Raw genomic sequence first — 140,372 nt, forward strand, 5'->3', positions numbered from 1 at the left:
CATAACTGTGGACAAAAAAAAACCCTCTTCAGCCTTAGCTGCATCATCCTTAAAGTGCTTACCTAGTTCCTGGAGTGTGGTGCCTAGATGTGTCTACGGCAGTGGCAGAGGAGAGCCGGTGGATGTGGTCTTTCTGGATTTTCAGAAGGCGTTTGACAAGGTACCTCACAAGAGGTTATTGCAGAAGGTCAGGGGACATGGAGTTGGGGGTAGGGTGTTAGCGTGGATAGAGGATTGGTTGTCAAATAGGAGGCAGAGAGTGGGGGTCAATGGGTGCTATTCGGATTGGCAGTTGGTGACTAGTGGGGTGCCCCAGGGGTCGGTGCTGGGGCCTCAGCTATTTACCATTTATATAGATGATCTGGAGGAGGGAACCGAGTGCAGGGTGTCGAAATTTGCTGATGACACCAAGATTGGGGGAACGGCAAATTGTGCGGAGGGTGTGGAGAGCCTGCAGAAGGATCTAGATAGGCTGGGCGAATGGGCCAGGAAATGGCAAATGGAATTTAATGTTGGCAAGTGTGAGGTGGTCCACTTTGGTAGAAAGAATGGTAGGAAGGACTATTACTTACGTGGCGAAAAACTGCAGCAGGCGACGGTGCAGAGGGACCTCGGGGTCCTTGTGCATGAGTTGCAAAAACCCAGCTTGCAGGTGCAGCAGGTGGTCAGGAAGGCGAATGGGATGCTGGCCTTCATAGCGAGGGGGATTGAATATAAAAGTAGGGAGGTCTTGCTGCAGCTGTATAGGGCATTGGTGAGGCCGCAGCTGGAGTACTGTGTGCAGTTTTGGGCACCGCACCTGCACAAGGATATTTTAGCCCTGGAGGGAGTGCAGAGGAGGTTTACTAGGCTGATACCGGAGTTGAGGGGATTGAGCTATGAGGAGAGGCTGAATAAACTGGGCTTGTACTCGTTAGAGTTTAGAAGAATGAGGGGAGATCTCATTGAGACGTATAAGATGTTGAATGGGATGGATAGGATAGAGGTGGAGAGACTCTTCCCGCTCAAAAAAGACAGTAGGACTAGGGGGCACAGCCTCAAGATAAAGGGGAGGCGGTTTAGAACGGAGTTGAGGAGGAACTTCTTCACTCAAAGGGTGGTGAATCTCTGGAATTCTCTGCCCGTTGAAGTGGTGGAGGCTGCCTCGCTAAATATTTTTAAGACGCGGGTTGATGGGTTCTTGATAAGAGAGGGGATTAAGGGTTATGGGGAGAGGGCGGGAAAGTGGAACTGAGCCACGACAGATCAGCCATGATCTTATTGAATGGCGGGGCAGGCTCGAAGGGCTAGATGGCCTACTCCTGCTCCTATTTCTTATGTTCTTATGAATTGGAAACAGTGTGCAGGATTTGCCATTTCTGCCTATCCCTCACGGTCTCTGATCTACTCTGATTCCCTGTGTCTTTTTTTATCCTGTACACTGACAATTGCCATTGTGCAAACTCCTCCTTTCTTCCTGAACTTCACAATTAAAATTATTTTGAAACTAATTCCTGCCCATCATACGTACATAGTGCATGTGTGACCCTTCACTATGCTTCCAAGAATTCTCTTATCAATGAATTAACTTGTTCACATTTACAGCGAATATGCATTTCTTCCTCACAGGTAATCACACTGAGCCTGTGTTGATGACCACAGCTCCAATAATACAAGTTTGGAATCATCCAGGAACAGAAACCATTTGCACAATACTCCCACTGCCTCTATAAATATTTAAGCCACACCACCCACATACACTGTCCCATCTGGAGGTTGCACTGCAACAACTCAGCAGAGCACCTTTAATACCACCTTTAGAACCCAGCTCTATCATCAAGACAAAAGAAGCAGGTATATGAGGAAACTGCCACCTGCAAGTCCTTTCCAAGGAATACACCATCCCCACTTGGAACTGTATTACAATTCCTTCAATACCCTTGGCAAAACTGCGAGGACTCCCTCTTAATAACACATTAAATACACCTACACAGCATTGATTCAAGCAAATGACACACCACCTCCTTTTCAAGGACAATCAAGGTTGCATAATAAATTATGGTTTAACAGCCACTCTTACATGCAATATATATATTTTTTTCAATTTTACTAATCTTCTAATGCTAACACTTACTCACTACAAAGGCAATAAAGCCAAAAGATGTCGAAGCAGAGCTAGGCCATTTGGCTCATTGAGTCAGCACTGCCATTGAATGGGAGCATGACTGATCTGATAATCTTCAACTTTTATCTGATAGAGGCCTTACATCCAATGCCTACAATGCAGGAGTGCATTCAGCCCATCAAGTCTGCATTATCCATCCAAAATTCTTTGAGGTCTATCACTGCACCCTATTCTGTGACACCACACATCCGCAAAGACATATCCACCTAAACTGCACACCTTTGGACAATAAGAGGCAATGTTGCATGGCCAGTCCACCTATCCTCCATATTTTTGGGCTGTGGGAGGAAACCCACATAGACAAGGGGACAATATGTAAACCCCACACACACACACACACACACACACAGGCCAGAATCGAACCAGAATCTCTGGCGTTGTGAAGCAGTAGTGCTAACCACTGTGCCACCTTGTCTGTCCGATCTGCACAACCCTTGATTTCTATACTGATTAAGAATCTCTCTCAGCTTTGAACATACTTAACTGTAGCTGTCTGCAGTTAATAATGCCACAGGTTTAATGTTCTCAGAGAGAAGAAATTCCTCCTGATCTGTCTTAAGTGAGCAACAGTTCATTCTGAATTCATGTCCTGTGATTCCAGACTCTCCTACAATCAATAAGAAACGTAAGAACGTAAGAAATAGGAGCAGGAGTAGGCCATCTAGCCCTTCAAGTCTGCCCCGCCATTCAATAAGATCATGACTGATCTGAAGTGGATCAGTTCCACTTTCCCGCTTTCTCCCCATAACCCTTAATTCCCCTGTCTATCAAAAACCTATCTACTCGTGACTTAAATACATTCAGTGAGGTAGCCTCCACCACTTCAATGGGCAGAAAATTCCAGAGATTCACCACCCTTTGAGTGAAGAAGTTCCTCCTCAACTCCGTTCTAAACTGCCCCCCCCCACCCCCCTTATCTTGAGGCTGTGCCCTCTAGTTCTGCTATCCTTTCTAAGCGGGAAGAATCTCTCTACCTCTACCCTATCTTTCCCCTTCGTTATCTTATATGTCTCTATAAGATCCCCCCTCAGCCTTCTAAACTCCAACGAGTACAGACCCAATCTCTCTTCATAGGCTAACCCCCTCATCGCCAGTATCAGCCTAGTGAACCTTCTCTGTACTCCCTCCAAGGCCAATATATTCTTCCGCAAACGCAGCAACCAAAACTGCACACAGTACTCCAGCTGTGGCCTCACCAGTGCCCTGTACAGTTGCAGCAAGACCTCCCTACTTTTATATTCTATCCCCCTCGCTATAAAGGCCAGCATCCCATTTGCCTTCTTGATCACCTGCTGCACCTGCAGACTGGGTTTTAGTGACTCATGCACAAGGACCCCCAGGTCCCTCTGCACCGTAGCATGCTGCAGCTTTTCGCCCTTTAAATAATAATCCCTCCTACTATAATTTCTACCAAAGTGGATAACCTCACATTTGTTAACATTATACTCTATCTGACACATCCTCGCCCACTCACTCAGCCTATCCAGATCTCTCTGCAGACTTTCCACACCCTCCACGCAATTTGCTTTTCCACTCATCTTCGTGTCATCAGCATATTTCAGTACCCTACACTCAGCCCCCCTCCTCCAGATCATCTATGTAAATTGTAAACAGTTGAGGCCCCAGCACCGATCCCTGCGGCAGTCTCCTAGTCACCAACTGCCAACCAGAATAGCACCCATTGATTCCAATTGGCAAACAACTTCTCTGCATCTACCCTTTCAAGAATTTTGAGAATCCTTTATGTCTCAATTAGGTAATCGTTCTTGGAAGGTTACTACCAGTGCATTTGTTTCATAGATCTTTCCTTTAATAATTTAGGATGCAACCCATCAGGTCCAGAAAACATTAATTTCCCTCCTTTTTTTATCTAGTGAACATTGTATTCATTTGTTTCCCTCCTTTTTATCCTTGAGTATTTCTGAAATGCTATTGTTAATTTTCTCTGTGAAGTCTAACACAACTACGTATTTAACTCCTCTGTATTTCCTGATTCCCATTTAAGAATACCCAACGCAAGAATATCAAGCAGCTAATAATTGTAATATAAGGTTTTATAATAAACAGGCATTTGAATCATTAATGTAAAGCTAACATGTTTGCCAGTAATTGACTGTAAAACTCAAGGGCTAATTGTGCCAGTGAATTGGCTAAAACATGAAAACTCAACTACAATGTAACTTGAATACGGTACAGTTACGAAGTCATGCGTTGCTCAAAAGATCAAGGTATATAATTTTGTATTGAGAATGGGGAGTTCACCTGGGAATTCTGCCAGAAGAATGGGCCCTCATCCAGTAGGAAAAAAAAAACAGTTCTGACTACCCTACAAAATCCAGAATAAGTTACAATAACGTTTAGTACGGCTAAGCAACCAGGAAACCATTTTTATTGAGTATGCTTCCGATAGTTGAATGAACAAATGACAAACCATTATGTAAGACTGTCAGATTGTAATTTGATTTAAGAATGTTGCCATGAATGGATTGATAAGTTGAATATTAAAAGAGATCATGTTAAGTTTATTTCTGGGCTGTATCTAAGATAATTGAATAATTATTTACAACAATTGTTTATATGCGAAGCTGGAAGATGTCAACACCTGAAAAAGATATCATTGAATAACAAATTAAGCTATTCCCACTCTTGTCTAGAAGGTAAAGTATGATTGAAACAGCATTGACTAACATTGCTCCTATTTCTTATGTTATGTTCTTATTTACCTTCTAGACAAGAGTGGGGATAAAGTATGATTGAAACAGCATTGACTAACATTCAAAAATTTCAAAATATTTGGATTAACAAGATCACTATTTTATTTTGTTGTGATAACATTGCCAAGACTTTCATAAAAGTACATTTTTTATTTAGTATATACATATGCTAGAACAGCTGATGTATCCAAATGTTGGCTAAACGCTCATAGTCCCTCTCCTGCATGGACTGGTCTATGTCCCATTAGGTTCCATTGTGTCCCATTGCATTCAAATGGGCAGATTTGATTATGTGGGACCAATTGACCAACTGTTTAGAAAACCAAGGGGTAGGGCAATGGAATTCATTAAGAACTGTGAAAGATTAGACTTGTTTAATGACAAGGAATGTACAGGAGAGTCAAGTTACAGGAATAGATATTCCTCTATATTTAATGCAGCAAAGCAAGCTCCGAGTTTAACTATGGTGGAAACAACATTCGAGGAAGAAAAGGGATAAAATGCACCAAGAATTAAAAGTGTAGTTTAGATGTAGGAATTAGGTACTGCAATACTACCATAAATGTAAAAAGTAGAACTTGTTTAAAACAACCAGAAGATGACCACAATTGTGATATTCCATATTGTTTTAGTGTGCAAGACATCTAATGGATTATATCTTCTGAAAGAAATGGCGGAGGTTATAGTGGATGCCTTGGTGGTTACTTTCCAGACGTCGCTGGATTCCGGGGAAGTGCCGGAAGATTGGAAAACGGCTAATGTTACGCCGTTGTTTAAGAAGGGTGCCAGGCAAAAGGCGGGGAATTATAGGCCGGTTAGTTGAACGTCTGTGGTAGGTAAAATGTTAGAATCCGTCATTAAGGAGGAAATTGCGAGGCATCTTGAAGGGAATTGCTTGATAGGGCAGACGCAACATGGTTTCATTAAAGGGAAGTCGTGTCTGACAAATTTACTGGAGTTCTATGAGGATGTGTCTAGGGCAGTGGATAGAGGAGAGCCAGTGGATGTGGTCTTTCTGGATTTTCAGAAGGCGTTTGACAAGGTACCTCACAAGAGGTTATTGCAGAAGGTCAGGGGACATGGAGTTGGGGGTAGGGTGTTAGCGTGGATAGAGGATTGGTTGTCAAATAGGAGACAGAGTGTGGGGGTCAATGGGTGCTATTCGGATTGGCGGTTGGTGACTAGTGGGGTGCCCCAGGGGTCGGTGCTGGGGCCTCAGCTATTTACCATTTATATAGATGATCTGGAGGAAGGAACCGAGTGTAGGGTGTCGAAATTTGCTGATGACACCAAGATTGGGGGAAAGGCAAATTGTGCGGAGGGTGTGGAGAGTCTGCAGAAGGATCTAGATAGGCTGGGCGAATGGGCCAGGAAATGGAATTTAATGTTGGCAAGTGTGAGGTGGTCCACTTTGGTAGGAAGAATGGTAGGAAGGACTATTACTTACGTGGCGAAAAACTGCAGCAGGCGACGGTGCAGAGGGACCTCGGGGTCCTTGTGCATGAGTCGCAAAAACCCAGCCTGCAGGTGCAGCAGGTGGTCAGGAAGGCGAATGGGATGCTGGCCTTCATAGCGAGGGGGATTGAATATAAAAGTAGGGAGGTCTTGCTGCAGCTGTATAGGGCATTGGTGAGGCCGCAGCTGGAGTACTGTGTGCAGTTTTGGGCGCCGCACCTGCGCAAGGATATTTTGGCCTTGGAGGGAGTGCAGAGGAGGTTTACTAGGCTGATACCAGAGTTGAGGGGGTTGAGCTATGAGGAGAGGCTGAATAAACTAGGCTTGTACTCGTTAGAGTTTAGAAGAATGAGGGGAGATCTCATTGAGACGTATAAGATGATGAATGGGATGGATAGGATAGAGGTGGAGAGACTCTTCCTGCTCAAAAAAGACAGTAGGACTAGGGGGCACAGCCTCAAGATAAAGGGGAGGCGGTTTAGAACGGAGTTGAGGAGGAACTTCTTCACTCAAAGGGTGGTGAATCTCTGGAATTCTCTGCCCGTTGAAGTGGTGGAGGCTGCCTCGCTAAATATTTTTAAGAAGCGGGTTGATGGGTTCTTGATAAGAGAGGGGATTAAGGGTTATGGGGAGAGGGCGGGAAAGTGGAACTGAGCCACGACAGATCAGCCATGATCTTATTGAATGGTGGGGCAGGCTCGAAGGGCTAGATGGCCTACTCCTGCTCCTATTTCTTGTGTTCTTATGTTATGTTCTTATCTTGGATTGTGGAAACAAAGTCTACTCATCATTACCCACAGGATGGAAAGGGATATGTTATCTCGGAAACATGGTCCCATACATTTATCACTCTCAGCAATTGCTAAGAAAGATTACAGGAGAACGATGAGCTTTAGTGGAATTAGATTTTTTTTCAGAATATTCACATATAAGATTGTCAATGGAGATAGAGAAAATAGCCTACAATTTGGGGGAAAAGTTGCTAACGATACTGCTACAGCTCTATCACAAATCAATGATGAGGTGGTAGTGATACGTACTGCTGTGCTGCAAAATCGAATGGCTTTGGACTTTGGTCTTGCAGCGAAGGGAAGAACATGTGCTTTGATCAGACAAAAATGCTGTACCTACATACCTGATGTTTCAGAGAATATAACCAACTTGTTCGCATACATTCAGAAGGAAGTGAAGAAATTGAATAACCAGAGCCATTTTCTCTGAGAAGATGGACAGGCAGCTGGATTGGATCGATGGGGGTAAACATAGTACAAAGAGTCACATGTTTTCTCATTTTCATTCTGATAATTGTTGGGACTATAATGCTACTCAAGTACTGTTCTTCAAAGACTACAAAAGGACAAATCCAGCAGCAATTGAAGAAATGAAAGGAATGGCTCTGACAACAAATGTCACCAATTGCTCCAATTTATGAGAGTGAATACATAAAAGTAACATTTAAAAAACAGAAGGTAGAGAATGAAATGACTTGTGGACTGAAACACTAAAAATATTCAATTGACGCTAATATAGAAACAATAAAAGCATAATAAAATAATAGATAACTTTGAAAGAGGAAAATCAGAACAATTAGGTATATTAGTGTGTGACCTAATATTGTTGTTAGCCAATTGGGCCAAGGAGAGGAAATAAATGAAGGGAATGTTTAATCATATAATACCCAACATAGGGATATCAAGCAGCTAATAATTTGAATATAAGGTTTTAGAATAAAACAAGCATTTGAATCATAAGTGCAAAGCTTATGAGTTTGCCAGTCATTGATTGTAAAACTCAAAGATCAATTGTGTCAGTGAATTGATTAAAACATGAAAACTCAATTATGATGTACCTTGAATATGGCATAGTTATGAAGCCATGCAGTTTAAAAGAACAAATTATATAATTTTGTATTTCAGAACAGAGTTCAGCTTGGGAATTCTGATGACTGGGCCCTCATCCAATAGCAAAAAACAGTTCTGACTACCCTACAAAATGCTGAATAAGTTAAAAATATCATTTGCTTTTAGTTTTACTTATAGAAAAGAAACAAATCATCTGGTTTACCATGAATCCTCAACACATTGTATGCTGTTTTTCTTCAAGTTTAATACTATTCTTAACTTCATTGTTAACTTAGTTGATTAGGTTCATTCCTAAAACCCCTCTTCTTCGCTGGGATACATCTTAGTTGTGAGTCACAAACTATTTTCATAGAAGTCTGTAATTGCTGGTCAACAATCTTCTTTCCAGTCCACTCCAACCAACTCTTCACTGAGTTTATGAAAGGCATAGATAGCATTGATAAGAAGGTGCTATTTTCTTTATTGCAGGAGTAGGAAGGCTCAAATTGAAATGAGGTAGAAGACAAAAAGGTGACTTACAGACAAACTTCATCACTGAGAGGGTGGTGAGAGTGTGGAATTCAATACCTGAAGCAGTGTTGGAGTCAGAAAATATTGTAATATTTTTGAAGTATTCAAATACTCACTTGCTCTGCCATAAGCTCCACGGCTAGGGACCAAGCGCTGCAAATTTAGGCTAGTGTAGTCAGATCTTGTTCACCAGTGTGAACACAATGAGCAGATGCTGCAAACATCTAGGAACAGATGCACCCTGCAACATCACGGATTTGACAAGAGTGTACAAATTATCAGAAAGTTTCTTATGAAGAAAACAAAACGTAACTTCATGAATGGGTTTATTCAGTGCCAGATATGATAGAAGCACATCCGGACGCGGGATTGTGTATCAGTCTAGTTTAGGAGTAACCTGGAGAGAATGTTCACTCTGACTTTGAGGTCAGGCATCTCGAGTTGCTAGGTAATAAAGGAAAAGGTGCCAGTCAAGACAAGAGTTACCATCCATAACGAAATACCATTATGCAAGGAAGTAAATGCAATTGTTGATTTATGTATATTGAAGATAATTGATTGCAAGCTAGGTGAAAGGTGGGGGATTTGATAAGGGAAATTTATAATTGATCTGTTTTGAATTATAAACATCAGAACTCCTCAGAGGTCTGGCTACTCTCTGTAGAAGCCCTTGACCATTTGTGGTGATTTCTCCCTGTGCCTGCTGGTCTAAATAAAAGATACATTATTAAACTAAGACACTGGCTTCATGAAGTCTTGTATTGGGTGATGTCACACCAATACCCTGGTCACCTCACAATCCCCACTAACAGGGAGGAACTGGAGCACCCAAAGGAAACCCACACAGACACGGGGAGAATGTGGAGATTCTGCACAGGCAATGACCCAAACCAGGAATTGAACACAGGTCCCTGGCACTGTGAGGGATTGAATGGGGCACATTTCCTGATAATGATATCACTCAAACATATATCATGGTCTGTGCTATTCATTAGGAGACACTGCACTGATCTATTGATGATCCTGTGCTACTGATATATTTTGTAAGGGGACTGTTTAAAAGCTCAGTTTTTTGCTACAGGAGTCGCTATGTCTGGAAGGAATATCAGTGTGATGTTGGAAAAGCGGGATAATTACTCATTTTAGCCATGCAGTGTTTACTTAGGAGAGAACAAATTGATTTGTTTACAAAAAAAAGGCTCCCTGTGCTTTTTGGGTTCAGGTATACAGGGAATACTTACTTATATACTAGCCTTTTCTGATTCAGTCATTAACACACCAACACCTCTACACTTCAGAACTCTGCAATCTCTCACTGTTTAGATATGCTTCTTTTTTACTCTTGCTAAAAATGAACAATTCCACTTTTTTCCTACATTATATCCCATTTACCTGACCGGTTTCCTGTGCTGTTGTTCTTTGTACTTACTCTTGAGCACTGCCTGAAATCACATCCTGTAGATCTTTTTGTACATTGTATATATGTTCTTAAATAACTGTAGCATAGCTCATTCACAAAGATGGTTTTATATCTCATTCCATTCAAGTGTTAGTTGTTGCTCAGCAGCAGCCCAATCACTTCTGAAGCAGAGGGTTGTGTATTATAAACCTGTTAGAATTCTGATAGTCAGTGTCCCGCAAAATGCATGGTGAGAACGCAGATTAACCTTCATCCACCTCATGTACATCACTAATGACCAGTCTGAGATTTAGCTCCCATCCCCCATCTAAAAGTGAATGATGACTAATATTGTTTGGCTGAATTGTCTGATATTATCCAGTTCCCAGAGTCTGAGTTAACTTCACCAGTCCTCAATTCAAATTCCAAAAGCTCTCGTATGAATGAATTAACCCTTTCTAGTCAAATCTACAAAGAACAAGCCAGAAATCAAATCATTCACTGACAATGTTCATTTGGCTCAACAACATAAACATCATAACTTCAACACAATACAACAATAATTAAATTATTGTAGACAGGGTCACCCAGTAACTTTAACACAATTATTGAGCAATTACATAGCACATTGAAGTCTCACAACACCAGGTTAAAGTCCAGCGGGTTTAAGTGCGCTGTTCCTTCATCAGGAGCCTGTTGCACTTTAACCTAGTGTTGAGAGACTTCTTACTGTGCCTATTCCAATCCAACACTAGTAACTCCACATTGTAGCACATTGAATAACAGAGTTTGTCGGTTCAGTCTGTCACCATCAGAAAACAGTCACTAAATAATTGATAATCAAACTATAGTACAGACCAGTGTCTGAGAATGACTATAGATTCATTTAGTATCAACTATTTTGGAATCTAATTAATCCATTCAATATTGTGTCTATCTAATACTGTTAATTAGAATATAGGTTTCTCTTGAGATTTTACCCTAACCGGAGGATAGAATCAACAAATCCCAACAATGCAGGAAGCCATTTGGCCCATCAAGTGTACACCAACCGCAAGCCCACCCAAACCCTATTCCTGTAACACCACATATTCACTCTACTAATCCTCTGACACGAGGGTCAATTTAACGTGGCCAATCCACCTAACCATAGGACCCAGAGGAAAGCCACTCAGACATAGGGAGAATGTGAAAATCCCACACAGTCACCTGAGGCCAGGATTGAACCAGGGTCCCTGGTGCTGTGAGGGCAGCAGTGCTAACCACTTTGCCACCATGCTGCCTCAGTTTAGTAAATAGGCTATGCTTTTTGTGCTCATGTCAGAGGATTAGTAAATATGTCGTGTTACGGGAATAGGGTTTGGGTGGCTTGCTGTTGGTGTAGACTTGATGGGCCAAATGGCCTCCTGCATTGCAGGGATTCGTTGATTCTATCCTCCGATTCTCTAACGTTGACTGTGACTTTCACTGATGAGGTGTTAATTCACGGCACCCCGTGTGTTCAAACGGATACAACAGATCCCCGTCTATCTAATACAAGATGATATGGGGAGTTCCTGGTGTTTGCAGGGTCATTTATCCCTTAACTCGTTATGGAGAAAAGCTGACATTAGAAATCAGAACCCTCACAGAAATCTTTCAATTTTCATTTCAAGGATCAGAAATAACAGCTTTATTGTTATAAGTGACAAGTTTTTTTTTCCCATCCGTTTTCCAGCAGTGGGTATCACTGGTAAAGTCACTATAATTGTCGACTCAAGTTACCATGAGATGATGCTGTTGGGCTGCCTTCTAGAATCATTGATGAGACTGCTTGATAAAACTAAGTGGAATTCGAAGGCACTTCAGAAACAGCTAATAACAGTCACATTTGAGGGGGTCTGGAGTCAGATACAGAACAGATCAGATAAGGACGGCACATTTCCTTTCCAAAAACACAGACAAATTAATGATCACTGACAACAGTTTCTTTTTAAAATTCAGTTTCTAATAAAAATTAAAATTCTCAAGCTGTTATGTGAACTCATGTTCACTGGGTTATTAACATAATCTCTGGATTGTTAATCCAGTAACATAACCAATACACTCCCCTGATGGTTGAAATCCATTCCATTAAATGGCCATTTATCTCATTGCAATTTGTAGTTATGAGCCATAATTGGACATTAGGGACCAGATCACAATAGTACATGAAAATTGAAATACAACGCATTTATTTTTCTCTTTTTCTGTGTTCTTTCCACTTTATATGTATTAGTTCCTCAGTATTCGATGATTAGTTTGACATTGTGATTTTTTACATTAAACCAAAGTCTTATCCTTCTATTCCTTAGTCCGTTAGTCAGCAGCCCCAAGTGATATCTAAACCACTTTATCTTTCTAGTGAGAGTTTGCTATTCTAATCTGGTCATTGCTGATTACAAACTATTGGTTCCCATACCTTGATTTTTGAAGTCTGATGGATACAGTGAAACTTAATTTATTATACCAGCGAGGAGAGAATAAACAAACTGCATATAGTGGGGAATGTAAAATAAAGCAGAAAATAATGTCACATACAACAGATCCATGTATATATGGAAAATAGTATTAATACAACATAATGAACCTGACACAGAAAATCAAAATATCTTCTCTTTGTTTAAATGCTAATGATCCTGCTCTGCGTTTAGACCACAGTCCATGCATTAGGCTCAGTGGTTCAGACTGCCAGGTCCTAACATGGATCCTGTCCACTTACTGCAGTATGAATTACAATGGGTCACTCAACTTCCATAACGTGTTCCACTTTGAGCCAGCAGGTGCATTTACCAGATCAACTCCTTTATTGGACAGTCCTGTGAAAGTTACATTTTAGTGTATAAATTACAGTCATATCAATTGGGCAGAATCTATATTACATATATATTGGACAGGATTCTCTGGTCCCACTGCTGTGAACGGAGATTTGGCTGAGCACCTAATTCTTCGTCCTTGCTGGCAGCCTTGGTAGGGCAACTTATTTTCTTACTTAGGGAAAATATAAAGCATTGATACTTGCATTCCAATTTCCCAGTTACACAATCCACTGGAAATTCCCCACAGGATACTTTCCCTGGGTCATTCCATGGTGTTTGTCCCTATTGGATGGTGGGATCTACCCTAGCTAAGCAAACCCTGTCCCCATCCTGAACCCACACAGGTGAACAGCAGGATTCCCACTCTCTGATGAAGGGGCAGCACTCCAAAAACTCGTGATGCCAAATAAACCTGTTGGACATTAACCTGGTTTGTAAGACTTCTGACTGCCACAGTGGGAGATGATATTCACTCAGCTCAAGCAGGAAAGTGGGAAACGGCCAATAGGATTTCAACCTGGAGTGTGGCCACTTAAAAAGTGGAGGGACAGGAAATCAGGCGCAAATGTTCATAAGGAGCAGCAATGATTATAAATTACAATATTTACACTGTCACTCTCAGTTAAGATCCAGATTGCTTATAAATTCAAATGGCGATGTTGAAATATTCACACTATCACTTTTGGTCTCGAATTGAATTTCTCCAGTAACTTCAGCTGATTTTTTCCATTTGAACTGAACTGGTTCTCCTCCAAGCTGAAACAGATTAAATATTAAACTGTAAATAAACAATATTGAACAACAGTGTAAATAACGGGAGAATGGAGTAATCAATCAACTCTTCCAGTTGCTGGATTGTCAGACATCAGACATACAACTGAAGATGTATATCGGGACACTATGGATGTTCTGACACACCCCAGAGGTTTAAACTTCAGTTGGGAAATCCTCCTGCTGCCTCATCATTGTGTGTGAATATCCTTGACTCTGAGACAGAATCGGAGATTTGGGACAGATCCACAGAACTTTCCTGGATAGTTAGCCAGGCAAATTTAGAAAGTGTGAAGCCTGGTCTAAAACCTGAAGGTAACTCCATAACTAAATCCCCCAATCACTGTCCCCCACCCTCCCAGCGCCACAGCCAGACCTTCATATTTCTCCTCCCACCACTTAACTAGCCCTCCCCCCTCCGCCATGTCCATCCTGGCTATCCTCCAACAAACCCCTGATCTCTCCACAACATCCCTACTAACCAACACTGACTAAACTCCCCAACTTGACTGCCCCGACCCAAGTACTCTTGACCTGCGCCGCTGAGCCATACCAATTAACTCCCTTCCATGGCCCAGTGCTACCCCACATCCTCCCCACACCCCCCCTTCACCACCTGACTCAAAACCCCCACCATCCAACCAGCCCATTTACTACTGCCCTTGTATTCCCCAACTAACCACCCAACCTGATATGACGACTGTCCTGGCCATTCTTCTGACACTCCCAACTAACCACTTACTCACTTAGCTTCCTCTCTCACCCCAGCAACAAACCCATTCACTCAGTTACCAACTAAAAGTAATTACAAGACCTGTCCTTTAACCTTATCATATAGCAGATGGTGCTGTGGGTTGGGTGCGTAGCCTCTTTTCTGGAAACTAATCTGCTCCAATGGAGCTCCCCATCAATGCACTGAAGATCCAAGAAATATGCAGCAATATCAGGTTGGAAAAATCTTCCCACACAGTGGCAATTCAATTATCTTTGCCGCTGCTTAAAAGATTCAGGCCAAATTATATTTTAATTAATGCACTCACTTGATCAGCTCCAGATTTCTGCAAGTCCGTATGAATTGGCAGAGAGCAGGGATTGAATGGTCTGTGAAGCAGTTTGCCTGCAGATGCACATGTGTCAGTGACAGTTTTGTATCAAGAGCAGAGGCAAGATCCTGAATACCAGAATCTGAGAGACCATTTTTATACAAACTAGGGATGAGAGAAAAAGAAAGTACAAGAATCAAAGTAAATCCCCAGTGCTTTGAAAAATGTAATTAATGATAATTATGCACAGTATGAGACATTCAAAAAGCATAACTTTCATACAGATTGAAAGAAACGTACAATTTGGTTCACTGCTCCCTCACAGCTCCAGGCACCCAGGTTCGATTTCGGCCTTGGGTATCAGTCTATGTGAAGTTTGCATATTTCCCAGTATATGCATTTAGCTGTGTACTCTGGTTTCCTCCCACAGTTCAAAAAAAATGTGCAGGTTAAATGGATTGGCCACGGTAAACTGCTTGTGCACATGTGTGTGGCACAGTGGTTAGCATTGCTGTCTCACAGTGCCAGGGACCTGGGTTCAATGTCTGTGTGGAGTTTGCACATTCTCCCCACGTTTGCATGGGTTTCCTCCTCCAGTTCAACGATGTGCAGGTTAGGCGAATAAGCCAGGCTAAATTCTCCCTCAGTGTACCCAACCAGGTGCTGGAGTGTGGTGACTTGGGGATTTTCACAGCAACATCATTGCAGTGTTAATGTAAGCCTACTTGTGACTAACAAAATAAACTAACTTTTTTGTGCGTGTGTGTTATGTGTGCACACATGCCTATGTGCACACGCACCCCATGATGAACTAACTTCCTGTCCTATGTGGTACCCCACTTACTGTCCATACCTGTAGGGTAAGGCTCCAACGCCACCACGGTTCTGAATTGGAGTAAACAGTTTGGGAAAATGAAGCAAAGAAAAATACTATTAATGCTATAAATGAAATAGCAATAGAATATATTGGAAATACTCAACATGTCAAACAACTATTTGTCACAAGAGAGATAAAATTAAACTTTGAGCTTTCATTAGAATTGGAACATAGCAATGAATAAGCAATAGCTGTTGTTTGGGGTGTATGATGGTGGGAGAAGGAAAGTACAGAACAAAATTGTAGGAGTTATTAAATGATGAAAGGAATGGCAGGACAAGACATGTCCTCACGTCCTTGCTTTAGGTCAATAGGGAGGTCCACAGGATAGTCAGTGACTCAGGTACAAAGTTTACATTCATACTGAAGATAATGGCTTTGATATGCCCAGAAGTTATGAAGGCAGATCACCGATTCACTGATGCTTCCCTAGAAGTGTTCCCTCTGGCTGCTCGGGTTCAGAGAGAAGTTCTGTTTGCGGAGGAGCTGAGCAAGGGTGGGACACGTGTTTGCAGTTCCGTAGAAGAATCAGTATCCTGATGTGTTCTGGCAAAGTGAGTGCAGCACATACTGTTAAACTTACAGCTTTATATACCTGAGTAGTTGCATGCAGGAACCATTCCTGGGGAGACATGATGCACAGTCAAGCTGGAACCAGCATAAGCTGGTGAGTGCATCTCTATGAAGGTGACTAATAGTGAAAATATATCTGCCTGAAGAAGAGAACATACATTGCCAGGGAATGAGCTGGAGTACTGTGTGCAGTTTTGGGTGCCGTACTTACGCAAGGATATTTTGGCCTTGGAGGGAGTGCAGAGAAGGTTTACTAGGCTGATGCCGGAGTTGAGGGGCTTGAGCTATGAGGAGAGGCTGAATAAACTAGGCTTGTACTCGTTAGAGTTTAGAAGAATGAGGGGAGGTCTCATTGAGACGTATAAGATGATGAATGGGATGGATAGGATAGAGGTGGAGAGACTCTTCCCGCTCAGAAAGGACAGTAGGACTAGGGGGCACAGCCTCAAGATAAAAGGGGGGGCGGTTTAGAACGGAGTTGAGGAAGAATTTCTTCACTCAAAGGGTGGTGAATCTCTGGAATTCTCTGCCCGTTGAAGTGGTGGAGGCTACCTCGCTAAATATTTTTAAGACGCGGGTTGATGGGTTCTTGATAAGAGAGAGGATTAAGGGTTATGGGGAGAGGGCGGGAATGTGGAACTGAGCCACGACAGATCAGCCATGATCTTATTGAATGGGGGGGGCAGGCTCGAAGGGCTAGATCGCCTACTCCTGCTCCTATTTCTTATTAAGACTGGCGCTGTCCAGATCTTGCCATCCTTACAATGGAAGGTAAGGCCAGAGGCAGGCGGATGATTTGTGCGGCTGAATGAGTGAGTGACCTAATGGATGGACATAGGCAAGCTACTGGTGATGACAAAACAAAGACCTTGTGTATCCACCACTGGTCACAGAGTGTAATCCAAAGAATGTGTTGGAATAAGAACAGAATAGTTGGGAACAGGAATGGGCCATTCAGCCACTCCATTGTCATCTGCACCATCATTTGATAAGATCATGGCTGATTGGATTGTGGCCTCAGCTCCACTTTCCTGTCAGTGTGTACCACTTTGTCACCCCCACCCTGACCATGCTCATAACCCTTGATCACATTGTCTATCAAAAATCTATCTTAACTCAACCTCGAATTTATTCGATGACCCTGCCTCCAGTCGTCTCAGGGGAAGAGACGAATGGCTCTCTTAAAATCGATTTCTCCTCATCTTAGAAATAAATTACCTGTCCCTTATTCTGAGACTATGGGCCCGATTTTACCATTTTCATTCTAAGTGCCATAATGCAGATCCAACTTAGAAATCTGCTTTCAGGTGCCCCCACACACACACAGCCATGACCAGTCTCATTCTTGTTGTGGGCAGGCTTAGCGCGGCCGAAACGACTGGAGCTCTGAATTCTGCATGCGCAGTTGGAAAAAAAATTGAAAAAGTGCACCCGTTTCAGATTGCTCCCAGGCTGGAGAAAGCAGCCTGGGAGCAAAAAGCGGGAGCGATGGTATACACACACACACACACAACTGTCCCCTTTATCCACACCCTCCACCTGCTACCCACACACAGAACTGTCTCCCTAATCCACCCACCCACTACCCATGCACAGCACTGTCCCCTTTATCCACCACACGCCCCACCCCACACACATCACAGTACCCCTTATCCACCACCCCCCCCACTACCCACAAACATCACTGACCCCCTTATCCAACCCACACACATCACTGTCCCCCTTATCCAACCCCTACTACCCACACACATCACTGTCCCCCTTATCCACTCCCCCATTACCCGCACATCACTGTCCCCTTTATCCACCATTTCTACTACACAGACCGATCGCCACCTCTGCCCCCGCGTCCCCACCGATCGTCTGCAGAGTGGCAGCGGACACCCTTTCGTCCTCCAGAGATCCATCTGCCCCCTCCCCCCCCCACCACCTGAGTACCATTGCCTCCCCCCCAGTGAGCGATCGGGCCTCCCCTCCCCACCTTGACAATGATCTAGCCTCATTCCCTCCCACCCCCAGAGAATGGTCTGGCCTCACTCCCCCTAGACAATGATCTAGCCTCACTCCCTGTCAGAAAATGGTCTGGCCTCACTGCCCCACCCCCCTTCCAGAGGAACATCTGACCCGCCTCCTCCTCCTCCCCACCCCCATAACCAGACAACAATCTGGCCTCACTCCCCTCCCCCCTCCAACCAGAGAATGATCTGACCAGCCTCCCTCCCCTCCCCCCTGGATTGGCAAACGCGGTGGTGAAGGGGGAAACGCTGATAAGAGTTGGGCGGGCAGTTCATTATTATAATTTAAATGCATGCAGTGGTAAAATTGGGCGTTATGTTTCTGGTTCTAGACACCCTAGCCAGAGGTAACATCCTTGCTGCATCTACCCTATTGAGCTCTCTAAGAAATTTGTATGTCTGAATGAGATAAGCTCTCATTCTTCAAATCACCCTAGAATAAAGACCTACTTTAGTTAAGCTTTCTTTGTCGGAAAGGAGACCAAAACTGCACACAATATTCCAGTTGTGCTTTAACCATGGTTCTATAGAATTGCAGTCAGACATCTTTACTTCTCTTGTATCAAAGATAAAGGTTTAGCCTAATATGGCAGGGAGATGGGAACCTAGATAAGCATTCGGAGCAGGGAAATCAAGAACAAGAGAAAAGGACAGCAAGGAAAATAAGGGCAGCGATAGGCAGAGAAATCAAGGGCCAGAATCCGATAAAGACACAGTAAAAAATAGCAGGAATGGGACAGAGAACTTTAAACAGACTAGCCTTAAAGTTTTGTTCCTGAAAGCTCAGGGTATTTGTGATAGAATGAATGAATTTATTGCACATATAGATGTAAATGGGTATGATATAGTCGGGGTTACGGAGACGTGGCTGCTTGTGAGCTGGGATGGGAACTAAACATCAAGACTATTCAGTGATAAGGAAAGACAGGCAAAAAGGAAAAGGTGCTGGAGTTGCATTGTTGATTCAAGAAAATATTGATATAATATTGAGGATGGACATTAGCACAGATGATAGGGAATCAGTATGGGTTGAGTTAAGAATCCGCGAGGGGCAAAAAACATTTGTAGGGTGGGATACAGACCACCAAACTTCAGTGGTAATGTTGGGAATAGTATTAGGCAGGAAATCAGAGATGGATGTGATAAAGGAACATTTGTGATTATGGGTGTTTTAATCTGCATATAGATTGGGTGAGACAAATCAGTCACAGTAGAAAAGAGGAGGAATTTCACAGATGATTTTCTATGTTGAGGAACCAACAAGGGAACAGGCCATTTTGGACTTGGTATTGTGCAATGAGAAAGGATTAGTTGGCAATCTAGTGGCAAGAGAACCTGTGGGGATGAGTGACCATAAAATGATAGAATTCTTTATCAAGGTAGATAATGAAACTGTTGATTCTGAGACCAGGGGCCTGAATCTCTATAAAAGGTAACTATGATGGTATGAGGCACAAGTTGTCCATGATGGACAGAGAAACATTGCTGAAAGGAAAAACAGTGGGCAGGCAATTGCAGGCATTCAAGGAACAAATGGGTGAACTCCAAAAGTTGTTTATTCCTATTTAGTTCAAGAGTGGAAAGAGAACTGTGGCCAAACCATGGTTTACGAGGGAAATTAGAGAGCATTTGATGCAAAAGAGCACTCAAATTAGCATAAAAGCAATAGACCTGAAGATTTGGAGCAGTTTAAAATGGAGCTAAGGCAGACCAAGGGATCGATTAAGAGAAGAAAAGTATCAAGTATGATAGTAAGGTGGTGGGGAATATCAAACCTGATTGTAAAAGTATCTATAGATATGTAAACAGGAAAAAAAGACAAATGAATGTGTGCCCATTACAGTCAGAAATGTAGGAATTCATAATGCTAATGTTCATAGGGATCAATTCTGAGACCTTTATTGTTTATACGATTTGGAGGAAACTGTAGCTGGTCTGATTAGTAAGTTCGCAGACGATACAAAAATTGATGGAGTTGTGGATAGTGAAGATGACTGTCAGAGGATGCAGCAAGATATACACCGGTTGGAGACTTGGGCAGAGAAATGTCAGATGGAGTCTAATTCAGACAAGTGTGAGGTAATGCATTTTAGAAGGTCCAATGCATGTAGGAATTATACAGTAAATGATGGAACCCTTAGGAGTATAGGTAGAGAGATCTGGCGTATGTGTACATTGATCACTGAAAGCAGCAATGCAGGTGGATTAGATAGTCAAGACGGCATACAGCATGCTTGCCTTTATCGGTTGGGGCATCAAGCTAAAAATTCGCTGGTCATGTTATAGCTGTACAGAACGTTAGTTAGGCCTCATATAGAATATTGAGTACAATTCTGGTTGCCACACTGCCAGAAGGATGTGGATGCTGTGCAGAGGGTACAGAAGACGTTTACCAAGATGTTGCCTCGTTTGGAAGGCATTAGCTATGGGGAGAGTTGGATAAACTCAGTTTGTTCTCATTAAAATGACAGAGGTTGAGGGGTGACCTGGTAGAGATCATGAGTGACATGGACAGAGTGGATAGTCAGATACTCTTTGCTTGGGTACAAAAGACAAGTAGTAGGCGCCATAGGTTTAAGGTGCTGGGGGAAAAGTTTAGGGGAGATGTGTGAGGCAAGATTTTTTTTTATAAACACAGACGGTGCTGAATGTCTGGAACTTGCTGCCCAGGGAAGTGGTGAGCAGGTATGACAATGGCATTTAAGGGACAACTAAACTAATCCATGAATAGGTTGGGAATGGAAAGATATGGACTCCGTAAATGCACACAATTTTAGTTTAGGCAGCCATCGTGATCAGTGCAGGCTTGGCGGGCTAAAGGACCTGTTCTTTAAACAAAGAAATGGCTGAGGAGCTAAATTCGTACTTTGTTTTTTGTCTTCACAAAGAAAGACATGAATAATACAGCAGAAACACAAGTTTTAGTGAGGAGCTAAAGGAAGTCAGTATTAGTAGAGAAATGGTTTTGGGGAGATAAATGGAATTGAAGACGAATAAATCTCCAGGGCTGAATAAGCTTCATTCCAATGTATTTAACAAAATGGTCCTAGAAATAGCAGATTCATCAGTGATCACTTTAAAAATTCTTTGGCTCTGGAATGGTTCTTACGGATTGGAGGGTAGTTAATGCAAGCTCGCTATTCAAAAAGGGAAGTAGAGAGAAAACAGGGAACTATAAACCAGTGAGCCAAACATCAGTAGTTGGGAGTTGCTAGAATCCATGATCAAGGCATAGCATTTGGAAAGCAAAGTCAGCATAGATTTATGAAAGGGAAATCATGCTCAACAAATCTACTGGAATTCGTTGTAGGTGTAACCAGTCGAGTTGAACAGGGAGAACCAGTGGATGTGGTTTATTTCGACATCCAGAAGACTTTCGACAAAATTTCACGAAGCAGATTAGTATATAAAGTTAAAGCGCATTGAATGGTGGGTTTGTCTTAAGATGGATAGAAAGCTAGTTAGCAGACGAAAAGCAAAAACTGAAATAAATGGATCTCTGATTGGCAGGCAGTGACTTGTGGGGTACCGCACAAGTTTGCAAAGAATATGGGAAACAAGAGGACTGGGAAATCTTCAAAGGTCAACAGAAAGCCATGAGAAAAGTTATAAATAGAAGTAAGATAGATTATGAGTAAAGTAGCTCAGAATAATAAAAAACAAATTTTATATATTTGTAGAAATATTTCCAATAAAAAAAACTGGCTAAGGTAAACATTCAGAGTCTGAGAAGTGGGATTTAATAATAGGAAATAACCAAGGCATTGAACTAGTATTTTGTGTTGGTCTTCACAGTGAAAGACACAAATAACATGCCAAAAGTTGATGACAAGGAGGTTATGGCAGGTGAGGACCTAGAAATGATTATCACTACAGAGGTAATGTTGGGAAAGCTCATGGGGGTAAAAGGTGGACAAGTCTCCTTGTCCTGATGGAATGCATCTCAAGGTACTAAAAGAGAAGGCGGAAGAAATAGTAGATGCACTAGTGGTAATTTACCAAAATTTGCTGATAGGAAAACAGCAAATGTGACGCCACTGTTTAAAAAAGGAGGTAGACAAAAGGTAGGTAACTTATTGGCCAGTTAGCTTAATGTCTATAGTAGGGAAAATGCTTGAATCTATCATCAAGTAAGAAACAGTGAGACAACTGGATATAAATTGTCCCATTGGTAAGATGCAGCATGGGTTCATGAAGGGAAGGTCATGTTTAACTAATTTGGTGGAATTCTTTGAGAACATTACATGCTCAGTGGACAATGGGGAACCTGTGTATGTGGTGTATCTGGATTTCCAGAAGACATTTGACAAGGTGCTGCACCAAAGACTAAGATAAAGGTACATGATGTTATGAGTAATGTATTAGCATGGATTGGTTAACTAACAGAATGCAGACAGTGGAGGTAAATGGGTGTTTTTCTGGTTGACGAACAGTGACTAGTGGTGTACCTCAAGGATCAGTGTTGGGACCGCAATTGCTGACAATTTACATAGATGATTTGGAGTTGGCGACCAAGTGTAGTGTGTTGACATTTGCAGATGAGACTAGGATGAGTGGTACAGCAAAGTGTGCAGTGGAAAGTGAAAGTCTGTAGAGTGATTGAGATAGTTTAGGTAAGTGGGCAAGGGTCTGGCAAATGGGCTACAATGTTGGGAAATGTGAGGTCATCCATTTTGGTAAGAACAACAGCACAATGGACTATTATTTAAAAGGTAAAGAAAGTGCAGCATGCTGCTGTGCAGAGGGTGTCTTTGTGCATGAAGTGCAAAATGTTGGTTTGCAGGTAATTAAGAATGCAGATAAAATTCCATTTTTCATTGCGAGGGGGATGGAGTTTAAAAATAGGTGGTTATGTTGCAGCCACATAAGATGCTGATGAGGCCACATATGGAGTGCTCTGTACAGTTTTGGTATCCTCACTTGAGAAAGACTATACTGGCATTGGAGGTGGTGCAGAGCAAATTCACCAGGTTGATGCCGAAGAGGGTTGGTTCCGAGGAGACACTGACAAGACTGGGACTATAGTCATTTGAATTTTGAAGAATGAGTGATGACCTTATAGAAGCAGATAAAATAATGAAGGGAATAGATAAGATAACAGCAGGGAGGTTGTTTCCACTGATGGGTGAAACTAGAACTAAGGGACATGGTCTCAAAATAAGGGGGAGTATATTTAGGACTGAGTTCAGGAGGAACTTCTTTACTCAGATGCTTGTGAATCTATGGAATCCCCTGCCAAGTGAAGCAATTGAGGCTACCTCATTGGATGTTTTTAAGGCAAAGGTATAGATTTTTGAATTCTAAAGGATTAAGGGTTATGGTGAGTGGGCAGGTAAGTGGAGCGGAGTCCAGAAAAAAGATTAGGTATGATCTTATTGAATGGTGGAGCAAGCTCCAGAGGCCAGATGGTCTATTCCTGCTCCTAGTTCTTATTAAAGCCACAGTTGAGGTTTGAGCTCAGGATCTTCTATTTACTAGAGATATACTTGGGCCATTTGAAACAGTGTCCAGATTAATGTCAACATACTATTTTGTCTTTCTAATCACTTGCTGCGCTCCTTACCAACTTTTGATGATCGACATACCAAGACACCCAGATCCCTCTGTACAGTAGTCTACTGTCATTCTCCATTCAAATAATATTGTTTTTCTATTTCTTCTGCCAAAATGGACAAGTTTACACGTTCTCACCTAGTACTCCATCTACCAAATTTTTACCTATTCTATTAACCTCTATAAATACCTCCGTAGATTATTTATGTCATCTTGACAACTTACTTTCCTACATTTGTGTCATCAACAAATTTAGCAACAATTCATTCAGTTCCTTCATTAATTTGCACAGAAATAAATAGTTGAGGCCCCATCATTGATCCTGCGGCAATCTATTATTACCAGGAAGCCAACAAGTAAATAACCCAATATTTCCAATTCTCTACTTGCTGTTAACGAATCGGTCCTTTATCCATGTGAATCTGTTATCATCTACACAATGAGTTTTTAACTTGGATGATAATCTTTAATGTGGCACATTAAAGAATGCCTTTTGGAAATCCAAATACACCATATTTACACGTTCTCCTTTATTTAGCTTTACCAAGCTTCCTCAAATGAATCCAATGAATTAGTCAGACATGATTTCCCTTTCAGTAAATGGTGTTGACGCTACCCGATTTTATTATCATTTTCTAAAGTCCTGCTATTATCTCCTGTATAATGGATTCTAGCTTTTTCCATGACAAATGTTAGGCTAACAAGCTTATAGTTGCTCATTCTGTCTCCAACTTCTCTTGAATAGAAATGTTATATTCGCGATTTTCCAATCCATTGGGACCTTTCCAGAAGAGAGAATTTTGGCAGTTCACAACCAATTCATCCACTACCTCTGCAGCCACTTATTTTAACTGCTGAGGATCTGCAATCAATTTAAGAGACACATCAACTTTTGGTTTTAATAGTTTCTAGGATACATTTCCCATAGTGACCAAGATGCTTTTAAATTCCTCTTTTCTCTTGATTTTCAAGTTTTCAAGTATTCTATGAATTTTGTTTGTGCCTTCTGCAGTGAAGACAGACACAAACTACCCATTCAATGCATCTGCTATTTCCTTGTTTCATAGAATCATCGAATCCCTACAGTGCAGGAGGAGTCTGCACCAATCACAATCCCACTTAGGCTTTATTCACATAACCCAACATATTTACCCTGCTAATCGCCTGACACTAGGGTTAATTTAGCCTGGCCAAATTAATCTAACCCACACATCTTTGGACAATGGGAGGAAACCGGAACACCCGAAAGAAACCCACACAGACAAGGAGAGAACTGGCAGACTCCACACAGATAATGACCCAGGGCTGGGATTGAACCTGAGTCCCTGGCACCATATGCCACCCTTCATTATCAGTATAAATCTTCCAATCTCACTCTCCCAGGGAACAATGCTCACTTTGGTTTTCTTATCCCATATCAACACTTGGGGGTAAAATTTTATAAACCCTCCCCCTGCACCCCCCACCCCACTGGCTGGCCAAGGGTGGATCACTATGCAATTCAATGGATTGGATTCTCCTGGTAACCCTAAACGCATATAAAAATTTCAAGTTTTGTACTTTCACCTATTACGGGATTATTCCTCTCCCATTGCTGGAATGTTGGAGCTAAGGGAACAAATGGCCACCCTATAATGCCACAATTGCCCATGATCCTCAGGGCTTCCCTTTGCAACGGTCCAAGGACATAGCTTCAGACACAGCACTGCAGTACCACTTCTGGTCCCATGGTCAATTGCCCACCATGCTTAAAGTCCTACCCTTGGAGAATTGCTGGCAGCTTTTATATTTCTAACTAATTTTCTCTCACACACTAATTTCTCCTGCTTTTTCCCCCCCAACATTCTTTACTGGTTTCTAAACTGTGACCTACCACTAATCTCTGGAAATATTAATGTTTTTCCTTTCAATTTCATGCTATCCTGAACATATTTTGTTAGCTACAGATGTTGCATCTTTCTCATCAACTTTTTTTTCCCCCCTCATTGGAATATATTTTTCTTGAAATTTATGAAATGTCTCCTTAAATGTCTGTCACTGTTTCTGTATCTTCCTAACTTTTAACTTATCTTCCCAATTCAATTTAGCCCACTCTGCCCTCATAACCTTTGAATTGTCTTTATTTAACTTTAAGACACTAGATTTCGACCTAGACTTCTCACTCTCAAACCAAAGATAAAATTCTAGTTATGATCACTGCTTCTGAGATGCACCTTTAAATCAAGACCACTAATAAATTTGGTCTCATTACACACTACCAGTCTAAAACAGCTATTTTGTTATTGGCACTGGGGAATTTTGCTTTTAAGAATTACTTTGGACACACAAAATGCATTCATTATCCAGGCAAACATTACTAATCTGACTCGTCCAAACATATAAGACGATTAAAATCATTCATCATTACTGCAGTGCTTTTTTAAAATTTCCTGCTGCATACTCTGTCTGAAAGTGTGACAAACACAAGGGGCCTATAAAAGACTCCCACAAGTGACGCCTTGCCTGAGCTAGTTTTATCTCAAATTAAACTCATTCGCATCTTAATGTTGTGAACTAAGATGACCTCTCACTACTGTGTTAATGTCATCTGTTATTAAGTATATTCTTAACCTTCCATTCACTTTCATCCAATCCCTTTATTTTTCACAAGTCAAGGGCTGCTGTGACCACAGCAGAACTATATATCCGAGGAAAAGAAGGAGCCTCACAGGTGCAACATCAAAATATTCTCCTGCACCATTTACACAAAGTTCTGTGGGACTGACATCCCAAACTTTGGGATTTGGGAGAGAAACAGGATGCAATGTAAATGCACTTTTTTTTCAAACAACTGACACTACTACTAATAATAATAATAATATATAGTGTTTATTTTTGTACCAATAACAGTACTCAAGATACACTGAATATTCAGTAGATTAGGCCAGAATTTTACGTTACTCAGGACAGCACATCTCCAAACTGGTGCGAATCCTGATGTCATGTGCACTCAAAGTATTTCAATTGGCAGATGCACACAAGAGTGGGAAGTGCACATGCTGAGAACCAAATAAGCAATTTAGCCCATAGGGAGGCCAAATGAATGCAATTTTACATGCACATTTGCTTCTACTGCTTTCAGATGGGGGGGTCAATTGGCCAAACAGCCTTTATACTTTAGCTGCAACCTCGATCCAGGGAGGGATGAAATGTCTGGGCTGAAATGAAATTAACAGCTGTGCGGGGATTGTGATTAGTGCTTGAAATGTGCAGCCCACATAATCTGTGCAACATTCTTAGTTTTTACAGGTCACCAGAGACCTGTTGCTGAGACAGCTCCACAGCAACAATCCCAAGGGAGCACATAATAAGTGCAAGCCCATGCATTCCTTTCTCTCCATGTCCACCCTATGCCTTTCTTGAGCAGCGTTGGGTCTTATCCAGCACACATCTCACACTGGCTGCTATTAATTGGACAACCAGTGTGAAATCGGATCCTAGGCCCAAGTGCACGGGCCCAACAGGTGAAAATTTCAGATTATAATCTCATACTGTCTGGTACTTACTGAAGTTTCCGTATTTTACAGTCCGGCTTCCTCAGAGCTTCAGACAGAAGTTTCACTCCTGAATCTCCTAGTTTATTCAAACCCAGATTCAAGTCATTCAGTCTCCAATTTGCACTGAGAACAGAAGAAAGATCTTCGGCACAAGAATCTGTGAGAGTATTATCACAAAGACTGGAGACAAGAGAGAAAATAAAACAAGAATCAGAGTTAATCGCCAGTATTTTAAAGAACACTATTAATAATCATCATGCACAGTGTGAAACATTCAAGAAACACTAACTAGACTGTTGCTCACAGCGTGAGGTACCCGGGTTAGATTCTGGCCGTGGATCACGGTCTGTGTGGAGTTTACACATTATCCTTGTGTCTGTGTGGGATTCGTCCCACAGACCGAAGTGCAGATCGGTCATGCTAAATTGCCCCGTAGTGAAAAAATATGTAAGTTAGAAGGATTAGCTATCGTAAAATCAAATACACGTGATGCTGTAAATGTGAAAAAAAATAACTATTCTGGAAATGTTCATTAGATGAGGCAGGAAACCTTGCTAGAACAACAAAATTGGCAGCTCAATATCCCAGGTTATAGGATCTTCAGACATGACAGAATGGGAGATTAAAAAAGGAGGGGAGTAACACAAATGGTTAAAATAATCAATTCCAATTGTGAGAAGGGACAATATACTAAATGGGTCAACAAGCAAGGCTTTATGGTTTGAGCTTAGAAGTAAAGAAAAGGGAGCAGTCACACCACAGAGTATACTACAGACCCCCAAATAGTGAAAAGGCGATAAAGGAACAAATACATGGACACATTTCTCCCTGTACAAACAAGAAAGCAACAACAGTAGGAAATGTCAACAATCCCAATATTAACTGGGGTTCAAACAATATAAAGGGCACTGAGGGAGAAAAGGTTATGCAGTGTTTATACGAGTTTTTTTCAACCAATTAGTGAAAAAAAAACAGGAGATACAATTCGAGCCCCAGTCTTGGGAATGAAGTAGTAGTGTGCGAAGTGACAGTTGGGGATAGTGATCACAATTCAGTTAGATTTAGCATTCACAGGGAAAACAACAGAGATAAAACAGGAATTAAAGTTTTAAACTGAGAGAAGGCAAAATTTGCTGGAATGGGAAAGAACTGAGGTGGACTGACAGCAGATAAAGGATAAATCAGCAGCAAACCAGTGGCAAGTATTAAGAAAAAGATCTTAAATGTACAAAGTAGATATGTCTCCTCCAAAAGAATGGTACTGCCAAATTTAGATCTCCCTGTTGCCTAGAAGAACACAGGAGAAGATCAAACAGGAAACACAAGTGTATGATAGGCACAAAGAAATAAGCACTTCAGATAGCTTAGATAAATATAAGAAATCATAGAAACTCTACAGTATCAAGTCTGCACTGACAACAATCCCACCCCAGGTCCTATGCCCACAATCCCACACATTTACCCCACCAATCCCTCCAAGCTACATATCCCAGGACATTGAGGGGTAATTTAGCATGGCCAATCCACCTAACCCACACATCTTTGGACTGTGGGAGGAAACCAGAGCATCCACAGGAAACCTACAAAGCCATGGGGAGAACACACAGACTGCACAGACAGTGACCCAAGCAGGAATCGAATCTGAGTCCCTGGAGCTATGAGGCAGCAGTGCTAACCACTATTCCACGTACTGCCCTTAAATCCAGGGAATAAAAAAAAAGGAAACCAAAGAGAGTGCATGAAAAAGATTAGCAAGTAAAGTTGAAGATAAACCAATGTGACGCTCGTGTGCCTTTAAGAAATGTATTTTTTTTTAAAAATACTGTTCCCTGCAGTTTGTAAGCACATTTTTTTTTCATTGCTGCTAAGCTGTCTGCTTAGAAGGCTTTTTATTGCTGCTTTGGTTTAATGGGGTTTTGTTTATTTTTGCTCTGGGCCTCAGGCATTTTCTGGGATTTTTTTTTTAAATCACCCTGAATTGCTGGAGGAAGAATGACTGACAGATTTACTAGGATGCTACTGGGACTTGATGATTTGAGTTCTAAGGAGAGGATGGATAGACTGGGACTTCTTTTTTCCTGGAGCAGGGGAGGCTTAGGGGTGATCTTATACGGCTGTATAAAATAACGAGGGGTACAGATAAGGTCAGCATCTTTTCCCTCTCGTCTAAAACTAGACGGCATAGATTTAAGGTGAGAGGGGAGAGATACAAAAGGCTCCAGCGGGGCAAGTTTTTCACACAGAGGGTGGTGAATATCTGGAACGAGCTGCCAGAGGTAATAGAAGAGGCGGCTACAATTTTGTCTTTTAAAAAGCTTTTAGACAGTTACATGGGTAAGATTGGTATAGAGCGATATGGGCCAAACACAGGCAATTGGAACTAGCTTAATGGCAAAAACTGGACGGTCTGAACAGTTTGGGCTGAAGGGCCTGTTTCCATGCTACAAACCTTTATGACTCAGAGGTCAGGTGACAGAAGTTCTTTCATTTTCAGTTTTGGGTTGCTCGCTACTGTTTTAGTTTAAAAGGTGTTTGGACATCAAACTAAAAAGCAGTGTTTTTCTCTCTCTCCCTGGTATCGTAAATTCTGCTAGCTAGCTGGAAGCGCCTTACTGGAGTGAGAGTTCTGACTCTTTCAGTGGTTCACTGAATGTTAGAGGTCAGAAGTGGCATTCTTTCTACCTTGACTACAGCTGGAAGTTACAAGGCTCCAACCAAAACTTGAAAATCCAGCATCAGGTAAGCATCCTTATTTTCTATGTTAAACCTGTGGCAGATGTCTGTTTATAGGGAAACTTGTTTGGTTGGAACATTACACATATTTGTTAAGGGTCATACAATATCATAGTTGTTTTTTCTTTCTTGTTGGTAATTGATAAAAGCTATTGCTATATGTTACTCTATTCTGAAATAACTTTGTTTGAAAAAAGCCCCCCCAGTGGGTCATTTGAATCATACTTGCAGTGAAACATCTCATGCTTACCCTGACCAAAATCAAATTGCAAAATGTATGATCCAGGCAGACTTAATAAAGCATGTTGGAGTTTCTGACCTGAATTAAAACAATATATTAACGGTAAAAGGTTACTTAAGTGGGACCTATCAGAGTTGAAGAAAGAAACTTGTGTGTAGTTAGAGGCTATGGGAAAGGTTTTCAATGAATATTTTGTCTCTCTATTTACAAAGGAAAGGGATGATGCAGATATAATAGCGCAGGAGGAACACAGATGTTGGACGAGATTTGATTTATTATTGCCATATGTATTAGCATACAGTGAAAAGTATTGTTTCTTGCATGCTATACAGATAAAGCATACTGCTCATAGAGAAGGAAACAAGAGTGCAGAATATAGTCTTACAGTCATTGCTAGGGTGTAGAGAAAGATCAACTTAGTGCGAGGTAGGTCCATTCAAAAGTCTGATGGCTTTTCTGATAATCAAAGAGAAAGGAAGTACAAGGGTTGGAATCCTTTAAAGTCACTATGGCTATATGGATTGTTTGAGGTTGCTCCAGGAGATCAGGGAGGAGATAGCAGATGCTGAGGATGATTTTTCCATCCCCACTAGATACAGGGGAGGTACTGGACTCGTGAAGAAATAAAACAGTTTCATTATTTTTGAAGGGATCGAAGGAAATGCCAAACAATTAAAGGTCAGTTAGTCTTACATCAGTGGTGGGCAAATGAGAAGAATCAATCCTGAGAGATAGGATTAGCTATCACGTAGAAATGCATGGACTAGTCAGGAATGGTCAGCATGGACTTATTAAAATAAGTTCTTGGCTCACAAATTTGATCAAATTTTTTGAAGCAGTGACAAGAAGGGTTCATAAAATCACTACTATAAAGAAGGTTGTGCAATGCATGTTATACAAACGGATCTCAACAAGCCATTTGATAAGATCCCACATGGCAGATTCGTCGAAAGAGCGAAAACTCATGGACACAGGGTAACGTGGCAAACTGGATAAGTTGACTTAGTAACAGAAAAGAAATGGCAATAGTTGATGGATGTCTTTGTGAATGAAAGTTGTTTTAAGTACTGTTCCACAGGGCTTTGTGTTGGGACCCTTGCTGTGTGTGTTATACATCAAAGAGTTGAACATGTCCATGGGGGGCACATTTGGGAAAGTTGTAGGCATTAAGATTGGCCGAGTAGTGGATAACGTAGAGGATAGCTAAAATTGCCAAAATGAAATAGATGGGTTGTGGGAGTGGGCAGTAAAATGGCAGATGGATTTTAACATAGAAAAGTGAGAGTTAGGGCATTTATTGAGGTCAAACAGTTCAAGGGAATATGCAATAAGTGACAAAATACTAAGAGGTGTAGATGAAGTGAAAAATCTTGGCATGCAAGTATACAGGTCCCTAAAGGCAGCAGTTCAAGTAGACAACATTGTAAATAAAGCATATGGAATGCTCTCCTCCATTGGTAGAGGGACATAATATAAAAATAAGGATATAATGTTGGAATTGTATAAAACATTGGTGAAGCCTCAATTGGTGAGCAGTTATTGTCACTATATACAGGAAGGATGTAATTGCTGTGGAGAGAGTGCAGAGGAGATTTACAAGAACGTTGCCAGGGCTAGAAAAGTGTAGCTATGAGGAGAGATGGGCTATATTGGGATTATTTTCCTCGGAACAAAGAAGGCTGAGGAGGTGACATGATTGAGATGTTCAAAATTATGAGATGAAGAAATAGAGTGGACAGGATGAAATTATTTCCCTCGATGGAAAATGCTATAACCAGAGGATAGAACCTAGAGAAATGGCAGACCACGTAGAGGGGATATGAGAAAGAACTGTTTTACATAGAGGGTAGTGGGAGTCTGGAATTCACTGCCCAAGTTAATAGTGGGGGCTGAGACCCAAAACTCTTCTGAAAAGTACCTGGAACTGCACCTTAAGTACTGTAAGCTACAGGGATTCGGCTGGGTGCAGGAAGGTGGCGAATGTGGACTGGGGGAGCGCGTTGGAGGGAGGGTCTGCTGGGGAGCAGTGGAGGGTCTTTAAGGAGATCTTTCTTGGTGCTCAGCAGAAATTTATTCCGATGGTCAAAAAGGACAGTAGGAAGAGAGGTAATAAGCCGTGGATAACAAAGGAGGTGAAGGAAAGTGTTCAATTAAAAGCGGAGGAATTTAGAGTAGCTAAGAGTAGTGGGCGAGAAGAGGATTGGGAGAGGTTTAAATGTCAACAAAGATTGACAAAGAAGTTGATAAAGAAGGGTAGGAGAAACTATGAAGCTGGGCTAGCGCTTAATATAAAAAGGGATAGCAAGAGTTTTTATAAATATATAAAAAGGAAGAGGCTGGCTAGGGTGAACGTTGGTCCTTTAGAGGATGAGAAAGGAGACCTAGTGGTAGGGGATGGGGATATGGCTAAGGTATTGAATAACTTTTTTGTTTCGGTCTTCACGGAGGAGGACGTGAATAATTTGCCGGGTGTTAGTGATGGAAAGGTGGTAGGACTGGAGGGTCTTAATGACATTACTGTTACTAGAGAGGCGGCGCTCGACAGACTGGAGGGGCTGATTGTGGACAAGTCCCCAGGACCGGATGGAATGCATCCGAGGGTTCTGAAAGAAATGGCAGAGGTGATAGTGGATGCCTTGGTGGTTATTTTCCAGACGTCGCTGGATTCCAGGGAAGTGCCAGAGGATTGGAAAACGGCTAATGTTATGCCGTTGTTTAAGAAGGGTGCCAGGCAAAAGGCGGGGAATTATAGGCCGGTTAGTTTAACGTCTGTGGTAGGTAAAATGTTAGAATCCGTCATTAAGGAGGAAATTGCGAGGCATCTTGAGGGGAATTGCTTCATAGAGCAGATGCAGCACGGTTTCGTTAAAGGGAAGTCGTGTCTGACAAATTTACTGGAGTTCTATGAGGATGTGTCTAGGGCGGTGGATAGAGGAGAGCCGGTGGATGTGGTCTTTCTGGATTTTCAGAAGGCGTTTGACAAAGTACCTCAAGAGGTTATTGCAGAAGGTCGAGGGACATGGAGTTGGGGGTAGGGTGTTAGCGTGGATAGAGGATTGGTTGTCAAATAGGAGGCAGAGTGTGGGGGTCAACGGGTGCTATTCGGATTGGCGGATGGTGACTAGTGGAGTGCCCCAGCGGTCGGTGCTGGGGCCTCAGCTTTTTACCATTTATATAGATGATCTGGAGGAGGGAACCGAGCGTAGGGTGTCGAAATTTGCTGATGACACCAAGATTGGGGGAACGGCAAATTGTGCGGAGGGTGTGGAGAATCTGCAGAAGGATCTAGATAGGCTGGGCGAATGGGCCAGGAAATGGCAAATGGAATTTAATGTTGGCAAGTGTGAGGTGGTCCACTTTGGTAGGAAGAATGGTAGGAAGGACTATTACTTACATGGCGAAAAACTGCAGCAGGCGACGGTGCAGAGGGACCTCGGGGTCCTTGTGCATGAGTCGCAAAAACCCAGCCTGCAGGTGCAGCAGGTGGTCAGGAAGGCGAATGGGATGCTGGCCTTCATAGCGAGGGGGATTGAATATAAAAGTAGGGAGGTCTTGCTGCAGCTGTATAGGGCATTGGTGAGGCCGCAGCTGGAGTACTGTGTGCAGTTTTGGGCGCCGCACCTGCGCAAAGATATTTTGGCCTTGGAAGGAGTGCAGAGGAGGTTTACTAGGCTGATACCGGAGTTGAGGGGGTTGAGCTATGAGGAGAGGCTGAATAAACTAGGCTTGTACTCGTTAGAGTTTAGAAGAATGAGGGGAGATCTCATTGAGACGTATAAGATGATGAATGGGATGGATAGGATAGAGGTGGAGAGACTCTTCCCGCTCAAAAAAGACAGTAGGACTAGGGGGCACAGCCTCAAGATAAAGGGGGGGGGCGGTTTAGAACGGAGTTGAGGAGGAACTTCTTCACTCAAAGGGTGGTGAATCTCTGGAATTCTCTGCCCGTTGAAGTAGTGGAGGCTGCCTCGCTAAATATTTTTAAGACGTGGGTTGATGGGTTTTTGATGAGAGGGGATTAAGGGTTATGGGGAGAGGGCGGGAAAGTGGAACTGAGCCACGACAGATCAGCCATGATCTTATTGAATGGCGGGGCAGGCTCGAAGGGCTAGATGGCCTACTCCTGCTCCTATTTCTTATGTTCTTAGGTGGGGTTGACTTGGACAAGATGCACCAAATGGCCACTTTCTGTGTGTGACGTTTCTATGGTTCTAATGGGCTCACTCAAAGCAACAGCTGCTGTGCAGCTGTCTCAAGAAGTTGCAAACCAGTAAAAATGTAAATCCTGATGAAAAAATGCAGCAAACTAAGTCAAGGCAGGACATTCAAACACACACCTCAGTCATAATTCATCCTTCTTAATTTTATTTCAGCCGTGGCATTTTATCCCATCCTGGAATGATATTGTAGCTAAAACGTAAAGGTAGTTTGGCCAATTGGTCCTCCTGCCAACCAAAGAAGTAGATTGGCCACACAAAATATCTTTCAACTGGCCTTTAAATGGGCTTTAATTGTCATTGGGCACACTTCCAATCCTCATGCGTATCTAATGAATGAAATGTCACGTGAATGTGCGACGATGGCAGGAAGCATACCAAATATCTTCTTGCATGATTTCACAAGCTTCCAAGTGTGGCACACATCCATCCAAGCAGTATAAAATTCTGGTCTATGAATTTGGGAGAAGAGAGCTCACAACATCAGGGAACCAATGATGAAGGGGGGCAACTTTGAGATTTTGCATCCTTATGCTCTCAGTAGATAAAGGGCTGGAGCTGGGATAACTAGAGGCAGGGCTGACAATTACTGATAGTGAGTTGGGTCGTGAAGCTGAGAAACTGAGTGGCCTAATTGATTGACAGTGTGTTTCTGGCAACCACAAAGCATACAGCTCGTATGTTGGTCGCTGGTCACATAGGGTAGTCTGGGAAATGTGTTGGAATTGCGTTTCCCTCGAATCACTTCATGTTGTCGCAGATCAAGGGCTGCTGTGATTGGGGACAGCCACCTACCCCATTGTGTGACCTCAAAAAAAGGAATGTTACAGTACTCCAGCAAAATCTCGACACAAGTATCTGTAGGACTGACATTCAATTATTCTGGAATCAGTGAGAGAACTAACAGGAGCCAGTGGAAAGGCCACTCTGGGCCCATAACCTATGTTGGTTCAGTGTCATCCCTGTGGGCTATGCCAAAGACGAAATCTTACCCCCAACATCCCCAGATGTCTGCACAAAAGTTCAAAGTTCTGTTGGACAACTGTCCTCTAACAGAAACCAACCGACATTCAGATTTAAACTGCAAATTTTAGATGCTTCTAACTGTCTTGCAGAAAATGTTAAAATAATTAACCCCACTTCTAACTTCTAGATAATCATAGCACTGACCCGTCAAATCCCTGTGTTTATGCCCCACCCTTACCCCTTTCACGAGTGACTTCTCAACCTCATAAAAAACAGGGTGTGGCTCCCTTACTCTCAATTCTCCTGCCCTTGACTGAAAAACTATGGCCTCTCTCTGCACTGTAGGGACTCTACAAACTTGGGAATCCATGACACAGTACCTTTCTAACACAGCCTGAGTTGGAAGGAATGACAGGAAGGTGCGGCACAGTGCGCTACATAAACTGACACTGACTGCCAGCCTACACAATTACAATTGCATTACTGACAAAGACAATAATGGAGAATTTTTTATTATACTAAAAAGTGTCCAGAATATATTAAATATTATAAACAATATCTCAGTCTGATACTGACCTCAGTCTCTGTATTTTACAGTCCAGATTCCTCAGAACTGCAGATAGTTGTTTCGCTCCTGAATCTCCTAGATTATTACTACTCAGTTCCAGAGCTGTCAGTGTCTGGTTTGTACTGAGAGCAGAAGTGAGATCCTTAGCACACAAATCTGTGAGAGCGTTATCATTCAGACTGGGGATTAGAGAAAATAAAATAACAGCAATTAAAGTAAATCTCCAGTGTTTTAAAGAATTAACAATAATAATGTACAGGGTGGGATGCTCAAAACACAACAGAAAGCAAAATAGTACTGATAATACAAATCTGAAATATAAATAGATTATGCAACAATATCCACTGGGTCAGACAGCACCTGCAAAGAAAGAAACAGAGTTAATGTTTCAGTTTGATGAGTTTTCATTAGAATTGGGAAACAGCAGAAACCCAAATTGTTTTACGTGACAGGGAAATGGGGATGGGCGTGGGGGGAGGTGGCGCTGGTGGCAAAGAACAAACAAAATATAACTACAGGAGACATTAAATTTCAAAAGAGATAGTGGTGCTAGAATCCCCATATCCTTACTCACTAGGGCAGGACATGGGATAATCAGTGAATCAGGAATGAAGTTTGTGAAAAATAATTGCTGGCAATTTACTGATATTTGGACTGGAGGCTGGATACGTGGCAGTGTACGATGTGGAGATGCTGGTGTTGGACTGGAGTAAACACAGAAGTCACAACACCAAGTTAAAGTTCAACAGGTTTATTTGATATCAAATACCACTAGCTTTTGGGGCTTTGCCCCTTCGTCAGATGAACTGACAGAGTTAGGTACTCTAACATAATCCAGAAAGGGCCATTTGTGTATCTTCAATTACAGATAGAGAGAGAGAGATAGACAACGGGTGCGATGTTACTGGCCCGCCAAGGCAATTGACCAGCGTGATGAGCTGGTAAGGTAGGGCAAGAGGTGAAAACTCTGGTTTGGTTTCTTGCCTCTCGCGATCCTGCCAGCTCCTCTGCCAGTGACATCATTGGGCGCGAGACTGATTTCAATATTAATGACGGATTTTACATGTCATTAATGAGGCCCAGACACTATCATCTGGACTCACTTAGCTTACCCTATCTGCCAGTTGAAGTCCTCACCAGCAAGGATCGTACATGGTCCCCACCAATTGAGGGGGGGTGGGAGCAGGGGGAATGGTGACAGATATCCCAGTATGCTGTGCAGTATGCTGTGTAACATAGGTTGGGACACCTTTGCTAAGTGCCTCTCGAGCTCAGCAAACGGTTTCCTAGGCGAGCTGAGACTTCACTACACTTCCCACTGCTACTGATGAGATTCACATTATGGCTGCTGTGATGCAGGGTGCTGCAAATTCCCATTACAACATTGCTTGAAAAAAAAAGTGAGAAAACTCACTGTCTTCTTGCCTGTTCGACATGGAATTTTTTTTGAGAAATTTTCACCCAATTAATTGGCAAATATGGGGTAAAGGAAGTAGGTGGGACTCCATGAGCTAATGTAGCTGGTATGGGGATCAAATCCTTAACATTAGCATCATTCTGCAACACACTCTCACCACTGAACCAAGTGAACTAGCCAACTCCAGTTATGAATGCAATATTGCCACAGCCAGCAAATTAATGTCTGAAAGGTGAGGGAAAGCCATCCATTTAGGCAGAATCACAGAATTGTTAGAGTAGAAGGACACCATTTAGCCCATGGTGCCTGCACTGAGTAATTTATTAAGTTCATTCCCCTACCTTCATACATAACTCTGCACATTCATTCGTTTAAGAGAATAGTCCAATTCTTCTTTGAATGTTTCAATTGAACATGTCCGCCAAACTTCCAGGCAGAGCATTCCAGACCTTAACCACTCACTGCAGGGGAAATCCTAGTTCAAGCAATGCTGACACCATATTTTAAGGCAATCAGCATTACTTAGAGAGCTCTAGTGTCTAAACAAAGGGCTGAATTCAAAAGCAACAGATTAAATAGTACTTCCCTGTTTAATGATGCTTCTCTGATGGTACTCTTCCAAGCAGCTCAGGTTCAGAGAGAAGTTGTTCCCTCAGGATGGGACAGCAGAAGATCAGCCCATCAATATGGATGGAAATTGCTGAGGAGTTGAGCAGATTTGGACACGTGGTTGCAGCATGGCAGAAGGATTAGTGACCTAATGTGTTCTGGCAAGGTGACTGCAGCACACAATGTTAATATAGATGAAAATGAAATTGGTAGAAAGGCCATTCCCACCAGTACTTGCAATTCCCAAGCAGCAGCAGCAGGCTGTCAGCGGTACGTCAGCCTTTCTGGGAGATCTGGAGGAAGGGCACACAATTACTGTTGGTGAAATGGGTCAGGGTGCTGAGTGAGTGAATGGTTGAATGGATGGGCAGAGAAGAGCCTCAAATCAGTATAAAACCTGATGGCTGTATGTCACATCACTGGTCACCTGAGCTCCAGATGAGGAACAATCTGAAAGGCATGCTGGAATGTAGCTTGCCCTCTAATATTCTTTACTCTCTCAATAAACAAGGGCTTTTGCTTTAGAGGGCAGGAGATAATGAAGTATGTACTGTGAAGCCATGCTCCTGAGGGAATAGAGTGCAGTTAGTCACCAACTCTTCCTGAGCGGGTGTGGGGAAACAAGTACCTTGGTGAAGATTCCTGCAAGGGAAGCGCCTTGAATCAGCACAAACTTTTTAGATATTCTATTTACTTTCTATAAGTGTCCAGGTAGACATGTCAAAACCAAGAAAAAGGTGATTCTACGAAGGCAGAACTTGAGTTAGTTACTCAATGGGGAAATGGAATAAAATCATTCTGCTTCACCCAGAAACACATTCTAAATTAATTGACAAAATGAACTGTGCAGTAAAAAGTACTGGAAGTCTTGAATAGGTGATAAACAGCTGAGACAGCGACTATGGCTTATCTGTACTTTCAGCAAACAAATACATCCGAAGTATATGGAGAGAGGAAGCTGCAGTGCAGGTCACCATAGTAACCAAGGAACAAAGGTATGGAGTAAATAGGGCATGGTTGTGATTACTGAATCAATTAAAGTTAAAACTTAACAAATGACTATCTATCCAAAAGAAATTTAGATGGTTTTCAAATTCAAAAGATTGAATTGTAGGTTTGAACAAAGCTATAGTCATTTCAAGTTTGTCAATGATTCAATCTGAACTTTACAGTTTTAAGACTTCTGTATCTGTGATTTATATGTGTGTCTATTTTAATTTATAAATGCAAATTTATGGGAGCTAGTTAAATGTGAACATTAATATTTTCAAGATTCCTATTCATTCTGGTAGCAATTATGGAATCATGAGGCATCAGTGAACTTGAGGAAAAGCACTTAACTGCATCACGGACGGTATTTTCAGCTACCAAATGGTGGAACAGGACAATGAACCAAGAAAACTAATGTCTGGATTTCACAACAAGTAATTTTCACCAGTCAGTGGACAGAATTGCGCTATTGTGGGGAGGATATATGACAGCATATAGTTTGTGTCCTTAGAGAGATCAGGCAAGCTATTCTGAATCACTGATCCAGGTTATGGGAGGTCTGAGAAAGAAGGGGATGGGAGAATAGTATTGGAACCTAGTACTATAGATTCGTCCATGGGTGGAGATCTGAGATAGATTTAAAAAGGGGCAGCCTGTTTGTAACACTCTCCAAGAAGGGATTCAAGAGATGAAAAAGATTCAGTTAGTGTTGGGGACCAGATCAGAAACTGCAAGGTATATTATGAAATTAGTCTAGACCCCAACTTTGTTTGATTTTGGCATTATGGCGAGCGCAAGACGTTTTACTCCCAGTATGGTTTAATTGATCCAATAGGAAGCTTTTATAAAAACAAAAACAAAATAATTAGCATAACTTTTACCAGTTAAAATACTTTAATATTATAAGTATAATTCTTAACAGCTATCCATCTTTTTAAGCTCCAATGTAAGTAGTATCTTCATAGATTTAAATGCCTCTTCAGAATCAGCACAGTACAGATATGCATACATGTATGCTACATTTCCAGACTTTTAACCCCTTTTAACTCCTCTGGACTCTCATATAGCAGCCTCCAAAGAAAAGATCTACCCTCAAATAGCATAACCTCAGAAAAAGACTCATTTTCTGATGGATCCTAGTCTCAAAATCCAGAGAGAAAAAGAGACAGAGAAAGTGGCTTCTCTGGAAATATCCCAAGCAGCAAACTGAATTGGGTTTCTCTCTAAGCCTAGGCCTCTCCAGTCAGCCTAATCAATCCCCACTCTGAAAAACACCATTAAAATAATAACCTTGCAGTAGTCCAGATTAAAACAAACATTGTAGTAATTAAAATCAATTATGCTGCTGCAGTAACAGAGGCTGCCAGTTACAGACCAAGCAGCACTGGTGTTAGAACAGACTGTTCGAAAAAATCCTGCACAGAAACATGACTCAAATACACAGTATCATCACAAGGGCAATTTAGGTATTAAACGGATATAATATTCAAATATCAGGTTTACAGAGATATTTATGAAATGTCACAAAGCCTGGTCTTGACAAGCCAGTGCTGTATGTTTGAAATCTATCTAATGTCCAAACATGGTAAAGCTTCCCCAGATGGATTAGTTAGAATTGGGAGAGCTAAAATACCCCTGCATGATGTGCAGTAGGGGATTACCTAAGGGTAACCTATAATATTCCCAGGTTATTAAAGATCTTGCATTCCACATGCTGTGTTCACAAACAGGGCATATGTGAACAGAACTCCCACTTACCTGATGAAGGGGCAGCGCTCCAGAAGCTAGTGGTGTTTGCTACCAAAGAAACGTGTTGGACTTTAACCTGGTGTTGTGAGATTTCTTACTGTGTTTATCCCAGTCCAACACAGGCATCTCCATATCAGAAGCTGATAAAAGCAGGCAGTGTCTCTGCCTGTCTTCATAAGTTTTTTTGGATAATTCCATGACTAGAAAGTCTCAGAATTTTACTCCAACATTCAAAGGACCAGTTCACAGCAGACATTAAAGATCTGCAAAATCCAGAATCACACGAGCATGTGTTTTTTTGTGTCCAGCCTCAAAGGAAGTGCATGTTTGTGGGGTGTTGTTTAACTTAGAACATCATGGATAGCCAGGTTTAAATGATCACATTTGATTCTTCTGGTTGACAAAAGTTATGCTAAATCATTTATATTTTAACTGTGTTCTTAAATGAACTATGTTTGATAAAAGCTTCCTAGTGAGTCACTTGAATCATACTTGGAGCAAAACCCCATATGCTCACCTGTGCTAAATTCATATGTAAAAAGTTAAGATCTAGGCAACCTTCATAAAACACCTTGGAATTTCTGACCTGGGTCTTAACAAGTTGCCGTACCAACAAGAGGCAATGGGACAGGGGAGTTGGTGAAACATTGATTAGAAAGATAACTTCATAATTGGGTAGAAATTATAATTAGGTTGATGTAAGCACCATGTTCTAATTGGTCAACTATACCATCCTACCTTAAGGGCGGAACAGTGGCATACTGGCTAGCACTGCTGCCTCACAGCACCATTACCCAGGTTCAATTCCAGCCTATGGTAACTGTGTGGAATTTGCATATTCTCTTGTATCTGTGCAAGTTTCCTCCAGGTGCTCTGGTTTCCTCCTACAGTCCAAGATTTGCAGGTTAAGTTGATTGGCCATTCTAAATTGATCCTAGTATCAGGGCATTGGCAAGGTAAATATGTGGGGATATGGGAATGGGGCCTGGGTGCTATTGTGGTCCGTGCAGACTCAACAGGCCGAATGGTCCCTCTCGTAATGTAGGGATTCAATGATGCATACATGATGTAACCCTAATCAATAGCCGTGTGTGGATATAGATATAACTCCAGTGCAAAATACATATGTAATTGCAACTGGATCTTAACTATAAGTGTATTTAATCCCTGCATTGTGGATCTCTCTGGTAAACCACTAATTGGAGCACTGGGGCCGGCCCATTCTCTAGCTCATAATAGAAGGTACTGTCTGAAACTCCAGGAGTCTTTGTCCAATTTTCTTGTGAGAGAAAGATAGCCAAATAGCTATTTTTCTCCCTAACAGTGACGATGAGACTAAATATGATATTCCCTTGTTAGTTCCCTCACCACATGTTGCACTCTGTCCTTTGGGGCTTGGTCAGTTCTGCCTTGTGTGTTGCTACTGAGACACTCCTGGTGATGGAAACTCAAATCCCCCAATCAGAGAACATTTTCAACACGTGCCATCCTCAGTGATTCCTTTAGGTGGTGTTCAACATGGAGAAGTACTGATTCATCAGTTGAAGAGGGGATGGCACATGGTAATCAGCAGGGCCCATGTTTGACCTGATGCCATGAAACTGCATGGGCTCTGGAACTGAAGTTGAGGACTCCCAGAGCAACTAATTCCAAACCACCACATGACTATGCTTAACTAGTCTGTGAGACAGCTCTCCCAAATTTGGCACAAGCCTGCAGAAGTAGCAAGGACTTTGCAGTTTCAACAGGGTTGAATTTGCCGCTTCAGATGCCTAGATTGTTGCTGATGACTTCATTTGGTATCATTCCTTGCCCAATTTTCTACAGTGGATCGATACAACAAAAGTAGCTTGCCAGAGCAAAGTAGCATTCCAGAACGCATTGGAGTGTTAACTACATTTCTGTCTATCTGGATTCACATGTAGGCCAGACCAGTTAAGGATGGCAGAATTTAACACTGGATATGTTCAGACTGTAGATCCTTGAACTGATTCATGAATTTACCTCTTTACGTGCTGCTTCCACTATTTGTTCTGCAAATTGCTTGGTAATTTCACCAGGTTGGCACCTTATCTTTCGATACATCCAAGTCATTAATATACATAAAAAGATACTGTATCAGATTGATTGTTGGGGACCCCACTGCATGCTTCCTCTATTTGAAAATCCACTAACTGTCTGTTTCCTGTCAATCAGACCATTATCCATCCATACTAACAGTGTCCCTTCTATTTCATTGCCTTCAACTTTGCTGCCAAGCTTATTATGAGTGTATTATGAATGGACCTTTAATAAAAATACTAACACGTCCATGAATATCAGTATGCATATTATTAAAAACACTGTCCATTATTAATAATAACACAATTAAGACTATTCTGTACTGCGATTATTGCCATGGCAACTAAACCAGGCCATGACTCCTGGGGTGTAAAGACTGGAATTCCCTTCCCAATTCTTTCTGCCTCGATTGCTCCCTTCTCTTTGAGATGCTCCTTAAAATCTTCCTCTTTGACTTAGCTTTTAGTCACTTGTCCTAAGAACACTACGACAGATACTAAATGATAGACCTCCAATTATCATAAGCACAAACTCAGTTTCTGTATTTTACAACTGAGTTCATTAAAGTCACAGACTCTGATAGTTTATTCATTTTCATACAATAAAATTGACACAGGTCAAAATTTTTCAACCATTTTTGCTTTGAGAATAATAAATCCCACAGAATAAGCCTGTGATGAGCTGAAATTCCACCCTGGTAACTCTAGATTAACTGAGCTTGTCCAAACTGGTTATATGACCACTTTGACCCAAAGTGCAATCAGACTACACAACAGCCCCAAATCATGGAATACTGTGCATCTTTCAATGCAAAGTTCTCAGCCTTTTACAAGGTCTGCCATTGTAAGGTATGAACAAATTGGATAAAGATTTTTTTAAAACAATTCCTGTTTTGTGTTTTGATTTGGCATTTGAATAATCTGTTGCTTTTAATATAGATTACATTTGTCAGCATACAGAGTTACATAAGAGATACTTTCATGTAAGAATAGGGTCATCTCAGCAAACATGAAGCTTCACTGAACACAAACTTGTGGGAGGATCTCTGGGACACAACTCATGAGCAATTAATGTAGTTTGTTAACTGCCTTATAGAGCAGTTTTCTATTTTTAAGCAAGCTTGTAAAGTTAAATATCTATAATCGGAATGAAAATTCAACTAAATTGAACATGTATAACTGAATAAACATTTAATTGTTTTGTCCATCTTTTTATTCTGACGCATGTTACTGAGACTAATTTGAGATTACTATTTAAATGTATCACTCCTGAATCTCTCGGTTGATTATAATTCATATTCAGACCCATTTATGACCAGTTCATACAGAGAGGGAAGTGAGAATGTGTCAGGCTGTTACTATCCAGACTGGAGATCAGAGAGAGAGAAACATGACAGGAATTAAGAGTAAATCATGATCTTATTGACAATATTAATACTCATAGTAATAATAATGTGTAGTGTTTATTACTTACACTATTGCTGATACAGATAATTTACTGTGCCAAATATTCAGTTACGATTAACAATTTCATAGTCTGGTACTCACTCCAGTTTCCGTATTTTACAGTCCGAATTTGTCAGAGCCCCACATAGTCGTTTCACTCCTGAATCTCCCAGATCATTGCAACTCAACCTAAACAGGGAAGATGAGAATTATATTAAAATGAGCTAAATTTTCACCTTGGAAACAAGAAACAGGAATTGAGTTTATTTTCAGGGAAGAAAGCCACCACTGGTGGGAAACTGAAAAAAGTGAAGATTTTTCTGTGGGGATGCCATGAATTGCTTGGAGATGGGTCTTCTCTTCGCTTTGAATGGAGGAGGGTCAGATAAAATGTGGACTCATTTAGAATCACATGGCAGCCATAACTGAGGTTGCTGGTTGTCCTGAGTGCAAGATCTGTTTATTTTTTCTAAAGCCTCCAGGGAAAAGAGAGATGTCAGAGAAACCATCAAGCATGTATAAGTGCAACCTTGAATCGAGTGCTGAGCTGGGTAATTAAGGGAGATGGGAAGGAAGAGAAGGAGGTACTCGTTTGCTTAGTCTCTGTATCTATCTCAGCTTTCAGGAAGTGGTCTTATTCTGCTACAGGAGAAAAGGCTAGTCGTTTGGTGATTATGTAGTAAGTGATTCAAATTTATTCTATTTTCCAGGTTCAAAATAGTCCAGCAACTGGTGGAAGGTTAATAAAATAAATAAAAACAAAAACAAAATATACAATTGAGAACAAAGTTAATTAGACCACATTAAGGATGGCCGATGGCATCATGTTATGTTGCACTACCACCATGCTAAATGGAATAGACATCGAACAGATCTAGTAACTCAAGACTGAGCATCCAGGCACTGTGGGCCATCAGCAGCAGCAGAACCATATTCAACCACAATCTGTAAACTCATAGCCAGGCACATCCCCCACTTGACCATTACCATCAAGCCTGGGGATCAATCTGGTTCAGTGAAGGAAGGCACACCATGAGGAACACCAAGCGTATCTAAAAATCAACTGGTGAAGCTACAACATGGGACTACTTGCATGCCAAGAAGCAAAAGTAGCAAGTGACTGACAGAGCTAAGCGATCCCACAATCAACAAATCACTAAGGTCTGCAGTCTTGCCACATTCAGTCATGAATGATGATGGACAATTAAACAACTGGGTCTACAAAAATCCCCATTCTCAATGATCAAGGAGACCAGCATATTGTGCTAAATATAAGGCCAAAGCATTCACAACAATCTTCAGCCAAAAATGCGGAATGGAAGATCCATCTCAACCTCCTCCAAAGGTTCCTGGCATCACAGATTTAAGTCTTCGGCTAATTTGATTCACTCCACATACTATCAAGAAATAGCTGAAGACACTGGATTCTGCAAAGTATATGAACCCTGACAATATTCCAGCAATAGTCCTGAATACTTGTGTTTGTGCAACTGAACACTGGCATCTATCCCACAATGTGGAAAATTGCTCAAGTATGTCCAGTACACAAGAAACAACAGGACAAATCCAACCTGACCAACTGCCTCCCAATTAGTCTACTCTTGATCATCAGTAAAATGATGGAAGGGGTTGTCAACAGTGCTATCAAGCAGCACTTACTCAACAAAAACCTGCTGGCAGACGCTAAGTTTGAGTTCCGCCAGGATCACTCACCTCTTGACCTCATTACATCCTTGGTTCAAACATGGACAAAAGAACTGAATTTCAGAGGTGAGGGTGACTACCCTTGACATCAAGGCAATATTTGACAGAGTATGGCATCAAGGAACTATAGAAAACTGGAGTCAATGGGAACCATGGGGGAACTCTCCACTGGCTGGAGTCATACTTGGCACAAAGGAGGATGATTGTGATGGTTGGAGGTCAATCACCTCAGCTCCACAACATCACTGCTGGTGTTCCTCAGGGTAGTGTTCCAGGCCCAACCATTTTCAGCTGCTTCAATGATCTTCCTTGCATCATAAGGTCAGAAGTGGGTATTTTTGCAGATGACTGCAAAATGTTCAGCACTATTCAGATACTGAAGCAGTGCATGTCCAAATGCAGCAACACCTGGACAATGTGCAGGCTTCAGCAAATAACATCTGCATCACACAAGTGCCACGAAATGACCACCTTCAACAAGAGAGATTACAACCATGACCCCGCGACAATTAATGGCATTACCATCGCATAATCTGCTACTATTACGATCCTAAGGGGTGATTATCAATGAGCAGAAATCAAACTTGACCAGCAATATAAAAATACTGTGTGGGTTAGATTAATTGGCCATGCTAAATTGCTTCTTAATGTCAGGGAGCTTAGTGGGGTAAATATGTGGTGTTATATGCCTACTTCTGCACGGTGGGATTTTATGATTTTACGACTGTAGCTATCAAGCAGATCAAAGATGTCAACGTCAATAGAACAGTATTGCAATTACTTTGTGAAGAAAATTGAATTGCTAGTTACACACATGACATTGATTGTACTATAAGTAGGGGCAGCTGCAACATTACGTGTGGAGCTCCTTGTTGGCTAGCAATACGGAGGAAGTGGCTTATAATAAAACAACTTAAACCTAAAGACCAGTGTGAAATAGAACATAGAACACTACAGCACAAACAGGCCCTTTGGCCCACAAGTTGCACTGATCATATCCAAACCTAATGATTCATCCACCACAACCACTTATTGTGAGTAACAATGATAGCCGAGGACAAGCTTTAGACTTGGTGACTGATTGATGTATATGATATGGTGGCAGAGTGGTTATAACTTCTGCCTCTCAGTGCCAGGAACCTGAGTTCAATTCTGGCCTCGGGTGACTGTGTGGAATTTGCACATTCTCCCCATGTCTGTGTGGAATTCCTCCAGGTACTCCGGTTTCCTCCTGGTCCAAAAGGTGTACAGGTTAGGCTAATTGGCCATGCTAAACTGTCCCTTAGTGTCTCAAGATTCATGGTTAGATGGATTAGCCATGGTGGCTGTGCGGAGTTAGGGGATAGGGCCTGGCTAATAAGCTGTCAGAGAGTCAGTACAGTCTCAATGGGCCGAATGAGCTACTGCTTCACTATAGGGACTTTATTCGATGCGAGTGCTTTTTGTTTCAATACTCTAAGGGAAAAGTGTACTGTTGCTTACAACTTCAGTTACATAATGGGAGAAGGACAGTACAAAATTGCAAGCTTTGATTATCCATCAACATTTTCTGATTCTAAACCATGTCGGCAACAGAAGGATGATGTTTAAATGTGGGAATGTTACTTCTATCTCCTGCAAGAAATAAGGTATAGCATTAGCATAATCGTTCCCAGCCAAAAAATGAGGTATTTTCACAGTGGAAAGTTGCAGATTTGAATAAAGAAGTGGATTGAACCTTCTGTCTGTTATTGGAGACGTGTTACAAAAAAAAAGCTGTTGTAAGCCTAAGAAGAAGCTTGGACAATCTTGGATAGCTTTAGGAAAACAGAATATCAGAAAGAGGAAGAATACATCATGGATTTTGATAGACGTTTATGGTGCAGACGGAGGAGGAGAAATTGGGTTCCCGGACACGCGTCCTTTGTTTGAACAGAGGGGAGGACGGTAGGATGAGAGAAGAATTGGCGAATGTTGACTGGGGGAGCGCGTTGGAAGGTAGGTCTGCTGAGGAGCAGTGGAGGATCTTTAAGGAGATCTTTCTTGGTGCTCAGCAGAAATTTATTCCGATGGTTAAAAAGGACCGTAGGAGGAGAGGTAATAAGCCGTGGATAACGAAGGAGGTGAAGGAAAGTGTTAAATTAAAAGCAGAGGCGTTTAGAGTAGCTAAGAGTAGTGGGCGAGAAGAGGATTGGGAGAGGTTTAAGTGTCAACAAAGATTGACAAAGAAGTTAATAAAGAAGGGGAGGATAAACTATGAAGCTGGGCTAGCGCTTAATATAAAAAAGGATAGCAAGAGTTTTTATAAATATATAAAAAGGAAGAGGCTGGCTAGGGTGAACGTTGGACCCTTAGAGGATGAGTGGGGACTTAGTGGTAGGGGATGGGGAAATGGCTGAGGTCTTGAATAACTTTTTTGTTTCGGTCTTCACGGAGGAGGAAGTGAATAATTTGCTGGGTGTTAGCGATGGAAAGGTGGTAGGACTGGAGGGTCTCAATGATATTATTGTTACTAGAGAGGCGGTGCTCGACAGACTGGAGGGAACTGATTGTGGACAAGTCCCCAGGACCGGATGGAATGCATCCGAGGGTTCTGAAAGAAATGGCGGAGGTGATAGTGGATGCCTTGGTGATTATTTTCCAAACGTCGCTGGATTCCGGGGAAGCGCCAGAAGATTGGAAAACGGCTAATGTTACGCCGTTGTTTAAGAAGGGTGCCAGGCAAAAGGCAGGGAATTATAGGCCGGTTAGTTTAACGTCTGTTGTAGGTAAAATGTTAGAATCTATCATCAAGGAGGAAATAGCGAGGCATCTTGAGGGGAATTGCTTGATAGAGCAGACGCAGCACGGTTTCGTTAAGGGGAAGTCGTGTCTGACAAATTTATTGGAGTTCTATGAGGATGTGTCTAGGGCGGTGGATAGAGGAGAGCCGGTGGATGTGGTCTTTCTTGATTTTCAGAAGGCGTTTGACAAGGTACCTCACAAGAGGTTATTGCAGAAGGTCAGGGGGCATGGAGTTGGGGGTAGGGTGTTAGCGTGGATAGAGGATTGGTTGTCAAATAGGAGGCAGAGAGTGGGGGTCAGTGGGTGCTATTCGGATTGGCGGTTGGTGACTAGTGGAGTGTCCCAGGGGTCGGTGCTGGAGCCTCAGCTATTTACCATTTATATAGATGATCTGGAGGAGGGAACCGAGTGTATGGTGTCGAAATTTGCTGATGACACCAAGATTGGTGGAACGGCAAATTGTGTGGAGGGTGTGGAGAGTCTGCAGAAGGATCTAGATAGGCTGGGCGAATGGGCCAGGAACTGGCAAATGGAATTTAATGTTGGCAAGTGCGAGGTGGTCCACTTTGGTAGGAATAATGGTAGGGAGGATTATTACTTACGTGGTGAAAAACTGCAGCAGGCGACGGTGCAGAGGGACCTCGGGGTCCTTGTGCATGAGTCGCAAAAACCCAGCCTGCAGGTGCAGCAGGTGGTCAGGAAGGCGAATGGGATGCTGGCCTTCATAGCGAGGGGGATTGAATATAAAAGTAGGGAGGTCTTGCTGCGGCTATATAGGGCATTGGTGAGGCCGCAGCTGGAGTACTGTGTGCAGTTTTGGTCACCGTACTTACGCAAGGATATTTTGGCCTTGGAGGGAGTGCAGAGGTTTACTAGGCTGATGCCGGAGTTGAGGGGGTTGAGCTATGAGGAGAGTTTAGAAGAATGAGGGGAGATCTCATTGAGACATATAAGATGATGAATGGGATGGATAGGATAGAGGTGAAGAGACTCTTCCCGCTCAGAAAGGACAGTAGGACTAGGGGGCACAGCCTCAAGATAAAGGGGGGGCGGTTTAGAACAGAGTTGAGGAAGAACTTCTTCACTCAAAGGGTGGTGAATCTCTGGAATTCTCTGCCCGTTGAAGTGGTGGAGGCTACCTCGCTAAATATTTTTAAGACGCGGGTTGATGGGTTTTTGATAAGAGAGGGGATTAAGGGTTATGGGGAGAGGGCGGGAATGTGGAACTGAGCCACGACAGGTCAGCCACGATCTTATTGAATGGCGGGGCAGGCTCGAAGGGCTAGATGGCCTACTCCTGCTCCTATTTCTTATGCTCTTATGTTATCAAATTTGAACTTGGAACTCTGGAATCCTTATCAGTGTTTAAATTACTGGAATATGCTCACATTTCCCATGTTGAGTCTTCTGGTACTAAAAGGACTCAATTCCAAGGGGGAATCTTACTTAGGTTAAATGACGGCAGCTCTAAGTAGCATTTCTTAACAAATGCAAATGACCATGCCGTGAAACAAAGGACAGGAAATTCAATTGAAAGCGAAACACTGCGGATGCTGCAAGCTGGAAAATCTCAGCAGGTCTGACAGCATCTGTGGGGAGAGAATAGAGCCAATGTTTCAAGTCTAAATGGCTCTTTGTCTGCTGAGACTTTCCAGCATTTTCTGTTTTTGTGATAGAGGGTTCAAAGATGGTTCAACTTCAAAGTCTACCAAATATCGGTGAAGATTCCAATAAAGAGATGGGGTCAATTATAGGAGTTTTGAAAATGGTCATAATTCAAGCTAGTTTCAGAGCTTGACTCCAGTGACAAGCATATTGATACCTTAATCCTTGTGTGCAGGTTGCACTTCTACAGTGTATAGTTTGGGCGCTGCTATCCAGAGTCTCTTGATAAGAAAAATTGGTAGCAGATCAGGCAGTATGAAAGCTATGTTTCAGGTTCGGCGATGACAAACATTAACATCCTCTCTTGCAAGATCACAGTAATACATCTGTTTCGCACTACCAACCTAGTCTCTTGCGAGATATCGCTATTGTTGTCAATCTGCAATGATGACAGTTCAAATGAAACTGGATATGAAGAATGTTCGAGCTTTAGTGTTTGCAAAACGTGTGGGAGTGCATTTTACTTTTTTAGATCATTACTACTTGCCACTAAGAAAGCCAGAGATTTCTCACCAGAAGATTCATGAACATTTGTTAACTACAGAGAATAAGAATTTGGTAGAGCAAAAGAAGGTGATTTGGAAATTATACAGACAGTTTGCGCATCCAGCACCACAAAAAGCTGAAAACTGTACTTTGTGATGTGGGAGCGCTTGATAAAGAAGGATTTTATTGAACAAATCACTTGCACAATGCAAAATCTGCATTAAATATTGCAAGACACCACCACATCCTGAAGTGAGTTTGCCACTAGCTAGAAAGTTTACTAATGCAGTGGCAACATATTGGAAAGTTTAGGACAAGGATATGGGTATTTGTCTGCTACACTACATAGATATGGAAAGCAAATGTAGCCTATCCATCATAATACAAAGTAAAAAGGACCGTTGTTGATAACGTCATGGAGAAATAGGTGGGAACTGGATTAGGAACACCAATGAAGTTCCTGATAGATAATGGGGGGGGAATTTTCCAATGAATTTCAGGAAATGTGCTAAAATCTAAACATTTTAGTTATGGCTCACCGCAGCTGAGGGGCTATTTAGTAATGGTCTTTCCAAAAGAAACCGCAAGATAATAGACAACATCTTACATAAAATATTGATTGACCAACCAGATTGTAAATTGCACATGGCATTGGCATGGCCGGTGTATGCAACAAATTCTTTGCACATATTTGGTCAGTACAGTCCATACCAGTTGGTATATGGAAGAAATCTAAAGTTGCTTTCTGTGCCAACAAATGCTCCCCCTGCTCTAGAAAGGACTGACATTTTCTGTTCACCTGACTGTCTTACATGAAAGTAAGAAAGCTTTCATTAAAGCTGAGGTTTCAGAATTTGGTGAACCCTACAACATCTTAAGGCTATCAGGAAGACAATTTGGGCAAGGAGATATGGTATATTGTAACAGGGAAGTCCAAAAACAGTAGAAAGGGTCGAGCAAAGTTATAAGGAGTGAAGAGTTCTTTGCAGTTAATTTGTACTGACCATACATTTACAGGTCTGGAACAGGACAAAGACCATGCACCTCACATAAGCATGCACTGGATAGTTACGAGGACCAGAGGATGGTAGCCACAAGGTTGACAACCTATGAACAAAGTAATCCTGAGGCACAGTAAGATGCTATTTGTTCAAAAGGCAACTACTTAAAGTGGACACAAAGGTAACATTCATGCCAGAGGGACCAATGTGTGGAAGGATGCCAGTATATTGGGCAGAGAGGGAAAAGGCCCTGTAAATACAAAATCTGGCTCACCTGTACAGGAAGAAGGACAATTGACAAGACCTAAGAGTTGGGAAAACAATGTAAAGATGTAGAAATCCAAAGTGCTGTATTAGTCCTGACACTGAACCAGAAAGTGGTTAGATAAAAATCACAAACTTCCAAAGTTCTGTTGATATGAGAGAAAGGTCATATAGTAGCAGTCCAGATGATAGGGAAGTTGGGGCTGGAGTTTAGCAAACTGGAACTCTCGATGGAAGTAGAACTCCTCATGACAGAGATTTTAGTAGCTGCTAATAAACTGGAAAATCAGCTAATAAAGGGAACGAACCAGAAAGATTTAGAAAGCTGGAAGGAATTTGGAGTACATAATAAAGTACTTGATAGGGGACAGCTAACTTTATCTCAGCGGCGAATCTGTACAGAAAAGGTACTCCCACTTGCTATGTATGAGGCCAAAGTGAGATTAGTAGGCTGTGGATTTGAAGAGGGGTTAGGGTATCAAGATATCAGGGAGGACTCACATTGTAGGGAAAGTTAAGAATTTCTTAGCTATTTTGGAATCATATTCCTGGGACTGTAAATTGATTGACATGAAGGTATGTTTTTACAAGATGAAAAGTTTCAAAGGCAGGTTTGTTTTGAAACCATCCAAAGAAGCTAGTGACGTACAAAGTAGGTTATGGAAGTTGAACAAGTGTGTTTACAGATTGAATGATGCATCAAGAGTATGGCATTTTTCCGTGAGATCTCTCCTATTAAAAACAGGTTGTCTTCAGTTAGAGGCACAATCTTCTACTGGCACCATGAGGAGGGTTAGCTGATATTTTCATCATGCATGTTGATGATTTCCTGTGGGGAAGCTTTGTTGAATTTGAGCAAAGGGTAATGGAGAAGATAAAGAAGGAATTCAAGGTAAGAAGTCAGGCTTCTTGGGCCTTTAAACACAGTTTTAAACATTCAGCAAAACAAGTTAGGAGTGACATTGATTCAGCAGTTTTACTTTGAAAATGTTGATCATATCCCTATAACTTGGGTTAGGTCCTCACAAGAATAGGATTCAGCAATGAAGGGAAAAGCAGAATAGCTGAGAAGTTTGATGGGGCAGTTTAACTGTTCGTGCACTCGACAACTCCTGGTGCTAGCTAAAATGTGTTAGAGTGAGCTACCGTGATGAAACATGCTTCTGTTCAGGGAATTCTGAAGGTAAATCAAACACTAAAAATGTTACATTTGGAAAGATGCATGCTCGGGTACCCAGCCTTGGATAAGCCAGAAGATATGAGGTTGGTTAGTTTTTCTGATGCTTCACATGCCAATCTCCCAGGGTTTAGCATCTGTTTTAGTGAGAGAGATGAGGAATGTTGTCCATTGGCTTGAACCTAAAGACCAGTCTGAAATGATTATTCCAACACAAACACTGAGTAACAATAGGCTAGGAATCCTGCAGAAAATAACTGACTCTTCAAGGCACAAACTAGGAGTGTAATGGAAAACTCTGAACCTGCCTAGATGTGTGCAGCTCCAACAACACTCAAAAAACTCAACAGCATCCAGGATAAAGTAATAAGTTTGATTGTAACCCCTTCTCCAAATATTCAATCCCTCTACCATGATGAACAGTGGCAGCCACATGTACCATTTATGAGATGCACTGCAAGAACTCACCAAAGTTGCTCAGGCAGCATCTTCCAAACCCACAACCACCAACATCTAGAAGAACAGCAGTACAAATGCAAGTCACTCTCCATCCTGACTTGGAAATATATCACCATTTCTTTACTGTTGCTGGATCAAAATCCTGGAATTACCTCCCAAGCAGAACTGTAGCCGTACCTACAACTCAGAAATTGCGGTGGTTCAAGAAGGCAGTCTACCACCACTCCTGCAGGGCAGCTTAGATGGGTAACAAATGCTGGCCTAGTCAATGATGCCCACATCAATAAATGAATTTAAAGAGAGGACAGGTGATGTGTCAAAGGTGCAGCATGTGAGAGTTCCTGGGTATTGTTTTCATCCAGGACAAACCTGTCTGCATCAAATATTTGAATTTTGAGCAGCTTTGAGTCCATTTATGGACTGGTGGCTGAACTTCAGACATATAAGGGGGATAACTATCTGGACTCTTTACATCAGGAGACAGGCATACCTCTTAGGACAGGGTCTTTTGATTTGGTCACTGGTCAGGGACAAGAGATTCTGACAGCAACTGAGGCACATAAAAGTAGCCTGAGGGCATTAGCATAGGAGCCTCAGCTTTTACAACTGTCCAATAGGTTTGAGGTATTTTCAGGTTCTTTGGATGGAGAGTGAGGTGGATGAACTAACTGACCATGGCCTCATGGCTCAGGAAGTGGGGGGAGCAGTGTTAATAGAGAATTGTGTGTTAGGAAGTTGGAATAAAATGAAGAATTGGATAAAAAAGAAACTGAAAGACATCTAATTGGAGAGCTGTGAGACGCTGATTAGGCTAGTAGCAGGGTGAAACCGACACGGTGGCACAGTGGTTAGCACTGCTCCCTCAGAGTGCAAGGCAGCCAGGTTCAATTCCAGGCTCAGGTCACTGTGTGGAGTTTGCACATTTTCTCTGTGTCTGCATGGGTTTCCTCCCACAGTCTAAAGATGTGCAGGTTAGGTTGATTGACCATGATAAATTGACCTTAGAGTCAGGGGACTAGCAGGATAAATATGTGGAGTTACAGGAATAGGGCCTGGGTGGAATTGTGGTCAGTGCAGACTTGATGGGCCGAATAGTCTCCTTCTGCATTGTAAGGATTCTATGACAGTTTAAGCCAAATGGAGTCCAGCAATCCAATGACCTGGATCATAGCCACATCCAGTTTGCAAACATAATTTTTTCTTTCTCTCATCAAGAGCCAAGCTGTTGTGAAGAAAGCAGAAGAAGCTGTGTGTCAGACCACAGACATTTTATTCCAAACTAGAAGAGTTTCCAAAAGAAAACTACAGATCCCGTGTGTTAATTATTTGCCGGATTTGGCGCAGTGTTAAAAACTATTGAATATTGTTCTGGGGAAGGTGCATTCTCTGAGTTTAGGAAAGAATATAGATTTAGGATTTTTTTTGGGGGGGAGGGGTGTGGGTAATTCAAGCATATTATCTGGATAACCATCACTGTAGTTAATTGTAATTTTTCCTTCTTTACTGTTGTATTTTAAAGTTTAATAAACATTTTGATATTTGAATAATTTACAACAAGATTAACCCCTTTCCTTACCAGGTTTCATCTTTTCTTGCTTTTTTCTTAAAAAAAAATCACAAAAATAAACTGTTAAGAAGCAGTGTTCCAAATTTTCCTTTTGTGATCTGGGATGACCTCACATCGAGCATCAGCGCAGTTCATAACAACAGACAAGGAATTGACACCGTCCTCTCCCAGAAAGAACACAAATCCAGATCAGGGAATCAATTACTGATGTAAGGAGGGGTGATATCTTTCAGGGTTCCTCAAATTAGGCCACATGGGTAGAATTAGAAACAAAAAGGGGACAATCACATTGCTGTGAGTGTACAATAGACGCCCAAACAGTAAGGGAGAGATAAAAGGCCAGATATGTAGGCAAATCTCTTGAGAATTGTAAGAATAATAGGGCAATAATAAGAGGGGATTTTAACTTCCCTAACATTAACTGGGATAATCAAAACATGAAGGACTTAGAGGGGGTGGAATTCTTAAAATGTAACCAGGAGAGCTTTTTAGGCCAATTGTGATTACAAGAGAGGGTGTGGTGCTGGAGCTAGTTTTAAGGAATGAAGCCAGGCAAGTGGTAGAAGGTTCAGTGGGGGAGCATTTTGATGACAGTGACCATAACTCAGTAGGATTTCAGATAGTTACGGATAGGAACAAACATACACCTGGAATAAAGATTCTGAATTAAGGGAGGGCCAATACGAATAGGATAAGACAGGATCTGGCCAAAGTTAACTGGGAACAGCTACTTGTAGAAAAACCTACATCACAGCAATGGGATTCATTCCAAAACAAAATAGGAGAGGCACAGGCCCAACATATTCTTGTGAAAGTGAAGGTGGGAGCAAGATGTCTGAAGAACCCCGAATATCAAGGGACATCCAGGGTTGGATAAAGAAAAAAGGGAGCCTTTATGACATATACAGAGGGCTCAAAAAAGCCCAAGATGAGGTCAGGAAGTGCAGCGGGGTTACTTAAAAAATTAGGAGAGCGAAGAAGAGGCACGGAAAAATACAGGCAGGTAAAATAAAGGAAAATCCATAAGTATATTAAGGGCAAGAGGATGACCAGGTAACGAGTGGCACCGACTAGGGAGCAATGTGGCAATTTGTGAGTGGAGCCAGAAGACGTAGGTCAGGTTTTAAATGAATACTTTGCATCTGTGTTTACTACGGGAAAGGATGCTGTAGGTATAGATCTGAATCCAAAATTGGCTTAGTGGCAGGAGAATGACGACCAAAGGTTGTTTTTGTGACTGGAAGCCTGTATCCAGTGTGTTCCGCAGGGAGCAGAGCTAGATCCTTTGTTTGTAGTGTACGTTAATGATTCAGATGTGAATGCAAGAGGTATGCTAAGTAAGTTTTCAGATGACACAAAAAAAATGGCAACATGGTAAAGAGTGAGGGGAAAAGCCTTAGATTACTGGACAATCTAGACCAGCTGGTTAGATGAGGGGGGCAAAACAGCTGCAAATGGAATTTGACCGTGTAAAGTGTGAGAAAATACACTTTTGGACCAACAAGGCAAGGGAATATATAATGAATGGTCAGGCCCAAGGAGGTATACATGATCAGAGATACCTTGGTGTGCATGCCCATAGATCTCTGAAGACAGCAGCTCAGGTCGATAAAGTGGTTATGAAGGCATATGGGATAATTATCTTTATTAATCCAGGCACTGAATACAAGAGCAGGCAGTTTATGATGGAGCTGTATGAAATGCTGGTTAAGCCACAGCTGGAGTAGTGTGTACTTCTGGTGGGCATACTATAGGAATGAAGTGATTGCACTAGAGAAAATACAGAGGAGATTTACTGGGATGTAGCTTGGACTGGAGCTTTTCAGCAAGCAAGAGAGATTGGATAGGTTGGTTTTATATTCCTTGGAGCAGTGAAGGCTGAAGGGAGATCTGTTTGAGGTGTATAAAATCATGAGAGACATAGATAGAATGGCTAGGAAGAAGCTTTTCCACTTAGTAGAGGGATCAATAACCAGGGGCCGTAGATTTAACATAGAAACACAGAAGATTGGAGCAGGAGGTGGTAATTTGGCCCCTTGTGCCTGCTCCTGCCATTCATTACGATCACAGCTGGTTATCCAATGCAGTAGCCTAATCCTGCTTTCTTTCCATAACCTTTAATCCCATTTGCTGCAAGTGCGATATCCAGCCACCTCTTGAATACATTTAATGTTTTGGCATCAACTACTTCCTGTGGTAATGAACTCCACAGGCTCACCACTTTTTGCTCCCCTTACCTCTGTCCCAAAAGGACTCCTCCAAATCCTCAGACTGTGATCCCTGGTTCTGTAATACTTCACTATCGGGAACATCCTCCCTGCACCTACCATGTCTAAACCTGATAGAATTTTATAAGTCTCTATGAGATTCCCCCCTCATTCGTCTGAACTCCAGCAAAAACAATCCTAACCTAGTCAATATCTCCTCATACATCAGTCCCACCATTCCCGGAATCAGCCTGGTAAACCTTCGCTGCACTCTACCTTGAGATCAAGAACATCCTTCCTCAGAAAAGGAGACCAAAACTGCACACAATATTCTAGGTGTAGCCTCTCCCAAGGCGCTGTAAAATTGCAACACATCCTTGCTCCTGTACTCAAAATCTCTCACAATGAAGGCCAACATAGCATTTGCCTTCTTTACTGCCTGCTGCATCTGCACACTTATCTTGAGTGACTGGTGCACAAGGGCACCCACTTCCCTCTCCCAATTTACAACCCTCTTGTTTTTTCTTCCAAAGTGAATAACCTTACATTTATCCAAATTATATTGCATCTGCCATTGACTTGCCAACTCACCCAACCTGTCCAGATCATTCTGAAGGCTCTCTGCATCTCGTCACAATTAACCCTCTCTCCCAATTTGGTATCATCTGCAAACTTGAGTTGTTACATTTTGTTCCCTTGTTCAAATCATTAATATATATTGTGAATAGTTGGGATCCCAGCACCGATCCCTGTGACACCCCACTAGTTAGTGCCTGCAGATCTGAAAAGGACCCATTAATTCCTTCTCTTTGTTTACTCTCTGCCAACCAGTTTTTTTTATCCATCTCAATACATTTTCTCCAATCCCAAGAGCTTTAATCTCGCTTGATCTCTTATGCATTTTCTGAATATCTAAACATACATCAACTCTACTAGTTGCATCTTCAAAGAATTTCAACAGATTTGTCAAGCATTTCCCCTCAGGAGCATGAGTGTTACAGAAGATATGAGAAAAAACTTTTTCACCCAGGTGGTGGTGGGAATCTGGAATTTATTGTCTGAAAAGAAACCCTCAAAAGATTTATCAAGTCTTTAGATGAGCATTTGAAATGCCATAGTATATAAGGCAATGGGGTAAGTGCTGACAAATTGAATTAGAATAGATAGGTGCTTGATGGCCAGTGTAGACATGATGAGCTGAAGGGTCTTTTCCATGCTGTATTATCTCCTGGTAACAGAGTTCAGGACATGAACTTGCGATGGAAGGGGAAGGGCCCAGTTCTTATCGAAGTATCAACCACATGGGCAGGACAAGGAGGAGGTACTACATAGTCAACATGAAAACCGAGGCACCAAATTAAGCAGATCTTCAAAGGTCACAATTTCTGGATTATTACCTAAGCCACATGCAAACTGGCATTGGAGAAATCAAATTGGAGAGATGAATGCATGGCTCCAAGACTAGTGTAGAAGAAATGGGTTCAGGTTCATGAGACACTGGCACCAGTAATGGGTCAGTCTACACCCAAATGATGGATGGGCTGGTGTTCTTGCAAGCCACATACTAGGGAAGTAGAGAGGGTCTTAAACTAGACAGTGGGGGCAACGGATCAAATTTGGCAAGATGCAGTGAATCAAAGCACAGAGACAAGGCAAAACAGAAAGATATTATGAGAGAAGAAGAACAGACCATGACCTTAAAGGATAATGTGTACAAATCTAACAACAGCTCCACAGGTGAGAATACAGAGTATAAAAGGATACAACTAAAGATTCTGCATATTAATGCACTTATTATTCAAACAAAACAGATGAACTCAGAGCGCACATTGAAAAAAAAAAGTACAATTTGATAGTCATTACAGAGACATGACTGCAGGGGAACATGGGATTCAGGTCTGAATATTAAAGTGTGCAAGAAGAAAAGAAAATGAGGAATACATGGAGGGGTAGCTTGTTAATTAATGATAACATTAGCATTTCGCAAAAGGATGGCTGAAGCCAGGATGTGGAAACGACTTGGGTCAAGATGAGAAATGATAAAGGCAAGAAGTCACTTGTGCAAGTCGTGTGCGGGGTGTCTAACAGTAACCACATGGTAGATTGGTGAATAATTAATAAATAAATAGGAGCTTGTCAGAAAGACATGGCGATAATAAATGAGAAACTTTAATTTATATATGGACAGGAAATGTCAGGTGGGCAAAGGTAGCTTAGATAAAGAGTTCATTGAATGTTTTCAGGATCGTTTCTTTGAACAGCAAGTTCTGGAGTCAACCAGAGAGAAGCCTTTACTTGACCTGTACTGCGCAGCAAGATTAGAATAATTTCTGACCAAGGGTCATCCAGACTTGAAACATTGGGTCTATTCTCTCTCCACAGTTGTTGTCAGACCCGCTGAAATTTTCCAGCATTTTCTGTTTTGTTTCAGATTCCTGCGTCCACAATACTTTGCTTTTGTCTCAGATGAATTAACTCATAGTGAAGGCACCATGAGATAGCAGCAACCGTAACATGGCTGAATTTCAAATGCAGATTCTACACCCCACCCTGGCACAGTGTGTCTTCTGGCAGCAGAGGCAGTTCCTCATTGACCCGCCAGTGGAATCTTCTGGTCCCACTAATTTCTACAGTGTTTTGCGTGACTTGTACCCTCCACTGCAGAGAATGTGCATATAGGATCAGCCTGACGATTTTAAATTTAAATAAGGGTAATTAGAGGCAGTAAAGGTATGTTGACTGAAGTGAACTGGAAATTTAGGTTAAGGGATAATGTAATATAAACAGGGCCTAGTCTTAAGACTGATAAAATTGGATATCCTAAATTAAAGAATTGGGCATATTAAAATCAAACCCAGTCAAACCTTGGGCAGGCCAATTGTACAGTACACAAACATGTCTGGGCCTGATTCAATCACCCATCAAAGGTCATTGCCCCCTACTGATACTTAGCAGGAGATCATCGCACCCCATTGAAATGCACCGGCCTATTGTTAGAAACCCAGATCGGGCCTGACTTTATCACCACGAGTTCCTGCAGTTGGCTTAATCTGATAACAGGTTACATGTAAGCAACAACATGGAGATGGACACCTGGAGGTGGACCCTGGTGTCCTGTCAGGCAGACATCAAGAAACCCACTGGGTATTGGAACCCCCTCCTGGGACCTCATTGGCCAGAAGCCAGAAAAGTTTCTTGAAAGGCAAGCAGCCAGGGAATAAGGGGACATATTTTCAGACACCAGCAGCGAAGATTCGATGAAGGAGGCGACCCTTGACCATCCAGAAGACTGACCAGAGAAGAAAAGGAAGAAAGAAGCTGCCATCAAGGCTCACCTTCGTGACAACGGACCAGAGAGACTCAGAATTGAGTCTGCAGTTTTAACCAAACCATCTTTGCGGATAGTATATTTGAATCTGGTGTATCCTCTTGTTTTATGTGGGTAATTTAAGGGTTAATAGTGTTATTATAAATAAACTTATTGAACCTTTACTTGTGTTTGTCCTTTGTCCATCTTGGAGGAAGCAATCTGGTCGAAAGTATCTGAGAATTAACAGGTACAACAATAGGTCAACAGACGCAGTGACAAATATTTTCAGGGAATATTTTAAATTCATAGAATAGGTACATTCCAACAAGTAAGAAAATGTCCAGGGAACTGACCCATCATCCATGGTTAAATAGAGATTAAATATTGTATTGATCTTAAAGAGAAGCACATAGTTGTAGGACTAGGGGGCACAGCCTCAAGATAAAGGGGGGGCGGTTTAGAACGGAGTTGAGGAGGAACTTCTTCACTCAAAGGGTGCTGAATCTCTGGAATTCTCTGCCTGTTGAAGTGGTGGAGGCTGCCTCGCTAAATATTTTTAAGACGCGGGTTGATGGGTTTTTGATGAGAGGGGATTAAGGGTTATGGGGAGAGGGCGGGAATGTGGAACTGAGCCACGACAGATCAGCCATGATCTTATTGAATGGCGGGGCAGGCTCAAAGGACTAGCTGGCCTACTCCTGCTCCTATTTCTTATGTTCTTATGTTCAAAGACAAGTCAAAAGATTGGACAGACTATAAGGAACATCAAAGGATGACAAGAAGATTAATAAGGAGGGGAAGCATGAAAGAAAGCTAGCCAGAAATATAAAAACAGATGAAGAGTTTTTATGAATATTTAAAACAAAGTTAACGATGTGAGCTCTGCACCTATAGAAAGTGAGTCTAGATAATTGATATTGGAAAATAAGGAGATGGCAAATGAATTGAACAGCTTACATCCACGTAGTAGCAAGAGTTGAACTCAAGAGGGGAGGAGAGAGAGTGACTGCTTTCGATGTTAAGGCACCACTTCACTGAGCGTGGCATCGTGGAAAACAAGCAAAACTGGAGTCAAAGGGAATGAGAGAGAAAACTATCAGCTGATTGGGTCGTACATAGCACAAAGAAAGTTGTGGTTGTTGAGGTCAAACACCTCAATCCTAAGACATTACCAGAAGAGTTCCTCAAGGTGGTATCTCAGACTCAACATCTTAAATATTTCATCAATGATCTATCACAATGTCAGGAGTTGGAATGTTTATGAAAAATGTTCAGCACCATCTGCAACTCCTCAAATAGTGATGTAGCAAGACTTGGACAAATTCAGGATTGAGCTTAGCAACGACAGGCAATGACCAACTCCACCAAGAGAGGATTCAAACATTTCCTTCACTGTAACCTCCAGTATCAACATTCTGTGGGTTACCATTGACCAGTAACTTAACCGATCAACCATATGAAAAGCACGTTGGAAGTTGAAATTCTGTAGCAGATAACTCACCTCCCAACTTCCCAAAGTTTGTCCATCATCTACAAGGTGCAAATCAGGAGCATAATGGAATACTCTACTTGCCCGAGAGAGTGCAATTCCAACAACACTCAAGAAGTTTGATACATCCAGGACAAATCAGCTCAGTTGATTGGCACCCCATTCACTAGTCAATCCCTCCACAACTGATGCACAGTAGCAACTCAGGAAGATGCCTTCTACAGCATTTTTCAAAACCATGACCTCTACCATCCGGAAGAACAAGAGCAGCAAATGCATGGGAACACCACCACCTTCCCTCCAAGCCTCATACCATCCTGACTTGTAAATATATCATCATCCGTTCAATGTCGCTGATTCAAAAGCCTGGGGCTTCCTTCCTAAAAGCACTGTGGGTTTTCGTACAATGCATGGACTGCAGCGGTTCAAGCATCTCTCCATAGCTTCTCTAGGGCAATTAGGGATAGATAATAAATGTTGGCCTATCTAATGAAACCCACAACAAATTGTAATGGTGTAACAAATTGTCCCTAAATTAGTCTTCCCTCAATGTGGAATGCCATAAGCATAGACAAGGGTCATGGGTGGAGGGGAGACAATGTTAAAATGGTGGCGCGGGCTCGTTGGGCCCAAGGGCCTGTTTCCCGGGCTGCTTTGTTCTTTGTTAACACATGAATGAATGAAAAAGTAATGAATAGAACCAAGAGAAATTTAAAATAATTAGACCTGACAACATCTTTCCATACAATTATCAAATTAAAAATATTTCAGTCTCCACACCAGAAACCATCTCATCATTTAGGATGTTATATGGGACTTATTTTCCTTTGGGATCGGCACAGCTCAGTTTGTGGTCAATTAGGATTAGAATTTCTAAAGCATTTTTTTCTGCTCTGGTGTCTTATGTTTAGAATATCTATATTCCATTCTTGTAAATAGATATTACTGTTTCTTTTCATCATAGTTTTATGCTCATACTCTTCAGTCATCACTAAGTAAGCCACAACTTGTTAGCAAAGGCCTTATTTTCCACCTTGTAATTTTACATCCTTCTTTTGAGAAGCTTTTCTGAGTCTGCCTCTTTTTGCTTGACCTGGAAAGTATTTTTTTAATTTTGTTTCATAGTAAATGCTGTTTAAACAATGAAATACTAGCTACGAAGTAAACAAACAGTTACCTCAGTCCCTCGCATTTGTGCAGAATGGGTTCCAGCCGCTGGAGACCTTCACACTGAATATAGCACTTCTGTAGATTGAGATATTTTATTGTATCACAGAGTCCAATGGTCTGAGACAAGACTGCACAGTCAACTGGAGTCAGTCGCAATTCACGAAATGAAAGTGTTTCCATAGATCCCACTGTCTTCTCAGCCAATGCTTTATTCTGAGATTCAAACAAATAATGAAATGTATTCAGGAGGTTCCTTTTACCAGTTTCACCTCTTGTGTTTCCAATCTGTCCTTCAATCTTCTCCATCACCCAATCAATCACTTGACAGGTTGTTTTTTTAACAAATGGACCCAGGAACTTCTCCAGAGGACAAGCTGCCTGTGAAGAGGAGAGACCAGCAACAAAACGGAGAAATATTTCAAATCGCCCATCTTCTTTGCTGTGGGCTTCCCTAAGGAGTTTCCCAATGTCCCCGGGATTTGGGATCAGAAATTGAAAGAGTGCAGCTACAAACTCTTGGATGGTGAGATGTGGGAATGTGTAAACTACACTCTGGGCAGAATCATGTCTCTCCAAAAGTTCCATCAGAAACCCAGACAGGAACTGGGAAGGTTGCAGATTGTAGTTGATCAAATCACCATTTCTAAACAGAATCTTCTTGTCAGAGACTCCTGTGAAGGCCATCTCGCCAATCTTCAGAAGTATATCACAGGGGTTTTCAATCTCCGGGCTATGGTGTTGCAAAATGTTGTAAATATAGTAGGAATATAGTTGGGTGATGGTCTTGGGAATATGATGTTTCCTGCCTATTTGTGTAAAGAAGGGACCCAGTGACAGACCGAGGATCCAGCAGTAGGAAGGGTTGTAGCACATGGTGTACAAGATCTCATTCTCCTCCACATGTTTGAAAACAGCTGCTGCCACTTCTTTATTTTCAAAAAACTTGTTGAAATATTGCTTGCGTTCATCACCAACCAAACCCAGGATTTCAGCCCAGACACTGACTGTAGCCTTTTCCAATAAATGTAATGCAGTAGGGCGGGTGGTCACTAGCACTGAACATCCTGGGAGCAGTTTGTGCTGTATTAAACCGTACACAATGTCAGACACTTCACCCCAGCATTCGGGGCCTGTGCACATGGACTGATTGCCAGCAAAATTGATAGTTTCCTTGAATTCATCCAAACCATCAAATATAAACAGCAATCCCTCTGGGTTCTTCCAGACTTCAATCAGAGTATTCCCAAAATAAGGATAGAAATTGAGGATTAGATTCCTCAGGTTTATTCTGCAGTTAACAGTGTTCAAATCCCGGAACTTAAAACTGAAAACAAATTGGAAGTGTGCGTAAATTTTTCCAATGGCCCAGTCATAAACAATCTTCTGTACCATTGTTGTTTTTCCAATTCCTGGTACCCCACTCACTGCTGCTGAATTCCCAGCTTCTGATTTTCTCCAGGAAAAGCTACTGTGGAACAACTGATCCAATCGGATTTTTTCTAGTTCTCTCCGGAGATGTTTCTTTCTCCATTCTTCATGGTCTCGGCCTCTTGCCAGCAATTCATGTTCGACAAGTGTCCGATCTCGAACAGCAGAAATAACTGTTAGCTCAGCGTACCGATCAACCAGCTGGAAAATCTTAACCTTCTCCTTCATTAGAATCGTGTTCACTGTCAGTGTTTCAGTTTGTAGCCGGAGTGTCTCCTTGTGTTTCTGTTGAACATCTTAAATTAAAACAGACAGACAGAAAGTGGCTCTCAGTTTAACTATGTTATAAAAACAATTTTCCAAGTCTATTTCAGCATTCAGTAATGGGACAAGACTTCATTCGCACTTTCAAAAGATAAGTTAACTCTCTTTCTCTCGCGAAATATATCGTCAGACCTGTTGAGTGTTTCCAACATTTGCTTTCTGTTGCAGATTTTCAGTATCCACAGTCAGTGAATTAAGATAATAGAAGACAAGATTAAGGGAAGGATAAGGTTTTAATGGATGTTACGTGGTCAAGACATTGCTACTCGAATGTTTTAATGGAATTCACAACATTAGAGATATTTCCCGAATTCCCCCCTCAAAGGTCTATCTCTAAACTTTCAGCTATGCACCCCAGTTCGAGATGCCACAGCCAGAGGAAATAGTTTTTTTTTCCAATCTACCCTTTCAGTCCTCCTTAAAATCTTTGATCAAATCACCTCTTCAACTTTTAAATTCCAGGGACTGGAAATCTGGTCTGAGGAATCTCTTTTCATAATTAATGTCTTAGAGTTCAGGTCTTATCAGTGCTATCATATCTACACTATACTCATTTGGAGATCAATATAGACAATGTGTCTGCTCGAGGAGCTGCTCATCATCCTGCAGCTCTCATCTAAGCAGGTTTTTGAACAGCTGAAGCATGAATTCTATTCCCTTGTATTCTCTCCTCTAGATATGAAGGTCAGCATTCCATTAGACCTTTTACTTCTTTTCTGTTCTTGACAAACTGAATCCCCAAATGTCGGCGAATCGCAACTGTGTGCAGCTTTTAACCATTTAGAAAGTGTCCTATTGGATAATTTTTATAACAGCCCTGTCAGATCAGTAATAAGCATGAGTATAAGAACTCTAATCCACCTCATCACATCCTATTCAGACAAAAAACATTTACAGTGCATTGGAACTGATCGACTAATAAACATACTTTCTAATTTTGTTTTGGTCTGTGTTTCCGATAATGCAGCTTTGGGAAAGTACAAACATGTCAGTTTAAAAATAATTTAAAAAGTGAATACAAGGTTATTCTCAGAGTAGAATGAGGTAGAAGAAGGTTCTCTTTCTTATCAAAATCCATTGGAAAACTACTCAATTAATTTGAAGTCACCATGAACATCGTCTTTTACTTTTCTCCATGGCTACTGCTTCATGGATGAACACTCTGAGATTGGATACATTTCCTGACCAGTTATTTTGTGCTGTAAAAGGATAACAATTCTCCAACTCTTCCCTGGCAGCTTATATTGAGATAGCTTCCAAGGAAGCAGTTAATTCTTCACATCTCACCCAAGGCACTATGCTTTGCTGTGACCACGGCATGAATGTGCTGTGCAGAGAAGAATTTCAGTAAGGATCCTAAGGTGTGTGTAGAATTTTAGAGAGTATCAGGACCCTGCCATTTGTGTATGGGATTTCAGGATTGTGCCAAGTGTGTACAATAATTCACAAGTGATAGCAATCTCTATATTTAGAGATGGTATGAATTATAACTTTATGCAGAACATTTGAGAGTTTATGGCAAATCTAAAATACGTTTAATCCTGTTGTCTCAGCCTTTGCAGTTCTGATTTTCAGATTCTGACAATCACTGAACAAGTGATTCTCAAAAGTGAAACATACAGTTTAAAATCTCCATTTCATCATTTACCTTTCAGGTGATTGGATATTTCGGATACATTTCCCTTCATGTTCATATGGAAATCAGGACCTGTTTAAATCAATTCATATGTCATGAAATCAAATGTATGAGATGGTATTGCAATAACTGCAGTGTTTGAATCTGAAATTGAGTTCACTGTGTGATTTTACCATACCAAGTTCCTGTATTTCTTTCAATATTTTATCCAACTTTGGCACAGAGTTGCGCATTTGCACAAAGGATTCCCACATCGCTCTTCGGGCCTTAGATCCTTTCTCCATCACCAGATTTAGCAGCAGTTTGGAACTATCTTTCCGGTTTTCCTTCTGTGCGAGCTCAATGATTTTCTGTAAAGTACAGTAATGAATAATGAGGAGAAGAGCAAAAGGTAAACACTGAAAATGAGGAAGAATTGATCTGCTCAGTGGTGGGATTTTCCAGTTGTTTTAAGCCCAGAGCACAGTCACTTGGCCAGTTCCTGATCCATGGTGAACCTGGGTGAATATTTTGCAAATATTATAATTTAGTCAATAAGGAAAGTAAAGCTGATGAAACTAAATCAGATATATACTTCAAGGAGGAGGAGGAATCAGAATCTACAGTAATTTGAATGTGATTAGTTTTCTCTGTACTCAAGTGCATGACATCAGATTGCTAAGTGACAATGTGATCATTTACTTCCTGTTGTCACATCTGGTAATTTGCTCAGAAATAAAAGAGCAGTGAATCAGAACTCAGATGGCAGGGAAGGAGAGTTTCTGAACAGAGAAAGTCAGCAAGTCAGAAGTTACAACAAAGAAATTATTGTTTGATTTATTTGACAAATCAGCTAATGATTAAAATATAACAATTCAAACACTTCCCTCAGTAATTAAGACATACAAATTCATTATCCTACACATCTACTATCTGTACAAATGCTTGGTAACAAGGGACACGTGAGCATCGGTGAACCTTATGTAGTCAAGACTCTAATCACCAGATTAGAATTATATACAGCATTTACTATAGATAAATGTTGCACAGCTTTTCACATAAGTAGTCATTTGATAAACCCAATACAAAGCAGATGAGCATGAGTGATCAAAACAGAAATGGTATGTTTTAAACAATACAGGAAAATAGATAACTGGAATTGAAGAGTGAGGAATAAGAGAGCTGAATCCATGGCCACAAGTCATGGTGTGAAGGAGTAAGCGCACAAGAGATCAGCAACACATCAGAAAATTTCAGGGACACAGGAAGGTTTTACAGCTGGATTAGCTTACAGGTCAAGACAATGAAGTTTATTTAAACATGAGGGCGGAAATTTTAAACTGAATAATTCAAAGGAGTCATTATAAGTCAGCGTAAGTGTAGAATTTGAATAGGATCTGAGGGAGATCAGGAAACAAGCAGTGGAATTTTTGATTTCCTCAAGATTAGAAGTAATGGAAGGCCGCCAGGAGTGAACAAAGCTAAGTATGAAAATTCAGCAGGGTACGAGCTAATGCAGGATTTGAAACAGGCAATGCTATGAGAATAGAAACAGGTGATATTTTTGATGGGTTTGGCAGTTCAACTTGGTTTGTTGGGAAATAATGGATAGTATGATTCAATATCAGAACTGAAGAGGGGCATGGAATTAAGAGTCTGTACTGGGAATAATAAACTATGGCTTTTGTTATCCAATACTTAACTGGGTAGAAATGCAAACCAAAGAAAGCCTTACAAAATGAAGATTGGCCCCAAGAATTTGAAGCCGTCCTTCCTGTCCTCTTGACTTTTCTGTTTCAACATTTGCTAGCAGAGATTACTACCTTCAAGGTTCTTCATCCGAACTCCTAAATGTCTTACTCTAGGACTTCAATAACTTTCTTCTATTTGCCATTTCTACATTGTGTACCACAACTTCTGGCTCAATCCCATTCCCTGTAGAATATTCTCTATCACAGAAACCCAAAAGTGCAGAAGGAGACCATTCAGCCCATCAAGTCTTCACGGACAACAATCCCACCTGCAACCCCACATATTTATCCTGCTAATTCCTCTAAGCTATGCATACAAGCACACTAAGGGGCAATTTAGGATGGCCAATCAACCTTACCTGTACATCTTTGGACTGTGGGAGGAAACTGGAGCACCCAGACGAAACCCATACAGACATATGGAGAATGTACAAACTCCACACAGATAGTGACACAAGGTGGCAATCAAACCCAGGTCTTTTGGAGCTGCGAGACAACAGTGCTAACCACCACACCATCTATGGTATTGTTAATCCTGGCAAATGGAAGCAAAATATCATGTATTAACATAGGGCTCACAGAACTATCTGTCTGGCCACTAACTATGGAACCTCCTTCCATTTACCAGGATTAACAATATCTTAGACGGCATGTTGCTAACTATGGAGCCTCCTTTAATGACTGCATTTCTATTCTTAGCTGGTACCTCTGCGAAGTTGTTTGCTCAATTCTGCCCTGGCCTGCACACCACAAAACTGTTGTTTCCCCCCAGCGATTTAGAATGCTGAGTTACAGTTTGAGAATGGCACAAACGCCAATAGCTCCTATACAACCTACTCTTAGAACCATAGAACATTACAGCACAGAAACAGGCCTTTTGGCCCTTCTTGGCTGTGCCAAACCATTTTTCTGCCTTGCCCCACTGACCTACACCTGGACCATATCCCTCCACACTCCTCTCATCCACGTACCATGTATCTTCCAGACAGCCATTCATTTACTATGCTGAACTTTCACCATCTCTCTGCTGGCCATCTCCTAGAACATCTTAAGATACTTGGCGGCATGGTAGCACAGTGGTTAGCGCTACTGCTTCACAGTGCCAGGGATTCGGGTTCAATTCCCAGCATAGGTCACTGTCTGTGTAGAGTTTGCACATTCTGCCCATGGCTGGGTGGGTTTTCTCCAGGTGCTCCAGTCTCCTCCCACATTCTGAAAGACATGGTGGTTAGGTGCATTGTCCTGAACAGTTGCTGGACTGAGGCGACAAGAGGAATTTCACAGTAACTTCATTGCAGTCGTAAATGCAAGACTGTAAGTCTTAGGAAAAAAAATTATTTTTTAGAATTTAATTACAACCTTGTACATTAATTAATGCTTCTAGACACACTGTGTTAAGTCTCTGAATAATAATTCCTTTATTCTTATACTTACCCTGACTGAAATGTTAACTAGTTTAATTACTATAGAAATACAATACATTACTGATTTTTCTTTTATTAGTAATTAAAACCACAACTCCAGGTCGTGGAGGGGTTAATGAGGGGAGATTTGATAGTGTTTTATAAAATTATGATGGGTACAGATAGAGTGGATGCAAGCAGGCTTTTTCCACTGAGGCTAGGAAAGAAAAAACTAGAGGACATGGGTTAAGGGTGAAGGGGGAAGTTTAAAGGGAATATGGGGGGGCTTCTTCACACAGAGCGATGGGAGTGTGGAATGAGCTGCCAGATGAAGTGGTAAATGCGGGCTCACTTTTAACATTTAAGAAAAACTTGGACAGGTACATGGATGATGGCAGATAGAGTTTAATGGCAGATGGAGTTCAATGCAGACAAGTGTGAGGCATTGCACTTTGGAAGGACAAACAAAGGTAGAATGTACAAGGTAAATGGTAGGACATTGAAGAATGTAGTAGAACAGAGGGATCTGGGAGTACAGATACATCATTCCCTAAAAGTGGCGTCATAGGTAGATAGGGTCGTAAAGAGTGCTTTTGGAACATTGGCCTTTATAAATCAAAGTATTGAGTATAAGAGTTGGAATGTTTTGGTGAGGTTGTATAAGACATTGGTGAGGCCAAATTTGGAGTATTGTGTGCAGTTTTGGTCACCTAATTGCAGGAAGGATATTAATAAGGTTGAAAGACTGCAGAGAAGGTTTACAAAGTTAGAGGGAAAAAAAAAACAACATTCAATAAAGTTATCAAGCTGCAATCCTATGAGTTATTCATTACATATTTGGAAATACATTCATCAGGCCCACACTGTTTCTTCTCTCTCCAGTACAGGGAGATGGAAAGAGACAACTTGCCCAAGCTTAAATGGTATTGGTTGGGAGGTGGCAGTGGTAAATGAGAAACAAATCTGAGCAAACAATAGGTAAGATTTTATGTTATTTAAAACTCATTCTCTTACCTAGAGTTAAAATTGTGATCATATTTCAGTGAGCAGGTGGGCAATATGTGGAACACGCTCCCTTGGGTGATTGCTGTCAGCACTGAATTATTCAAATGCAAATTAGGCAGATTTGTTTCACAAAATAACATTTTGGAATGTAGCATATGATTAATTAAGGGTCTAGCATCTGCTGGGTGTAACATTTGTGGGAGAAATAGGTGATAGTGGTTTTAAAAGCTCTGCTGGGATTTTCCCCATTTCATATCTGGGTTTGTTGTAGATAAACTGATTGCAATGATTAGTCAATAACTTCAATGTCATCACAACAGATTATGGTCATGATGTTAAAAAGTGATTTAGACAGACATTTTACCCACATCATAATTAATTTGTGCTTACTCTGTCTCTTTTGTGATGAGAAAATAATCCAAACTCATTCAGAGTCTCTCGCACTTACCCAATGTTCTTGTCCACTGAAATGCCTTTTAAATGTTAACTGTCCGCTGATTCCGTCCACCACTTCTTCAATCGCATGCTCTAGTCTGTCCCGATAGAATTTTGAAAACTGGAATAGCTTGTAATCATTGTATTTCATCAAGAATTGAGTGGTTGTAGAGTTTGGATCTGTGAACATCAATGAAATTAAAACACATCATTGGCCTTCTACTCAGTCCACTTTAATTTCTTTTATCAAAGAAGTAATTTCCTCTTCAAATCATTTCATCAAGAATCACCTTAAAACCTGCACATACCACCGTTCTTCACCCTAGCTTGTTCCACTGACACTAATGGGCAATTTAGAACAGACAATCCGCCTAACCCACATATGTTTGGACTGTGGGAGAAAACTGGAGCACCCACAGGAAACCCACACTAACATCGGGAGAATGTGCAAACTCCACACAGACAGTGACCCAAGCCGGGAACTGAACCTGGGTCCCTGGCGCTGTGAGGCAGCAGTGCTTCAAGCACAACTTATTTTTGTTTTTTTCAAATTCCAAACCTCCGGATTATCCCCTGTACCTCCAAATGTTCACTAATTTGACTCCAAAGTCCAAATACCAAGACTAGATTTCTGCCTTGAGATTGGCTTCATAAAGCCTCCATTTAAAACATCTGCCTGAGTTTCCAATTTTCAGTTCAAAGGGCTGGGGTAGAATTGTTATTAAGGCAGGCAACCTCGGATGAAGTGAGGAGACTGCCAGGTGCTGAGGCCACCCACCAGCCATGCCCCATCAATGCCACTCATGATTCCACATCAAACTATACTGAAAAACATTCCTAGGCTCCTCATACAGCCCATGACAACATATTCCAACCTCAAAAAACCCTCGTGGCCTGATGGCAGGTACGACTCCCCAAAGAAGCTCACTGGGCTCCCATGGCAAGGTATGCCCCCTTCCTGCCCCCGCTCACCTGCCCTTTATAGTCCTAAATCAATTTACTGCCAACTCATGCTAACCCATGCCTCCCGCCTACTACCTCCTACCTTTAAATCTACTGTGTCAATTCAACCATTTTCCACCATGGGCAGACCTCAGGACCATGCAGAGATGGAATACAAATTTAATAGAACTTCAAGTGCTGCTAAATTCACTATATTGAAAAAGAAAACTCTCAAACCCAATGACTACATTTACAATATTTCAACTAAACAAAACCTTATAACAACAAACATTTTGCGACAAACATGCAAACTAGGAGCAAGGATAAGACATTCGGTCCTCTGACGTGCTCCGCCTTCAATGAGCTCATGTTGTGTCTTCCACAGTAAATAAGGTGAAGGCTATTAAAATAACAATACTCTAATTCCGTCCTTACTTTGATTTCCAATTCCTTGGAAGATGTGTGTTTTATCAAAAAAAATTCACATCTTCTACCTCCATTAAAGTTGTTGGATTTGAGAAACACTTCCAGCTTCACTACATAGTCATAATCATAGAGTCACAAAGATTTACAGCATGGAAACAGGCCTTAGGCCTAACTTGTCCATGCCTTCCTTTCTTTTAAGCCACTAAACTAGTCCCAATTGCCCGAGTTTGGCCCTTATCTCTCTATACCTATCTCACTCATGTAACTGTCTAAATGCATTTTCAAAGACAAAATTGTACCCACCTCTACCACTACCTCTGGCAGCTCATTCCAGTTACTATCCTTAGTGTGAAAAAATTGGGCCCTGGATCCTTTTGTGTCTCTCCCCTCTCACTTCAAACTTATGCTCTCTGGTTTTAGATTGCCCTACTTTTGGGAAAAGATGTAGATTATCTAGCAGACCTATGCCCCTCAAAATTTCATGGACTTCTAGAAGGTCACCCCTAAGTCTCCTATGCTCCAGGGAAAACAAGTCCCAATCTATCCAGCCTCTCCCTGTAACTGGACTGGAATGCACTGAAGCATTCTGGGTCCCTGTACAGGCAGTCCTACTGCCTATGTTGGTTTTTGTGTAACAAGACAATCCTCTCAAGTTAGGGGCTGATGTGAAGTATCCCACCCTTTGAGTTTTCTGGGCTTTGCTATAAGTGGAGCTGCTGCCCACGTGCCTACTTTGTCAACAGAGTCACGTTAAGCTTTGGAGTAGCAACAAATGACTGCCCAGCTAAATTCTCTAAGCTCAGTGTGCTTCCTTGGACCAAGTGATCTAAAGTAAGGTCATCTTTGGTTTGCAAAAAATTGGAATTTTTGGATCCCATGAAAATGCCATTGTGGATAAGCTCATCATCCAGTGCCACATACCTGCAATACTAACTTGGCAACAAAAGTCAGTTAGAATTAATTCAATTGGGATAGAACCTGGGTAGGATTCTTGTTGGTGTATTCTCGATGGGCCGAATAGCCTCCTCCTGCACTGTAAGGATTCTATGATTCCCAGGTCATTGTGACCTCTGATTAAAACTCATTCTATTACCAAGTCTTTGTTTCAGGCTAAAATGGCTCCAAAGGCTCTGAGAATGATCTCAAAATCTGCAGGAGGCACCTCCATTCCCGCTTTATTCTCTGCTATTGGACCTAAAGTATAAAAAATGGAACTTGATGCTTCTACTTCTTAGTACGAAGGCTTGATGCTGCTTGATATGAACTCACAGTTCTGACCTTCCTACAGGTTCTTGATAGATTTAAAAAGTTCAGGGACTGCTCACCAGGTATGCCCATTGTTACCTCTCTCCAGCTAGCCTCCTCCTTTCATCAAGTCGTAAGCATGAGCTGCTATTGAGTTTTCTTTGACAATGTGGTTCTGTTGCTAAAACCATTGCATTTTCTGCATCACCTATTGCTTCTATGTTCTGTCCGAGTATTCTAGCCCTTCTATTACCGGCTAGACTGTAGACATACTCTGACATCTGATAAAAGTACTTGTTTATTAGTACTATGTCTAAACAAATTGCAAAGCAGGCATGGGCATGAGAAAATCTAACATGATGGAGTCATGATATATCATCACCTATGTAATATATTTGTACATCCCATCTGTTAACCCTTTGTATGCTAGCCAACCTGATTGGACAGCAGTTCTCTAGTCCCAGAAGCTGCAGTGGTCACATTTCCCCAAAGCCTAAGTCCTGGAAATCCAGGACCAGGTAGGTGTAGGGATCTGAGGGCGAGGAGGAAAGGTCAGATCCAGGAGGCTGGACTGAGAGGTTGGGGATGTTGATGGGGAGCCTGCAGAGGACAAAAATGCACCTACAGGTGCATAAGTTGCTGATGAAGACCCATGAGGTGGTCATTCACTTCCCTATTTCCACCAGCTCCAATTTGCTCTCTCTTCCGGTGTGAACTTCAGAGTTCTGCTCAAAACTTGCATATTTTAATCAGGACAGAAATCACATTTCCAAATATATTGTGAACCTACCAATGCCCATTCTTAATGCTGTTGAATCTTCTCTCCAGTCCGGACCTTCAGCCATTGTGGTGACAGTTGTTGATCCACCAGAAGAAATTCTTCAGTTATTGGCAATAAAACAAAACAAGACTTACTCCAACTTATAAATCAAACAAAAAGGTTTAATAAAGAAACTTAATTACTCCAATAAGTGAGGCCTCACCATGGGCCATTCCAAGCTCCCCCTAATTTTCCCAACAGATTCTTATCTATACTGAGTCAGCTGGTCAGTAGACCATCACATCATTTTGTCATTGGTTATATAGTTTATTGGGTCAGCTGACCCTTACAGTTTGTTACCATTGGTCACACTACAACAGATCCAATGTTTCACTGGTTACATTTTTCTTTATTTTTCAAAAAAATTTAAGACAACCATCCTCCAGTATTCTGAACAACTTTCTAGTGCCTGCACCCGTTTTACTAAAACAGTCAGATAACTATAAATTTGCACCAACTCAGTTGAGTTTGGAAACATCTTTGTTTTCCAGTATTTGTTTAATGCTGGCCAAATCAATTCTCAGTTTTACTGTTACCCTTTTTGTTGAGTGAATATTGTCCCATAAAGACGGAATGTCCACATAACACTCATTTGGTAATTTCTTTCTCGACGTTGCCATAAAAAAACTAAATCTGTTAATGTGTTAGACAAATAAATTCCCATATCCAACGCCGCCACTAACGCTAGGTTTCAGCTCCCAACGTACTTTTGACTACCCTTTTTACTTTCTTTGCTTCTCAGACCAAGGGGCAACATTTTCCTTTCTCACCTACCAAAAATATCATCAATCTGGCACTGCCAGAATGTCCATCTGGTAGATTGGCATGTGAAGCATCACTAAACACAACTGCATATCTTCCTATTCTCCTAGTGCTGGGAATTCAATTATACATTCCTCTAATTTTAGCTTTCCTGAAGTTTTATTTGCCTGCAAGATCTCTCTTCCTCAGTCATGCCTCAACATATCACTTAGCTCTAGGACAATATAGCTCCCATCTGGTCTTGTATGTGTGGATAGCCAATTTAGCTGTACTACCATGATCCTCAACAATCCTGTTTCTTTTTAGTTGGCCAATTCCTCTTTCTCCATCAACCTCTCTCTGGTGATAGGAATGGGAACAATGCTATTTCGATATCCCTGTTGACTCATCGTTATCCCAGATTTACTTTGTCGGATATCAAGAGACAAGAATATAGGAGGAATGTTTGCAGATGACAGCAAGATTGGTGGCATAGTGGATAGTGAAGAAAGTTATCTCGGATTGCAATGGAATCTTGATCAATTGGACCATTGGAGTGACAAATGGCAGATGGAGTTTAATTTAGATAAATGTGAGGTGATGCACTTTGGTAAACTGAACCAGAGTAGGACTTATTCAGTTAATGGTGGGGTACTGGGGAGAGTTACAGAACACAGATCTAGGGGTACATGTTCAGAGCTCCTTGAAAGTGGAGTCACAGGTGGACAGAGTAGTGAAGGTGACATTCAGCATGCTTGGTTTCATTGGTCAGAACTTTGAATACAGGAGTTGGGACATCTTGTTGAAGTTGTACAAAACATTGGTAAGACCACACTTGGGATACTGTGTACATTTCTGGTCACCCTATTATAGAAGGGATATTATTAAACTAGAAGGAGTGCAGAAGAGATTTACCAGCATGCTATTGGGACTCGATGGTTTGAGTTATAAGGAGAGGCTAGATAGACTGGGACTTTTTCCTCTGGATCGTAGAAGGCTGACGGGGATCTTACAGAGGTCTATAAAATAATGAAGAGCACAGATCAGCTAGATAGTCAATATATTTTCCCAAAAGTAGGGGAGTCTAAAACTAAAGAGCATAGGTTTAAGGCGAAAGGGGAGAGATACAAAAGTGTCCAGAGCAGCAATTTTTTCACACACAGGATGGTAAGTGTCTGGAACAAGCTGCCAGAGGTAACAGTAGAGGCTGGTACAATTTTGTCTTTTAAAAAGCATTTAGACAGTTACATGGGTACAAAAGTATATGGACCAAATGCAGGCAACTGGCACTAGCTTTGGGACTACAAAAACAGGGCGGCACGGACAAGTTGGGCCAAAGGGCCTGTTTCCATGCTGTAAACCTTATGACTCTAACAAAAAACACCAGCTGCTTGACTCCCTGCTTTAAATTCTTTTACTTCTCAATTATCCTTTTTCCAACTCTTCTGCGCTACCCCATAAGAAATCATCAACATGTGTCACGAAAATTCCAGCTATTTTTCCTTCACATCTCCAGTAGAACGTTGCTAGATATGGTTTTAACTGGACACAGCCAGTCTTCAGCAATACACAAAGTACGGAGAAGTACCACAGGAAACAGAGGGTAGCAGTCGCAGGGTCTTTTTCCGGCTAGAGGTCTGTGACCAGTGGTGTTCCGCAGAGTTCTGTACTGGGACCTCTGCTATTTGTGATATTTATAAGTGATCTGGAAGAAGGTGTAACTGGTGTTATCAGCAAGTTTGCAGATGACACAAAGATGGCTGGACTTGCAGACAGCTATGAACATTGTTGAACAATACAGCAGGATACAGATAGGCTGGAAAATTGGGTGGAGAAATGGCAGATGGAATTTAATCCAGATAAAAGTGAGGTGATGCATTTTGGAAGAAATAACGTAGGGGGGAGCTATACAATAAATGGCAAGGTCATTAAGAGTATAGAAACACAGAGGGACCTAGGTGTGCAAGTCCACAAATCCTTGAAGGTGGCAGCACAGGTGGAGAAGGTGGTGAAGAAGGCATATGGTATGCTTGCTTTTATAGGACAGGGTATAGAGTATAAAAGCTGGAGTCTGATGTTGTAGCTGTATAGAACGCTGGTTAGGCCACATTTGGAGTACTGCATCCAATTCTGATCTCCGCGCTACCAGAAGGACATGGAGGCTTTAGAGAGAGTGCAGAGAAGGTTGACCAGGATGTTGCCTGGTATGGAGGCATTAGCTATGAGGAGAGATTGCGTAGACTGGGGTTGTTCTCCTTGGAAAAACAGAGAATGAGGGGAAACTTGAAGGGTATAGAGAATGAAGGGTATAGATTGGGTGAATAGTGGGAAGCTTTTTCCCAGGTCGGAGGTGACGATCACGAGGGGTCACAGGCTCAAGGTGAGAGGGGCGAGGTATAACTCCGATATCAGAGGAACTCTTTTTTTTTTTTACGCAGAGGGTGGTGGGGCCCTGGAATGCAGGGTGGTGAAGGCAGACACGCTGGCATCATTTAAGAATTACCTGGATAGTCACAGGAGCAGCCTGGGAACGAAGGGATACAAACGAATGATCTAGATGGACCAATGAGTGGCACAGGCTTGGAGGGCCGAAGGGCCTGTTTCCTGTGCTGTACTGTTCTTTGTACCAAAAGGTTGATCCATCACTTAATCCATATACGCATTTGTTCAATCTCCACAATTGCCGGTGTATTATCTGCTTCTCTGGATGGCCTCAAAAAAAACTTTCTTTAAAATGTTTCACCCTGCAGAAATGCTGCTTTGATAGCTATTGATTTATGTGCCCAGTTATTAGATGCTACGATGGCAAAGAAAAAGTGTCCCTTTCCTTGCTGTGGGTGAATCAACCCTAATGTTCTCTCATAAGAACATAACATAAGAACATAAGAAATAGGAGCAGGAGTAGGCCATCTAGCCCTTCGAGCCTGCCCCGCCATTCAATAAGATCATGGCTGATCTGTCGTGGCTCAGTTCCACATTCCCGCCCTCTCCCCATAACCCTTAATCCCCTCGCTTATCAAAAACCCATCAACCCTCGTCTTAAAAATATTTAGCGAGGTAGCCTCCACCACTTCAACGGGCAGAGAATTCCAGAGATTCACCACCCTTTGAGTGAAGAAGTTCCTCCTCAACTCCGTTCTAAACCGCCCCCCCCTTTATCTTGAGGCTGTGCCCCCTAGTCCTACTATCCTTTCTGAGCAGGAAGAGTCTCTCCACCTCTATCCTATCCATCCCATTCATCATTTTATACGTCTCAATGAGATCTCCCCTCATTCTTCTAAACTCTAATGAGTACAAGCCTAATTTATTCAGCCTCTCCTCATAGCTCAATCCCCTCAACTCCGGCATCAGCCTAGTAAACCTCCTCTGCACTCCCTCCAAGGCCAAAATATCCTTGCGTGAGTATGGCGCCCAAAACTGCACACAGTACTCCAGCTGCGGCCTCACCAATGCCCTATACAGCCGCAGCAAGACCTCCCTACTTCTATATTCAATCCCCCTCGCTATGAAGGCCAGCATCCCATTCGCCTTCCTGACCACCTGCTGCACCTGCAAGCTGGGTTTTTGCGACTCATGCACAAGGACCCCGAGGTCCCTCTGCACCGTCGCCTGCTGCAGTTTTTCGCCACGTAAGTAATAATCCTTCCTACCATTATTCCTACCAAAGTGGACCACCTTGCACTTGCCAACATTAAATTCCATTTGCCATTTCCTGGCCCATTCGCCCAGCCTATCTAGATCCTTCTGTAGACGCTCCACACCCTCCACACAATTTGCCGTTCCACCAATCTTGGTGTCATCAGCAAATTTTGACACCCTACACTCGGTTCCCTCCTCCAGATCATCTATATAAAATGGTAAATAGCTGAGGCCCCAGCACCGACCCCTGGGGCACTCCACTAGTCACCATCCGCCAATCCGAATAGCACCCATTGACCCCCACTCTCTGCCTCCTATTTGACAACCAATCCTCTATCCACGCTAACACCCTACCCCCAACTCCATGTCCCCTGACCTTCTGCAATAACCCAAGTATTTCTCATACCCACAGGCTAATAATCTGGCATTTACTTTATACATCCCATCTTGCAAAACTTTCTCTATGCAAACCCATCGATGGGACAAAGGAAGCTGCCCTTCATCTGGTACCTCGTTGTACATCCCAAACGCTTTCCAATTTCTAACTCTTTTTTGGCCTCTCTTATCTCCACAAGCACTATTTTGTTGGCAGCTATCAATACTTGCCCGTCCTGGGGACTTCTACTCCTATTACTATCATGGTTTTGATTCCTAGCCTTCCTCATTAAACTCCAGCCTCTACCGCCATGTCTATTTCTATCATGCTGCTCCTCTCAAACCACTTTCTGTTGAGACAACTTCAGTCACAGAATTGGGACTTTTTTTCTGGGTTCACAACTCTGTCTCATCCTCAGGGTTTAGATCTCGCCTTTTTTTTTGTTTCCAACATTACACCTCATTTTTCCAAACTCCAGCTTTCGCTTTTTGCCTTCACTCTTAGATGTTGAGCCAGTGTTTACACTTACCCAAGGCTTTTCCTACTGTCCCAACAATAGTGGAGTCTCTTCACACGGTTGAATCTTATGGGTATGAATGATACAACTGTGCCTACTTTGGGTAACTGAACCTTTGAAGTAATGTTTCACTCCTTGTCTCACTGTTACTTAGTTGATCATATGATTCCCTCTCATCTACTACTGTTTGATCTTCATAGAACCTCAAGGTACGTGCATGTGACGTACAAGATGCCTCTGGAACTTCTACATCCTGCTCAGATGCTCCAAATTCATAACCAATTCTCACTATTCTCAAAGAGTGGGCTCACAGTCTGGTTACCGTGTTGTAGTGTAATTACTTTGCCATCTGTCCCTTCAATTTTCCTGGGCCCTTTCCACTCTTTTAGGCTCTCTCTTCTATAATAGACCATATCCCCTTTCTCAAAGTATACCCCCGATGGTCTTATGCGATGCCTTAGGGCTCGTATTATCCATTCTGAATATTCAACATTAATAAAGGCCTTTCTCCCTGCATGCATAGCGTTCACGTGTGCCAAAAAAAAAGCTAATACTTGTCCCTTTTAATGCTGGAGAAGCTTCTGTTAATACTGACGGCAACTTTGGATTTCTCCCGTATATGGAGTATAGCCTTCTGACCATCTGTAAAGAGTTTCTCATGTGCACTACTCATGCTAACGCAATCTACAATTTACAGCCCAGTTGATCCGTCAATATTTTATTTACGTCATTTATAACTGTGATTCCTTTCACAGAGGCCATTGCTAAATGTGCTCTCCTGCTGCAGTATGCATTATTACAATGTTTAAATTTTTGCACATCCCTTGAAACTCAACATTTGTGAATTCACCTCACTGACTAAAAAATTTTGACAGTGCCCCCAACCCTGTTCCAATCCAGTGGGTCATAAATTTATTTATCATGGTCTTTTTATCTTTGCTGTAAATCACTATAGATATGGCTATGTCCACGAAGTGCAATTAATAGATGTCTTTGTCCTTATCCCATATCTTTACATCCATTGCCACAACATCATTGAAGTCCAGTGCCAGTGGTAGACTCACAACTGGATCGCAGTGGATAGAGGAGAGCCGGTGGATGTGGTCTTTCTGGATTTTCAGAAGGCGTTTGACAAGGTACCTCACAAGAGGTTATTGCAGAAGGTCAGGGGACATGGAGTTGGGGGTAGGGTGTTAGCGTGGATAGAGGATTGGTTGTCAAATAGGAGGCAGAGAGTGGGGGTCAATGGGTGCTATTCGGATTGGCGGTTGGTGACTAGTGGGGTGCCCCAGGGGTCGGTGCTGGGGCCTCAGCTATTTACCATTTATATAGATGATCTGGAGGAGGGAACCGAGTGCAGGGTGTCGAAATTTGCTGATGACACCAAGATTGGGGGAAAGGCAAATTGTGCGGAGGGTGTGGAGAGTCTGCAGAAGGATCTAGATAGGCTGGGCGAATGGGCCAGGAAATGGCAAATGGAATTTAATGTTGGCAAGTGCAAGGTGGTCCACTTTGGTAGGAAGAATGGTAGGAAGGACTATTACTTACGTGGCGAAAAACTGCAGCAGGCGACGGTGCAGAGGGACCTCGGGGTCCTTGTGCATGAGTCGCAAAAACCCAGCTTGCAGGTGCAGCAGGTGGTCAGGAAGGCGAATGGGATGCTGACCTTCATAGCGAGGGGGATTGAATATAAAAGTAGGGAGGTCTTGCTGCAGCTGTATAGGGCATTGGTGAGGCCGCAGCTGGAGTACTGTGTGCAGTTTTGGGCGCCGCACCTGTGCAAGGATATTTTGGCCCTGGAGGGAGTGCAGAGGAGGTTTACTAGGCTGATACCGGAGTTGAGGGGGTTGAGCTATGAGGAGAGGCTGAATAAACTAGGCTTGTACTCGCTAGAGTTTAGAAGAATGAGGGGAGATCTCATTGAGACGTATATGATGATGAATGGGATGGATAGGATAGAGGTGGAGAGACTCTTCCCGCTCAAAAAAGACAGTAGGACTAGGGGGCACAGCCTCAAGATAAAGGGGAGGCGGTTTAGAACGGAGTTGAGGAGGAACTTCTTCACTCAAAGGGTGGTGAATCTCTGGAATTCTCTGCCCGTTGAAGTGGTGGAGGCTGCCTCGCTAAATATTTTTAAGAAGCGGGTTGATGGGTTTTTGATAAGAGAGGGGATTAAGGGTTATGGGGAGAGGGCGGGAAAGTGGAACTGAGCCACAACAGATCAGCCATGATCTTATTGAATGGCGGGGCAGGCTCGAAGGGCTAGATGGCCTACTCCTGCTCCTATTTCTTATGTTCTCATGGATGTTGGAATCTATATCCTTCTATATTTCTTGCAAATTTCACACTGGGCTGATTCTTGCTCAATGGGATCATTACATTCTTTGTCCAGCACACCTGCATCAGTGCTCTCGGTCTCTCTGGTGTAGGATAAGCAAACTGCTTATGGACTTCCAGAATGATCTCTTTGTCCACTAATGTGTCACGAATCCTTTGGACAATTTTGGTATGCTTAAGAGAAGATCTTGTAAAATGTAGGTCCACAGTCTTCCCAAATACCATGGCTTTATCCTGTTTCAAATCATTTGCATTTTCTTCATCATAGCCCTGCTTAATAACAATGGTCTCACTGACAGCAATCTAATTTACAGGCAACTCTCTCGTCACAGCTGGAGTGGACAGGGCTTGGACTGCATGTTCCCGAAGGCTAAATTCCTGGATTCCAGAGATAAGTAAATTGTGTTTGTCTCAGGGAGGAGATGCAAGACCCAGAGAAAGGCAGGGGGAGAAGGGATTTCAGGATGTTGACAGAGGTCTGGGGGAAGGGCGGACCTTCTGAAGCATAGTGCCTTCAATTTCAAAAAGGGGGGGGGGGCGCGGCTGATGGAGGTGCTTCTGCACACACTTCCTATCCAAAACCCGAATCTGGTTAATTTGCAAGCCACCCCTCTGCTCAGAAACTCCTGCCATCAGTCTGAAAATCGAGGTTGGGAGGGAAGTGGCCTGTAATCAGTTAATACTTGGTCACTTAAAGATTCCAATTGGCTGAAGGGCAGGGCGTACAGGCATCACCCATCTCAGCGTTAAGGCAAATTTGGCAGGAAGGTCATCTGAAAATGTTACGCTCCCCACTACATAAACATGCTAGTTAAGGATCATAAAATTCTGCCCATAATATTAAAGGGGGGGGTTTAAACAAGAACACAATTTCCGTGTTGAACCTGATACAGATCCTTCCTCCCCAATCATAACAGCTGTTAATTCTGGAATCGAACATTTCCTGAGTGCTATAATCAACTTTCCACATCAGGTGTGACACAGGCAGCCGTCCAGTGAAATCAGTGGGTCCCGCTCAACTTCACAACAATTTCCAGATGAGGTGATTCATTTTGCTCAGAAAAGCATGGAAAGACAATATAAAACAAAGGGTACAATTTTAAGGGTGTGCAGGAGCACAAGGGCCTAAGTGTTAAATGCATAAGTCATTGAAGGTAGCACAGGACAAGCTGAGAGCATTTTTAATAAAGCATACAATATCCTAGGCTTTATTAACATGGCCATTAAGTACAAGAGCAGGAGGTTGTGATGAATTTGTATAAGTCACTAGTTTGGACTCAGGTGGAGTATTACGTCCATACCTGGTCACCACACTTTAGGAAGGATGTGAAGGCATAAGACAGTGCAGAAAAGATTAATGAGAATGATTCTGAAAATGAGGAACTTCAGTTATGAAGAGAAATCTCAGAAACGAGGGCCATTTTTCCTTGGAGAAAAGACTCAAAGGTGATTTGGTAGAGATTTTCAAAATAATATGGGATCTGTTCCCACTTGTGAAAGGATTGCAAATAAGACAGCACAGGTTTCAAATAATTATCAAACTAAGCAAAAATGACACAATGAAACTTTTTCACACAGTAAGTGATTAAGTTGTGAAATGCAGTGCCTGAAAGTATGGTGCACACACATTCAATTGAAGCATTCCAAAGGGAATTACGCTGTTATCTGAGAATAAGTAATGCGCAGACTTCCAGGAAAAAGGTGGCAGAATGGCATTAAGAGAGAGTTGCTCATACGGAGGGCTGATACAAACATAATTGTCCAAATGGCGTTCTTTGTAATCTGAAACAACTCTGAGAAGTCTCACAACACCAGGTTAAAGTCCAACAGGTTAATTTGGTAGCATAAGTTTTCACTGTTCCTTCATCACGTGAGTGCTGTTGGAGCAGGGTTCCTTCCAAAAGCCCCTGCTACCAAATAAACCTGTTGGACTTTAACCTGGTGTTGAGAGACTTCTTACTGTGCCCACGCCAGTTCAACACCGGCATCTCCACATCACGAAACAACTCTGCAATTGATGCACAAATCATCGAAGGTCACGAGGCACATTGAGAAAGCAGTTAGTAAGGCTTATGGGATTGAGAGGGAAAATAGAGACAGGATAGACTTTCATAAAGCAATCTGAATTGAAGAACCGTGGCCAGTTCTGGGCATACACCTTGGGAATGATGTGAAAGCATTAAATAGACTACAAAAAAATGGTTCTAGGGATAAGAAACCTGCAGACAGACCTTATACCTTAATTGATGGGGTATAGAATTCGGCAGATACAGATTAATTCATGGCTTTCATAGAAAATTGGATAAATCCCTGAAAAGAAAAAGTCTGCAGTGCTCTGGGGAAAAGGCGAGGATAGCTAGGTTGTTCTTTCAGAGAACCGACACGTCATGAACGGCCTCCTTCTGTGCTATCACCATTCTATGACTCTATGATAATTGTGAATCTATGACAATAACGATTCTATCTTGGATGGCTGTAAAGCTGGAGAAGATTAGTTGTACAGGAGGACCGAGGCTGTGAATGGATTTTAAAATGCAGATGAACGTTTTAAAATTGAAGCGTCACGAAAAAGTCCCACATGGAAGACTGACCCAAAAGGTTAAAGCCCATGGATCCGAGCAAATTGGCAAATTCGATCCAAAATTGGTTTGTAAATAAGAGCAAAGGGTGATAGTGGAAGGTTGCTTTCATGACTCCAAGCCTGTGACAATGGGGATCGATCAATGCTGAGACCTTGCAGTTTGTTATATACATTAGTGGCTTGGGTGTGATTGTTAAAGATATAATTAGTAGATATGCAGATAACACAAAAATTGGTGGTTTTTTTTAAAACTCATTCATGGGACATGGGCATCAGTTGGCCAGCATTTGTTGCCCATCCCAAGTTGCCCTTGGAGGGCAGTTGAGAGTCAATCACATTGCTGTGGCTCTCGAGTCGCATGTAGGCCAGACCAGGTAAGGATGGCAGATTTCCTTCCCTAAAGGACAACAGAGAACCAGATGGATTTTTCCAACAAATCGACAATGGCTTCAAGGTCATTGGTAGATTTTTAATTCTAGATTTTTTTTTAAATTGAATTTAAATCCCACCATCTGTCATGGCAACATTTGAATCCGGGTCCCCAGGACGTTAGCTGAGTTCTTGGATTAATAGTCAAGCGATAATACTATTGTTTCCCCTCACCTATGTGTTCGTAGACACAATAGTCTTAGGCTTCAGACTCATATTTGTCAGCTTGTAAGTTAGGCAGATGAAATTTAATCTTGATAAGTGTGAGGTGATGTATTTTAGGTGGTCTAATTAAGAGAGGATATACATGAATAGTAAGTTCCTCTGGAGTGTTGAGGAACAAAGGGACCTCAGTGCACAAGTCCAAACACAGATCCCTGAAGGTGGCCGCATAGGTAGATACTGTGGTGAAGGTGACAGACGGAATGCTTGCTTTCACAGTGGCAGTGGTTAGCCTGCTGTCTCACAGTGCAAGGGACCCGGATTCAATTCTGGCCTTGGGTAACTGTCTGTGTGGAGTTTGCACATTCTCCCTATGTCTGCACAGGTTTCTTCTGGGTGCTCCAGTTTCCTCCCACAGTTCAAAGACGTGTGGGTTAGGTTGATAGGGGCAATTGACCACGGCCAAAGTATCAGGGAGATTAGCAGTGTAAATATGTGGGGCTATGGAATTAAGACCTGGCTGGGATTGTTGTTGATGCAGGCTCGATGAGCCAAAGGGTCTCCTTCTGCACTGTAAAAATTTTATGATTCTATGATTATCCAGGGCATGGAGTATCGGAGCAGGGAGGTCTTGGTATAAACATAGAAGATAGGAGCAAGCTCTTTGGCTCCACCATTCATCACGGTCACGGTTGATCATCCAACTCAAAAAGTCTAATCTTGCTTTCGCCCCTTTGATCTCATTTGCCCCAAGTGCTATATCAAGCCACCTCTTGAACACTTTCAATATTTTGGTATCAACTACTTCCTGTGGTGATGAATTCCACAGGCTCACTACTTTTTGGGTGAAGAAATGTCTCCTCATCTCCATCCTACTAAGTCTGCCCCAATTCCTCAAACTGTGACCTCTGGTTCTGGGCTTCCCCCACCATCAGGAACATCCTCTTTGCATCTACCCTGCCTAGTCCTGTTAGAATTTTATAAGTCTCTATTATATAACATTGGTTCGGCCACAGATGGAATATTATGAGACGTTCTGGTCACCATATGATCAGAAGAGCATAATTGCACTGGAGAGGGTGCAGAGGAGATTCATCAGGATGTTGCCTGGGATGGAAACAATGCAGAGAGACTGGATAGGCTGGGTTTGTTTTCTCTAGAGCTGAGAAGGGTGAAAGGTAATCTGATAGAGGTATACAAAATCATAAGAGGCATAGTTCAGGGATATCGAAAGAAACTTTTCCCCATGGCAGAGGTGTCTAGACCACAGGGCTTCGATTTCAAGAGGATCTGGGGAAAAAGAAAATCACTTAGATCTGATGGAAATATGGAACATACTGCCTGAGAGGGAAGTGCGGTGGAGGCAGGTACTGTGGAGGCAGGCAGATGGGCGACCGCCAGAATTGGCAGGCAGTCAGTGCAGGAATCCCCTGTGGTCATCCCTCTCTCTAAAAATATACTATTTTGGATACTGTTAGAGGAGATGGGCTGTTAAAGGATATCAGAAGCAGCAGCCAAAGCAGTGGCACCATGGTTGGCTCTGTTGTTAAGCAGGGATGGACAAAGAGGACTAGAGCAATAGTTATAGGGGACTCTGTAGTTAGGGGTACAGATGGCATTTCTGTAGACGTGAAAGACTCTAGGATGGTATGTTGCCTCCTTGGTGCCAGGGTCCAGGATATCTGTGAACAGACAGAAAGCATTCTGAAGGGAGAGGGTGAACAGCCAGCGATCGTGGTACATATTGGTACGAACGACATAGGCAGGAAGAGTGATGAGGTCCTGCAGCAGCAGTCTAGGGATTTAGGTAGAAAGTTAAAAAGCAGGACTCCTAGGGTTGTAATCTCAGGATTACTCCCTGTGCTACGTGCTAGTGAGGCTAGGAGTAGACAGATAGCGCAGCTCAACATGTGGCTAAACAGCTGGCGTAGGAGTGAGGGTTTCAGATATCTGGACCACTGGGGTCTCTTCCAGGGCAGATGGGACCTGTACAAGAAGGACAGGTTGCATCTAAACAGGAGGGGCACCAATATTCTGGCCAGGAGGTTTACTAGTGTCAGAAACAGCAGCAGGCAGGGTGGGATTGCAAATCAGAGAGGATCTAGTGGACTGAAGTGCATTTGTTTCGATGTGAGAAGTGTAACAGGTAAGGCAGATGAACTTAGAGCTTGGATTAGTACTAAAAACCAAGATGTATTTGCCATTACAAAGATTTGATTCAGGGAAGGATAGGATTGGCAGCTTAACAGTTCAGGATACAGATGTTTCAGGTGTGATAGAGGGGGATTTAAAAGGGATGGGGGACTTGCACTACTGGTTAAGGAGAATATCACAGCTGTACTCTGGGAGGACACTTCGGAGGGCTCGTACAGCAAGGCAATTTGGGTAGAGCTCAGAAATAGGAAAGATATAGTCACAGTGTTGGGGGTTTACTATAGGCCACCCAACTGCCAGCAGGGGATTGAGGAACAGATGTGTAGGCAAGTTTTGGCAAGGTGTAAAAGTAACAACACTATTGTGATGGAAGATTTTAATTTCCCCTATATTGACTAGGACTCACTTAGCGCTAGGGGTATGGATGGGGCAGGATTTGTAAGGAGCAACCAGGAGGGCTTCCTGAAACAGTATGTAAATAGTCCAACTAGGGAAAGGGCCATACTGGACCTGATATTGGGAATGAGCACAGTCAGGTGGTCGATGTTTCAGTAGGGAAGCAGTTCGGGAACAGTGATCACAATTCGGTACGCTTTAAAGTGTTGATGGATAAAGATAAGTGTAGTAGTCCTTAAGTTAAGGTGATAAATTGGGGGAAGGCTAATTACAACAATATTAGGCAGGAACTGAAGAATGTAGATTGGGGGCAGATGGTTGAGGGCAAATCAACATTTAGCATGTGGGTGGCTTTCAAGTGTAATTTGATAGGGATTCAGGACCGGCACATTCCTGTAAGAATGGAGGATAAGTGTGACAAGTTTTGGGAACCTTGGATAATGAGAGCCTATCAAAAAGAAAAAGGAAGCATTTGTCAAAGCTTGGTGGTTGGGAAGACACGAAGCAAGTGTAGAATACAAGGAAAGTAGAAAGAAACTTAAGCAAGGACTAAGAAGAGCTAAAAGGGGTCATTAAAAAGCATTGGCCAGCAGAATTAAGGAAAATCTCAAGGCTTTTTATTCTTTACACACAGGGCAGGGTAGGTGTAGGAAAATGCTTTGTTGAAGGGGCGGCGCAGGCTCATTGGGCCGAAGGGCCTGTTTCCCGTGCTGGGTTGTTCTTTGTTCATATAAAGAGGAAGAGGGTAGCCAGGGAGAGGGTAGGCCCACTCAAGGACAAGGGAGGGAATCTATGTGTGGAGCCAGAGGAAAATGGGCGAGGTATTAAATGAGTACTTTGCATCAGTATTCGCCAAAAAGGACGACATGGTGGACGATGAGTCTGGGAAAGGATGTTAGATCGTTTGAGTCATGTTGAGATCAAAAAGGTGGTGGTATTGGAGTTCTTGAGAAACATCAAGGTAGAAAAGTCTCCAGGCCCTGATGGGATAGACCCCAGAATACTGAGACAAGCAAGAGAGGAAATTGCCAGGGCCTTGAGAGAAATCTTTGTATCCTCACTGGCTTTAGGGGAGGTCCCAGAGGATTGAAGAGCCAATGTTGTTCCTTTGTTTAAGAAGGGTAGCAAGAATAATCCAAGTAATTACTGCCAGTGATACTTACATCAGTGGTAGGGAAATTATTGGAGAGGATTCTTTGAGACAGGATTTATTCCCACTTGGAAATAAGTGGACGTATTAGTGAGAGGCAACATGGTTTTGTGAAGGGAAGGTCGTGTCTCACAAACTTGATCAAGTTTTTCAAAGAAGTGACGAAGCTTATTGAGGAGGGCAGGGCAATTGATGTAGTCTACATGGATTTCAGTAAGGCCTTTGACAAGGTCCCTCACAGCAGACTGGTGCAGAAGGTGAAGTCACATGGGATCAGAGGTGAGCTGGCAAGGTGGATACAAAACTGGCTCGATCAAAGACAGAGGGTAGCAGTAGAAGGGTGCATTTCTGAATGGAGGGCTATGACAAGTGGTGTTCCTCAGGGATAAGTGCTGTTTGTAATATATATAAATGATTTGGAGGAAAATGTAACTGGATTGATTAGTAAGTTAGCCATCAACACAAAGGTTGGTGAAATTGAGGATAGTGATGAGGACTATCAGAGGATACAGCAGGATAGAGATCAGTTGAAGACTTGGGCAGAGAGATGGCAGAGGGAGTTTAATCTGGACAGCTGTGAGGCAGTGCATTTTCAAGGGTCTAATACAGATAGGAAATTTGCAGTAAATGACAGATAGGCAAAGGGATCTGGGTGTATGGTTCAGCCTCAGACAGATTGCAGGAACAGTGTGACTGGTAATCACCAGCAATCAATGTAGGTCAGTGATCACAGAGGATTATTACTGAGCTACAACATGGACAATTTTGGATGAAGTTCACAGAGGTTAGAAAATACATGGAGAATAAATTTAAAGGAGAGAGCAACAGCACCTGAGAAATATGGTGTCAATATCATCAACTAATATAAGGGCTGGCAGAAGGCACAGGGGTGGGTGTGGCAGGGAGGTTGTAGAATTGGTTGGTCAGCAGTTTAGTGGGATGATGGCCAAAGTTCAAGAAGTGTATCTCATGGAAAGGGGAGCTCAGGGCAGGATTTGGCAACCTCTCCCGCTTTGGCATAAACTTCCGGTCCATCCAAGTAGGTGGAGATTTGAATTGGCTCACCACATCTGCTGAGGAGAAACCTGCCACAGAAGGGCTGAAAAATCCCAGCTTCACACTGAACGTGAGGAGATATCGGAGAAAAACATGAGAAAGGGGAAAGAGAGACATGCAGTAGAGGTAGCTGATTGGATGGTATCCAGTGGCAAAGGAATCCATTTACACCTCACACTTATCAACGTACAGCACAGGAACACGCCCTTCAGTCCATAACGTCGTGCCAAACATGACACCAAATTAAACTAATACTTTTGCTTGCCCTTGGTCCAATTCATCTATTTCTGGCATTTTTGTTTTAAAATCGAAAAGTGCTTTAAACGTCCTATCATATCTGTCTCCGCTGCCACCCGTTAGTGTGTTTCAGACACCTACGACTCTGTATAAAACTTTTCCCCTTTCACCTTAAGTGCCTGCCTGCCTGCCCCCCCCCCCGACCAATAAAGGCAAGCACGCCATGTGTCTTCTTTATCAGTCTATCTACTTGTGTGGCAACTTTCAGGGAGCTATGGACTTGAATTCCCTATGTACAAGTCCCTATGTACATTAATGCTGTTCAGGATCCTGCCATTAACTGTATACTTACTTTTAACATTTGATCTCCAAAGTGCAGCACCTCACACTTGCCCAGATTAAATTCCAGCTGCCATTTCTCCACCCATATCTGCACCTGATCCACATCCCATTGTATTCTTTGACAACCTTCTACACTATCCACAACTCTTTGTCGCCTGCAAAATATCACAAATAACAGATGTCTGAATATGGATCCCTTGGAACACTACTGGTCACAGACCTCCAGTCAGCAAAACGCCCTCACCACTACTCCCTCACTTCTATGGGCAAGCCAATTCTGAATCCAAGCAGCTAAAACATCATGGATCAAAGCATTTCATTATTGGAGGTGAGGACAGAAGAGATGGGATAAAACATATTTTGCAGTAAAATGAAAACAGCTTAACTTGGAATTTTACGATGATCCTGGAAGGGAGAACAATGTGTAAATATGACTAATGAAATTTCACTGTGAGCAATAAAACAGGAAGAAAACACTCACTAAGTTTAATGCATTTCAGTCTCCAGTATTAAGTTAGGATGTTGATAGGTAATAAGCCTGTGTTCAGTGTTGACTATCTGACAACACTCCATAGCTGAGAGCCAGGGGAGTGGCACAGGTGAGTTGCCCTTTGAGACGGCCAACACAGACAAAGCTGGCCGAATAGCTAAAGTTAAAATTTATTTATTAGTCACAAGTAAGACATACATTAACACTGCAATGAAATTACTGTGACCGAAGCCCTCTCCTGTGTTGAAACCATACTATTCTAGAACAGTATGTAACTAGCCCGACTAGGGGAAGGGCTATACTGGATTTAGTGTTGGGAAACGAGCCGGGGCAGGTGGGTGAGGTAGAGGTAGGCGAACATGTGGCGAACAGTGACCACAAGTCCGTCTACTTTAGGATAAAAATGGAAAGGGACGAGTGCCGTCCGAACGGGAGTGTGCTGAACTGGGGAAAGGCGAGCTATGGCAGGATTAGGAGGGAGCTGCAGCAAACTGATTGGGAGGGACTGTTAGCTGGCAAGTCCATGGTTGGCAAGTGGGAGGCTTTTAGGGACAAAATGTAATGGTTGCAGGGGAGGTATGTTCCGGTTAAGCGAAAGGATGAGAAAGGTAGGATTAGAGAGCCGTGGATTACGGGGGATATTGAAGACTTGGTCAGGAAGAAGAGGGAGGCGTATGTTAGGTCAAAACAAATGGGTACGGAGAGTGCGCTGGAGGAATATAGAGAGAGTAGGAGGGAGCTAAAAAGGGGAATTAGAAGGGCGAAGAGAGGGCATGAGATGGCTTTGGCTGGTAGGATTAAGGAAAATCCAAAGGCATTTTATTCCTATATTAGAGGCAAGAGAGTAGTTAGAGGGAAAATTGGTCCTCTTAGGGACAAGAGTGGAGAGTTGTGTATTGAGTCGGAGGGAATGGGGGAGCTCCTGAACGAATACTTTGCGTCGGTATTCACGAAGGAGAGGGGTTCGGAATCGTGCGGTCTCTTGGAGGGAGCGGAGGTTCAGTTGCAGGATATAGTTATTACGAGAGAGGAAGTGCTAGGGCTTTTAGGTAGCGTAAGGACGGATAAAGCTCCGGGGCCTGATGGTATTTATCCCAGGCTGCTTAGGGAGGCGAAAGATGAAATTGCTGGGCCTCTGGCGCAAATCTTTGTCTCTTCTTTGGACACAGGTGAGGTCCCAGAAGACTGGAGGGTAGCAAATGTGGTCCCGTTGTTCAAAAAAGGTAGTAGGGATAACCCTGGGAATTATAGACCGGTGAGTTTGATGTCGGTGGTAGGGAAGTTAATGGAAAAAATACTTAGGGGTAGGATGTATGAGCATTTGGAGCGTTGCGATCTGATTAGGGATACGCAACATGGCTTTGTTAGAGGGAGGTCTTGCCTTACGAATCTGGTGGAATTCTTTGAGGAGGTGACAAAAACGGTTGACGATGGGAGAGCCGTTGATGTCATCTATATGGATTTCAGTAAGGCGTTTGACAAAGTCCCTCACGGTAGGCTGGTAGAAAAGGTTAAGGCGCATGGGATACAAGGACAGGTAGCTAGGTGGATTGAGAACTGGCTGGGAAATAGGAGACAGAGGGTAGTTGTGGAGGGGACCTTGTCGGGCTGGAGGCCAGTGACCAGTGGTGTGCCGCAGGGCTCAGTACTGGGACCTCTCCTCTTTGTAGTCTACATAAATGACTTGGAAGAGGGCGTAGGTGGTGTGATCAGCAAGTTTGCTGATGACACCAAGATGGCAGGGTTGGCGGGTACTGAAGTGGATTGTCAGGTGATACAACAGGATATAGATAGGTTGGTGCAGTGGGCAGATAGGTGGCAGATGGCATTTAATCCTGACAAATGCGAGGTGATGCATTTTGGACGGAATAATGCAGAGAGGAGCTATGTGATAAAAGGTAGGCCGATTAGGAGTATAGACATACAGAGGGACCTGGGAGTGCAGGTTCACAAATCCATGAAGGTTGCGTCACAAGTGGAGAAGGTTGTTAGGAAGGCTTATGGGATGTTAGCCTTTATAGGAAGGGGCATAGAGTATAAAAGCTGCCGTCTAATGCTTCAGTTGTATAGAACGTTGGTTAGACCGCATTTGGAGTACTGCGTCCAGTTCTGGTCACCTTACTACCGGAAGGACGTGGAGTCTCTGGAAAGGGTGCAGAGGAGGTTTACCAGGATGTTGCCTGGCATGGGGGGACTGGGTTACGAGGAGAGGTTGAAGAAACTGGGACTATTCTCCTTGGAAAGACGGAGATTGAGAGGGGACATGATAGAAGTATATAAGATACTGAAGGGAATAGATAGAGTTAATAGTGAGAGACTGCTCCCTAGACTGGGTACGAACACGAGAGGTCATCATTTAAGGGTGAGGGGGAGAGGTATAATTTGGAGGTGAGAAGAAGGTTCTTTACGCAGAGAGTTGTGGGGGTCTGGAACGCGCTACCGAGTAGGGTGGTGGAGGCAGGAACGTTGGCCTCATTTAAGATGCAGTTAGATAGGCACATGAGTGAAACGAGAATGGAGGGATATGGTAGGGGCTATTAAATAGGGTTAAACCTCAGGAGACACCGGAAAGGCAGGCTGTAAGATTAATATTTTTGTCTTTATTCCACAGGTGGAGGTCCACCTCGTGTCAAACGAGGGGCATGCACACGGCGGGTCGTGCGTGGGCTGCTCTTGGAAGTTCCAGGAGTGGCCTAGTACTTCATGTCGGTGTGTGTGCTTGATCCTGGACCGGTAGACGGGCGCCGCAACAGCTCAGTGACTAGCACTGCTGGCTGTGCAGACACATGGATTTGGGCCTGTGTCTGTGGGAGTTTGCGCATTCTCCCTGTGGTTGCGTGGGTTTCCTCCGGGCGCTCCGGTTTCCTCCCACACCCCAAAGATGTGCTCTTAGGCTAATCGGTTTTTACCAAATTGACACTATTTCTTCCCTGAATCTGACTGAGTAGGGTTCCATTCGTAGACATGCAGGGTAGAATAGGTGTAGGGTGTTGTGGTGGCGTGGGCTCGTTGGGCCGAAGGGCCTGTTTCCCGTGCTGGGTTGCTCTTTGTTCTTTCCACAATTCTGTAACTGCTGGTCAGAGGCAGTGCAGATCTTTGAGGTTCACCTCTGCATTGTATTCAGTGAATTACAGAGAATAGTTTCTCCGTTTAATCCCCATTTGATTTGTCATCACATTTCAGAATACTGAGATCTGGTGAAGTCAGTGAGAGTTCAGATACACATAATAAAGAAACACGTGTCAGTGAATTAGTGCTGCCCTAGATTGGAGTCAATTACCTCACTTCAAAGTATACGCTTTGTGTATTCATTTGTGACTGTCTGGTTTAAGGTAGAACTGATCTAACTTCATATCAGAATCTCTCAGTTTGAGTCTGAACATTTCCTGCCTCATCTTGTAACCTCTGTGTACCGTCTACAGGACCAGTTCTATCATAGTAAATTAGATTTTCTCTTACCTTTCTTCCCACTCAATCCATGGAAACGCTTTGAATCAGAAGGGTTCTGGTTGAGATTCTCATAATCCTGATCTGGTTCATATGTTGCTGTTTCCCAGGTTACAATCCCAGCTGTATCCATTCCCATTACTCCATCATTTATTGTTAGATCTAATAGCATGGTAGAAAAGGTGACAAATATTCACAGAAAATTACAGTCATAACAAACACATCCCTTCTGTCCATTTATTCATTGCTGTTTCCTTCCTTTTGCCCCACTCTGTCTTATGCCCATTCTCTCCCAACAACAAAACCACTCAGTTCCCAACAAACTCAATCCCATTTTCTAAATTAGTTTACCTCACGGTGCCGGGAGTAATTGCCAACTGTTTATTCAGAGGAACTGAACTCACAGCAAAATTACCCAACTATTCCCAGCGATACAATCCCTTCTTTTTACATGTTGTCCAACTTCAAGACTATTGAGTACTTTGGTTTATAGCACATTGTGCCTTTCTGCAAGTTACAACAGGAAATTTATTGCTGTTGCAGTCATAGAACAGCATAGAAGCCAATATGGCCCATCAATCACATGTCGGCTCTGCAAGAGCAGTTTACCTAGTCTCTCCCACACCCTCAAATATAGGTTCTCGTCTGCCTTCTTAACAATTCTCTCAACTTCAGCATATATTCAACAGGCCTCTCATCCATGCATCTACTTTGGATCATTACACTTTTTTATATAGTGTTTCTCCTTGGACTTCTCATCAAAATGCATCATATTGCACTTCTCTGCATTAAATGACATTAATTCCGATCTGCCCATCCCACTAACCTGTCCAAATCCTCTTGAGGTCTACCTCTATTTTCTTTACAGTAATTCCAAGTTTTGGGTCATCTGCAATTTTTGAAACGTACCCTGTTTTCTGAAGTCCACGTCAGTGCAGTGCAGTGGGTGTAGCACCCAACTCTGCTGAACCTCCAGTCTGAAAAAAGAATATCACTCATAATTATTTCTGTTTCCTGCCACTCAGCCAATTGCATACAAGAACATAAAAACATAAGAAATAGGAGCAGGAGTAGGCCATCCAGCCCTTCGAGCTTGCCCCGCCATTCAATAAGATCATGGCTGATCTGTCGTGGCTCAGTTCCACATTCCCGCCCTCTCCCCATAACCCTTAATCCCCTCTCTTATCAAAAACCCATCAACCCACGTCTTAAAAATATTTAGCGAGGTAGCCTCCACTGCTTCAACGGGCAGAGAATTCCAGGGACTCACCACCCTTTGAGTGAAGAAGTTCCTCCTCAACTCCGTTCTAAACCGCCCCCCCTTCACCTTGAGGCTGTGCCCCCTAGTCCTACTATCCTTTGAGTGGGAAGAGTCTCTCCACCTCTATCCTATCCATCCCATTCATCATCTTATATGTCTCAATGAGATCTCCCCTCATTCTTCTAAACTCTAACGAGTACAAGCCTAGTTTATTCAGCCTCTCCTCATAGCTCAACCCCCTCAACTCCGGCATCAGCCGAGTAAACCTCCTCTGCACTCCCTCCAAGGCCAAAATATCCTTGCGTAAGTACGGTGCCCAAAACTGCACACAGTACTCCAGCTGCGGCCTCACCAATGCCCTATACAGCCGCAGCAAGACCTCCCTACTTTTATATTCAATCCCCCTCGCTATGAAGGCCAGCATCCCATTAGCCTTCCTGACCACCTGCTGCACCTGCAAGCTGGGTTTTTGCGACTCATGCACAAGGACCCCAAGGTCCCTCTGCACCGTCGCCTGCTGCAGTTTTTCACCACGTAAGTAATAATCCTTCCTACCATTATTCCTACCAAAGTGGACCACCTCGCACTTGCCAACATTAAATTCCATTTGCCAGTTCCTGGCCCAATCGCCCAGCCTATCTAGATCCTTCTGCAGACTCTCCACACCCTCCACACAATTTGCCGTTCCACCAATCTTGGTGTCATCAGCAAATTTCGACACCATACACTCGGTTCCCTCCTCCAGATCATCTATATAAATGGTAAATAGCTGAGGCCCCAGCACCGACCCCTGGGACACTCCACTAGTCACCAACCGCCAATCCGAATAGCACCCACTGACCCCCACTCTCTGCCTCCTATTTGACAACCAATCCTCTATCCACGCTAACACCCTACCCCCAACTCCATGCCCCCTGACCTTCTGCAATAACCTCTTGTGAGGTACCTTGTCAAACGCCTTCTGAAAATCAAGAAAGACCACATCCACTGACTCTCCTCTATCCACTGCCCTAGACACATCCTCATAGAACTCTAATAAATTTGTCAGACACGACTTCCCTTTAACGAAACCGTGCTGCGTCTGCTCTATCAAGCAATTCCCCTCAAGATGCCTCGCTATTTCCTCCTTGATGACAGATTCTAACATTTTACCTACAACATACGTTAAACTAACCGGCCTATAATTCCCTGCCTTTTGCCTGGCACCCTTCTTAAACAACGGCGTAACATTAGCCGTTTTCCAATCTTCCGGCACTTCCCCGGAATCCAGTGACGTTTGGAAAATAACCACCAAGGCATCCACTATCACCTCCGCCACTTCTTTCAGAACCCTCGGATGCATTCCATCCGGTCCTGGGGACTTGTCCACAATCAGTCCCTCCAGTCTGTCGAGCACCGCCTCTCTAGTAACAATAATGTCATTGAGACCCTCCAGTCCTACCACCTTTCCATCGCTAACACCCAGCAAATTATTCACGTCCTCCTCCGTGAAGACCGAAACAAAAAAGTTATTCAAGACCTCAGCCATTTCCCCATCCCCTACCACTAAGTCCCCCTTCTCATCCTCTAAGGGTCCAACGTTCACCCTAGCCAGCCTCTTCCTTTTTATATATTTATAAAAACTCTTGCTATCCTTTTTTATATTAAGCGCTAGCCCAGTTTCATAGTTTATCCTCCCCTTCTTTATTAACTTCTTTGTCAATCTTTGTTGACATTTAAACCTCTCCCAATCCTCTTCTCGCCCACTACTCTTAGCTACTCTAAACGTCTCCGCTTTTAATTTTACACTTTCCTTCGCCTCCTTCGTTATCCACGGCTTATTACCTCTCCTCCTACGGTCCTTTTTAAGCATCGGAATAAATTTCTGCTGAGCACCAAGAAAGATCTCCTTAAAGATCCTCCACTGCTCCTCAGCAGACCTACCTTCCAACGCGCTCCCCCAGTCCACATTCGCCAATTCTTCTCTCATCCTACCGTACTCCCCTCTGTTCAAAATATTTGTTGCTCTTATTCCTATGGGCCCTTACTTTGCTGACAAACCTGTGGTACAATCTCTTGAACGCAGCTCTCAGCTTAGTATCAACAGCCCTCTGGAGTATAGGAATCTGAACATTTGCAACCCTTAGATTAAAGTTTCTGCTAATCTCAGTTCTAAACCAACCACCTGTTAACGTGATACCAGGAGCTCCAGTTCCAACTTTTCCAGCTAGCTGAAACAGCTCATTAGCATCAACCAGTCAAGATCTCCTCGACTTTATTTGTTTCAATTAGGTCAATTCTCATTCTTCTGAACTCCATTGAATATCGGCTCATCCTACTAAATTTCCCCTCATCGGCAGTCCTTCCATCTCAGGAATCAATCAGGTAAATCATTGTTGCACACAATCTAAGGCTAACATACCTGTCCTTTCTCCCCATCCCGACCCCCCCACGAAAATAGTCCTAACTTCACAATCTTTGTAATTGAAATTTCTCATTCCTGAAACCATTGAGAATCTTTGTTTCCTCTTCAACGCCTTCACATATTTCTTAAACTGTGCCATCCAGAATTTTATGCAATACTCCAGTTGAGGGCAAACTAGCATCCTGTTTAAGTTCAACATACCCTCTTTGCTCTTGTACTCCATGCCACTATTAATAAAGCCTAAGATAGTGTATGCTTCATTAACTACTTGCAACCTGTCCTGTCACCTTCGATGACATGCATGTAACACCCAGGTCCCTCTGCTCTTGCACACCATCCGGTCTAATGGTCGTTTTCCACTGACCAAGGCAGCAGTGAAACTCAGGAACACAGCACTCACCTCTGTCGAATGAGGAAGGGGCTAGAAAAGGTGCCCTACAATTGCTTGCTTCACTACACTCTGGCCAGTTTACCACGGCTGGCAGGGATTCTATCTTGTGGTCGAACAAAAAATAAAAAACACAAAAGGTGATACCACTCACCTTTGGCACTTGGAATGTGCACAAGCTTTTGGACAACCCTACAGCAGACAGACCAGAGAGAAGAACAGCCTTAGTTGCCAGAGAGCTTGCAAGATACAAAATTGACATTGCAGCCCTGAGTGAAACTCGTCCTTCCAACGTAGATCAGTTACTGAAACTGGAGGTGGATACACTTTTTTTTTCCTGGAGTGGTCGCAGCAGCAATGAGCGTCGTGATGCTCAAATTGGGTTCGCCGTCAGGAGTCACCTTGTTCAGAAACTTGATAGTCTACCCAAGGATGTGAACAACCGGCTTATAACATTACAGCTTCCGCTACAGAACAGAAGTCAAGCCACCATGATCAGCACCTATGCCCCCACAATGAACAACCCAGATGAGATGAAAGACAAGATTGAGGAAGAACTAGATGTCCTACTATCAGCAATGAGCAGTACCAACAAGCTCATCTTGCTTGGCGATTTCAATGCAAGAGTAGGGTGTGACTCTGCAATCTGGTAGGACGTCATTGGGAGGCATGGAGTGGGCAAGTGTAACAGTAATGGCCTACTCTTAATGAAGACCTGTGCAGCACACCACCTCATCACCAGCACAACCTTCCGTCTGCCAACCCATAAGACCTTTTGGATGCATCCCCACTCTAAGCGCTGGCATCTTATCAACAATGTCACTGTTAGGAGAAAAGACAGGCAGGATGTCAGAGTAACCAAGGCCATGAGTGGTACTGACTGCTGGACAGATCACAGGCTCATTTTGGAGACAATGAGGATCCGCATCAGACCCAAGAGGCGACTACAAGGAAGCAAGGTTATGTAAAGAATCAATGCGGCCAAGCTAAAGAACCCCAGCACAGCCTCAGCACTGACTGAAGACTTAGAAATCAAGCTTGCTGACATGCACCTCGCAAGCAGCGCTGAGGACGACTGGGAACGCTTCAGGGATGCTGTCCATACATGTGCATTGAAGACGCTCGGGCCCTCTACCCGTAAGCAGCATGACTGGTTCGATGAGAATGATGAGGAGATACTTGTTGAAAAGCACTGTTTTCATCGGGCCTGTCAGGATGATCCATCATCTGCTGCCAAGAAAAATGCTTTTACCGGTGCTCACAGGACAGTCCAGAATAAACTGCATAAAATGCAAGATGCCTGGCTTTGCCAGTGATTACACCTTGTATGCTGGCTCAGAGCCAGAGATGCAAGTCAGTTTGGACAAATTTTCCATGGCCTGTGACAACTTTCAACTCACCATCAACATTAAAAAGACTGAAGTCACACACCAGCCTGCTCCTCATGCACTGTACACAGAACCCATAATCACAGACAAAGGGCAGAAACCACAGGCAGTGGACCAGTTCACTTATCTTGGCAGCACCCTCTTCCAAGCAGTGACTATTGATACAGAAGTTAACTGCAGAATAGCAAAGGCAAATTCTGCTTTCGGTAGACTGCACTCCACTATATGGGAACATCAAGGAATCAGCCCAGAAGCAAAACTGAAGGTCTACAGCACTGTGGTACTCACTTCCCTCCTGTGTGAGGCGCTAATGAATAGGAACCACGTTCAAGAGGGGATCCCAGAGCCTAGGAGGGGGGATGGGTGGGTTACAGTTAGGAAGGGGAAAAAGAAGAGTAATGTTCCAAAGGCTACCCCGGGGGTAGTCTCTCAAGATAGCAGGGGTAAGGTGCCAACTGAGGTGGAAAGGGCACGAGGGGAAGAGCAGAATGCCTCAGAGGGAAGGAAGGGGGCTGGATGTGAGATAATGGTGGGGGACGGGAGGATTAGAGGAATTGATAGGCGTTTCTGTGGGCAAAAGCGGGACTGCAGGATGGTAGTCTGCCTCCCTGGAGCAGGGGTACAGGATGTGTCAGAGAGGGTAGAGGGAATCTTGAAGGGCCAAGGGACTCAGGCGGATGTAATTATACATGTAGGTGAGAGGGATGTAGGAAGGAAGAGTAGGGGGGAAGGACGTAGGAAGGAAGAGTAGGGGGGAAATACGTAGACAGTTCAGGGAGTTGGGAGCCAGGTTGAAGTGCAGGGCCTCCAGGGTGGCGATCTCTGGGCTGCTGCCAGTGCCCAGCAATAGCAGGGATAAAAATAATGAGATCCTGCAGCGGAATGCGTGGCTGAGGGATTGGTGCAGGACAGAGGGTTTTAGTTTTGTTGACCATTGGGAAGTCTTTGCAAAGGAAGGGCACTTGTATAAGAGGGATAGGAAACATTTAAATGGGAAGGGTACACATATTTTAGTTGGGAGGTTGACTGGAGTGTTTAGGCAGGGTTTAAACTAATATGGAGGTGGGGTGGGGAGGAGAGAGACAGCTCAGGCACCGAGAGTGGGAGTGAGTTGGAGGTCAGGGTAAGTCTAGGGGATAGGAAAATCTCCCAGGAGGAGGAGGATCCAAGTGGGCCTGAGGGTCTTTGGTGCATCTGTTTTAATGCGAGGAGTGTGACGGGTAAGTCGGATGAACTTAGGGCCTTGATGTTCACGAGGAATTTAGATGTGGTGGCAGTGACAGAGATGTGGTTAAAGAAGGGGCAGGACTGGCAGCTAAATATTCCAGGCTATAAGTGTTTTAGGCGTGATAGGGGAGGGTTGAAAACAGGAGGGGGAAGTGGCGCTGTTAGTTAGGGAGCAGATCACAGCGGTGCAGAGGAAGGATAACATGGGGGGGGTTGGGAATTGAGTCTCTGTGGGTGGAGTTGAGGAATAGGAAGGGGGCCATTACTATGCTAGGAGTGAACTATAGGCCGCCCAATAGCCCATGGGCAGTGGAAGCGGGTATACGTAGGGACATTTTGGATAAGTGTAGGAAGAACAGAGTTGTTGTAGTGGGAGATTTTAATCTCCCTGGGGTGGATTGGAAGGTGCCTAGAGCTGGGGGGTCGGATGGGGAGGAATTCGTAAGATGTGTATTGGAAGGATCCTTGCAACAGTATGTAGATAGCCCAACTAGAGAGGGGGCTATACTGGATTTAGTTCTGGGAAATGAGCCGGGTCAGGTGGTTGAGGTTGCGGTAGGTGAACACATGGCTAATAGTGACCACAACTCCATCTACTTTAGGATACGAATGGAAAAAGATGAGAGCTGTCCTAAGGGGAGGGTGCTAAATTGGGGGAAGGCTAGATACAGCCAGATTAGGATAGGCTGTTGGAAGGCAAAACCACGTTAGGCATGTGGGAGTCTTTCAAGGGAAAACTGCAATGGGTGCAGGAAAGGCATGTGCCAGTTAGGAGAAAGGATGGGAAAGGTAGGATTAGAGAGCCGTGGATTACTAGAGATATAGAAGACCTGGTTAGGAAGAAATGAGAGGCGTATATCAGGTCTAAGCAGCTGGGAATGGAGAGAGCGTTGGAGGAATACAGAGAGAGTAGGAGGGATCTCAAACGGGGAGTTAGGAGAGCAAAGAGGGGGCATGAGATGGCTTTGGCACGTAGGGTTAAAGGAGAATCCAAAGGCGTTTTACTCCTATCTTAAGAACAAAAGGGTGGCTAGGGGTAAAATCGGTCCTCTCAGGGACAGACGTGGGGAATTGTGCTTAGAGGCAGAGGGAATGGGGGAGATCCTGAATGAATACTTTGCGTTGGTATTCATGAAGGAGAGGGGCTTGATGTCTGGTACGGTCATCGCGGGAGCGACAGACCAATTGAAAGATCTATCAATTACGAGGGAAGAAGTGTTACGGCTTTTAGCTGGCATTAGAACCGATAAATCTTCGGGGCCCAATTGCATTTATCCTAGGCTGCTTAGGGAGGCGAGGGATGAGATTGCTGGGCCTCCGACGCGAATCTTTGTCTCTTCTTTGGACACAGGTGAGGTCCCAGATGACTGGAGGATAGCGAACGTGGTACCATTGTTTAAAAAGGGTAGGAGGGATGGCCCGGGTAACTATAGGCTGGTGAGTTTGATGTCAGTGGTAGGCAAGTTGATGGAGAGGATTCTTAGGGATAGGATGTATGAGCACTTAGAGCGTTGCGATCTGATTGAGGATACGCAGCATGGCTTTGTAAAGGGGAAGTCTTGCCTTACGAATCTGGTAGAATTCTTTGAGGAGGTGACAAAAATGGTTGACGAAGGACGAGCCGTTGATGTCGTCTATATGGATTTCAGTAAGGCGTTTGACAAAGTCCCTCATGGTAGGCTGGTACAGAAGATTAAAGCTCATGGGATATGTGGTCAGGTATCTAGATGGGTAGAGAACTGGCTTGCAAAGAGGAGTCAGAGAGTAATAGTGGAGGGGTCCTTTTCTAGCAGGAGGTCTGTCACTAGTGGTGTGCCGCAGGACTCAGTACTGGGACCTCTTCTCTTTGTAGTGTATATAAATGATTTGGAAGAGGGAGTAGGTGGTGTGATCAGCAAAGATGGCTGGATTGGCGGGCAGTGAGGAGCAGTGTCTGGCAATACAGCAGGATATTGATAGGCTGGTTGATTGGGCAGAAACATGGCAAATGGAGTTTAATCCGGATAAATGTGAGGCGATGCATTTTGGCCGGAATAATGTAGTGGGCAGTTATATGATAAAGGGTAAGCCCGTAAGGAGTATAGAATCGCAGCGAGACCAGGGGGTGCAACTGCACAAGTCTTTGAAGGTGGCAGTGCAAGTGGAGAGTGTGGTGAAGAAAGCCTATGGTATGTTAGCCTTTATAGGAAGGGGTATAGAATATAAGAGCTGGAGTCTAATGTTGCAGTTGTACAGAACGTTGGGTAGGCCGCATTTAGAGTACTGCGTCCAGTTCTGGTCGCCTTACTACCGGAAGGACATGGAGACTCTGGAGAGAGTGCAGAGGAGGTTTACCAGGATATTGCCTGGTATGGAAGGACTGGGGTACGAGGAAAGATTGAAGAAATTGGGGCTCTTTTCCCTTGAAAGACACCGACTGAGGGGGGATCTAATAGAGGTATATAAGATTATGAAGGGTATAGATAAACAGAGATAAGCTATTTCCTATGATAAAGACACGTAGGACAAGGGGCCATAGACTTAAGGTGAGGGGGGAGAGGTACAACACAGATATTAGAGTGAGGTTTTTCACACAGAGGGTAGTGGGGGTATGGAATGCTCTGCCAACTAAGGTGGTGGAGGCAAACACGCTAGAGTCATTTAAGAGTAACTTAGACAGGCACATGAGTGGGTTGGAGATGGGTGGATATAGGAGATTGTTTTAAATAAGGGTCATTAGCATTGGGGCGTCCCTGGTAAGGTAAATCGATATGGTACAATAACAATTTTTTTTTCCCTTTTCATTCACAGGTTTTAAGTCGGTCCGCCTTGTGTCCAACGAGGGGCATACACGCGATGGGCCGTACTGGGGCTGCTCTTGGTTGTTCGAGATTGGCCTAGTGCTTCTTGTCGTTAGTGTGTGCCTAAACTGGACCAGATACTGGGCAAGACAACAGCTCAGTGACTATCGCTGATTGCTGTGCAGACACATGGATTTGGGCCGGTGTCTGTGGGAGTTTGCACATTCTCCCCGTGCTTGCGTGGGTTTTCTCCAGGTGCTCCGGTTTCCTCCCACACCCCAAAGATGTGCTGTTAGGCTGATTGGCAGTAATAAATTATCCCTAAATCAGTTTCCCTCAATCTGGATGGCCATAAAACATTAGACAAGGGTCGTGGGTGGAGAGGGAGACTGGTGGTGTTGAGATGGCAGCGTGGGCTCGTTGGGCCGAAGGGCCTGTTTCCCGGGCTGTTTTTGTTCTTTGTGTGCCTCTACAACATGGACTATGTATCAAAGGCATGCAAGGCAACTCAATCATTTCCTCATGACTTGTCTTTGCAGAATATTATGCATCAGATGACAAAGAACAAAGAACAACCCAGCACGGGAAACAGGCCCTTCGGCCCAACAAGCCCACGCCGCCGCATCACCCTACACCTATTCTACCCTGCGTGTCTACGAATGGAAACCCTAACTTAGCCAGATTCAGGGGAGAATAGTGTCAATTTGGTAAAACCAATCAGCCTAAGAGCACATCTTTGGGGTGTGGGAGGAAACCGGAGCGCCCGGAGGAAACCCACGCAACCACAGGGAGAATGCACAAACTCCCACAGACACAGGCCCAAATCCATGTATCTGCACAGCTAGTCACCGAGCTGTTGCGGCGCCCATCTACTGGTCCAGGATCAAGCACACACACACCGACACGAAGTACTAGGCCACTCCCGGAACCTCCAAGAGCAGCCCACGCACGACCCACCGTGTGCATGCCCCTCGTTTGACAACGAGGTGGACCTCCACCTGCGGAATAAAAAGACAAAAACGTTAACTTACAGGTCTGCATTTCCGGTGTCTCCCGAGGTTCTGACCTTATCTAATAGCCCCTACCATAACCCTCCATCCTCGTTTCACTCGTGTCTATCTAACTGAACCTTAAACGAGTCCAACGTTCCTGCCTCCACCACCCTACTCGGTAGCACGTTCCATACCCCCACAACTCTCTGCGTAAAGAACCTTCCTCACATCCAAATTATACCTCTCCCCCCTCACCCTTACATCATGACCTCTCGTATTTGTACCCAGTCGAGGGAGCAGTCTGTCACTATTGACTCTATCTATTCCCTTCAGTATCTTATATAACTCTATCATGTCCCCCCTCAATCTCCGTCTTTCCAAGGAGAAAAGTCCCAGTTTCTCCAACCTTTCCTCGTAACCCAGCCCCTCCATGCCAGGCAACATCCTGGTAAACCTCCTCTGCACCCTTTCCAGAGACTCCACGTCCTTCCGGTAGTAAGGTGACCAGAACTGGACACAGTACTCCAAATGCGGTCTAACCAACGTTCTATACAACTGAAGCATTAGACAAGACAAAGTACCAGACACTGACGTTCTCTCTAGAGCAAGTCTACCATCAGTCCACACACTGCAAATGAGAGCGCAGACCTAGTGAGCAGGATCATGTCATCCGTATGCCAGATGAGCGCATACCCAAGCAGCTCCATTTTGGGGAAGTCTCTGCTGAAAGACAGTCCCATGGAGGCCAGAAGATTTGTTTCAAAGACACATTCAAGACCTCCCTGAAGTCACTGGACATAGACACAACCACCTGAGAAACACTGGCATAAAACCACCCTATCTGACGCTGCCTCATCCACAAAGGCTGTCAAGCTCATGAAGAAAGATGCGTTGCTGAAGCACAGCTTAAGTGCGTGCTGCACAAGTCCAGAACCACCAGCGCAACAACTACAATGCCCACACAAGTCTGTCCAATGTGTGCCAGGACATTGTGCCCAAACTGGCCTGATCAGTCATCTTCAGACACACCGCAATCAGCCTCAAATTGACTGATCTTGTGTCAAGGTCCTCATCGATGACGATGGATGAACAACATCCTCAGAGGCCTCCTATCTGATCCTATAGTACAGGCTCTATTCTAATGCAAAAGAAAAGCAACATATTGCAGATGCTGGAGATATAAAATGAGAACAGGAAGTGCTGGAAAAACTCAGCAACACACTCGTAGCTTCTGTGGGGAGAAGAAGTGTGAATGTTGCTTGTTCAATACTACTTCTTTGGAACAGAGACACAAAAATACCTGAAGAAGCTCGCAAAGAGCTGAAGAAACTCTGAAGATGAGTCATATGGACTCCAAAAGTTAACTCTGTTTCTCTCTCCAGGCTGATAGGCCTGCCGAGTCTTTCCAGCATTTTCTGTTTCTGTTATTGCAACAGGCTTTATCAATTTGAGGAACTCCTTATGAAACCATTACTAATATATATCGATATTGAATACTCTTTAGAAACAAGTTTATAATATTTTATTAATACAAACATTGAATTAAAATTATCCTTAGATTTTCCCAACTCCTGGACTGTCAAATATAGAGTCAGTTTAAACTGAATGCTTCACCATCTTTCAGGATGTAAATTAGAATAAACTGAGATAATTTAAGAGGATAACTAACCCTCAACATTCAGTTTTTCTAACCACAAGGTTGTGATTCCAATAAAGCATCTTTTTAAACACCATCTGACCAGACACTGCAGATTTACTGAATTCATTGTCTGCATCACTATATAGGACATTAATCATCTCCATGTCTACAGTAACACATCAGTCATTTTGTTAGGCATACGCCTTATCACCTCTGAAAATCTAACTGCCTTAACACCTAACATCGGTGAACAATAAGTTTAAATTGCTGCTAAAATACTGAATTCTACGAAAAAAATTGGATGGTCATATTCTTGTATCTCCGAAATATTAAGTTTCAGAAAGTTTGATGGCTGACTCTCTACCCAGGGTCTTCTGGTCTACGAGTCACGGGCAGCATACTTGAGATTTACTGATGTGTATACCAACACTCAAGACTCACTGGCAATGACACAGATCAAATAATTAGCCTTAGTACACACAGTAGGGACAGTTCCATAGCTTCAACTAATGCAGTGACCTAACCACACAAATCTGTAACTGGTCCAGCCTGGAAGATATGAATCGAGATCAGTATAAATAAATCCATTCACCGTTTTGTTGGTCAGTGTATATGTAGATGAAAGCTACTCAGACAGGAGATGATACATCAAAATTTGAATGATTTAAATAAGACGAGGGAGGATAATCCGGTTTTTACTTTTAGGATTTCTTACTTTGGATAAAGATATTGGAAGATGCTCTCTGAACTTCCTTTCACTGCACTGTGTGATCCTTCCCTTGTACCTGTACAGATCGATCAGACCTGGATTAAATTGCTCATTTGAAAGACAGATGTGATTTAACAAAATGCCCTCAGTCATTGTGGATTATACGCTCACTGCTCGCAGGAAAGAAGAGCATCTTTCGACACACAGGCAAGCATGCTCTCCCGTTGAATATGATTATGGAATATCTTAGGTTTCAACTCCACTTTTCCGTCTATTCGCCAAATCCCTTGATTTCTTGAGACATTAAAATTGTCCATCCCAGTCTTAAACACATTCAGCAATGAAGAATTCATGCTCCTCCAGGCAGAGAATTACAAAAATTCACAACTCTTTGATTTGAGTGAAGCAATTTTTACATAGGAACAGGAAAACATAGTTTAGCCCATCAAGCCTGCTCCACTATTCAATAGGATCAAAGATGATCATCCACTTCAATGTTTTTTTCCCCTCATACCATCCCCCAACCCTTTATGTCATTGGTATTTTCAGAAACCGTCAATTTCAACTTTAAGCTTCTTAACAACTGAGCTTCCACAAACATCTGGGGCAGAGAATTCCAAAGATTCACAACCTTCTGAATAAAAAGGTTGTTCCTCACCTCAGTCTTAAATGACTTTTCCCTTATTTTGTGATGCTCCTGGTTCCAGACTCCCAACTAGGAGAAGAATCTTTACCTATTTACCCTATCCATGCTTTTAAGTATTTTCTAGGTTACAGTAAGTTACCTCCCATTATTTGAAACTCTACATATTATAAATCCAATTTCCCCAAAATCTCTCTTCGTAAGAGTTCCACTAACCCAGCAAAACTGGTGAACCTTGTTGCTCTGCTTCAAGGAAAATAACACACTTTTCAATCTTACTGGCTCCATCCTCCCCAGATTACAGACTGTCCTATCATATTGGCCCACACACTGTCTAACCCCATAGAACCACTGGAAATAGAAGCAGGAGTTAGCCATTCAGGCCTTCAAGCCTGCTCCACCATTCAATACCACGGCTGATTATCAAAATCAATATCCTGATCCCATCTCCCCCTCCATATCCCCTGATCCCCAAGAGCTCTAATATTTTCATGAAATTACACAATGGTTTAGCCTCAACTACTTTGTGGTACTGAATTCCACAAATTCACCACTCCCTGGGTGAAAAAGAAAAAAGTTCTCCTCATTTAAATCCTCAAAGGCTTAACCCTTAGCCTCAAAATACGGCTTCTAGATCTGGACACCTCCACCATTGGGTACATTCTTTCCACATCTGTCCTGTCTATGAAATCCCCTCTCATTCTTCTAAACTCCAATGAATACAACACTAACCATTTTAGTTTCTTCTCACATGGCAGACCTATCATCCCAGGAGTCAGCCTAGTAAACATTTGTTGCACGCTCTCGAAAGCAAGGACATCCTTCCTCAGATAAAGGACACCAAAGCTGCACAGAGTACTCCAGGTGGGACCTTCCCAACGCCCTATACAACTGCAGTAAAATATGCTATGCCTATACTCAAATCCAGGCCAACATACCATTTGCAGTAAACAGGGTTACCCAACGTCTGGTTTCACCGGCTCCATCCTCACAGGATTTGCTGCAGGCGGAAACTCGCCTTTTTCACTTCAAATCGCACATTAATATTCTGGACCAGCCGTTGTTCTAATTATGTATTTTTTAGCCGTATAATATTCCTATCGGAAACTACCGACTGAGGCAGATTGTAAACTCAATCTGCACACACCCAAAAAGCAGCACTATTGTTTCCTGCAGCTGCTCGAGATTGTGCACATGCGCATTTTGTCGCGAGAGCTCCGGCTCGCGCTCGTGCGGTTTAACAGCCGAGCCTCGCGCTCCCGAATCGCTCTGCGGCCGCCCAGTGATGTGGGCGGGACCTGATGATCTCCCTCTCCTGGTTCGTTAGACTATCTGTCAATCACCCGTTCCCAGCCAATAGGAAAGGAAATGTCGCCAGTCGCAGTAATTTATCCAAACTAACCTCAGCAAATATTCGAAATGTTCATCAGATCCGCCATCTTCTGACAAGCTGAAATGTTTAACGAGTTAAGGGTTTAGGGAGGGACATTTGATCAGAAACGGGAAAGTGAGAAATATCACTTTGGGATAGCACAGTGGTTAGCACTGCTGCTTCACAGCTCCTGGGTTCGATTCCCGGCTCGGGTCACTGTCTGTGTGGAGTTTGCACATTCTCCTCGTGTCTGCGTGGGTTCCTCTGGGTGCTCCGGTTCCCTCCCAGAGTCCAAAGATGTGCGGGTTAGGTTGATTGGCCACGCTAAAATTGCCCCTTAGGCTGTAAGCTGTGTAGGTTAGATGGATGAGTGGACAAATATGTAGGGATATGGGATTAGGACCTGGGTGGGATTGTGGTCGGTGCAGACTTGATGGGCTGAATGGCCTCCTTCTGCACTGTTGGGATTCTATGACTTTTCTATGATCTGTGGAGTTGAAGAGTGACATAGGAAAAGGAGGAAGGGAAGAAATGGGAAAGAAGTGAAAGAGAGTCACGCCAAAAGGGATGGTGGACACAGAGAGTCGATGGGAAAAGGGTTGATAGAGATGCGGTGGCAGAGAAATGTGAGGTAATTCACTTTGGTAGGAGTAACAGATGTGTTGAGTATAGGGCTAACGGGAAGACTTTGAATAGTGTGGAGGAGCAGAGGGATCTAGGTGTATGTGTACATAGATCCCTGAAAGTTGGGAATCAAGTAGATAAGGTTGTTAAGAAGGCATACAGTGTCTTGGCGTTTATTGGTAGGGGGATTGAATTTAGGAGTCGTAGCGTTATGTTGCAACTGTACACAACTCTGGTGCGGCCGCACTTGGAGTATTGTGTGCAGTTCTGGTCCCCACATTACAGGAAGGATGTGGAGGCTTTGGAGAGGGTGCAGAGGAGGTTTACCAGGATGTTGCCTGGTATGGAGGGGAGATCCTATGAGGAGAGGCTGAGGGATTTGGGGTTGTTTTTGCTGGAAAGAAGGCGGCTAAGAGAGGATCTTATTGAAACATATAAGATGATTAGAGGTTTAGATAGGGTGGATAGTGATAGCCTTTTTCCTCTGATGGAAAAATCTAGCACGAGGGGGCATGGCTTTAAACTAAGGGGGTTTAGTTATAGGACAGATGTCAGGGGTAGGTTCTTTACCCAGAGGGTGGTGAGGGATTGGAATGCCCTGCCTGCTGCAGTTGTAAATGCGCCTAGTTTGGGGGCGTTTAAGAGGTCTGTGGATAGGTTTATGGACGAAAAGGGATTGGTTTAGGTTAGTGGGTCATTGTTGTTGTTTTTTTTTAACTGGTCGGCGCAACATCGTGGGCCGAAGGGCCTGTTCTGCGCTGTAATGTTCTATGTTCTATGTTCTATAATGTCTCTTCCTGATAGTTCCCAGAGCATCGCCTTCACTTGGGGCCAGAATATCTTTGGATGCTACTTCATGGAGAAGAGCCATATAGTTGATGCTCCACTCATCCAGGGTCTGGTCACAGGAAGCTTCCATCTTCTCTTTGAATCTTCACGAGCTGCCCAAACCTTCTTAGCATACGTAATGACTTTTTCACACCACATTGATGGAGACACGTTCTGGATCCACGTAATTTCTCGATGCTTCGTGGACCTTTGGAAAAGGCGTGGATTTTGTGGTTCTGTTTAGGTCTTCGTCTGTGTCACATTCACATAATGTGTGCAATAGTGCGAGATCCCACCATTGTTTTACACTGGTCTGAAACTATCTCCTGCCATTTGCCCCCTTTTCCACTGCATGGATATAGAAAAATCCCATTCATCCTCTCCACTTCCACTTTGAAAGGATCTTCAAGATTTCAGCCAAGATGCTTCTTATTCAGTGGATACAAATCGAGCCCGTGCCTGACAGTAGCCTGGTAGACCTTCTTTGAACTACTTCTACTGCATTTACATCGTACCTTAAATAAGGTGTCCATTACTGTGTACAGTACTCCAGATGTGATCTGACCAGTGCTTTTATATTTAATTCTGCCCTAAAGAGAAACTGGTGTTGCTCCCTTTAGAACAAGGAAAGACAACAGTAGCAAAAAAAAGTGATTCAAAATGGAAGAACTTTCATAAAACAAGTCAGAAAAAATAGGTGAATGGTAAGTGTCAGCAGTAGAGGTCAGAGATTTGAAAAGAATAAGAGGGAAAATGAGAAAAAAATGTGGTAAGTCATGAGATCTGAAATGCACAACATAAAAGAGTAATGGAAACATGTTACGGAATAATTGTCAAATTACCAGGTCAGTGATTCACTGAATACAGGAGTGGGTGTGGACCTGGGTCAGTGGGTGTAGATCTGGCTCAGTAAGGTGCAAGTGTGGGGCTGGATCAGCCGGTTGTGGGACTGGCTTAACGGGATATGGGACTGGGTCAGTTGTGTTTGGGTAAGGGGCTGGACCAGTGAGGTTATGTTGCACTACTGGATCAGTTGGGCATGTGCATGGGGCTCAGTCAGTGGCCATCTTCAAGAAAGATGACAACTCTGACTGCAATAACTAGAGAAATTTCCCTGATGGCATCCACAAGGAAGGTCATTGCAAGAATACTCCCAGAGTTGGAATGAAGATTCCACCCACCAAGAGGCACAATACCATGATCTTCCCCACATTGCAACTGTAAGATAAATGCAGGATAAGACCTTCTTTGGCCCAAAGGACTTCAACACCATCAACCAAGAGAGATCATAAAGCATCATTTCAGCTACCCCAAAACTTTGTCACCAACTGCTCCACGATGATATGCAAGCAGTAATCCTGACACAGATCCAATTCATGTGTGATCAAGCAAGGCTGTGTCATCTCACCATCTTCTTGATCTTCCTTGCTGCAATGTTCCATTCTCAATCTCAGCAAGTTCCTGCTGGAGTGGAGCTAAACTACAGAACAAATAGGAAAAGGTTTTGACAGATTAAATGCTGAGAGGATGTTTCCCCTTTTGGGAGTGCCCAGGACCAGAGGGCATTGTCTCAGAATAAAGGGGTGCCAATTTAGGACTGAGAGGAGTAATTTCTTCTCTGAGGGTTGAGAGTCTTTGGAACTTATTGCTACGGGGAGCTGTGGGTGTGTTTACTTAAGCTAAAATAGATAGATTTTTGATTGGTAAGAGAATTATAGATTATGGGGAAAGAACGTGAAGAATGGTGGATCAACTGTGAATCTATTAAAAGGAAGACCAGGCTCGAGGAGTGAATGGCCTACTCCAGTTCCTATTTCTTATGGTCTTATTGTATTATGTAATCTGTTCAATCTTCGCTGTCTGCAGGCCAGATCTAACATCATCCCATATTCTGTCATTAAACTGCAGACAATCCTTGCATCTGCACACACTTAGGGGCTGAAGTCCAAACCATCATTATTAACATGTTCACGAGATGTATGAGAGCATGAGCCTGCCTCTAAATATCCATAAGATAAAAGTCTTTTACTAACTTGCCCCCACTATACAGCACTGTCCCAGGTAATCAAAATCAACCAGCTTTGGACAACGTGAACAAGTTTATATGCTTTGGGAGTCTGCTGTTAACAAAAGCAGACATCAATAATGAAGTTCAACATCGCCTTCATTGTACCAACACAATTTTTGGTTGCCTGAATGTTGTATACTAAAGTAATCAGCTCAGTTTAACAGCGAAGATAAAGAATGAAAGATTGCCACACAGTGAGTTACTTAAACAGTTAGTGGAGTATTATTAGACAGATGTTGCTTGCTTGCAATCCAGAATGGATGAGAGGGAAAATCTCCCAAATGCTTCTGATGATGTCACCACCTAATCATGTGACATACTGCACAGAGGTGCATTGGTTTACAATACATCACAGAGAAAGAGTGTTCAAAGACCAGGTTCTCAGACTTAGCACCAAGCTCGTTGTCTACGGAGAAGTACTTTTACCCGCCCTATATATACAAAGTTGGGACAATGTACAGCAGGCATCTCAAAATCCTGTAGAAGCACCACCAGAATTGTCTTTGCAAGATTCTGCAATTACATTGGCAGGATAGGCACCAGCGTCAGGGTTTTCACTGAGGCCAACATCCCCAGCATTGACTAGGTGGATTTACAATGAATCACACCATGCATAAGCCTCCAAACACAGTAAGAAGTCTCACAACACCTGATTAAAGTCCAAGTAGTTTATTTGATAGTAATCCCACAAGCTTTCGGAAATGCTGTTCCTTCGTCGGGTGCGTGGAAGATTCTGATCAGAGAAGGGTACATAGAGTCACACACAGTTTACAGAATACTGATTAGGATGCAAGTCTTTACAGCTAACCTGCTATTCAAGTCTTAAAGATGCAGACAATGTGACAATGTGCAGACAACATTGTCTGCATCTTTAAGACTTGAATAGCAGGTTACCTGTAAAGACTTGCATCCTAATCAGTATTCTGTAAACTGTGTGTGACTCTATATGCTCTTCTCTGATCAGAACCTTCCACACACGTGACGAAGGAACAGTGTTTTCGAAAGTTGTGGGATTACTATCAAATAAACTGCTTGGACTTTATCCGGGTGTTGTGAGACTTCTTACTGTGTTTACCCCAGTCCAACGTCGGCATCCCTACATCATGACTAAGCCTCCAAATGACAGGAACCCCAAAATGTTGTGAGTCTCTCACAATAAGGGGCAGAACTACTTTGAAATTCCTTCCAGAATTTATGTCAATTACTCTGCTGACCTAATCATAGAAAAGGGGGCTGTTCTTTCCTGTTTTGTGGTGCTATGCTCCTGCACAGTGAGAAGTGGCAGCATGTGATCAAGAAAGACCCAACTGCCTTGCCTGAGGCAGTTGTTCTGACGTTATTAGGTTGGAAAGCCTCAAGCTGTTACAGCCCTGTTGCTGAGATTCTATAGTAGATGCCATTGCCTTGATTCAATCCTGCTTGTAACAGAAAGGAAGAAAGGACATCAATCACTAAATCAAATGCATTGTTCTCTGCAGCAATGCAGGCTTAAAAGTGAACTGAATTAGCCTCAGCTCAATGCTTGAGTGAGAGACTTACCTGGAGGTTGTGCTTCTCTGCCAGTGAGCTGGTTGTACATTCCTGTGGCCACATCCTACTGCGATGGCAGCTGCTCTTTGGAAATCTATCAATGCCAGGTGGCACCTCCCTGGGTGGAGGCTGCTGCAAGGAAAGGCTCACTGTTGGAGAAACCTCCATAGGTCTCCCACGCACACACTTTCATTTCCACACAATCAACGTTTTCTGACTTGTTAATGAAGGAGTGTAGATAGGACATGGAGGAGGGTTTATTAGTGTCAGAAGTGGTTTACATTAATGACCCAATTAAGTTACTGTGAAAATCTCTCAGTCGCCACACTCTGAAGCCTGTTTGGGTATACTGAGGGAGAATTTAGTGTGGCCAATGCATCTAACCAGCATGTCTTTCGGTCTGTAGGAGGAAACCGGACATCCAAAGGAAACCCACACAGACACAGGGAGAACGTGCAGACTCTGCACAATGACCCAAGGTGGGAATCGAACCCAGGTCCCTATCACTGCTTGCCACTCTTTGCTGAGAGGATGGATGGGGCATAAAGGAGGATGACAGGGGAGAGGGGTAACGGTATTAAATTGGAAGCTGTGGGTGAGAATTGGGAGTTTAGGGAAATTGAGGGATAGTGGTGAAGGAGGCGAGTTGGTGAAGGGGTTCTTGTGAGGGACGGTTAAGGAGAGGGCAGAAGTTGGTGGGTGATGGAAGGGAATGTAAAGAAATGGGTTGAGGTAGAGCTCGATAGACAGCTGCGATCTTGGTTCCAGCCACCTGAGTCTGAGATTTACACGGACTCTACCTACTTTCTCAGATTGGAACTCCTGAACTGCTGCTGCAACTATAACTACCATCGAGCATCGCAGGCTGGGTATCCCTGATTGCATACTGCTGCTGCTCAGTACACAGGCGCAGAGTCAAAGGAAATGTAGTTCAGACTGGTGATTGGCTCATCAGAGATTGATGCATAAATTTTGGAAAGGATTTCAAAGTAGTTCTGTCCCTGATCGGATTTGAAAGCAATTGATAGCATGGATGTCATTAGAAAATTTCTTGTGCTGCCGGAGGAGTCAAGGTCAAGCATCAGCTTAAAATTAGAGCTAGCCCATTAAGGAGAGATGTTAGCAATTTTGTTTTAACTCAAAGACTGTGGAAGCTTGGAGCTCTCACTCCAGAAAGCATTCTTACTAAATTCATAAGTTTAGAAAATGATTGATAATATTATTCTTTGGCAAGTGTGTCATGAGATATGGAACCAAGGCAGGTGGATAGCATGAGGATACATGACGACAATGATATTATTAGAACTGAATGTCCTCTTTTGTATGGATAGAGATGCACTGTAATTAAGAAGGCAAGTGGAATGCTGTCCTTCATTGCTGGAGGGATCAAGTTTGCAGGTGCAGCAGGTGGTCAGGAAGGCGAATGGGATGCTGGCCTTCATAGCGAGGGGGATTGAATATAAAAGTAGGGAGGTCTTGCTGCAGCTGTATAGGGCATTGGTGAGGCCGCAGATGGAGTACTGTGTGCAGTTTTGGGCGCCACACCTGTGCAAGGATATTTTGGCCTTGGAGGGAGTGCAGAGGAGGTTTACTAGGCTGATACCGGAGTTGAGGGGGTTGAGCTATGAGGAGAGGCTGAATAAACTAGGCTTGTACTCGTCAGAGTTTAGAAGAATGAGGGGAGATCTCATTGAGACGTATAAGATGATGAATGGGATGGATAGGATAGAGGTGGAGAGACTCTTCCCGCTCAAAAAAGACAGTAGGACTAGGGGCACAGCATCAAGATAAAGGGGAGGCGGTTTAGAACGGAGTTGAGGAGGAACTTCTTCACTCAAAGGATGGTGAATCTCTGGAATTCTCTGCCCGTTGAAGTGGTGGAGGCTGCCTCGCTAAATATTTTTAAGAAGCGGGTTGATGGGTTCTTGATAAGAGAGGGGATTAAGGGTTATGGGGAGAGGGCGGGAAAGTGGAACTGAGCCACGACAGATCAGCCATGATCTTATTGAATGGCGGGGCAGGCTCGAAGGGCTAGATGGCCTACTCCTGCTCCTATTTCTTATGTTCTTATGTTCTTAAGTTTAAAAGCAGTGAGGTTATGTTGCAGCTGTATAAGATGCTGGTGAGGTTCCACTGTATACAGTTTTGGTCTCCTTACTTGAGAAAGGATATACTGGCACTAGAGAGAGTAAAAAGGAGATTCACTCGGTTGATTTGGGAGTTGAGAGGGTTGGCTTATGAGGAGAGACTGAGTAGACTGGGGCTATATTCATTGGAATTAAGAAGTGTGAGCAGAGATCTGAAAGAAATTTAAGATTATGAAGGGAATAGTTAAGATAGATACTTGTAAACTTATTAATTGACAATTTTCACACAGATTTAAAACAATTCAGTTCAGATACATCTATGATGTTGGTGAAATCATACAATCCCTGGTTTGCCTTCTCTGTTTTATCACTCCCCATATCACTGCAATAGTCCACAAATTGCTACTTGAAGGAATTATTCATTTTTAAAAAGTCACTAAGAACTTTTACTTGCAGCACTTAAAAATTGGGTTTTCAGTATTGCTCTCTCTTTACTAAACTCAGAATAAGTGATATTGGCTTTGCTACTTGCCTTTTCAGATTTTTGCAATGAGTAAGTTTCCACAGAGATTTGTGTGAAACTCTCTGCCTCAACAGGTGATGGAGTTAGAAGAAGAGGTAGATATTTTGTTGTTATGCATGGGAATCAAAGATTATTGGGGGAGAAGATTTATGGAATTCAAAATAAAGAGATTGGTCATGATCTTGTTGAATGGTGGAGCATGCGTGAGGCTGAATATCCAACTCCTGTTGTATTTCATATATCTTCTATTGCAGCCGAACAATCTGTCATATATTTGTTTCCAGTTTACATCTGAAAGAAAGTGAAGCTTTCAGTATAAATTTAGAAGTTCAAGATGGCAATATCATCAACTTACAAGGACTACTGTTTAGTACAATTTTAAAGTAGTGAAATAAGACTGGGTGGAATTTAATTCTGAAGTGATTTTATGATCTCACTGATGTATTTGGACTTTTGAGCATTTCATCACATTTCGCCCGAAGCGCCATAAAGTTCTACTGTATCAAACAGGAGTAGGTTAGTAAGATGAAAGAAGATAGGAAGAGTTTTTTTTTCCAATTTATAAAAAGGTGAGAGAGAGGCAAAAATAGACATTGATCCACTGGAAAATGAGGCCGGAGAAGTAATAATAGAAAACAAAAAAAGGCTGAGAAACTGAATAGTTACTTTGCATCAGTCTTCATGGTGGAAGACATCAGTGGGATGCTAGAGCTCCAGGAGAATTGGGGTACAGGTGAGTGCAGTGACCATCACTAAGGAGAAGGTTCTGGGGAAACTGAAAGATCTGAAGGTGGATAAATCACCTGGACCTGATGGACTCCACCCCAGGGTTCTAAAAGAGATAGCTGGGGAAATTGTGGAGGCATTGGAGTTGATCTTTCAGGAATCTCTGGAAGCAGGGAGGGTCCCAGGTAACTGGAAAATAGCTAATTCAACACTGCCGTTTAAGAAGGGAAGGAGGCAGCAGACAGGAAATTATAGGCCAGTAAGCCTGACTTCGGTCATTGACAAGATTTTAGAGTCCATTATTAAAGATGAGATTGCAGAGTACTTGGAAGTGCATGGTAAAATAGAACTGAGTCAGCACGGCTCCATCAAGGGGAGGTCATGTCTGACAAATTTGTTAGAGTTATTTGAGGAGGTAACAAGGAATTTAGATAAAGGAGAACCAGGGATGCGATTTCTTTAAATTTCCAAAAGGCCTTTGACAAGGTGCCGCAGAGAATGTTTCTTCAGAAGGAACTCTTCAGAAATACAGATAACAAAAATACAACAAAACTTACCACAACTTATAAATCAAAGAAAGTTTTTAATAAAGAAACATCATTACTCCAAACTTGGGGCTTTGCCCTGGGCCACTCTAAGCTCTCTACAATTCTACATAGTTTCTTATTTGTAATGAATCAGCTGGTCATCTGACTACTTCTTCACTCTGTAATTGGTTCCATGGTTTACTGGGTCATCTGACCCTTACATCTTGTTCCCATTGATCACATTACAATGAATACAAAGTTGTCACTGGTTACATTCCAACATAGAAGACAGTTCAATAAGTTAAGAGCCCATGGTGTTAAAGATAAGATCCTGGCATGGATAGAGAATTGGCTGCCTGGCAGAAGGCAAAGTGTGGGTCTATTTCAGCATGGCAGCTGGTGACTAGTGGTGTGCCTCAGGGGTCAGTGCTGGGACGACAACTTCTCACAATATACATTAACGATTTGGAAGAAGGAACTGAAGGTACTGTTGGTAAGTTTGCAGATGACATGTAGAGGGACAGAGAGTATTGAGGAAGCGGGGGTGGGGAGGGTCCTGCAGAAGGACTTGGACAGGTTGGGAGAGTGAGCAAAGAAGTGGTAGATGGAATACAATGTGGAAAAGTGGGAGGTTATACATATTGGAAGGAGGAATAGGGGCACAGACTATTTTCTAAATGGGGACATGCTTAGGGAATCAGAAACACAAAGGGACTTGGGAGTTGTTCAAGATTCTCTTAAGGTTAACGTGCAGGTTTGGTTGGCAGTTAGGAAAGCAAATGCAATGTTAGCATTCATGTTGAGAGGGCCAGAATATAAGAGCAGGGATGTACATCTGAGGCTGTATAAGGCCCTGGTCAGACCCCATTTGGAGCATTGTGTGCAACTTTGAGCTCTGTATCTAAGGAAGGACGTGCTGGCCTTAGAAAGAGTCTTGAGGAGGTTCACAAGATTGATCCCTGGAATGAAGAGTTTTTCGTATGAGGAATGGTTGAGGACTCTGGGTCTGTATTCATTGGAGTTTAGAAGGATGAGGGGGACCCTATTAAAATTTACAGAATACAACAAGGCCTAGACAGAGTGGATGTGGAGAGGATGTTTCCACTCATAGGAAAAAAGCTGGAACCAGAGGACACAACCTCAGGCTAAAGGGACAATCAGAGATGAGGAGGGGTTGGCAGCACGGTAGCACAGTAGTTAGCACTGCTGCTTCAGAGCTCCAGGGACCTGGGTTCGATTCCTGGCTCGGGTCACTGTCTGTGTGAAGTTTGCACATTCTCCTCATGCCTGTGTGGGTTTCCTCTGGGTACTTTGGTTTTCTCCCACAGTCCATGATGTGCAGGTTAGGTTGATTGGCCATGCTAAAATTGCCCCTTAGTGTACTCGGATGTTTAGGTTAGAGGGATTAGCAGGTAAAATATGTAGGGATATGGGGATAGGGCCTGGGTGGGATTGTGGTCGGTGCAGACTCGATGGACCAAAGGTCCTCTTTCTGCACTGTAGGGATTCTTTGATGCTATGATTCTATGAATTTCTTCAGCCAGAGAGTGGTGAATCTGTGGAAGTCTTTGCCGCAGACGTCTGTGGAAGCCATGTCACTGACTGTCTTTAAGACAGAGATAGATAGGTTCTTGATTAATGAGGGGATCAGGAGTTATGGGGAAAAGACAGGAGAATTGATAAAGTGGACTTGCAGAGACTATTTCCTCAGGTGGATGTAGCTGTTACTATGGGGTATAACTATAAGGTTCATGGTGGGAGATATAGGAGGGATGTCTGAGGTAGATTTTTCACAGTAAAAAGTCTGACAACACCAGGTTTTAGTCCAACCGATATATTTGATAATAGACTCACAAGCTTTCGAGGCTTCCCTCTTCGTCAGGTGAATGGAGAGTTCTGGCCTCAGACAGAGCATATAAAGCACAGACAGTTTAGAGATTACTGATTAGAATGCGAATCCTTACACCTAACCTGCTGTTCAAGACCTGAAGTGGCTGACAATGTGAGTGGAAGGAGCACTGATCACAGTTTACAGAGATGTGTATTGTCTCCAGACAGTACAGTAAGTGAGGTTTTGCAAACGCAGGCAAGTCACGGGGGTTACAGATAGTGCGACATGAACCCAAGATCCCTGTTGAGACCGTCCTCATGTGTGCAGAACGTGGCTATCAGTCTCTGTTCAGCGACTCTGCGCTGTCGTGTGTCGTGAAGGCAGCCTTGGAGAATGCTTACCCGAAGGTCAGAGGCTGAATGCCCGTGACCACTGAAGTGTTCGCCAACAGGAAGGGAACAGTCTTGCCTGGTGATTGTCGAGCGATGTTCATTCATCCGTTGTCGTAGGGTCTGCATGGTCTCCCCAATGTACCATGCTTCGGGACATCCTTTCTTGCAACGTATCAGGTAGACAATGTTGGCCGAGTTGCAAGAGTATTTACCATGTACCTGGTGGATGGTATTCTCACGTGTGATGATGGTATCCATGTCGATGATCCGGCATGTCTTGCAGAGGTTGCTGTGGCAGGGTTGTGTGGAATTGTGGTCACTGTTCTCCTGAAGACTGGGTAGTTTGCTGCGAACAATGGTCTGTTTGAGGTTGTGTGGTTGTCTGAAGGCAAGAAGTGGGGGTGTGGGGATAGCCCTGGCGAGATGTTCGTCTTCATCAATGATATGTTGAAGACTCTGGAGAAGATGTCATAGCTTCTCCGCTCCAGGGAAGTACTGGACGACGAAGGGTACTCTGTCCACTGTGTCCCGTGTTTGCCTTCTGAGGAGATCGGTGCGGTTTTTTGCTGTGGTGCATCGGAACTGTCGATCTATGAGTCGAGCACCATATCCTGTTCTTATGAGGGCATACCCACATGTAGATTTTTCACTCAGAGAGTGGTTGGGGTGTGGAATACACTGCCTGCTGTGATAGTGGGTTCGGACACTTTAGGAACCTTCAAGCGGTTATCGGATAGGCACATGGAGCGTACAGAATTATAGAGAGTGGGATCACTTGATCTTGGGATTGGACATAGCTTGGCACAACATTGAGGGCCGAAGGGCCTGTATTGTGCTCTAATGTTCTATGTATGTTCTAATGGGTATGAGAAAAATATCAGCCATGATTGAACGTTGGAGCAGATTAAATGGGCCGAGTGGCCTAATTCTGCTCCTCTGTCTTATGGTCTTATTCAGTTTAATTCTGTTCTACCGTTCACTTAACTCATGGTTGATACTTTCCCTGGTTCTGTAATTATTAATGGCCTTGCTTAAAACAAGTCCATCAAATGCAGTATTAAAATTTTGAGTAGCTTTTTTTGTGGGAAAGACTTACATCTTTCCTCCATTATTTGATTAAAGAAGTATGCATGACACCAGGCCCAAGTGCCCTAGATTGTGTTTTAAGGTGATATCTCCTTGTTCTGAATGATCCGGTCAGAAGAAAATACTTTAGCTTTCTTCCCTATCATTTTTTACCCTTCAATAATCATGGGGGAACAGATCCTTGTCTATACAATCTATTTCAGGTTTTAAGTCTTTCAGCCCTGGCATCATTCTGTGAATAAACAGCACTCATAACTTTAACATTCTGTTCAGGTTAACTTGCAGATTGAGATGGCAGTTCGGAAGGTAAATGCAATGTCAGCATTTATTTTGAGAGGACTAGAATACAAAAGCAGGGATGTACTGCTGAGGCTCAATAAGGCTCTAGTCTGACCTCGTTTGGAGTACTTTGAGCAATTTTGGGCCTTGTATCTAAAAATGGATGTGTTGGCCCTGGAGAGGGTTCAGAGGAAGTTCATGAGAATGATCTCAGGAATGAAAAGCTTGAGTATGAGGGGCATTTGAGTCTGGGTCTGTAACCAATGGAGTTTAAAAGAATTGGGGGGAGGGGGTGATTTCATTTAAACTTACAGAATATTGAAAGACCAGGATAAAGTGGGCGTGAGAAAGCTGTTTCCATTAGTTGGAGAGACTAGGATCTGTGGGCACAGCCTCAGGATAAAGAGATGACCGTTTAGAAATGAGATAAGGAGGAATTTCTTCAGCCAGAGGATGGGGAATCTATGGAACTATGCAGCTCCAACAACACTCAGGAATCTTGACACCATCCAAGATGTAGTAACCTACTTGATTGGAATGACATCCAGAAACATCCATTCCCTCCACACCAATGCTCAGTGGCATCAGTAGCTACAAGATGCACTTCAGCAATTCACCAAAGATCCTTAGACAACACTTTCCAAAACCACAGCCCTTTCCATCTGGAATGACAAGGGCAGTAGATAGGTGGAAACACCACCACCTGCAAGTCCCCTCCAAGCCACTCACCACCTCATCTATAGATATCTCGGCATTCCTTCACAGTCGCTTGGTCAATGGTCTGAAATTCCCTCCTAACAGATTGCAGCATTTCAAGAAGACAGCTGATCATCACCTTATCAAGGGCAACTAGGGATGGGCAATAAATGCTGGTCAGTCAGTGACATCCATGTCCTAGAAATGAATTAAAAAAAAAGCAGTGATATTGTATAGGTTGTAACATATCCACAAAACTCCTGACAGAAGATGGGATATCCGTTGTATCATTAAGACATTACATACACTGTATTTATGTTCTGGTGTGGGATTGAAATTGAAAGGGGAACAAAGTGTTGCAGAGTTTCATTTTGGTACAGTTCTCTTTCGCCTGTGTCATTATTTTTACTGGCGTCTCTTGAGAGTTCTAAGCAAGGGCAGTTTTTGGAACATTTCCCAGCCAGTAAGGAAGTGTCTGTAACTAAGAACTATTTTACTAGTGCTCCTGTCTTCATAGTTATTACTGTGCTTACCATTCTGCTGACTTACCATAATCGTTAAAACACATTATTTTAATATATTAAAAAAATCCTTCTTTTAAACAACATATTTGTCTACCTTAATTGTGGTATGAAGTTTCCACAGGAAGTAAATCAGCATAAAATCAACATACTGGGGATGCTGGGATCTTAAATTGAAACAGAAAATGCTGGAAAATCTATGCAGGACTCGCAGCATCTTTTGGGAGAGAATAGAGCGAACTTTGCAAGTCTAGATGATCCTTCATCAGAGTTTCTTACAGCTCTGACAAAGGCTCACTTGTGTTCTAAAAGTCAGCTGTATTCTCTCTCGATAGATACTGCAAGACCTACTGAGATTTTCCAACATTTTTTGTGTTTGTTAGTGAAGGAAATCAGTGTGACAGTTTTGGAAAAGCTGTACGCAAATATAAAGTAAAAAGCCTGACGACACCAGGTTTAAGTCCAACCGATTTATTTGATAGTACACTCACTAGCTTTCGGGTTAGTCCCTTTGTCAGGTGAATGGAGAGTATGCTCTGTCAGAGGCCAGAACTCTCCATTCACCTGACGAAGGGACTAACCCGAAAGCTAGTGAGTTTACTATCAAATAAATCGGTTGGACTTAAACCTGGTCCTGACATAACACGATGTGGATGTGATGGCGTTGGACTGGGGTAAACACACTAAGAAGTCTGACAACACCAGGTTTAAGTCCAACCAATTTATTTGATAGTAAACTCACTAGCTTTCGGGGTTAGCCCCTTCGTCAGGTGAATGGAGAGTTCTGGCCAGACCTGACAAAGGGGCTAACCCCGAAAGCTAGTGAGCGTACTATCAAATAAATTGGTTGGACTTAAACCTGGTGTTGTCAGACTTTTTACTGTGTTTACCCCAGTCCAACGCCGGCACATCCACTCTTCCCGCTCAGAAAGGACAGTAGGACTAGGGGGCACAGCCTCAAGATATAGGGGGGTCGGTTTAGAACGGAGTTGAGGAGGAACTTCTTCACTCAAAGGGTGGTGAATCTCCGGAATTCTCTGCCCGTTAAAGTGGTGGAGGCTGCCTCGCTAAATATTTTTAAGACGCGGGTTGATGGGATTTTGATAAGCAAGGGGATTAAGGGTTATGGGGAGAGGGCGGGAAAGTGGAACTGAGCCACGACAGATCAGCCATGATCTTATTGAATGGCGGGGCAGGCTTGAGGGGCTAGATGGCCTACTCCTGCTCCTATTTCTTATGTTCTTATGTTCTTAAATATAAATTCAGAAGTCAGTCTGTCTGTTGATGTGAAGAATGCACAACTGCTCACAGAATTATAAAAAAAAGACATGGAAGGAGGTAGGGTTGATGGAGAAAAGGCTTTCTCGGCCTCAGTCAGCACTGAGTCTAAAGGCCTTTTGGTGATAGCCCTTTTGGTGCATCTTGATTTTTTTTTCTGCATTCACCATCCTTTCGATCAGTGAGTTTCAGGTTTCCCACAATACTTCCAGTTAATAATATGAATATAACAAAAAAAATTAATCGCTCCCAGCTCATCAGTATTTATTTTCTTTTTAGAAAAAATGGTAAAACAATATGTTCATCATTATCTTTGGTCTACATTTCCCTTAACTGTTTGTGAAATAAGCAAAACTAATACTATTTCTTATATAACCAGTTTAATTGTCTCAGCGGGGATTTCTCCCCAGTATAAATAGTGGTTCCTTTCAACCTAAGATATTTCATCATTCAGTCACCGTTGCGTGTAGCTCACAGAAGATGGGATATCCATTAATCTTTCAGATAGAACGCATCTACTACCCAGTTCTTGCAGCTATTGGCATTACTGGTAAGGATTTGAATTCAATATTAATGATGTTATCCAAAGTTCAAGTTTTGGTACTCTTCATCTTTTCCTTTTACGGTAATATAATCAAATCACTCTATCTGTTATAAAGCCACAGCTTAGTATTAACAATTCAACTAAGAATAGCATTACTGCTTTCTGTGGGAAGTTTTCCTATGAAGTTATGTAGTTTCTTCAGAGTTTCCTCACGCTGATATTGCTGGAGTCTTCCCCTACTGGACATTCTCACTTCAAAAGCAAATCCGCAATAAAAATCTAAATATTTATGAATGCCGTATTGATTTTTACATAAAGTTAAGTAGAGGACATGTTCAAACTGGGTCAACAAGCTTTCAATTTCAGTTGTATTCACTTGCAAAAATATTGAATGCTGTAAATTAATATTTAGCAAGCTTTTCTCTGTGGCCTGAACGTTAGTTCATTTTACATATAAGTTCAATTACACTTTGAATGTTCTGAAGTAATTTGTTTCCTCCATTTCGGATGGAGCAAGCAAGCATTTCGGTAACTGTAACTTTCTGAATCAATGGAAAACCACTGCTTATTCTCTGTGTCTATTTTCCTTTGTATATTTCCAATGATCATAAATGCCTGTGTCTTGTTTACCAACTTTCATACAGTGGACAGTGTTTTTAATTACCTTATGTAGCAAAAAGCTTAAATTTGATACCCTCTATTATATCAACTTTTCGTTCTTTGCTTCTCCAGACGCTCCATGTTAATCCGTCATTTCGGTGATGTTCCAGTAGATCCTCCATTCACCAGTTCCATGAATGCCTCACGATCATTCTGAAACATATATCCCTGAATATCACCTCATGCTCTGGCTCTTAATAATTCGTGATTATTAATTGTTTCACAAAACTCTTGTTTTTTTTGCTTTTCTTCTGTGTGCCTCTATAAAGCCTGCAAACTTTGTCAGCAGCTTTCCCATCTTGAGCTGTTACTTTTATTGATGAACTATTACAATAGTAATGTAGTGGAAGGGATAAGAAAATATAGAATGAAATGAATCTCGGATCATATTAAAGCAACATTTGCAGCTGAAGTTTCATTTTCGATTTATATCCCCTATGGGCCCATCTTTTATTTTTAATATATATTATAATGATCTGCTTTTGATTTCCAGCGGCACCCTGTCAACATTTAATCTGTGTTAAATTTTTTCGTGCTTTTCTACACTTCCCACTTTGCCATTGTACTTGTTGAAAAGATGCAGCATTGATGTGTGTACCTGCACAGCAGGAGTTCTTCCACGTATATCCAATTGTATTGTGAAGTTTATACAACCTCTCAGAATATTCCTTCCTTGGAATCCAAACATTTATACATACTAGATTTGATATGCCGTGTATTAGAAACTTTCATCTTCAGTCTCTTCCTTCCTGAAGTCTGTTACCTTCCTTGCTAATTAATATATGTTCCTGCCTCATATCATTTGTATATTTCCAATTATTCTCTGTCTAACCTAATTCAGATTATTAGTATTTTTGTGCACAAGCAGTGGACCTGATATCCTTGGATACCTCCTTAAAGTTAAAAAAAAGTTTACAATTATTTCCAGCGTCTTTGCGATTGAGTTTCTATTACCGTGACACAGCCCCTGATGTTTTTCTTGGACACACATGAGCAGAGAAAAAAATAGGAAAAGAAGAAGAAGAGAATCAACAGGAAGATTCAACGTAGTTGAAGGGATGAGAAAATACAGAACGAAATGAATCATGGATCACATTAAAGCAACAGTTGCTGCTGAAGTTTCATTTTCCATTTATATCTCCTATGGCCCCATCTTTCATTTTAATATATATTGTAATTATCTGCTTTTGACTTCCAACAGCACCCCTGTCAACATTTAATCGGTGTCAAGTTTTCTCGTGCTTTTTTCTTCTTCTCACTTCGATTGTCATTGTATTGTTAAAAAGATGTAGCACCTCTAACTTGGCTAAGAAGAGCAGGAGTTTCCTTTCCCCGAGATTTTTTCGCCTTTGGAATTTGCTTCCAAACAGGGGCTAGTTTACTGAATATATGCAACACTGCGTAAGGCTGATCTTGATTTGAAAGGGGAGTCAAGGGTTGAATTAAATTGAATTGATTTGATTTAGTGTTGTCACATGATTTATTATACAGTGAAAATTATTGCTTCTTGCACGCAAAATAGACAAAAGATACCATTTGTAGGGAATGAAAGGAGAAGGTGCAGAATGAAATGCCACAGTTATAGCAAGGGTGCAGAGAAAGATCATCTTCAAATGTTCGAAATCAGCAGGGAAGATACTGTTCTTGAGTCAGTTGGTATGTACAGCAGGCATTTGCATATTTCTTTCCCGATGGAAGAATGTGGAGGAGAATATGTCAGGGGTGCTTGGAATCCTCAATTGCCAGCTTTTGTCAGACAGGGCAAAGTCATTGGATACGAGGCTGGTTTGTGTGATGGGCGGGCTTCTTTCACAACCCGTTTTAGTTTTTGTTACCTTAGTGGAGCAGGAGCCATACCAAGATGTGATACAACCAGAAAGAATGGTTTTTATGGTGCATCTGGAAAAGATGGTGAGATTCGTATTGGACAAGCAACATTTTCTTAGCCTTCATCTGAAAGTAAAGGTTTTGGAGGGTTTTCTTAACTATTGCATTGGCTGCAGGGATGAGGACAAGTTGTTGGCGATCTGGGCACCTCGATCGCCAACAACTCAAATCTCGGCCACTTCAACTTGTACACATCCTGTACACAAGTGCATCTCCTCCACTCCATTTCCTGAAGTCGATAACTATCTCAATTTGCTGTCATTGATGGAGAGCTTACTTTCGTCGCACCAGTTCACCAGTCATCCTTTTCATGTACACCGTCTCATCATTGTTTGACATCCAATCCACTACGGTGACCTTATCATCAAACTTGAAAATCGAGTTGGAGGGGAATTTGGCCACACAGTCATAGGTGTCTAAAGAATTTACTAAGGGGCTGAGCAAACAAACTTGTGGGGCACCAGCATTGAGGATGATCGTGCAGGAGATATTGTTGCCTATCCTCACTGGCTGCGGTCTGCAGGTTAGAATGTCTGGGAACCAGTCACAGTGGTAGGACATAAGCATCAGACCGTGGAGTTTGGAAATTAATTTTGTAGGAATAATGGTGTTGAAGGCTGAACTGTAGTTAATCAATAGGAGTCTGACATAGATGACTTTGTTATCCAGATATTCCAGCTTTGAATGTAGGGCAGGGAGAATGTGTCTGCTGTTTACCTGTTATGCCGATAGGCGAACTGTAGTTGTCCCAGGCAGTCTGGGAGACCAGAATTGATTTGTGCCATGACTAACCTTTCAAACCACTTCATAATGATGAATGTCACAGTGATAGTCATTAAGGCACACTGCCTGGCTTTTCTTTGGTGCAGTGATAGCGGTCATCCTCCAAAAGCAGGTAGAGAACTCAGATTGGTGCAAAGAGAGGTTAAGGTATCTCCATCAGTTAGCCTGTGCTGGATCTGAGTGCCCGTCTGGGCACCCATCAAGGGCCTCGCTTTCTGTGGGTTTACTTTTGAGAAGGCTGATCTGACGTCTTCAATGGTCACCTTGGATTTCGGTTTGACTGAGGCTTCCGAGGTGAAAGGCATTGTCTCATTGACCTCTTGCAGAGGATGTGTTGAGCTCGTTGGGCTGCAGTGCTTTGCTCCCCGCGATTCTACATGACTTCTTCTTGCCATTGTTGTCTCATGCAGACCATATCATAGTCGCTGCGAGTTAATGGAGTATGGAGTAACCTGATGCTCCAAATTGGTCCAGTACTGACTTCTGGCATCTTTGATGGATCTTTGTAGACCGTATCTGGTTATGAGGGTCGGGAAAGAGAGTGGATTAAAGCCACAATTGGATCGCTTACGATGTTATTTAATGTCACAGCAGGCTTGTGGGACCAAGAACCAACTCTATCTCTATTTACTGTGTTCATCCAGTTCTGATAAATGCTGTTGCCCTTTGGTTATCCATCATTTACCCTGATGAGATGTTTGAGGCTGTGAATTTAGAGCTAGCCACTGGGTTCCTTGCCCTGGGGACTTATGGAATCAGTTTTGTTTAATGTCACACTATAGTTTCCAATAGTTAGCTTTGTTCCACTCCACATTAGCAGCTTTAGTGAATGCAATTTGATATAACGACCTTGGCCTTGTGAATTGTTTTGCATCACCATTTCTCATTACCAGATCATAGTGACTTTAAACTGAATGTTCTAATTTTGTCTCACTATTAACATTAGTTGCCAACCAAATTTTTGCTGCATTTACTTCACTGGCATTTTGCACCATTAACAGTGTCAAAATGTCAACATGCATTTCACTGTTGTGCAGGAACTAAAAGGAACAAATGTGGTGCAATTCCTGTACAATTGGAGATTTGACATTAACATCTATTAAACTGTTTTTATATTTCTACGTGAATGTTCCCACTGAGGTGTTGATATTTCTTATTCCCTACAGTTAACTCAGTGGCGCTTGTGATCCTGAACCGAGGGAAATGTGGCCTCTCCAAATGTGTCACGCAGTATCTGATGGCAATGACGACAGCAGATCTACTACTCGTCATCATTGATGTTATACTGAACCGAATTAATAATATTTATGTCCTAATTAATGTCTTATTCATTACTCCTGCGTGTTCGCTCAAAGTAGTTTTATTTCTTACAGTTTTACATTGTTCTGTCTGGTTCACGGTCACTTTTACCTTTGATCGCTTTGTAGCCATTTCTTGCAGGAATCTAAAAGCAAGATATTGCACCAAGAGAACTGCGATTGTGGTGGTTGTAGCTGTCGGCATTACCAGCTGTGTACGGTCTATTCCTCTTTACTTTATATTTAAACCTGCAGTAATAATTGAGAATGTACCCTGGTTTTGCATTCTAACATCAGATTATTATACCTCCTCTTTTTGGGCAATGTATGAGTGGATTGACAGTATACTAACACCGTTGCTTCCATTTGTCTTGATTTTGGTTTTCAATACTCTGACTGCGAGAAATATTATCATTGTCAATCGGCTTCGGAGGAGACTCAGGTACCAAGGCAAATCGGAAAATCATATTGACCCAGAAGTGGAGAACCGAAAGAAATCCATCATGTTGCTCTTTGCTTTGTCCACCAATTTTATACTGCTGTGGATTCCATATGTTGTACATTCCTTAAACTGGCAAGTTGTAAACTACAATTATACAGACAAAAATGTTAACAATCCAACATACGTCATCCAGCAATGTGGATTCATGCTACGACTTTTGAGTTCATGCACAAATACTTGCATTTATGCATTAACCCAGAGGAAATTTAGAGAGGAGTTAAAGAACGGGCTTAAATGTTCATTCATTGTAATTGTTCAGGTGTTTGCACGCATACATGAAACTGAACGGCAATAGGAGCATTATAACTCAATCTCCTTTGAAAATTTATTCAACATTGTCATGTGACAGTGATTGCAACATGGCATGTTGGTGGAGTACGAGATCAGAAACTTCAAAGTATATAACGCACTCAGATTATACTGCAACAATTTGCTATTTTGGTGTTAACATTAGGCTATGATGTTTCACTCTAGGCACGATTCTACTGGCACAATGGGAGGCTTTTACCAAAACAATTTTTATTTAACAATCCAGTTTAACTACAATAAATGAATTAGCTTGCTTTTTTACAATTGAACAGTACTTGAAGGCAAAATATAATTCGTAACGGCTAATCTCTCACTGTCAGTTCCAATTCAAGCAATACTTTTCTTATTGACGTAAGCATAGATTTACTCATGAAAATACAGGCTTATTTGATTGCCTCAGTTTAACAGCCCTAAAGCTTTCAAAGGTCCCTTTTCAGAAAGAGTGAGAAAGCGACTGCTTCCTTTTGACAGTCTTCCCTACAAGTTTCCTCCCATTAAATATATAACTCTATCCATAGCAATCAAAATAAACAAAACCCTCCTCTGAAACGCCAGAGAAAGACTACATAAACACACGTGCATTAGCTCAGCTTAGAACAAATAACCCAGGTAATTATCGTGATCCACTTGCCCCCAGTTTAAAATAATTCCCACACAAATTGGTACCATGCAAATCAGATCTGAATTTTAGAAATACTCCTGACAAGAAACATGATATATGTGACACAGCATCATATCTCCACCATTTTTCTTGACATGAATTATATTTGCTATCGAACAGCTGGTTTTATTTCGAATATTGAATGTGACGTAATCTCCTCTAGTTAATCTTCGGGAAGACAACATTCTTGGCTCCTGCAGCAAACTCTGTCCACTTGCCTGTCATTATACCCTTCTCAATAGACACAATCTCATACTGATCAACACTGCTTACGTGTTGTGAGCCAACTTGTTAAGATGCTAGAGATCATATCTTCTTTATCAAGAAAAAAAAGCACATTCTCCTCTCTAACATTACCCATCCTTGTGGCAATAATTGGGTTGCAAAAACAATTAGCCATTGACCTGTCATCTGCAGATGGAATTATTCCAATTGTCTCCTAGTTATACTTTTCACTAACCAAGACATACTCATAAATCATTCCTAACTTTGAAGACCTAAGTTTGCATTCAATTCCACAGGCCATCAATTATGAACTCTCACCTCAACCTCATGTGTACTTTACGTCATGTTATGTCTTAATCCAATCCACATCCCACATCGACATACCAAATATGCTCATTTCATTACAGCAATTTTTCACTTACTCGCAAACTTTGTTCAACTATTTCAAGAATGTCATGAATTGCATGGCCAGATTCTGTAAAATGCTCCAGAAAAACCTTCTACCTATTTCCCTCCCTTTAAAAACTCTGTTAAAGTTACCTGTTCAAAGCAGCTTATCCCAACACTATCCACACATCTTCCATTCACTTGGCACTCAATTACGTTTGACCATGATTCTATGATGTGACATAGAATGATGGGATATATCTCCTGCATTAAAAGTTGTCACTTAATGCAAATCGTTCTCGTGTTCTCATATTTAGTTTCCTGCTTTTAAAATGTACAACACAGAAAGAAGTTGTTTACCCACGACATTTCTGCAGCTTGCTTTAAAAATGAAACGGTTAGATTAATTGTCAGAGACTATTATATTGTCATTTTTTTTTAATTTCATAAACTCTACAATAAAATGATTGTTCTTTCATTTATTAGCTGTGAATGTTTGATTTATCTTACTAGATACCCACTTCACTTCATAAAAATCTTCAGAATTTCAAACAAATTAGCAGATCATTGGTTAGACATTTTAGTTTTAATTGACAAGATTTATAATAATAGCACAGTTACAGATCAGTGGGATTAGTCATGTTACTTAATATTTGTGTGTACTGCCGAAGACAAGGCCAGAATTCATGGCTGTCTAGTTATGCTGTGAAGATCATGCAACTCTGCAGACTATATGGTGATTTGATCTCACAAATTTTACAGAGGGGAAAAGAAAGTCCAAGATATTGGTACAGCGATAATGAAATCATGGCCAATTTAAAACCTAATCACAGGGATATTTTGCTTGAAAACGAACTTTGAAGAAATAATATTTTCCCATAGTATTTCTTCTTTCGATAATGTTGCCATCAATTGAATGAGGTTCTGTCCGAAGTCAACTCATTGCCTGTGAGTTTTCCAATCTCCAGGCTCTGCATGCTGCTGATGGAATTCAGCCTGGTGACAGGAGTGCCAATCTGATTCTATCCTGAATTGTGTGAAGGTTCTTCATGGCCATCCAAGTGATTGTTTTATGTTCCATCTCAGCCCCTTTACGATCCTTGAATGTTCTGGGTAGTCTTTGAGAGACCTGGTATTAAAGCACATTTTTTCAGATTACCCACGGAGATCTATAAATTGTTGTGCAAGGAATTCACGCTGAGAAGAACTTGTTGAAAATACAGTCTACGAATATTTTACTGTTCCTGCATGCACCCGGAGTAATTCTCTGGTCACATTCCTTAATTCCCTCGACAATCTCTGATGTTTGCCTATGATTCGAAGTGGTTCTTTTCCCAGCCTCTTCAAACCCTCCCAACTGCACCTCTCTCAGGGTATGTTGTGAATGGGGAGATTTTTTCATCCTGTAAAACTTGAAAGCAGAATGACTCACATTTCATACAGGATTTTGAAAACTGTGCCTGTGATTGGGATAGAAAGAGCTGAATAAGACAAGATAAAGATTAAAAAAGAACACTGATAGTGAATGACATATATTGTAATTTCCCTCTCTCTCCCACACTGAAATTGGCTGGCTATTTGAAATGGGGGACTTTTGGTTTGACCCTTGTGGCAGTAATGTCCCAGCTTCTTCTCTTTCCCAGTTAGCAAACCTGGGAAAATGTAGGCATAAGGGATTCATTAAAGAGTGACCATTCGGAAAAGTTTTCAGTCGATAGGTAGAGTAAAGTGCAGACGGGCGTAGGGTTGATAGGATTAAGGAAGTGAATGGGTGGCTCAGGGATTGGTATGGGAGGAATGGGTTTGAATTTATGGGGCATTGGCATCAGTATTGGGGTAGGTGGGACCTGTTCAGGTGGGATGGGGTTGGTCTGAACCGTGCTGGGACCAGAGTCCTGGCGACTCGTGTAAAGAGGACTGTAGACAGGGCTTTAAACTAATTGGAGGGGGGAGGGTGCGAGGGTAGGTGACATTACGAGGCCTAAAGTTAAGGAGAGGGTACAGGTAAGGGTAGAGGCCGAGGATGTCCCAATAATAAAGGGAGTGGGGGGCGTGAGTATGGTTGGTGGTGTTCTGGCAAATAGGGTCCAGGTGAAGGCTGGGATGAAGGCACTTTATCTGAATGCACGAAGCATTCGGAATAAAGTGGATGAGCTGGTGGCGCAGATCGACACAAATGGATACGATCTGGTGGCCATTACAGAGACGTGGCTGCAGGGTGACAGGGACTGGGAGCTGAATGTACAGGGCTATCAAGTGTTTAGGAAGGATAGGCAGGAGGGAAAAGGGGGGGCGTAGCTCTACTGATTAGGGATAGTGTCAGGGTGGTAGCAAGGGATGATATTGGAGCTAAAGAGCAGAAAGTGGAATCGTTGTGGGTGGAGATTAGGAACAGCAAAGGGAGGAAGACGCTGGTGGGTGTCGTCTATAGGCCCCCGAATAATGATCTGGAGGTGGGGCGGGCTGTTAACACACAAATAAGTGCGGCGTGCAGGAATGGGACGGCCGTAATTATGGGGGATTTCAATCTGCGTATTGATTGGTCGACCCATGTTGGACGTGGGGGGCTCGAGGAAGAGTTCTTGGAATGCTGCCGGCATAGTTTCCTGGAACAGTGTGTGTTGGAGCCGACGAGGGAGCGAGCTATCTTGGATCTGGTGCTATGTAATGAGGCGGGTAGAATTAGGGACCTTGCGGTGAAGGATCCTCTTGGGGAGAGTGATCATTGTATGGTGGAGTTTCTGGTGCAGATGGAGGAGGAGAAAGAGGGTTCCCGGACACGCGTCCTTTGTTTGAACAGAGGGGAGTACGGTAGGATGAGAGAAGAATTGGCGAATGTGGACTGGGAGAACGCGTTGGAAGGTAGGTCTGCTGAGGAGCAGTGGAGGATCTTTAAGGAGATCTTTCTTGGTGCTCAGCAGAAATTTATTCCGATGGTCAAAAAGGACCGTAGGAGGAGAGGTAATAAGCCGTGGATAACGAAGGAGGTGAAGGAAAGTGTTAAATTAAAAGCGGAGGCGTTTAGAGTAGCTAAGAGTAGTGGGCGAGAAGAGGATTGGGAGAGGTTTAAATGTCAACAAAGATTGACAAAGAAGTTGATAAAGGAGGGTAGGAGAAACTATGAAGCTGGGCTAGCGCTTAATATAAAAAAGGATAGCAAGAGTTTTTATAAATATATAAAAAGGAAGAGGCTGGCTAGGGTGAACGTTGGACCCTTAGAGGATGAGAAGGGGGACTTAGTGGTAGGGAATGGGGAAATGGCTGAGGTCTTGAATAACTTTTTTGTTTCGGTCTTCACGGAGGAGGACGTGAATAATTTGCCGGGTGTTAGCGATGGAAAGGTGGTAGGACTGGAGGGTTTTAATGACATTACTGTTACTAGAGAGGCGGTGCTCGACAGACTGGAGGGGCTGATTGTGGACAAGTCCCCAGGACCGGATGGAATGCATCCGAGGGTTCTGAAAGAAATGGTGGAGGTGATAGTGGATGCCTTGGTGGTTATTTTCCAGGCGTCGCTGGATTCCGGGGAAGGGCCGGAAGATTGGAAAACGGCTAATGTTACGCCGTTGTTTAAGAAGGGTGCCAGGCAAACGGCGGGGAATTATAGGCCGGTTAGTTTAACGTCTGTTGTAGGTAAAATGTTAGAATCTGTCATCAAGGAGGAAATAGCGAGGCATCTTGAGGGGAATTGCTTGATAGAGCAGACGCAGCATGGTTTCGTAAGTCGTGTCTGACAAATTTACTGGAGTTCTATGAGGATGTGTCTAGGGCGGTGGATAGAGGAGAGCCAGTGGATGTGGTCTTTCTTGATTTTCAGAAGGCGTTTGACAAGGTACCTCATAAGAGGTTATTGCAGAAGGTCAGGGGACATGGAGTTGGGGGTAGGGTGTTAGCATGGATAGAGGACTGGTTGTCAAATAGGAGGCAGAGAGTGGGGGTCAATGGGTGCTATTCGGATTGGCGGATGGTGACTAGTGGGGTGCCCCAGGGGTCGGTGCTGGGGCCTCAGCTATTTACCATTTATATAGATGATCTGGAGGAGGGAACCGAGTGTATGGTGTCGAAATTTGCTGATGACACCAAGATTGGGGGAACGGCAAATTGCCCGGAGGGTGTGGAGAGTCTACAGAAGGATCTAGATAGGCTGGGCAAATGGGCCAGGAAATGGCAAATGGAATTTAATGTTGGCAAGTGCAAGGTGGTCCACTTTGGTAGGAATAATGGTAGGAAGGATTATTACTTACATGGCGACGGTGCGGAGGGACCTCAGGGTCCTTGTGCATGAGTCACAAAAACCCAGCTTGCAAGTGCAGCAGGTGGTCAGGAAGGCGAATGGGATGCTGGCCTTCATAGCGAGGGGGATTGAATATAAAAGTAGGGAGGTCTTGCTGCAGCTGTATAGGGCATTGGTGAGGCCGCAGCTGGAGTACTGTGTGCAGTTTTGGGCGCCGTACTTACGCAAGGATATTTTGGCCTTGGAGGGAGTGCAGAGGAGGTTTACTAGGCTGATGCCGGAGTTGAGGGGGTTGAGCTATGAGGAGAGGCTGAATAAACTAGGCTTGTACTCGTTAGAGTTTAGAAGAATGAGGGGAGATCTCATTGAGACGTATAAGATGATGAATGGGATGGATAGGATAGAGGTGGAGAGACTCTTCCCGCTCAGAAAGGACAGTAGGACTAGGGGGCACAGCCTCAAGATAAAGAGGGGGCGGTTTAGAACGGAGTTGAGGAAGAACTTCTTCACTCAAAGGGTGGTGAATCTCTGGAATTCTCTGCCCGTTGAAGTGGTGGAGGCTGCCTCGCTAAATATTTTTAAGACGCGGGTTGATGGGTTTTTGATAAGAGAGGGGATTAAGGGTTATGGGGAGAGGGCGGGAATGTGGAACTGAGACACGACAGATCAGCCATGATCTTATTGAATGGCGGGGCAGGCTCGAAGGGCTAGATGGCCTACTCCTGCTCCTATTTCTTATGCTCTTATGTTCTTAAATGCTGATTAATCTGGTTAGGTTTAGTCAATTCTGACATTGAAAATATGTGGAAGAGGGAAGTACGGTGAGAAATCTTGTGCCGAGACCAAGTCTTGCTCATAGAATCATACAATGCAGAAGAGGCCCTTCAATCTGAAAGGACCTGCACTGAGTCTGCACTGAACCATCAGACCTATTGCTAGTCGGCTCTGCAGCACAGTGGTTAGCACTGCTGCTTCACAATTCCAGGGACCTGGATTCGATTCCCGTCTTGGGTCACTGTCTGTGTGGAGTTTGCATACGCTCCTCGTGTCTGCGTGGGTTTCCTCGGGTGCACCGGTTTCCTCCCACAGTCCAAACACGTGCGGGTTAGATTGATTGACCATGCTAAAAATTGCCCCTTAGATTCCTGAGATGCGTAGATTAGAAGGATTAGCGGGTAAATATGTAGGGATATGGGGGTAGGGCCTGGGTGGGACTGTGGTTAGTGCAGACTCGATGGGCCAAATGGCCTCTTTCTGCACTGTAGTGTTTCCATGATTCTATTCTATGATATCCCTCTCTACACCCTGCCATCTTCCCTCCTGGCCCTTGGCTTGCCCAAGTCTAGGCCACTAAATAGATGTTTGCAAGTATGTATTATCATAAGCCAGCAGGACACTTGGTTTTAAGGACACCTCTTTGTCCACATGAACAAATGCTACTTCTGCTGTATTCCTTATAGAATTCCCTGCTAAAGAATATAAACATTCATAAAATTACAATGAACATTAGAATGCCAACAATGAAAAGAACTACACCTCGCACTGAAGCATTCCCAAGGAAGGCATCCAGCCAGTTTTCCAGTTGCACGGAGAAAAGGATATGTTGGTTATTTGAGCTTTTAAACCACCATTCTATTTTTTTAATGACTGAATTGATTATATTCTCTGAAGTATCCCGTATGTATGCACAACAACCTGATCCAATTAACACGCATTTCACCTTCACTTGCCAAGATAATATAGAGCATAGAACATAGAACATTACAGCGCAGAACAGACCCTTCGGCCCACGATGTTGTGCTGACCAGTTAAAAAACAATGACCCTCTAACCTAAACCAAACCCTTTCCATCCATAAACCTATCCACGGATCTCTTAAACGCCCCCAAACTAGGCGCATTTACAACTGCAGCAGGCAGGGCATTCCAATCCCTCACCACCCTCTGGGTAAAGAACCTACCCCTGACATCCGTCCTATAACTACCACCCCTTAATTTAAAGCCATGCCCCCTCGTGCTAGCTTTCTCCATCCGAGGAAAAAGGTTATCACTGTCCACCCTATCTAAACCTCTAATCATCTTATATGTTTCAATAAGATCCCCTCTTAGCCGCCTTCTTTCTAATGAAAACAACCTCAAATCCCTCAGTCTCTCCTCATAGGACCTCCCCTCCATACCAGGCAACATCCTGGTAAACCTCCTCTGCGCCCTCTCCAAAGCCTCCACATCCTTCCTGTAATGTGGGGACCAGAACTGCACACAATACTCCAAGTGTGGCCGCATGTCATGTCATTCGATTATGTAGCACCACAGCACGTACAGCATTCATCTCATCATTGATTTCACCGAGGGCAGTAGGTGTGTCATTGACCAATGGTTCCAAAACTGAGATAATGGCTTCACTCACAGTGGGGGAAAAAAAGAATGCTGGTTGTTTGAGTTTTAAACCGCCATTCTATTTTTTATGACTGAATTGGTACTACCTGTAAAGACTTGCATTGCAACCATTATTTTGTAAATTGAGTTTGAGTCTTTATATGCCCTGTTTGTGAACAGGACTCCCACTCATCTGATGAAGGAGCAGCAAGTGTTCAGGAAGTTAATGGCTTTTGATACCAAGGTTGGATTAACCTTACTGTGTTCACTCACAATTGATAGCCTTGCATATGAGTACAGGGCTTCATTATACCAGGAAGTAGTCTAACCCCACAAGTGAACGTCGTTTGCTCCTAAGAAGAGATGGTGGGAATGATAGATATATGGAACCACACATCCAGGGTAACATGGCCCCTTCAATCTTACAGGTAGCCATGTGTATGCCTTGTTTCCCCAAATCCAATAAGTGCTATTGAGAGTTGGTTAAGAGTACTCCCCCTTGAAGCAATATAGAATATTGTAAGTATGATCATTACTAGGTGGATCCATGCATATACAACAGTTTAAACTCAAAGTATTATGACATCCATTTGTACCCAAGTCCCCATCAGGACATTCTTTTCTTTCAATACATCATATCCTTCTCACCTTTGGTCCCATTTCACTAAAACTAAATCTTGGTGTTCGGCTGGATGTGTTAAAAAATAGGTATGTACATATTCTTGTGATCTGGTTCACTCTACAAGACTTACTTCCATAAAAATCTACTCTATCACAAAAGTTAGGAAAACTTGTTGCTAATTTTCCAGGATCTCTAAAAGTGGAAATAAGCTGATAACATATAATTAACTCGGGGCAGGACAGAGGCATTGATTGCAAAGTTATTCCTCCCTCAGCATGTTTAGGAAAGTGTGCACAAAGCCACATTTAGATAAAATGGGAGTTTTATCTTAAGTGTAAGCCATATAAAGGGACGTATTGACATGAAATCCCCAATGAACTGTCCGTGATAAAACTGTTAAATTCAAGAGCAAAAGAATGGAAACATTTACAATCATTTGTTGTGATCTATTCTCTGAGGTTTTCCGACATTTATTGTTTTTGTTAGGGAAGAAAATCAGTGTGACAGTTTTGGAACAGCATTACTGCAGACACACATTCAGAGCTCTGTCTGTCCATTGATGTGAACAATATACAACTGCTCATTGAAACATCAAATAAAATAAATGTAAGGAATAGGTAGTGCTGATGGAGAAAATGATTCACTGGCCTCATTCAAAGAACAAAGAACAACACAGCACAGGAAACAGGCCCTACGGCCCAACAAGCCTGCGCAGTCCACTTTTACACTCAGTGAGTGCCTCATTCCAATCCTTCTCCTACCTATGACTTTTGTCTACATCTCATGGACTCCACAGGAAAGGGGTGCAAATTTAGAGAATTATATGTGCGCCAGATTAAGAGAGATCCAATTTAGGGACAACTTATTAACACCAATCAGCCTAAAAGCACGTTTTTGGGGTGTGAGAGGACTGAATCTACATAACTTTTGGTGGCTACCCTTTCGGTGCATATTCAAATATTTTTCTTTCTGCATTCAGAATCCTTTCAGGCAGCGAGTTTCAGGTCTCCCACAAAACTCATTTAATTATGTGGATTTAAGAAAAGCATTAATCGCCACCAACACATCAGTA

General features: G+C 42.8%; 2 protein-coding genes across 3 annotated transcripts; one reads left to right on the forward strand and one right to left on the reverse strand.

Annotated features, from left to right (window-relative positions):
• Nucleotides 1-12,290: 12,290 nt before the first annotated feature.
• LOC145351990 (NACHT, LRR and PYD domains-containing protein 3-like) lies at nucleotides 12,291-109,611 on the reverse strand. Of its 2 annotated transcripts, XM_080201842.1 has the most exons (13): nucleotides 109,385-109,611; nucleotides 95,925-95,992; nucleotides 95,028-95,177; nucleotides 74,932-75,020; nucleotides 71,542-71,708; nucleotides 67,134-67,305; nucleotides 66,968-67,027; nucleotides 63,575-65,291; nucleotides 44,408-44,494; nucleotides 36,043-36,213; nucleotides 27,319-27,489; nucleotides 14,753-14,920; nucleotides 12,291-13,697 (listed from the first exon to the last, which is right to left on the reverse strand). In XM_080201842.1, exons 4-13 carry the CDS (start codon nucleotides 74,984-74,986, stop codon nucleotides 13,610-13,612), a joined length of 2,856 nt encoding a protein of 951 aa, XP_080057968.1. In that variant the 5' UTR covers nucleotides 74,987-75,020; nucleotides 95,028-95,177; nucleotides 95,925-95,992; nucleotides 109,385-109,611; the 3' UTR covers nucleotides 12,291-13,609. The 2 variants fall into 2 exon arrangements, with proteins under 2 accessions (XP_080057968.1, XP_080057969.1); XM_080201843.1 differs by lacking the exon at nucleotides 95,925-95,992.
• Nucleotides 109,612-125,294: 15,683 nt separating this feature from the next.
• Nucleotides 125,295-130,783, forward strand: LOC145351349 (putative G-protein coupled receptor 139). The gene is made up of 2 exons (XM_080200966.1): nucleotides 125,295-125,364; nucleotides 129,855-130,783. The coding sequence occupies exons 1-2, from the start codon at nucleotides 125,295-125,297 to the stop codon at nucleotides 130,781-130,783; spliced, it is 999 nt and encodes a 332-aa protein (XP_080057092.1).
• Nucleotides 130,784-140,372: the final 9,589 nt, after the last annotated feature.

The sequence above is a fragment of the Carcharhinus amblyrhynchos genome, chromosome 13 (assembly GCF_965287045.1).
Source record: "Carcharhinus amblyrhynchos chromosome 13, sCarAmb.v2.hapA, whole genome shotgun sequence".
Taxonomy (NCBI): domain Eukaryota; kingdom Metazoa; phylum Chordata; class Chondrichthyes; order Carcharhiniformes; family Carcharhinidae; genus Carcharhinus; species Carcharhinus amblyrhynchos.

Coding starts and splice junctions, on each gene's coding strand:
- LOC145351990 (XM_080201843.1), bottom strand. CDS start 74,986: ATGGCTGAAGGTCCGGACTGGAGAGAAGATTCAACAGCATTAAGAATG. Junction 67,028..67,133: donor GAAAGAAATACAGGAACTTG/GTATGGTAAAAT, acceptor TGATTTAAACAG/GTCCTGATTTCCATATGAAC. Junction 65,292..66,967: donor AATATCCAATCACCTGAAAG/GTAAATGATGAA, acceptor TTTTAATTTAAG/ATGTTCAACAGAAACACAAG.
- LOC145351349 (XM_080200966.1), top strand. CDS start 125,295: ATGGGATATCCATTAATCTTTCAGATAGAACGCATCTACTACCCAGTT. Junction 125,365..129,854: donor TGCAGCTATTGGCATTACTG/GTAAGGATTTGA, acceptor TATTCCCTACAG/TTAACTCAGTGGCGCTTGTG.